The sequence below is a fragment of the Spea bombifrons genome, chromosome 7 (assembly GCF_027358695.1).
Source record: "Spea bombifrons isolate aSpeBom1 chromosome 7, aSpeBom1.2.pri, whole genome shotgun sequence".
NCBI lineage: Eukaryota > Metazoa > Chordata > Amphibia > Anura > Pelobatidae > Spea > Spea bombifrons.
In genome coordinates this window covers 32806324-32923511 of record NC_071093.1, presented here as the reverse complement: position 1 = coordinate 32923511, position 117188 = coordinate 32806324, and the positions used below count along the sequence as shown (strand labels likewise).

General features: G+C 39.0%; 2 protein-coding genes across 3 annotated transcripts in view; one reads left to right on the top strand and one right to left on the bottom strand.

The window, feature by feature from the left end:
• Positions 1–9803: 9803 nt before the first annotated feature.
• On the top strand, positions 9804–91797 carry UBE2F (ubiquitin conjugating enzyme E2 F (putative)). Of its 2 annotated transcripts, none has more exons than XM_053470752.1 (10): positions 9804–9935; positions 12467–12600; positions 16322–16351; positions 16434–16499; positions 41607–41674; positions 59773–59843; positions 63171–63228; positions 84429–84461; positions 86147–86209; positions 91135–91797. In XM_053470752.1, the coding sequence occupies exons 2-10, from the start codon at positions 12483–12485 to the stop codon at positions 91183–91185; spliced, it is 558 nt and encodes a 185-aa protein (XP_053326727.1). In that variant the 5' UTR covers positions 9804–9935; positions 12467–12482; the 3' UTR covers positions 91186–91797. The 2 variants fall into 2 exon arrangements, with proteins under 2 accessions (XP_053326727.1, XP_053326728.1); XM_053470753.1 differs by lacking the exon at positions 9804–9935 and adding an exon at positions 9942–10113.
• Positions 91798–106162: 14365 nt separating this feature from the next.
• The window catches only part of RAMP1 (receptor activity modifying protein 1), a 20028-nt gene continuing 9002 nt past the window's right edge, over positions 106163–117188 (bottom strand). The window contains exons 2-3 of the mRNA XM_053471801.1: positions 112681–112819; positions 106163–107544 (exon numbers count right to left, since the gene is read on the bottom strand). Coding sequence (XP_053327776.1) covers positions 107289–107544; positions 112681–112819 — 395 coding nt within the window. The 3' untranslated portion in view covers positions 106163–107288. The remainder of the gene's footprint in view (positions 107545–112680; positions 112820–117188) is intronic.

Below are 117188 nucleotides of genomic sequence, written 5' to 3'. Positions count from 1 at the left end.
AAAATAAATGACTACCACAAAGTTTGACAGAGACTAGCCGAAATAGCACATGGGGCAAAATTACCAGATTTGGAAAAAATAGTTGTGCTCCATAACATGCAGAGAAAAAGCAAAAAAACATAACAGCATTGAGTATTTCTAAACTCAGGACCAATAGTAGAATTTATTTAGTTTTTATAGATGAGTAAAAGATTTTTCAAGAATTTACCATATTTTATACTTTTTTTTATGGTAAATGATAGGATACCATCAAAATAATGACATCTGAAGAAAACCCTTCTTGTCCTGAAATAAACAATACATAACTTGTGTGGGTTCAGTAAACGGGAAAAAAGAAAATTATAGCTAAACACGAGCACCGCAGAAATGCATTACTCCTAGTAGCGACTTCTGTTATGTTCTCCAAAGCTGAATAAAGGGAACTGATATGAAACATATTGCGTAATGTTTTCCATTCCAGATGCGTCATGACCTGGTAACAGGGCATTATATGGTTCATTTTTGTCCAGCATTATCAGTGGATTGTCTCCAAGCTGCAATAGCCCCAACCTAGTTTTACTTCCGATTGCTGAACCATTACTCTAAGATGGTTACACTTTAACTTGTGCCAGTAACACAATTTCTGTGTAGCCTGGATGAGTCCTGACTTTTAATGTGTTGTGAAATCACTAGGGCGGCAACTAACGATTATTTTAATAATCGATTAGTTGGCCGATTAGTTTTTCGATTAATTGGATTAAAAAAATGCAAATTTTTTAAATTTAAAATAATGTACCGTATATTCCGGCGTATAAGACGACTGGGCGTATAAGACGACCCCCAACTTTTCCAGTTCAAATATAGAGTTTGGACTATACTCGCCGTATAAGGCTACCCCTCTACCCAGCGTACAACAACCAGCCAATCACGGCAAGCGATGTACCTTAACGGTGATTGGCTGGTTGTTATACAGACATATACATACATACACTGCCCTTACACACACACACACACACACACACACATATATATATATATATATCTACACATACTAACATACACCTGTCAATACATACACATTTATACACTGCCCTCACCACACACCCCTGCCTTTACACACACACGTATATACATGTGTATATATATATATATATATATATATATATATATATATATATATATATACACACAGACACACACGTATATATACATACACACACACATATATATACACACACACACATGTATATACCCTATATATACACACATGTATGTATGTATGTATATATATATATATATATATATATATATATATATACACCAGCTTACAAACACACAAACACACTGACCATCTCACACCAACATACATGCACTGCACTCACACCCCTTTCTCCCCATCTCTTACCTTTCTCATCTTCTATCTTCTTTCTTCCATCCAGTCGTGGGAGCGCGAGGTCTGTCATGTCAGACCTCTGTTTACTGCTCCCTCATCACTACGCGCCGGCAACTGATGCCGTTGCCGGGACATGACGTCATCACCGCGCTCGGCATCAATAGCCGGCGCGTAGTGATTAGGGAGCAGGGAAGCCGAGGTCTGAAGTGCCAGACCTCGAGCTCCCTAATGTTGGTTTAGTTAGAGGGAGGTCGTGATCTCCCCAACCAGCCCTGCTGATCAGGGCTAGTTGGGGAGATCACGATCTTGCACCTACCTCGGCGTGGCCCTGAACACCGGCCCAGGGGAGGCGGCTTCTCCACTCGCCCCTCCCCTAGAGATTTGTGGCTTCGTAGGACTCTCCGGCTTGGTAAGTATTCGGTACTCGGTTAGTACCCGGCGTATAAGACGACCCCCGACTTTTAAGAAGATTTTCTGGGGTTAAAAACTCGTCTTATACGCCGGAATATACGGTATTAAAAAACGTACAATTTACACTTTCATCTCTTTATTGCAATGGCCTCTCTCTCGCTATTCACCGTATTTTACTGACATAATAATAAAAGCTACAAGAACCCAAACACTGTGTTTCTCAAACTAGGTTTTAATACAAAGTTATTAGTAAATATTAATTCATATGTTAACTATTTTTCATATTTAATAAAAACTATAAGAAAAAAGCATTGTTTATATTTTCTTTTATTTACCAAACTGCCCCCAGTTATGCACATCTGACCCCCAGCTTGCCACTCTGCCCCCATATATGCCTTATACCTCCTATATGCCAGAGATTCCACTGTGCCCCCGATATGCCTTATACTCCTTATATGCCAGTGATATGCAACTGAGCCCCCTGATATACCTTTTACCCCCAGATATGTCTTATGCCCCCCTGATATGCCTAATATCGATATGCCTTATACCCCCTATATGCCACTGTGTCCCCTGATATGCCTTATAACTTCCAATATGCCACTCACCCCCATTTATGCCTTATACCGCCCTATATGCCACTGTGCACCCTGATAAGCCACTCCACCCCCATAAATTCCCTGCACCACCCTGAAATTTATTATACTCCCTGATTCACCACTCTGCCTCCCCCAGATATGCCACTCTGAAATTCATTATACCCCCCATACACCACTCTACCTCCCCTATACACCACTCTAACTCCCCCAGATATGCCATTCTGCCTCCCTGAAATTCATTACACCCTCATACACCACTCCGCTACCCTGAAATTCATTATACCCCCCATCCACCACTATAACTCACCCATACACCACTCTGCCTCTTCCCCCCTCCCATACACCACTCTGCCTCTTCCCCCTCCCGTACACCACTCTGCCTCCTCCCCCTCCCGTACACCACTCTGCCTCCTCCCCCCCCACACACCACTCTGCCTCCTCCCCCCTCCCATACTCCACTCTGCCTTCTCCTCCTCCCATACTCCACTCTGCCTCCTCCTCCCATACACCACTCTGGCTCCTCCCCCTCCCATACACCACTCTGGTTCCCCCCCTCCCATACACCACTTTGCCTCCTCCCCCTCCCGTACACCACTCTGCCTCCTCCCCCCTCCCACACACCACTCTGCCTCCTCCCCCCTCCCATACTCCACTCTGCCTCCTCCCATACACCACTCTGGCTCCTCCCCCCTCCCATACACCACTTTGCCTCCTCCCCCTTCCATACACCACTCTGGTTCCTCCCCCTCCCATACACCACTTTGCCTCCTCCCCCTCCCATACACCACTTTGCCTCCTCCCCCTCCCATACACCACTCTGCCTCCTCCCCCTCCCATACACCACTCTGCCTCCTCCCCCCTCCCATACACCACTCTGCCTCCTGTCAACAACGGAGGTTCACAAGACACCAGGGAGCCGGGTAGAGAGGCAGAGTGGTGTATGGGAGGGTGGCTCCCATACACCCCTCTGACTCCTCCCCCTCCCATACACCTCTCTATCCGGCTCCCTGATGTTTTGTGAACCTCCGTTGCTGACAGGCACTTTCACTGCAGCCTCATAGAAGCCTCAGCGTAAGTGAAGGGCAGTAACGGAGGCTGTCTGTGCGCATCGCATAGACCCCCACCAGCGGACAGAGGATGATCCTCTGCAGGAGACCTCGATTCTCTGTCAGTCGGTGGGGGTCTGCACGATGTGCACAGACAGCCTCCGTTACTCACCTTCACTTCCGCTGGGGCTTCTACATCATGTGATGCTGCCACTGCATCGTAGGAGCGGAAGTGGAGGGGAGAGGCGGAGGTTGTCTGTGCGCATCGCACGGACACCCACCGGCTGACAGTGAGGGGAATCCAGGTCCCCTGCAACGTTGCGGGGGATCTGGATTCTAGTGTTATAATCCGATCTCTGTTTGAGGTCGGATTATATAAGGAGAGGAGTTTTTCAGAGCATTTGCTCTGAAAAAAACCTCTCTTTATAATCGATAAAAATCGATTCGACTAATCGATAATGAAAATCGCTGTCAACGATTTTCATTATCGATTTTATCGATTAGTTGTTTCAGCCCTAGAAATCATCACTAATTGTTATACTACTGAGGACAGCTTTAACCCAGAGTCACTGTTAGAAAAAACATCTGCTTCCAAATTCACATTAATTACTGAGTTACTTTACTGTTCCTGAGTTACTTTTCTCATACAACTGTTTTGAAGAAGTGAAGTACTAAACATACATTCTACTTTAATTGGGAAGCTGAGGTCAGAGGTGTGACTATCTATACTGATAACCTGAGGAGATGTAATTTAAGTTAGCTAGCTATCTTGTGAAATACATTTTTTTTTATTTATCATGCATAGTCATGAATTTTGTAAAATATCCCTTCAGGTAGATACAGTGTGAAGGTTGACCTCTTCCACCTAGAAAAACGATTACAAATTTGTGGGAAATTATTGATGTCTCACTGTCAGGACCCTGGTGAGCAGGTCGGGTAGGAGCCCGTGTGCAGGGGATTCTGGGGATTCTGTCTGTACCCCTTTATGCATATTGATGGGTAGGTATGTACAGAGAGGCAAACAACGGATGGAATAGCAAGACTGGAAATAGAATATAAGGGAGCTGAAGCAAGGACACAAGGCTTGGAAGGCCTCAGGCAGGGCAGACGACAGGTAAGCCCACTGGCAGGGCAGACGGCAGGAAGAAAGGCAAGGTCAAAAGGCAATCCAGGGCGGTAGGCAGGCAGAGGTCGAATAGCAGAGTCAAAAGGGCAGAGCGGGTCAGTAGTCAAAGTTCAGAAACGGGATACCAGGAACAAACCAGGACCAGGTATAGCGCCAAAGCAAATTGGTAGTTTACACTATAGTGCAAAGGCCCTGTCTGAGGGGCTGAGCAGGTGTATATCTATAGGCAGGGCTCCACTCAGGTAATCAGGCCCAGCTCTCCCAAGCAATCAATAACAGGTGCTCCAGAGAGGGAAGAGTGACCACTAGTGGTAGCAGAAACACATGACAGAGAATACAGATCGCATGGTCCGAGCTGGTAGGGTGGAGCCTGACACTCATTCATAAAAGGATGGTTAAATCCATTGAGCTGGCACAAAGAAAACTTTCAAAGCTCCCAGTTGCTTAATTTTTTTTGCTCTCTGAGGGACATTTCAACCAAGTTTAAAGGGGCGCTAGAGAATCCATATTCAATGAAGAATCCATATTAATCTACATTGTAAATACTTTAAGGGGACACTCCAGCAATCATATGCACTATTATATCTGAGAGGTAAATTTACACTGTGCCACTGGCATAACTACAGGGATCCTGTTAAAAATTGTGTAGAAAGGGCCCTTCCAACCTGGACTGCTCTGGTCCAAGTTGGAAGGGCCCTCTCTAAACTATTTTGAACCGGCACAGGGACACAGGAGCGTATTGGGTCATATTACGTCAATTGACCCTGTGGTGAAACCGAGACTACCCGAGCAGCCGGAGATAAAGATGCTGGAGAGGTGAGGGGGACGGGCGAGAGGTGAGGGGGGGCGGGCGAGAGGTGAGGGGGGCGGGCGAGAGGTGGGATGTTTTTATATGTGTTTGTATATATGCACGGATGTGTAATCGTGTGTATGAGCGCGGATGCGTACTTGCGTGTGAGCGCCGATGTGTAATTGTGTGTGTGTTAGTAAGAATAAGCGTGTGTAAGTGTATTTACATATGTTTGCCAGAGAGTGTGTGTGTGTGTGGGGGCAATCATGGCACAGACCAGCTGTTGAGTTTGGGGGCCCCAGGGGTTTACATAAGGTCAGCCAGCTCCAGTACTGGTGCATGAATTGAAGGGGGAATAAGAGTGGGTGCTCTGTGCATTCTGTATCCTGTGAAAAAAATATATCACTTTTTTGGAGAAGCTGCAGCCTCGGGGCTGAGTATGCTGAATCTGTTGCAAGCCAAATAGCTGGGGGCAGGAAAAGAGACAAATGCATATTGGGGAATTATGCATGATCCATGCACACATCCAAAACTCTAAATGGACCACTTAGCCACAGGGACCACAGATGGATAATTAAAGTTAACTTTGGGTAAAGTGCAAAATAAGGAGAACTAATGGAATTATCAGGTTAGCTCTCCATAATAAAGGGACCGCTCCATGTCCTGTACAGCTCTACCAATGAAGAATGCATAGCTTCACCACAGCACCCCCTTTGATGTAGGGCTGCAACTAACGATTATTTTAATAATCGATTAGTTGGCCGATTATTTTTTCGATTAATCGATTAATCGGATAAAAAAAAACCAAAATATGCAAATTTTTCGTTTATTTAAAATAATTTAATGAACTGGATGTTAAAAAACAACTTAAAATTTACATTAACATTCTTATTTTGTTATGATGTAATAAAAAACAATATTTTCAAAGTACAAGAACCCAAGCACAATATTTATGAAACAAAATAACCCCAAACATTCTGAAAAGAGGTGGACTATTACTGTTCAAGAAACTTTGCCCCAGCCCTGGCACTTTGCACCCAGCACTTTGCACCCAGCCCTGGCACTTTGCACCCAGCACTTTGCCCCAGCCCTGGCACTTTGCACCCAGCACTTTGCCCCAGCCCTGGCACTTTGCACCCAGCACTTTGCCCCAGCCCTGGCACTTTGCACCCAGCACTTTGCACCCAGCACTTTGCCCCAGCCCTGGCACTTTGCACCCAGCACTTTGCACCCAGCCCTGGCACTTTGCACCCAGCCCTAGCACTTTGCACCCAGCACTTTGCACTGTGCCCCTGCACAGAGTCTCCAACTCTGCCATGCACCCAGCCCTGCCCCCACATTCTGCCCTGCCCCCACACTCACACCCTGCCCTGCACCCAGTCTCCCACTCTGCCCTGCACCCACACCCTGCATCCCCACCCCCCACTCTGCCCTGCACCCAGTCTCCTGCCCTGCATCCCCACCCCCACTCTGCCCTGCACCCAGTCTCCCACTCTGCCCTGCACCCACACTCACACCCTGCATCCCCACCCCCACTCTGCCCTGCACCCAGTCTCCTGCCCTGCCCCCCCACCCCCACTCTGCCCTGCACCCCCCATCCCCACTCTGCCCTGCACCCACACTCACACCCTGCATCCCCACCCCCACTCTGCCCTGCACTCAGTCTCCTACCCTGGCCCCCCACCCCCACTCTGCCCTGCACCCACACTCACACCCTGCCCTGCATCCCCTGAAACCCCACCCCGCCGTGGACCCCCACCCTGCCGTGGACCCCCACCCCCGCGAATTGCTCTGTGCAAATGGAGCCACTCGCACAGAGCCACTCGCACAGAGCGAATCGCTCTGTGCGAATGGAGCCACTCGCACAGAGCGATTCACACATAGACATGAAGAATACTTACCTCCGGAACGCGTCACATCCGTCACGTAGCTGAAAGAAGGCGGAGACTGCAGAGCGTGTAGCAGAAGCGGGGAACGCTCGCGGAGGTAAGTAAAAGGAGCCGAGTGCTCCAACAACGAATCGATCACTCGATTAATCGATAACGGAAATCGTCGACAACGATTTCCGTTATCGATTATTATCGATTTTATCGATTCGTTGTTTCAGCCCTACTTTGATGTATGGTTTTGTCACCTATTGGAGTCTCTAGGATGGGCCAACACTGTGGCCATCTGGTGTACAATCAGAAACAGAACGCATCAGCTGGGAAGTGGGTAAAGAGCTGAAGCTGGCTGTCGATGGGAGAAATTTCTAAATAAGCCCACCCTGTGACTATTGAAATATTAATATCTGCTGTAGAAAGATATCCTTATTAAATAATAGGGATTGAAGTATGGGTTATTAAAACCCATTTTTTACGACTGAAAAAAAGACACTACTCAAAAATTCCTATTTCCCTAACATATAAAGCGTAACTTCTATTAATTCTTAAAAATGCAATAGTTTATACCAATACCAATAGAGGAAGACAAACCCTGGATCAATTATAAATATCGTCACTACCCCTATCAGCCCCCCACGACTAATAAGCTAATTACTGCACTAAAATATTGATTTATAGAACGCTACCATATAATTTCTGAGCAGGAGTCATTCTCCTATGTATCTAGATCTCCCTTTTACACATTTATGTAGCAGTACAAGCATATCTGGGAACTCTCTGGGTTCTACCCAGAGACCCCAGGTAAAGCGTCGCTTCTTCGGAGGGGCCGGATTAAGAGCATCATAGGCCAGGTACTGAGAATTTTTGCGGGCCTTTTTATGGAAATACATTCTCAGCATTCATATGTACTGGATAAAGATGACATCAGGGCTGGACAGATAATATAGAATTGGATTAGGAGCACATCAGTACACTAAAAAAAGTCATCATACATGGGACGTCTGGAGCCACAATTTAGTGACACTAATCCTTTTTTTTTTCTACAAAACACGCAGATTAAAAAAAGAGTAAATTATACAAAACCTTTACATTCCCTCTCACTGATTTCTGGGCCTGGAATGTTTTGTCCTCTGAATTTGCCACCTTTGCCGAAGCTGCCTGCCTGTGGCATATTTGTCCCCAATTAGCCTGCCTGTGGCATCCTAGCCTCATACAGACCACCTGTGCCCCCCACTTACACATCCATGCTATCACACACATTCATTCACATTCACCTACTCTTTCACATTCATTCAAAGATACTCATTCATTTCCTTGCATAGCCGTTCATACACCCTCCCCCATACCCTTACCTGAACTGCAGATCAGTGCCACTCGCAAACTTCAGCAGGGGCGGCTGCTTACGTCTGGGTTGCTGGCACTCAGTGTGAAGAACTTGTCTTTTTTTTACCGCCCAGGGGAAGCAGGGACGCAGCAGGGTCATGTGACATGACGTAAACTGACGTGACTCAGCTGGGTTCCTGCTTCCCCATGGTGGTAAAAAACATGAGCAACACACAGGCAAGCAACAGGGCCCCTGCGGAAGAGATTACAGGGGCCGGTTGCAGTTGTGGCCCCTGCGATCGCGGTTGCTTCGGACTTTTGCCCTGCGTTAAAGACCAGGAATTCTCCTGGTTTCCCGGTGGGCCAGTCCGGTCCTGACAGGGCCTATTTTCAGGCAGGGGCCTGGAGCTGCTGCTCCTTCAGACCCTACATCAATCCAGCCCTGCTTCTTTGGGTTACTGAGGGGAAACGCCACGTTGCTGGAGTGGCGTTGCGGCATGCCCCATTCTCCTCTGACCTCCCCTATTAAAAATAACGTGTGTCCCGCGGGGGGGGAGAGAGACTACAGGTTGCCGTAGCCAGAAATTCTACGGTATAGGTACAGGGTCAGTTAGGACATTAGTGGAGTGGTGGACATTTAGTAACTATATAATTTGTCCAGGGTTTAGTAATCAAGGAATAAACTTTATATTTATTAAGAACTATCAATAAGGGTCATCTTTTAGGGAGATATGGATTTTCAAGTATTATCTTGGATTATTAACTCTCAGATAGGCCATAGTGAAGATTCTATGTAGTAACTTGCCAAATGTGTTTAATTGTAATTCCGGTCCTCACAGAAACTTTGTCTTGTCATGATTTTAGATACACGTGAGTCACCCGCGTTCAATCAGGGAGATCAACCATAATATATTGTTTGCAAAAGCACCGATTAGGAGTCTCATTTATGATTACAGCAGTGCAAAGTTCATAAGATGTTTGGAGTATCTCTTTAAGCACATCGTACATACTCTCAATAACTACACTCCTAAGAAATTGGATACGTAAATTAACGACATTTTAGTAACTAAAAGAGCTCACCGAGCTAATCAGCCACATTGATAACTTTTGGACAATAATTCCTTTTACAAACCACTTCCTTGAATGCGCGTCACTCATTCTCCAGCTGCCACATCTAACATGGCCTCCGCTATCCTCCTGCGTCGTAAACCTAATCCTTGCGTCGACGTGCTATGCAGTGGGGGATTGTGGGAAAGAAGATGGCGACGTTGTTGGGAGAGTAAGCAAAGGGCCGGCTTCCCGGAAACTAGATCAAGCCGAGCCGGGATTGTGACATCAATAAACACCGGCAACTAATATACAGCAAGGGGATCTGCTGAGGGCAGGTGACAGTGTGTGTTTGTGATGTGGATAAGACATGCAAACATTAGGAAACATACTACTGTCATCTGTACACAGGCTTCACTTAGTTTACTTAGCTGTTCGCTAGAAATTATTCTTCCGTATTGTATTAACTGTATGATACGCACAGGTTCGTTTCCCTGCCGGTGAATATATATTAATGTACGTTTGTATATGGTTGCATTGCTGTGTATATAACTCCCAGTTCCTTTTTGTGGTCCCGTCATGCCAATTTACATGTAGTTGGTGGTGTTCTTGTTTTGACAGAAACATTTGCTTCACATCAATGAGTAAAGTTTCAGCCGTTTGAATTTGTGGTCGGTTGTCTTTTTGGGAAGTACAGACCTAAAAGCTAGCATGTATCACATAAAAATGGTTAAATATGCTAAAACTGACACATGGCGTGTGATTCTAAACTATTTATTTATTTCTAAACTATTTCAGCGCTGCGGAATTTGATGGCGCTCTATAAAAAAACTAAACATAATAATCATTTAAAGAAGAATATTAAGGCAGAGACGCCGGACGCTTGTGTAACTTCATCTGTTTATCAATTTGTTTAGGTTGTGTCTGGTTAATAAACAATGGTTAGTAATTTAATAAGAATTATTCTTTACTGTGTAAATGGTTAGGCTTAAAGTACTTAGCTTCTATATATTATATATATATATATATATATATATATATTTTTTATATTTTACTTTAGTTGGTTAAAACTGTGCTTTAGTGCTACAACTTAATTGTATGAATAGATCATTTACATCTAGCATATGATGGGTATAGCTGTCAAATTGTCAGTTAAAATATATAATTAATGAAAAGCAAATTTCTTACACTAATTTCCAAAGCATGGGTCCTGGATTGCAACCAACGAGTTTGAATGTTATTTACCCAAAATCATTATTGAGTATTGGCACATAATTCCGAGTGTATGGAATGCATTAAGGAGATGATTCAGTGGAATAGTGTTGCTACCTAAAAGTATTTCGAGAGTGTCAACCTCCCTTTATCAAGTCAAAAGTAATACTATCCACAAAACATCTAAGACATGGGCAGTAGTATAGGGGTTAAGGAGACTAAGAGAGGCTGATAAGGTACAGGTCACAGCAGTTTAAGGTGGTCTTAAATTAGTTTAGCCAGTGTGAAAATAATGTGAAGTGGTAGGGGGGTGAGGCTGATGATGGCATTGTTAAAACAAACTCAAACATATATCTTCAGACAAACTAAATGAGGGGAATGCATGAATTAGAATAAAATCACAGAAATGGCATGACGTTCTGGTAATGTGACTTGAACCGTATGTCCATGTTTAGACCGGTGTCCTTAGTGTTGAAATGGGTAATCATCTTTTATTTTAAATGGTTTTCTGGCTTGTGTGTTTCTGAAGTTTCCCTTCAGTTCTTTTACATTTGAGGTCCACAATCGAGTGGTCTCTCTGGGTGAAGTGGTGGCCGACTGGGGTGCAGTTGTCGTCGTTACATCTGGAGCGTCCATGTAGGTTCAACCAGACACTGAACTTAAGGATGGTTTTTCCAAAGTAACACCCTGCTTCACATTTATTGCACCGGATCATTTACACAACATCTGTACATGTACATGTGTATGATCCCTTGATGTTGTATGTTTTATTGTTGTGATGGGTAGTGTTATTACAGATGAGTTGACATCATCTGCAGCAAGATATATTGATCTGTAATGTTTTGTTTACTCAGCAATTTTCTGTGATCCAGTTTTTTAGGTCAGATGTTTTCAAAAAGTTAGTAGTCTCTTCTCTGTGTGTGTGTGTGTGTGTGTGTGTGTGTGTGTGTGTGTATATATATATATATATATATATATATATATATATATATACACACATTATAATGTGTATGTATATAAAATAAGCTGGTAGTGTTAATGTGTGGGGCAGCAAGTAGCGATGGTAAACTTGAAGACTTAATGTAGTAGCATGTGCTTATAAGTGTTTATAGGTCTAACACACTACAAAGTGGGAAGAATAGAAGCTAGAACTCTCTCAGGTTGATCTATGGAAACAGGCATGTTATCCTACAATAAAGATTCTATCCTACTTGAACCCAAACGCATAGTGGAGAACAGCAGAATCAGCTCTATGTGGTGATTTTTACCAACCCAACCCAGCGCCTTGCATTGCATTTAGCTGATCACTTTGACTTCTTAGCAGTGCGTGTGCATGATAAGGCATGGTGGCTTGCTCAAAAGTTCCAGAGGGTCTATCTAGACCTCCTGGAAGCTTTGTATTCACATGTAGCCAGTGAATGGCTGCTTCTAGCAACCACAACTAGTGGAAACCTTGGCTGGTTGGACAGCAGATCGTAAATGTTTTTGGTTTTCTTTCTTATAGGTTACGAATGCAAGTTCTTACAAAATACTTTAATAGTCATTCCTTCTTGATGGAGTTACATGGGGGATTGGTCTGTCCTTTTAGAGTAATTTAGGAAATAACATGTTGCTCTGTATGGCGAGCTGAGTCAATGTTTTTTTCTTTTTTCTACAGGTAAACTGTAGCAGTCATGTTGACACTAGCGAGCAAGTTGAAGCGGGAGGATGGCGTTAAAGGGAGACGAGCATCCAACACAACCTCAGACTCTACTCGCAGAGTGTCCATCCGAGACAGATTACTTGTGAAAGGTAATACGCATAACAATCCTGCATGTGAATAAATTATTTGTTAGAGAAAAAAGCAAAATGTATCCCTTACCAATGTTTCTTACTGTACAGAAGCTTAAAACACTGATAAAATTAAATGCGCTTTCTTATTAGCATATGTAAGTGTATGATATATACACTGCAAACTTTCTGTTTTTCTTTCGGGGCATAAATAACAAAATTAAAACTCAAAAAGTAGAAATAAATCGGATGTATGTTTGATGTTAGTAAATCCTAGATTGAGAATGTTATTATACATATCATTTCTTCAACGGGATGGACACTAATTTGGTAATTTTGAATTGTTGGCCTTTTCATTTAGGCTGCATGTATAAAAACGCATTCTCTCATTTAGATATATGTTTGTTACTTTTATTATACTATACATTTTCATCATGCTATTGCAATTTTGGTTTGATGCAATGTATTGAATGCGTGTACCTTTCAATCTAAAATGTGGTTTACCTAATTTAATGGTAACAAAACATGCACCAAAGTAATCTATTTGTAAATAGTCGGTCAAGTTATATAAATAATAATAATAAATAGAATCTGATTGCCTTTGGCCTGTGGCTATGACCTGACTTTCTGGCTAAGGTAAGCTGTCATTGTTAACGGATCGGTATTTTAATCTGCTCAAATGCAAGCGATATTAGGATTTCTTCACTAGAGTGAGAGAGAGTTGGCTGAAGAGTTTTTTTTCACATCTGCAATAATTATTATGAAGACCCAACACGGGCAGGTTTACAACAAGACTTTAAATAAATCTCACTGGTTTAATTATACGTTAAACAGGGCCAATCAGGCTTTTCATAATGTATAGTAAAGTCCATGTGTTTAATCCACAGCTCTCTTGCAGTGTCTCCTGTCATCTCTCCCAGTGTAACAGAGCACATTTATATTCCTTGCTGGTGCAGAAAGCTTTATAGAGAGTCATGGTAATCCTGTATCCGACACATATAATGCTATATAGATTCCTAGGGGCAGATCCCCAGCGTATCTGTATATGTAATTTATTACGACATTTGTAGGCAGCTTTCACTCTTGACCTGTTGTTGGAATACAAACCATTTGTTCTTGGTAACATGAACGTAATAGTAGATGTAGCCAAACCACTGAAGTGCCTATATTTTCCCATTATAGCCTATAATATACCATGATTGAGTCATTATATTAAACTGAATGAGTAGTAGATTTTGGAAGCCATGTACTTTTTGGAGCATTTTTCTTAGTTATAAGTATTTTCCTTTTAGTGTTTTAGAGTTGAATTATTTAAAATACGTGGAAACAGAAGCATGTTTCCTCAAGTGTGCTGAACGCATTCGTGAGTATCCACTTAAGATCTCTGCAATAAATAGTAATCAAAGCTACTTGGTAGCATGGCACGGCTGATAATATGCTTGCTTTGTCCCCGGTGGAATTCTTCTTTAATATTGTGTTCTTAAATTGTTCCAGTCATCTTTAGGACATGTATTTCTCTCTATAGTTTGAATTTAAAACGGAGGTTAAAAAGCAAGTGCAAGTCTCTTGGATATTAAATGTATGATTTTAGCTGTAGATAGAGAGAGGTCACAGAGACAACTTAATTCACCATCTGGACTTAGGGTAAAATTATATAAAAAATATATATATATATATATGAAGTGATGCAGGCTCACATTAGCGCTGACTTATATATAATTTATTTTAAGTGGATTGATTGGGAGATAGAAGAGTGTTACATTGCAAAGATTTAGGTCAAGAAACTGCTTTTAACCTTTTTTTCTGGAGGGCTTCTATGTTTGGGTTGTATTCACTAATCTGGAAGTTTCCAAGATAGATGAACAAATCAACTCTTCCTGATATGATTCTTTGCATTATAAATCCCCGCCTCAGCTCACCAGGGTTGGCCGTTGGCCGTTGATAATGCATATTAACGTTCATAGATATTTGGCACCTTTCCAAGCCAATATAATTCTTATCTTACATCGGTAGTTCAACATGAAATTAACCTGTCCTGTATGTAAAAGTGATATGCCAGAGTTAGTGGACATCTGCACAACAATTTTAGTGTTAATTGACACATGAGCGTTAGTCTAGCAGCGCAAGTCTGTTCTATTTGGAAACCATATTTATCAAAGTTGACGCTGAGATTATTCCGAGTAGTTATTTGGCTGACTTTTTACCTAGATGCATAAGAGGACATTGCAGATATTTTTAGCGCCGTGGCTCCTTGGACTCTACGACATCTGTTTTCTGCATCCCCTATTCATTTCATGTCGTTTACACAAACATTTAATGTTTTAACTTATTGAATTGATCTGTTATAATTAAAAGGTACCATCGTGATACTATAGTTTCATGGATGTGGAATGGTTTAATAAAAACATCAATCATGATGCACAGAATGCCCTCTATTGACAAATAATAGTAAAACCCCCTTTTTTGACCTAAAGAGTACACAGATGTATTTTTCTGGCCGTCTGCTGTGCTACCAGATGATAGTGTAAGCAATAACAGTATTTTTTCTCAAATCCTTTTTATTTAAAGCAAACGAGGATGCAACTTTTGTGCATTTGCTATAAACTGAAATACTGTGGGTTTCGGAACGCCTGCTCCCTATGCTATTTTGGCCGTTTTCCTATTATTAGAAAGACCTGCTGGACAGTTTTCATTAAGCAGCTACAAAATTGTATTGCAGAACGCAACATTGGGTTTGCAGAGCGCAACATTGGGTTTACAGAACATATCTGTGGGTTGGTGGCTCCTGGCCCCTGACGTTAATTTTGTGTGCGTGAGCACGGATGTGTAATTGCGTGAGTGTGCATGAACGCGGATGTGTAATTGCGTGCATGTGTGTGTGTGAGCATGGATGTGTAATTAGATGTGTATTAGTGTGTGTGAGCACGGATGTGTAATTATTTGTGTTTTAGTGTGTGTGAGCACGGATGTGTAATTAGGTGTGTTTTAGTGTGTGTGTTAGCACGGATGTGTAATTATTTGTGTTTTAGTGTGTGTGAGCACGGATGTGTAATTAGATGTGTATTAGTGTGTGTGAGCACGGATGTGTAATTATTTGGGTTTTTGTGTGTGTGAGCACGGATGTGTAATTGTGTGTGTTAGCACGAATGTGTAATTATTTGTGTTTTAGTGTGTGTGTGAGCACGGATGTGTAATTAGGTGTGTTTTAGTGTGTGTGAGCACGGATGTGTAATTAGGTGTGTTTTAGTGTGTGTGAGCACGGATGTGTAATTAGGTGTGTTTTAGTGTGTGTGAGCACGGATGTGTAATTATGTGTGTATTAGTGTGTGTGTGTGAGCACGGGTGTGTAATTATGTGTGTATTAGTGTGTGTGAGCACGGGTGTGTAATTAGGTGTGTTTTAGTGTGTGTGAGCAAGGATGTGTAGGTGTGTTTACATTTTACATTGAGTGTATGTTGGAAGGGAGGCAAAGCGGGCACAGACAAGTTGTTTGGGGGCAATTATGGCACAGACCAGCTGTTGAAGTTGGGGGGCCCAGGGGCAATCTTTGCACCACAGCCCTGGGGTTTCTCGTTACACCCCTGAGTGCACCGGACTATAAAATACAAGATTTAGGAAAAATTACATATCTGCTTTAAGGAAGTGTTTTCCCTATAAACATTCAACAGCCTAAGAATACATGTAATGTTATATTTGTCTCTGTTGCATGTCTGCTAATTCTTTGTTCACTTTGTATCAACAGAAGTAGCAGAACTTGAAGCCAATCTACCATGTAAGTAATACAAAGTAATAACATTTTTGCAGTTTTTGATGCAAGTTTTTGATAAGCACTGACTTATTTTTTGTTAAACTAGGCACCTGCAAAGTAAATTTCCCCGATCCCAACAAGTTGCATTACTTCCAGCTGATAGTAAGCCCAGGTAAGGCAAACTTAATTGTTTCTATCAGTGTCTATAGTATGTGTTCCTAACTACATCTTTTTTTCATGAAAACTAGTGAATTTTATAGTTTATCAGAAGCAGCTGCCACCCGCATCAGCATCCATATATGTATGTTGGCTTAGCATCATCTCTAGCGGGGCTTCCCACCCGGTTGTGTATTCGGGTCCATGGGGCAACAGCCCCTCTGCTACAAAACAGGGAGCCTTTCACTCTTGTGGGGGTGTTCAAAGTGCCCCAGTTCAGCAGGCTGGTTAAAAGGGAGATCACTGAAGGAATGCAGTGCGGCGGGAGGGAGGGTGGTTGGTGAGGCTTTTCCCTTCATGGATACATTTTGGGATACCTACCTGTGCATATTTATGTTAAAGTTTCAGTAACGATATATTTTGTATATTTTTAATTAATTTTCCAGTGACCTGCCAAAAGTTTATTTCCCTTTGCACTTATCTGTTCTTCAGTAGATACTTCATTGTTTAACTCTCTGCAATCTGCTATTTGAATGAGAAACTAGACATTGGAAATGTAAGCTTTCAAGTCTAAAAAAGCCTTATACTGTATGTTAAAATGATTCCAAAATGCATATACATGTATATGAAATATCTAATGTAGTCAAGTAGTGTTTTATACAAAAAGAAAAGAAGTCTGTAGTTGTAAGGGTTATCTTTTACAAAAGTGTGACAGACCGCAATGCTCACAGGGAATGTGAAGCCGTTATAAGGAGCTCGGTCTGTCACCAGGTCCTTGACAGAATGTCTGAGGTGTGTCAAGCGCTGCGTGTGTTTGCCGCCGAAATCTGATATGAGGCACTGTGCGCTGAAGCATGTGATGGGCATCTCGATGACTTTTGTCTCAGATATCCCTTCCTAGTGACAGTCTGCCATGAAACGCGTCCTTTGCTTTACCATTCCTCCTCTTAATACATTAGGCCGGAAGATTTTTTCTGCATCTTTCCAATTCCTAACCCCCTATCTTTAAAATTAAAATGTAGTCAACCGTGGAATGGATTCATGGATTTTTATTAAGAACAGTACTGTAGGGCATTGATAATCTATTCAATTGTAATTTTCCTGATGTTACTTTTTTTTTTTTTTAAATCTATGTTCTGTATATTCCGCAGGCGATTTATTAAACTTGTTTCCTCCGTTTTTTAGGGAGGGGATATAATGTCGCATCTGTTATGAGGGCATCATGTATAGACATATTCTGATTACATGTTACCACATATACAGAATTCAGCCAGTGTTTTTTTCTGTGTTAAGTAAGTAGCTGCTTTAAATGTCCTGTTTTTTTATAGTCAGAAGCCCTTGTCCTTGCTTCAAATGACTTTTAGTGCAATGGGGGGTTTTTATACAGTTCCCTGACTTTTGCTCCCCTGGGAAATGTTTGTATTTGACTAAATCCGCTTCCAAGGAAATGTACCTTTGGGGCCACTGTATGCTCATGTCAGTAATATTCCAGTATATGCCAACAGAATATTTCATATGATAAAGATATGTGAAAGTAGTTTTAATGTTAATAGTTCAGATGTGTGATGCTCTGCTAGATGTTTATTAGTAAGGCTAAAGTGATTATCACTTTTATCCACAAGGGGGCACTGTAAACATGCACAATGTGTGTTTAATAAATGGGCTTGACAATGTCCAGGAAACACATCCATTACAATAAACAAATGATTAAGGGAAATTATGCATAATGTGGACAGCATTGTTATGGATCAATTTTCCTTCTATTGCATGTAACATATGAATAACAAAGGTTAATCAGTGATCCATTTTTATCTTTAAATTAAAGTTAGTAAAAGAAAAATTATACTGTGCCGAAAAGGATAATTCTGTGTATATATTGGACATCCTGGCAAATTAATTCAATTTCCCTCTGTCTCTTCTAAAGTGAAAAATGACATTAAAACTGTATGCCTAGAACAGTTTTGCAGTTGCAAATTGTTGTGCTGTGTAGTTTTTTAATGAGCATAATAAAATGACGCCGCGTTTTCACCTACATTTAAGTGACGTTTCTTAAAGGGGCATGGTTACTTTTTTTTTTGTAGCAGCACTTCATTTTAAGTAGACCTCCAAAGATCCCATAAACTTATATCGGCCCAATAAATCGTCTTCAACTAAAGACTCCATTTTCTCATGGGCTGTTACTGCTATATTCCTGGGTTTCTCTATGAGAAACACTGTGCTGTATTCTAAACCCTCTCCTCTTCCATTCTTTTAAAACTCAAACCTGTGTAGGAAGCTGACCTGTTGTCTTCACAGACAGCCACAAGGTGAGAATACAGTAAGGACGCTTGTGCATGCGCTGATAATGCCCTTGCATACGCAGGTACTAGGCACTGCTGAATGACATGTGTCAGGAGACTGCCAAGAGTCATCAAAAAGAGTAACTGAGTGGAACGCTGCTCGGGTTACAGAGAAACAGTAAAGAGATGCTAATGTACACCGCACTGTTGGCCTAAAGACAATAACATATTGTTCTTTATACTTTAACATTTCTTGCGGGAAGTGGCAAAACGTACTACAGAGAAGGTTTGAGTTTTCCGATGATGTGCTCCTGGGCAGAGAGCTTTGGAGAAGTGAAGACATTGCAGGTTAATGTCACTGCCAGCTTTATGAAATGTGCAGTAACAGAATCCAACGCCCCATGTTGGCTCATCCACCCAGCAGCATAGTTGGCACAAAGCTTTTTAATTTTTTTTATTTTAACCATTTATAGGATAGCTGTCAAAAAATGTCTGCAAGAACCCAGGCATGTTGTTCATAGTTCTCTTTTGAGTGATTTTGTTAGCGCAATGTATTTATAATAGGTAAAACTTACCTATGTTTGAGTATGTCAGGTCCATACTTGAAAAAGAAAAAGGGTGCTAAAGAAAAAGTTCGCAAGCACCAAACAGTATTAGAACAAACCTGTCCTCGAGGATGAACTTAATCAGTAGAGCATAAACGTTGCTCAATGTTGAATTAACATTTTAACACACCTTATGGCAGTTTTTGAGATATCTGATTACTGTAGGCATTCATCTTAATCGCATATGTATACACAAATGCCAGGGAAAGATTCTTCCTTTTTTTGTCAAGACATCAGGCATGCATACAAACAGCGCAGGGTTAAAACTAAAAGAAGTCATTTTTGAATCACAGGTGCGTTTTCAGATTGGCCATGGTTTTTCACTTCTGAGGCAAGTATCCAGTGGGAACTGAAGTTTGGCCTCAATAAGTTGATGATCTGGGGCTCCCATTCTAATTGAATCCAGTCAAATGACTAATTCCTGTTGCAATGTGTCTCACATGTGTGTGTAAGATGTCGTAGACCATCACTGAATTCATTACTAAATCCATTGGCAAGAGAAAACGGCACTATGTGTGTTTGAACATTCTCTTCTAGTGCCTTTACCAATGCATGAGTGTGCAGATACCCAGTGACTGTGACACATATGCCGCCAAGGAGAAATCTGCTGGGCTAGTAATTGAGCAGCATTTCTCATTAACAGACTGCTTCATTGGTCCCCAAATAAATCTGCCCATGGCTGAACCTTTAATAAAAGAACCTCTAGTGCAATCGTCTGATCTGCAGAGTCCGATATTTCATTGCATGTCAGTGTCTTGTAACCTCGCACCCGATCCTTTTTCAGGGTTATCGCCAGATGCCGGATGTGAATACAAGTGCTAGGGCTTAAAACACATGCTGTGTCCCATTTGCTAATTTTAGCCAAAGTATCTTGTAGTTTAGTTCCAACATGGGGGTGAGGGAAGTTTGTTTTTCCAAGAATCTCTTTTCTGCTTGCCTGCTGTAAATGTTTTCCACCTGCCACAAAATGCCTACCACTTTCTGTATATATATATATATATGTATATATATATATTTACATATATATATATATATATATATATACATACATACATACATACATACATACATACATACATACACTATATGGACAGAAGTATTGGGACGCCTGACCAAAAGACTCTGGTCCCCCCTTTGCAGGTATAACAGTTCCCACGTTCTTCTGGGAAGGCTTTCCACAAGATTTTGGAGAGTTTCTGTGGGAATTTTTGCCAGTTCATCCAGTAGCGCATTTTTGAGGTCAGGCACTGATGTTGGACAAGAAGGTCTGGCTCCAAATCTCTGTTCCAGTTCACACAAAAGGTGTTCGGTGGGGTTTAGGTCAGGGCTCTGTGCGGCCGGTCAAGTTCTTCCACACCAAACTCGTCCAACCTTGTCTTTATGGAACTTGCTTTGTACACCACCAAAAGTATTGGGACACAATTATTGAAATCAGGGTTTGGGCTAGACTGCTTACATCCAGTGAAGCTTTAGAATACCAAGATTTTTTTGGACAGTGTTATGCTTCCAACTTTGTGGGAACAGTTTGTGGAAGAGCCTTTTCTATTCCAGCATGACTGGAATAGCAAGGTCCATAAAGACATACACATACGCACATGTGTGTGTATATATGTATATATGTATATATATATATATATATATATATATATATATATATATATATATATATATATATATATATACATACAAACAAGCGAATCAGATAATTATTGGCGGTGGTTGCTATGAGATTCCTGCCGTGATTAACAGTTTCTTCTGCAAACATATGGATGCTACGTTCTGCTGCACTTTACCTGCACTGTAATAATTTACCAGTCTAAGGGAATAATCTTACTGTACAGAACTGTCACGATTCAAGTAACTTGAGCTGCCATGATTCCTTAACCAGTCAGGACTCCAGCCTTCAACACTTCAATTTAGCAAATTATTATAAATAGCAATCCAGAGAGCTACTGTAATATGAATGAGTTAATATTTGTGCTCAAGCTGGGCTAGTAAGGAGAGGTGATTTTAGGCATTTTTGATATAAATGTGTATAACTGATGCATTTATACTGTGTCTTTTCTTCTAACATGGTTAAACTTTTGTTAAAAGCTACTTTATTCCTTTTATTAAGAACTTTAGTAACTTCTTGCCACATGGAGATGTCTTGGTTTTGGCCGATGCAAATGTGTAGTGACCTTTATATGACTTCTTTTGTTTTCTCCTATGATTCCCCCTCTCCCTTTTTAGAGTTCCATTACTGTAATGTGACCCTTTATTGTACACAGGATGGATCTTGTATCTAGGGGCTGTTACAAATGTTTGTTGTGAAAGCCATTTCTAGGAACCTGCCTTGCACAGAAATCTGGATGGGTTTGTTGAGGCTAAAAATAGTGATGGCAACCATGTCTACACAGTTTGTATCAGAGATCATAGATTAAAGGCAACACTCCAGCTATCATTTGCACTTTACATGTTGCCAACCTTGCAATTACATGGGGTGATTTTGTAGAATCCCCCATATAAATTTGCTCCTTTCCCCTCCCTCTTGCTATATGCCCTGTTCGATCAAACACATCTCCTGGCATGTGAGCCAGCATCAACGCTAGATTTGCAAGTGTTCCTGGGGGTCTAATGAAGCCCCTTGTGCATATATTCGGAAAGCGATCCTGTTGATTGCAGTGGGTACGCTTTCCTGACATTGATCAGGTACTTAGTGTTGTGAACCGTTTAACCACATAAAGAGGTGTATGTCTGTGTCTATACACAAACACATGCACACACATTTAACCTTTTACGTTATGCATATTTTTATCAATATCATATAGTTTATCAGGGGGTGTTCCACAATGAGGTTACTTTATTATCCGTAACGTTGCTCTGTAAATTTGATGATCTCACAAGCTTCCCAGGGCTGAACTACCCATTTGGTAATCCCAAGCATTCAAAAGGGAAATGGCATCACCGATTTTATTTTATAATAGAACTGAAATGACTTTAAAACTTTGAAAACGTTATTTAAATGTATTTTTCTCCTTAAAGCTCCCTGTTACTTGAAAACTTCACTTAACAGCTTTAAACCTTCATGACGTTCCATGCAAATCATAAAACATGCTAGAAAGCGGGTTGTGATGACCTGAAGCTCCATGATTAAAGTAGAGCTTGCATATCGGAGCCGGTGACCGCCTCAGAAACGGAAGCCTCACGTTTACACTTAACACGAGACTCAATTCATGGGGAATAAGTGCTGCCTGCTACCGTGTTCTAACATGTTTTTAAAAGAAAGTGATAAAAAATACAATAAATGTGCTATTAGTTAGATTAGCTGACATGCACGCTGAAAAGCTTGTCTGATCCCTGCTGTCGTTCAGGGGATCAGGCGTTATGCCACAGCCAGCCCCCCCACCTGCAAATAAAATCAATAAATCAATCACAAATAAACACACTATAAGATATAAGTGCAAGGTGTTTTTTTATTTTTCAGAAATGGGCTGAGGACTTATTGTGGATTGCAACTCCCATCACCCTCAGCCAGGCCGATGGTATGGGTGGGAGTTGTGGCCCTCAAAAGCAGGTGAACTAGAAACAACAAGCTGAAAATTTGTGTTTTTTTATGTGCCAGTATAAACGCATTGCCAACAGGAGAAAAAAAACCCACAAAGCTTAACAAAGCATTTTATGAGTGAGGGGTTTGAGTGATTGTTTTGTATGATTGGAGTGATGAGGAGATGTGAGCAGTGCAGACAGGCAGGCCTTCTACAAGAAAATACATCAAAACAACATGTTGTTTTTTTGTTTATATATCATAGTAGCACAAAATAATATACGGTAAGAATCTAGCGACATCAGGAAAAAAATGTGTATGCGGAATGCCTTTAAACTGACACGGTGCATTCTACATTTAAATGTGTTAATTGTCTTTACTTTGTCATATTTAGATAGCTATCTACATACTAGATGGCTAATGTAGTTCATGTTTTAAGAAATATTTATGACCACAATATGTAGCAACATCCCTATTTTATGAACGTGAAAACAATTTTTTCTCTTAGCAGAAGGTTTGAACTAGGTCATCTGTTACATCACCCCTTCTGATCATTTGTACAATATCCCTGTTGCCCCCTAATAAATGTGCCTTATCTTTACAGAGTAATGTTAAAATATTAGGATACTAATATTGAAACCGTTTGCCCATCTAATACCTGTCTAGCTGCTAAGAAGCAGTAATTCCACAAGGATATTGATAGGGTGTCTGATAATCAATAACTCATCAAGTTATCTTTCAGAAACTGCGTATTGTCCTGGGATGAACATTATTGTTCTGGGCCAGAGCTGAGAGGTTACTTTATCATTCTATGGCATGTCTTTCACCTCTGGCTGGCTGCATCATCTGGCGATTTTGCTTTCTATTCTTAAATAACTGGACTTTAAAGACACAATCTTGTTTGTGGAGACATTAGAAAGTTTTTCACGCATCTCTCGGAACAACCCTAGCAGAGAGTATGCATGGAATGCAATCTCTTTTTATCTATCACTCATATTTACTCCAATATAAAACTAGTGTTTCTTTTAAATAAGAAAATCTGTATTTTCCACTGGCAAGTTTCATTTCTGTGATAACTCTGGGCATAAGAATTAGTGTGACACTGTGACAAAATGTGGATGGCAAGAGTGTTTGATGGCCATCAGATTTCATTGCTTTGTGTCCTTATAATATAAAACGTTTTCCAGACTGGGTCACGGAGATCAGAAATATCAAATATACTGTAAACAGGGACTGACAGCACTTAATATGATGAGAAACCTTCCAGCCTGTCCCAAAGAATATATATAAACAGTATCTCACAAAAGTGATAACACTGAAGAAATGACACTCTGCTACAATGTAAAGTGGTGAGTGTGCCGCCTGTATAACAGTGTAAATTTGCTGTCCTCTCAAATATAACTCAACACACAGCCATTAATGTCTAAACTTTGCCAACTGTATATTATACACACACACACATACCGTTTAGGGTAAAGATATTTCATTGAAAATCAGCTGTTTACACTTACAGTAGTCATTTACCACTTTATATATGATCCATTTCATGTTATGTTAACGGACAACATTTACGTTAAGAAAGGACGTATCTAGGAGACCCCTAACTTTTGAGTGTGTGTTACTACCATTTAAAGCAATCGCCTACAAATATGTACACCGATGAGCCATAACATTATGACCACTGACAGGTGAAATGAATAACACTGATAATCCCGTTATCATGGCACCTTTCAGTAGGTGGGATGTATTAGGCACCAAGTCAACATTTCATCCTCAAAGTTGATGTGTTAGAAACAGGAAAAATGGGAAGCGTAAGCATCTGACAAAGGCCAAATTGTGATGGCTAGATGACTAGGTCAGAGCATCTACAAAATGGCAGCTCTTGTGGGATGTTCCCAGTCTGCAGTGGTCAGTACCTATCAGAAGTGATCCAAGAAAGGAAAATCGGTGAACCGGCGACAGGGTCATTGGCAGGCATGTTAATGAACTACTGTAGCTCAAATTGCTCATAGAAAGGTGTCAGAACACATAGAGCATTCCTGTTTGTTGCGTTTGGGGCTGCTTAGCTGCAAATCACTCGAGGTGCTCATTCTGTCCACTGTCAAATACTCCTACAATGGCCATGTGCACATAAGCTTGCAACATTTTAACTATAAGCTTGTTTAAAACTCTTGTAGTTTCGTTTTAATGCTGAAAATATTTTACTGCTGTGTTACAGATTTGTTCCAATATCCTATATACTGTATTTGCGCGTTTGTTTTTATTACCTTTTATTTGCCAACCTGCCCCCCAGTTATGCACAACTGCCCCCAGGCTTGCTGCTCTGCCCCCCAGATATGTCTTATACCCCCTATATGCCACTCTGCCCCCAGATATGCCTTGTATGCCCAGATATGCCACTATGCCTCCCTGATATGCATTATGCTTCCCTGATATCCCACTCTGCCTCCTTGATATGCTTTTTACCCTTATATGCCATTCTACCTACAGAAATGCCTTTTAACCCCCCTATATGCCACTCTGCCTACAGAAATGCCTTTAACCCCCTATGTGCCACTCTGCGCCCCCCCGACTTAATGCATCCCCAGACTTGTTCCCCGTACTTCAGACTCCCTGGGCATAGACAACCTCTGCTGCCCGTTCGTTCCGGAGCATTGGAAGGTCATGTCACGCCGGTGCTCCGTCATAGAAGCCCGGCAGCAGCGGAGGTTGTCTGAGTGCATCGTGCAGATGTTCACCGGCTGCCAGATGCGCGCAGACAATGGCACTTCCGCTGGGGCTTCTATGATGGAGCACCGGAAGGTCACGCCACGCAGGCGCTCCGTCATGGAAACCCCCAGAGGAAGTGCCGGCAGCAGCGGAGGCTGCCAGAGAGGAGGATCCGGGTCCCCTGCAGTGCTGCAGGGGATCTGGATCTTAGTATTGTAGTCAGACCTCGGACGACATTCAACATAAGACGATAAGTTTTTTTGCTCTTAAAAAAAGTCTTGTTTTCTAATATGGTACATACAAACATAACAATTCTATATTTAGAATATCGCAAGCTAAACAACACACATAAAACAGAAAAATATACATACGTGTAGTAGTTAGGTAATCTGTTTCATACAGATTGACTGTCTCTTTTACTCTTGAAGACATTTAGATTGCTAGATACACAGCATGTTCCACAGAGAATCCAAACTGACTATTTTCTTCTCTATGGTACTCATTATTTAACTTTTCTTTTTCTTTCCCTGTCAAGTTTATTTCTTATAGTCGTGGCTTGCTGGGAATTTTCTATCTACTTTTGTCCTTTTTCATATTTCCATATTTCTTTCTTCATCTTTATTTTCTGTAACTGCACATATTCTCGGTCTTAATATCTGGTTAAGAGTTTAAAACAAGCTTATTTTTTCTCATTTTAATATGTCTACAATAGGAAAAAAATCAAGAGTAACAAAAACCACTGTGGTTTCTGTTGAAGTCTACAATTTACCTAGAATATATATACTCCAATGCGGACCTGTCCTCTTTGTAAGGGAGCGCGATAGGAGACTTCAACAAGTGCCTAGGGGTCGCAAGATGGACCCCTGCTGCCTCCCGTTTGGCTAATACCAAAGAGATGCCTTTTTTCTCTAGACTAGAATTGTTCTGTAAGAGTGAAAATTTCTAAATTAATATGAGTTCATTGTACTACTACGGTTGCCACGGTGATTTCCAACAATCTTGTTTCTTGGTCTAATTAAGGGTTCCTATAGTTTTTAAACATCCAAAGGTTGCTTTTCCATGAGTAATTTATTCTTGTTTCTTACAAAACCAATATGATAGATGAGTAGGGTAAGAGGTTGAACCTATTATCTCCCATAGTTTTTTGTGTATGTGTTTTAATGTTGGCCTTTGTGTCCTTTGAATGGCTATTGTTTTTTTAAGTTAAATATAGCATTGACTTGTCTTAATATTTATATAGCCACAAATGAACATGTCTCTACGATATGAACTTTGTCATGTTTGGAAGAAGGCTGTAACATATATTTGTAATTATAGTTTACGTATAAACAATGTTGTTGTCCATTCAAATATTGCCCAGGAATGAAATGCTCATTCCTTTTTTTTAATGTTCCTTTTATTTATTTTTTTTATTTTTTTTTTTTTACATTAAAAAATATTTGCCCTGTTTTACATCCTTTATGCAGAGTTACCTTAACACACAGAGTTCAATGGCAGAATAGAACTTTTGATCAATCAAGTTCCCCCTATATCTTCTGCATTAAATACCTTATTACCCATAATTCAATTAATAAATCCTGAACCCAACATTTGTGGATAGATGTCCAGGTACCCAGTGCCGCTGATTAAGTTCAAGAGGAAGCCATCAAGATTGTAAAGCAGTGTTTCTAACTTAGACTCCACTTGCTTTGTTGCAAGGGATCCATTGTGTTTTTTATTAATACCTTAAAGATGTGTGGGTTACGGTCCCTTTTCTATAAGTAATTTATTCTTGTTTCTTACAAAACCAGTGTGATAGATGAGCAGAGTAAGAGGTTGAATCTATTATCTCTCATAGGTTTTTGTGCATGTGTCTTAAGCTTGGCCTTCATGTACTTTGAAGGGCTATTGTCTTTTTTTATACTTGAGTGTTGCATTGAATTGTCTTAATGGTACACCTAAAGCTTTCTTAATAACCCTTTATAGCCACATATGATTACATATTTAGTCTTGTTCAATAGAATTATTGTTTCCCCGTTCTCTGTTGATCATTTGAAAAGATGCATTTTCAATCGTGTAACTAGCATTATGTGTGCGCCCACAAGTGCAGACAACATTGTAGAAATGATTTGATCAGTCAAGTCCCCTATATCTTCTGCTTTAAAACCAGTATACCTTATTCATGTGTATGACATATTTTAATACAACAGGTGGGAAGTGGTCTATGCTGTTAAATGGTAAATACATTATTTCATGAGATATGTCAATGAAACAGAGGATACTCACCCCAATTATTTTAATTAAGCTATGTGAGAGATATATGCCGTATATGTCCCCAGTAAAACACAGGAGAAGATAGTCATCCTTAGAGTTTGGTCTGCTGCAGTGTCTAGTAATCTCCCTGAGGGAAAACGTAATTCATGACGATAGAGTTGGCCCAAATTATCATTTTCAAGGGCCTTGCTCTAAGTCAGTAAGTAGCCCAGTTCTGGAAGTCAACAACATTGGTCCTTTGCACACAAGTACAAGACATAATGCATTAATTCCTTCTCTAAATGCCTTGGAACAGCTTTGGCTTAGTTTCCTTCTGTTTTGCCTCTAAATCAACTATCCATGTTAGAATAAATGGGGGCTCTACTCAATCTGTCACTTGGAGAGCACTCGAAGCACTGCTGTACTACAGCTGAATGGTAGGGGTAGAGATGGCCTGGAACATCTAGATTTTTATCTGTGCTAATTCAGAACACTTTACATTTGCAACCACAAACTTGTCATGTGAGAAGGGCCATGTTCAAACACGCTTACAATCTAGAGCAACCTTTTTTTCTCATAAGTAACTTTTCTTACTTGCTATCAACTGTGCTAGTCTGAGGGGCCAAATTTAACATCCTTATATCACAAAGGGCAAAAAAGCGGCAGAGGTAGGTCCACTTGGGCATCTCAGTCTAGTATTACAAATATTTGTTTCATATAATGGAACAATGTTTGAGTAATTGAAGCCTAGCGAGGCTAGAAGAGACTGTAAGCATTCTGAAAAGTAATTCACACACACGCATCCATATGTAATTCTTCCCAGAAATGATGGTTTCAATGGAATGGAAAATGTTTCATATTTAAATAAGTAGTGTGTTTCTTAAGATGTTGAGGTTCTGATCAACGATTGGAATGCATCATTAGCCTTCATTATTGTTGCAGTAGGCAATATCCTAAGAATAAAGAAATAAGTGGCACAGATGACGAGGTACATAAATGAGACTCTCCCCTGTGTGATCTTTTATATGGTTGGTCGTGTAATCGCATTCAGCTTGCTTAACCTGGTTACTGGCAGGTATTCTTATAAAAGGGTATATTATTTGACTTGCTTGCTGTATCAGTATATCAATTTTCAAATGATTGCCTCCAGAATGTAATTTTATTGCACCTACGCACATTCTGCACAAACTATCGAAGGGTTCCCTCAAGTCCAGAACCTCTCTGAAAACATTTTGAATACCGGTCTGAGAAAACACCATGCCATTTATATAAATATAGCTGACAATGTCCCAAATGTATAGAATGTTCTACAATTTGAAACAGTTGCATGACATTTCACATCTGTGAAAAAACAAGGAGTACAAGTGGTAAGTATAAGGGATTATAGGATTTGTCAGTTATTAGTTGTGAGAGTATATCGTAGGGGCTTTGTATGAAATAAAAGTGATTCTGCCAGAAAGTTTGAACAGTGTCCATGTCACCGTAGCAACTAAGGCAATCTTCCTGCTGATTGGTTGCTGTGGCGATAAACACTAATTTAACAACTTTTTACACAATGACTTTTTGTATTTATTTCCCACTATGTTTAAAATGTTTTTTTTTTTTTTTAGAAACAGTTTAGGTAGATAGTGGGTTAATGCAAGTTAATTTCAAATAGGTTTGAGTGTAAAAAGCTTTGATAAGTGTAAGCAATAAAAAGTGACTGTAAATGTTCTGTGAATAAAATGATCTATATTCCTTAATGAAGACATATTTGGGGTATTATATGAGAAGATAATGGTGTTTGGCCTTGAAGTCAAGCTGGACGCTCTTGTGTCCCAGGCATCTGCCTTAAAAAATGAATGCCAGTTGAAGTACTTTTTTAAGTACTTTAATATGCATTAATTAAACCTGAACACAAAATAAAAATGATTTGCCTTTAGTAGAAGCTTTATCTCCAGAGCTCCTGATGTGGGCCGTGGGAGAGCATCTTAGATTAGCTATTCCTCATATAATGCATGTTTTCTCTTTCACTTACTTTGGCCAGGAACCCAGTAGTAATCCAACAGTATCCTTAAAAAAAAAAAAAAAGTAAAACAATGGTATTACTAAACGTATCAAAAAAAAAGTTTTGGGCCAGATTTGCAAGATTAACTCGTTTTACCAATTGTTAGACTCACCGTACCATTACAGTCTAATAATATTTTACAAACCAAACAAGACATTCGATTGCAGTACAGACTAGAAATCAGTATAAAAGATTACTTTTATAAGGAATGATTGTAAAATTCATAAACTTCTATTCAGTCGTTGAACTAACTTGTAATTGGGCAAAAGCGCCTATAGCTAGTGATAGATGAGTAGATGGGATTTCTACACTCACTAATTAGTAATAAATAGGTTTTAGCCCATAAATAGAAAAAAAACCCATTCAGATCACGTCATAGTAAAACACAGAGCTGCTTAGCTGACCCTCACTCACTCAAAGAGGAGGGGATGGAGGAAGCTTGTCAGCTGCAGCTCCACAACGTGTGTGAGTATAGCCCAACCAATGAGGATTGTATATAGCGCAACCATAGATGAAATTATCCTCAACACCCCGGATTATTTTATATAACAAGTCAATTTGCAGTCATTGTGTGTACTTTTCCAGTTGGGACATTAACTTTCTCTCCTATTTTTGTCTGAGCGGTGTCAGCACTCATTGTGCAGAATAGTTGAGCTGTAGTAGTGACACCACTTTCAGTACATTACTCACTGGCACCATTTTTGAATTGTTGAGGACTGTTATGTCCTTTGTTTGCATGTAGAACTTTTGAGTGGCTGTAATTATTGCCACTCACAACACTTATGTTATCGTATAAATTATTCACCTTGTACGTACCTGCCTTCATAGATTGGGGACTACAGATATTTATATACATGCCTTTTAATTATTCTTTTTTTTTGTTGCATCTGTTTACAAAAACACAAATAAAATGATGTGACAGTGTTTACATAATTTGGATTATATGCTGTTCATGTATTTTCAGTACACTTGGTTACACTTGGTTACCATGACTATGTCAAAAAGTGCTCAAAACAGGCCTTAGTGGACAAGGCAAGCGTTAAGATGTCAGAACTGTTATTTGGGTCAAGATATATAATGCATTTTGTCCTTGTCTCAAAGCTATATATATATATATATATATATATATATATATATATATATTTATTTAAAATAAGCGTATGCAAATGAGAGATCCCATGCTACTGCCTTGCAGAAACGAAAGAGGAGAGAGACATTGTGTCCTTTTTTGCGTTTCTGACAAAAATATAAAACAGTAAAACATACAAAAAGGCTTCAGAGCAACCCATGGAGCATTTGTACTCCGGCACTGGTATTTAAAAAAAAAAATTAAAAAAAAATAGATTTTGTCTCTCGCTGCTTTTTTTTCTTTATACACAGTTAATTGAAATTGCTCATGTAGTGTATTCATAAATCCCTGAATTGAAACCAGGATGTAATATCTGCTGCGTATTCTTTCTGAATTCTGCATAGAGAAAGGTCACGTCTTATTCAGGCTCCAGTCTAAGAATGTACAGTTTAGTCTTTAAACGGGCAGGATTTCATTGTCTTGTGATTACACATCGGTGTAACTTTGATCCGTACGTTCTGGTTTGTGTTTTTAGTATCATTTTGGTTATTGAATATCTCATTCTAGTTGGTATGTAGGGTTCTTTGGTATGCCTTTTTTAAATATTATGTCTGCAGCCAGTTTCCAGAAATATGTAAGCATGGCTCTCTCTGCGCTGCAAATTATTTTTAGAAATCTCTGTTCACTTGTGGAGACCTTGGGAAATTTCAAGGAAGAGCTGCATGATAGATTTCAGGTAATTAGGACTAAACGTGTTTAATATTTACAGTGAAGTGACAAAGCCACAAGAGAATGAATAAATTGCCAGAAGAATTGTTTCTTGCATGTTTCCTCCTTAGCTGTCACTATCTGTGTGTGTATATGTCACATGTTGCCGTTCCATGCGTGTCTTTCTTTTTCTAAGTATATCTGATTTTATTGTTGTGTATGTGTGCCTTAACCTCTGAGGTTTATTCACTATTACCGTATTTTCTTGGTTATAAGACAAGTTTTACTAGTAAATATTAATTCACATGTAAACTATTTTTTCATATTTAATAAAAACTGATTGAGAAAAATGCTTTTTTTTGTGTTTATTACCTTTTATTTGCCAGCCTGCCCCTCATTTCTGCCCCCAGGCTTGCCAATGCATCCCCAGACTTGCCCCTGTGCTCCTGATTCCCTGGTGTCTTTCGAGGCCAGCCGGTGGACGTTTGCACGATGCGCGTGGACAACCTCTGATGCTGCCTAGCACTTCCACCCAGGGCTTCTGTGACGGAGCGCTGGAAGGTGATGTCTTTCTGGCTCTCCGTCATAGAAGCACTGGGTGGCAGAAAGGAGCATCCAGTTACGCTACATAAGAGGAAACTTAGTGCAGCTAATTAAAGATGACTTACTTCAGAATCAGAAGCTGTAGAGACCTTCCATCAGCTCAGCATTGGCAGAAAACAATAGGACCCTGAAATCCATCTAATGTCCAGAGAAGTAGATCTTTCTACTGTAATCTAGCACGCATACAGGCCCAGACTGGTCGTTAGGAAAACTGTGCAAATGCTCGGTGGACTGCAGCCCACCACTCCTAACTGGTCCTGTTTTCATGCCACTCTTTGCAGCTATAAGCCCCAATCAGTGACAAGAAAATGCTCCCATCAAAATGAGTTGGAGCACTCCTGCGAGCCAGAGATTCTCACCATTGATTGACTTCTTGAAAGAGACAGTAGACTCTTGCAGTGTGCACGAAGCCAGCACTAGAGCTGACTGGCAGTAAAAGCATCATATGCAAAGAGGGGACAAACACATAAACCATGGCAGGCTATATTTACGGATCTTCAGGGCCCGGGATGAGTTTCATGTTTTTAGTTCCAGTCCTAGTTGTATCATATATTACGACAAAAGATAAGAGATTCCAGTATAGTTTAAATATACATTGGCTATGTTTGTAATATGGTTGGGTACCTTTCCTATGTAATTCTAACTCTTGTTAGAATGTTTTTATAGGTCTTCTAAATTAACTGTGTGTGGTTGATCTCTTTGGCAAGTATATGATGCATATGTTAATAATTAAGTCTTCATAAACTTGCTTTTTGTGGGTGGTCCATTAAATATGATTGGAAAAGAAAAAAAACACCCTTACCCTTTTTCATCCTGTTAAATCTGTCCATTTATATTAAAAGAATCATACAAAGCTATGCTATGTTGTCACCTCTCACATCATATTATTTAATGTTTAAAGAGGTAGGTTAATGGAGATTTATTCAACCTCAGCATAAAATACAGCGCTGAATACAGTACTATATGGGTTAGGATTCACAGACATCTTGCTTTATTGTCTTATTTTTAATCTGGTGTGAGTTCCCTTTTAACATATACATCCATCCTATGACGTTGCACATTTCTATGGTATACCTGAGGAATTCAGTTGGTCACCATTGTTTATGGGCTATGCCCTTTGTCCATTAATGACATTTAGTACAAGCATGCATTCACAGCTCATAAAGAAACAGTGCTATAATTGACTTGTTTGTTTTATTTACAGCCCACCTGAAATAAATTATAAAGACCCTAAGTAAACACGAATACAGTACAGAAATAAGAGCAAAACATGCTGGCCATATAACCAAAGTATAATGACTTCCAGACTGCGTTACTATGTATTTTCATTAGTTGTGGTTTTTCTGTTTCTAATGATTGTTACATTGCATAATATACACTATGAGAACACATTTAGGAGCTGTGACCTGAGAGATATTTTGCATGAAACCTTTTGTAACTCTCAAAGTATCATGTATCCCCTGTAATTCTGGTTTATCTCGCTCTCAAAGCCTTTTGACAACAAAGGATCGGCTCTATTGACCTTGGCTATAGTTTATTTCCTTAAGACAACCGAAGACCTTTAAGGGTACACCCATTTTGATTTCCTCCTAGAAAACTACTAATTGGTGCCTATTAGAGCTTATTAATGAACAGAAATGAGCAATTACTGAAAGGAAATATGAGACAGAAGGATGGAGCCTGCATCAATAACATATTAATTTAGCCTTTTATTGACTTAAGCAGTTTTGCCATAATGCTGCCAGGGTTGAATGTATCATTCTGTATTCAGAAGACATTTTTGTCAATGTGACAAACTGCAAGAGAAGAAATATAATACAGTAGGTTGTGTATGCTTCTCCGTTGCAATTTCACGTTCATCAAACCTCCTGTTCCGTGGATTTCTTATTGTGTAGTGCATTACCTGGATTCTAGTTCTTAGTTCTGAACTGTGGCTTACCCCCGACCTCCTTTCTCTGCTCTTCTCTGTGGATTTCACCTTTGGCATATTTTGGACTTTGGCTCTGGTTTCTCCCCTGGTGCTGTTGGCTTTGTTTAATGAAGGATTTCTGGCCTAAACTCGCCTTCCTTTTGGACATTGCTTCTGGATTCTCTGTTGCTACCATCATGTTTACTCTTTAGCTTGGTTGTGGCTTGTCTTCTAATTTGTGTTTCTACATGCTAGATGGTTTTGTTCCAACCGTGTCTGTTTCTTGTCTTATTTGTTTTTGGGAAGCCTTGTTCTCTGCGTGTATCACCATGTAGAGGACTGCGTCGGGATTGGGATCACGCGGGTCGTGTCAACAAACGTGGGAGCGAGCGGTATTCTGTGTGTTACGGGTAGTTCCCCCCCACATTCTATTTCAGTGGTGGTCCTAGCCTCACCTTTATATTCAGCCTCGTTTTCATAGAGGCGGGAGAGAGAAGAAGCGGGAACACATGTTGCGGGCAGGATTGGACACACGTTGCGGGAGTGGGAAGGATTGGACACGTTGCGGGAGCAGGCAGGATTGGACACACATGTTGCAGGCGGGGGTGGGATTGGACACACATGTTGGGGGAGCGGACGGATTGGACACACATGTTGTGGGAGCGGGCGGGAGTGGAACACACATGTTGGGGGAGCGGGTGGAACACATGTTGGGGGAGCGGGCGGGAGTGGAACACACATGTTGGGGGAGCAGGCGGGAGTGGAACACACACGTTGCGGGAGCGGGTGGTAATGGTCAGAAATTCATCAGAAAACTGTCCTGCGCAGGGCTCTATCACCATGCACGCAATTTCCAGCTAACTAATCTTTGCTCACTGAACAGTTTCTTGAGTTATGCTTGGGATACAATTTGTTACAAATTACGTTGATGTACGTAACCTCTGAAAGATCTTTTGTATATTCCTTTAATATTCAGTCCGTTGCCGCTTGTCCTTTTCTCTCATCACAAAACTGTACATTCATTATTGGAACAATAAATTATTATTGCACCACCGTTATCTATCAAACACATATGATTTAAACTATGTAATAGCTAAACACAGTAAGAAAATATATATTTAAATGTTTTTTTCTGTTATCTGTGTCACTTTTGTTGCTATTCTTTGCTTAATTGATGTACTTGATAGTAATAAAGCGGCATTAAACATACTCTTAAACTTTAGTTTACTTTAAGGGGAGCTCTCACCATTTCTCTTTTTGTTTAATGTAATGTCAAGACAGATGTATTTGACTCCTATCATGCGTGCTCCCGAAACATTGAAGCAATCTGATTTTATTTTATCCAGTGGTGCTGTGGATTATTATTATCATTATTAGTTGGGTTAATTGATGTGCTGCCACCTTGTTCCACACTGGTGCTGAGGAGTGTGCTGGTACCTACCTTTTTATACAAAGTCAATCTTTACCTCTCTTAATGTGAATTTTTCACCAACACATCAGTAGTTATTTCCTTAAAAACTAAAGTGCTTTTCCTAGCTCTTGTAGTGAGGTTTTTACCATCACATCTACTCCGTAGATCATCATTCTTAACGCTCCTGGCTTCTCTCCTTGTTTTTAGCAGCTTTCATTGAAAACAACATGGCTTGCAGCGTAGATGTTGACGTGATGGATGGTGTTGAAAGCATTATGACCCAGCTTCCATGGTCTTAACAAGGTCAAGAGATAGCATAGATATTAGTCTGTTATAAACTGCACGGATGGGCTTCTTTATCCATTACATTTTAATGTCTTGTGTTTGAGCCATTGAAGAGAGGCTATATATTTTAAGGCACTTCCATGTCTATCACTGTGTATATAACTTCACACTTAAAGTGCTGTTGAACTCACTTGTCAGTTAATATATAATATAAAGCTGGTATAAGACTTCCTGAATTTCCCTGCCTGATTACATCTGACCATATTTGAACATAGTTTTTGGTTTATAATATATCAGACCTTGAATATTTTGGTCTACAACAGCAATAAGAATTACACCCCCAGAAATATGTTTATTACATTTTTGAAACACAGAATAAAATAAGTCTCCAAGGGCATCTGCATTTTTGCTTAATTTTTTTTTTTTTTTTTGCCTTTTTTCCCTATACCGTGAAAAGAAGTAGACAATTACATTTTACTAAACATGAACCCTCATGTTGTTTGGGTATTGTTTGTTTAAGAAATTAAACAAAGGAATGGTTTAACTCTATATTTGCTACACTCTTCAACCATATTATCGAGTAAAGGTATTCACCTAAAAATTTAAAGGGACCATGCACCTGTCATATGCATTAAAGTGCACATGATGTATGCAGTGTGCCGTTAAGCTGCTAATTGCAGCTTCTTGTAAGAGTGGATGGGGAGAAAATAGGACCTTCAGACAGTTAACTCGCTTAAACCTTAGCTACCCTGAATTAAAATAGTTTTCATGCAGGGTCATGCTATTGCGGGTGTGAGGGGTGTACTGCACCCAGGCACCACCAGGGCCGGTCTTAGTACCAGACAGCCATCTGCGGCATTAACCATAAGGGCATCAACTGCCTGACAGCGAGGGCCACTTAGGGAGATCATGGATGTGCCTTTAACCAGCACAACATTAATGCAGCACAAGGTCTGTTCCTTCAGACCTCTGCTTCAGCACTCCCTAAGATTGTGTGCCGGTGATTGATGGTGAGCCACAGGATATGATGTCATATTTCAGAACTAGAGCTGCGTATACTACAAGGGGGCACGCTCTCTACTACATACAAGAAAAAGGGAGAGGGAGAAAGGTAAGAGATGGGAAAATGGGAGAGATAAAAATAAGAGAGAAAATGAGAAGGACCGATAAAGAGAAAGGGAAGAGATTATGAGAAAGAAGAGAGTTGGGGAGACATGATGAGAGACGATGACATAGGGAGAGGTAATGAGAAAGAGGGAGGAACGATAAGTAGGAACTGCTGCTGTGAGTCACTGAATGAAACGATTATAAAACGAGGGGTATTTTTCAGAGCATTTGCTCATTTTATAATCGATAATGAAATTCGTTGGCAGCGATTTTCATTATCGATTTTATCGATTAGTTGTTGCAGCCCTAATTGTTTGAGTGTTATAATGTATGTTAGTGTATGGTGTTACAGTGAGTGTGTGTTTTTGAATATAGTGTATGAGCCACAGAGTTTGTGTGTGTGTCCCTTACTGTTTTAACCTGTACCACCCAGGCGCCAGTGACCTTAGACCTTTACCTAGAAAAGCATCTTTTTGGTCCAAAACATTTGATCCATTGGACGTTTGTGGTGGGTAACCCCTTTCATTGGAGCCTCTGGAAATTCAGTAATGCCTGGGACATGTGTAAAGCTATGACGAAGGTCAAATCTGTACAAGAAGCATAGGACATATCTTTCTCAATCTATACCCGATTTTCATTTGTTAATTTTATTTTTGTCCTTGAAGGCTTCATAGTAAATTAACTGTGCCTTTGTATGATCAAAATTAGCTGATAATTGATCTTCACAAACCTCTCCTGCTCTTTGTGTGGAAGAAAAATGATGTACTGTCGCACCTTACCTAACAAAGTAGTTACAATGTAGATTTCAAACATCGGTATATCTGATTTTATGTATGAGGTACAAATCACTTCTCTGCTGTAGGTGTTTGTGATTCACCTCACAGAACAAGGCATTGTGATAGTAATAAGAAAGATGGCTGAATGCCTGAATCACAGTGCAATTTAGTAACATATGTAATATAAGCGCATTGAGCAATCAGCAATTCAAAAGGCATTCCAATAAAGCCAATATAACGCCATAGCTTTCAAATGTAACCTTCAAACTCACTGAGAACTGCCAAGCTTCAGGGCATTTTGTGTGTCTTCTAATTTATTTCTGTTGTTAGGTTAGAAGATCGTTTTCTCATGTTCCCCGTCTTTTTGCTTCCAATGGGCACACGGCATATAGTACTCCAATACTCTCTCTTTCCAACTGATCTGGTTGCAGAACTTATCAAAAGGTCTCTATTATTGACAATGGAGTGAGCAACTTCACGTCACGTAACTTCACGTGAATTCCACATCAAGCTTATGCTATAAGAAGGGCCAAGATTACCCTGAATAGCATATAGTTAGATTGGTGGAATTTCTTTAGCTGTCTATCAGATACCATTTTGCATTATTCAGGGAATACATTGCTTAACTGAGACATGCGTTTTGGAGTTGGTGAGTCAAATGTTTCCGTTCATTTGTAAGATTTCATGAATAAACCATTTAGATGGACACTTAGATTTTCTTATAGACATCCTCTTTATGAGGTTTTATTAGATAAACAAGATAAACAACTTGAAATTGCTTTGGTTCTTAGTTGTTTTTTTAGCTAGTGTTTACTAAACATACTGTGCAACGTCTCCTGCTAAGTGTATACAGTACAGTACGTAGATCTGGTGAACAGGGCTCTATCTTCTATAGATGCCAATGTATTGTGCAGTCTTTATATGTCCCATGCTTTGTACAAGACTTGCCAACTTAAGTACAGGTTTATACAAAAAACAAAGTTTCCCATGTAAGGAACATAGGATGGAGAAGCTGGGGAGTCATATACCCGGCCATTCAAAAGTTTGGGGTCACTTAGAAATGTCCTTGTCTTGGGGGGGAGCACATTTTGTCCAATAAGATATCAAATTGATCAGATATAGACGTCGTTAATGCTGTAATTTACTATTGTAAATTGTAATGGAATATCTTCATAGACATATAAAGGGCCTTTATCACTCCCATCACTCCTGACGTTTGACCCTTTTCCAATTACGTTACAGCTAAAAATGTCCTGGTTTTCCATGAAAACAGCTAAGTGACCCCACATTTGTGAAGTGTAGTGTATGTATCAATAAGTAACGGATTCTCTTTGGCTTCCATGTTTGTTATGTATAAGGAAAACTCACATTGAAACACAGTAATACCAATAAAACCCAATAGACATTAACATTCCAATGTGGCATATAATTGTAAGTAGCATAAAAGACATAGCTGCAACTAATGTTCCAAATCAACAAAATCAACCATGGTGCCCATGCCTCTTTGCTGGGAATTTGCATTGAACGCTTGTCTTCTTTCCATGTTATTGTTTTTGTCTTCCACCCAGCTGCATGTTTCTTCCCTCCGCTGTGTCCCAGAGATGCTCAGTTAGCTGTTAATGATGCGCTTTTGGTCTGCGTCCTTACACAAGGCCGGCAAGCAAGTGAATGATTGGATGGCTGTATTGAGAACACAGTGTTGCACATTTCCATGTCTTTGTTGGTGTATAAACTTCTCCTCTTGCTTCACACAAAGAAGGGGCTTTGCAGACAAGAGTTGGATCTCATTTCATCCTGAGTTCTTTGCACTGACCCTGTTGCTTATTTATTTATATTGATATGTTTTAAATATAAATGAGCCTCAGCGGAGACATTAGATGAGAGACTCTGGGTGAGAGATGTAGGGCATTGAATGTGCTTCTTCACGGAGCATGCTGCTCATGAGTGCCAGGCTGAGTATGAATTATTGATGGTGTATTTGTGCTACTGTAGAAGGCTGTGTGGTGGTCTCTGCAAACTACATGACATTTTAATTATTTCTGTCTTTGTAAGCCTGATGATCTACTTGGCAGTGTGTATAGCCTTTCATGATCTTTCACGATCTGTGTATAGCCTGATGATCTACTTGGTAGTGTGTACAGCCTTTCGCTTTCAACGGGATTTATTACATTTAACAGACCACAATATAGTGCACAATTCATTCATTCAGTATATTTTTTTGGTTATTAATGGTTGTCCACTATTACAAGGTCAAATCTAAATGGGTAAGAAAAACTTTTAAGGGAAAAGAAGAAAACACAAACGTGGTCTACATAACTGTAAGAATCCATATTATTGGGACTGTGGCCTTCTTAGAAATTGCCCAGCTCTAGTGCATCGCTGTTATGTGTAGTTTATATATCACAACTTCATATTTAGTGACCTGAAAGTTGTAGTAGAGTAAGTGCAAATCGTAAGAAAATGTATTGTTTTAAATATGTATTAAAATAATACAGTTTTCAAGATGCCGATCATTTGCTGGACATTTTTTTGCTAGCCTAGCCCAATTCCTGGCTCCATCTGGCATATGCAGAATGGAAGAGAATAACCCAGGTGAAACTCCTCTCTTATTTTGGTTCTTATGGTCCAAATCTTACTTTTGGATGCTCGGTAGAGATTTCCATGTTTTTGGGGCAAGTCAGTATCGTCACAAACACACTTTGACTAACAGAACCTGATGTGTGGCTCAGCCCATATTATGTCAGACTCAATAACCTCTAGCAAGACCAGTCAGAACTTTATAGCCATTGCTAAACATTTAGTATTACGATCAGTATCAACCAGAAATGAAACGTTTTGTATATCATTTCGATATGTTTGTCTAATCTGTCTAATTTGGAGAAAAAGTCCTTTATTGGTTGATGGAGGCTTGCTTATAAATTGACGAAGGGAAATTTAAAATCAACACTAATTATATACACACCTGTATTTTTCTAGGCCGTTTATGTTTAAATAAAAGCCAATCGGGGTAATCACACTCTAGTTCCTCTCATTTAATTTTGAACAGACTCAAAGTACATAGTAGGTTTGTATTAGGTTCTCGCTCATGCATAAGCATGAAGTCGAATGATACTGTGGTGCAGGGTTTTAAACAAGCTGCTATGCTAATGGTGGGTCACCATATGCACACATCATTGCTGTTGTCAGACTGAAAGCCATCCCTCAGCTAGGTTACTCATTTCTAAAAGGGACAATTACACCTATGTTTTCTAAGAATTAGCAAATCAATGTGAGGATGTGAGGACCGTTCTTAGTAAACTCGTACAATTGGTTTACAGTGTTTCAATGATTTTCAGTATCCCAAACCTAGCAACCTGCCCATTCATGAACCATTTCAGATAGTAGAATGGGAACGATTGCTCAGACTTAGGCCGAGTATTACCACCTACCTAGCTGTAATTTAAATTAGCTTAAAACAAATACGTTTTAAATAAAGAGTATCCTAGAAAATTTCTTCATTTTACAATAAGGTCGACAAAATAGTACCCTGTAACAAATGTTGCCAGGCTGTGTAATGTATTAAAACTTCATGCACAAAGTCATGGGATGTTTGTGGCCACTAAGCCCTCGTCCTGGCTCTTCCTCCAGGGAGACATCGTGCGCTCAATAAGTCGGAAAACTACCGCGTTCATTTTTGTAGCTTTCTTGCACCTTTTTCTAAACTTCATTATCTAGATGGTGTTCTCTTTTGTATTGCTCTACCTGTTAATTAAATATTGTTTTTCAGCAGTACACTGTTAGAAGCATGGACATGTTTGCACAAATGTTCATATTGAGTAACGTTTGCATCCTAACTTTCTTCTTACTCTGAATTTCAGATGAAAGTTACTACCAAGGAGGAAGATTCCAGTTTGAAATTGAGGTTCCTGATGCATATAACATGGTGGTGAGTGTTTGGCTGGCTTCACATGATTTAAATGGGATTAGAGCTGAAATATCCTTAAAATTTAGTCGGTGAAAGTGTCTTCACATTCCCACAGTTAGAGTATAAATTTTTTTTAAGTTTGGGTGCCAATTCCCCTAGACCATGGGTGCCCCAGAAAGGTTAAAAAAACACATCAGAAATAGCAAATGTCTTGTAAATCTGAATGCTTATTTTGGAAAGAGACCATGTCAAATAAATGAAGCCTATTTTAACTTGTGTGTGTATATATGTGTTTATATATATATATATATGTATATGTGTATGTATGTATGTATATATATATATATATATATATATATATATATATATATAATGTGCAAATATTTTAAGGTGTGAAAAATGCTTTATAGTAAGAATGCTTTCAAACATAGATATGTTAATTGTTTAGTTTTATCATTTAACACAATACAAAGTGAGTGATCAGAAGAAAAATATAAATCAAATCAATTTTTTGTGTGGCCACCCTTGCAAATATTTTTGGGGCCAATCAGATGCCTCCTTGATGGTATTGCATGTTGGGTAAGTATCTACCTGTACTTCTCAGCATTGAGGAGCCCATTAATTATGACCCAATCCCCAGCTTCAGTTGCAGAAATGCAGCTCCCCAATATTTGCAAGGAGCCTCCACCATACTTCACTGTTGCCTGCAAACATTCATGTACCCCTATCCGAGCCCTCGGCAAACATACTGCCTTCTGCTAGTATCAGTCCAGAGCACCTGCTGCCATCTTCTTCTGCACCCCGATTCCTGTATATTCTGGAATAGTTGAGTCGCTTGGCCTTGTTTCCCCACTGGAGGTACGGCTTTTTGGCCACAACTCTTCCATGAAGACCACTTTTGACCAAACTTCTCTGAACAGTAGATGGGTGTACCAGGGTCCCACTGTTTTCTGCCACTGCTGGAGATTGTGCGATTGTAAAGGGAAGTAAGCATGATGTGTCTTTTTTTTATGTGCTGTACTAAGTTTCCAACCACTGCATCTAAAGTCCTCAACATTACCCGTTTATTTGTGTTTCTTCAGAAGTGTTTGGGCATGGAAAGCCCTATCTGCCTTGGAGAAACCTTGGTGTAGTATAACTGCATTGTGTCTTGTTTCTGTGCTCTCTCTTGCTGTATTTTATGACTTTTGACATTCAACCTCACCTTGTTAGTAAGTTGAGCTGTTCCTCACCCAGTTGTATTCCTCCTACACAGCTGTTTCCGTTTCGGTTAATGCTTGTGTTTCAACCTACATATTAGATTGATGATCATTAGCACCTGTTTGGTATAATTGTTTAATCATACACCTAACTATATACCTACAAAAACTTTGCGCAAGTGTAGCTAGAAGAATTGATGCTGTTTTGAAAGCAAAGGACGGTCACACCAGAAATTGATTTGATTTAGATTTTTCTTTCATTCACTCAACTTGCATTTTGAGATGGAAATTTTGAGGTATGGTTAGCTTGGGGGACTTGTTTCATTTGGTAATCTTTACTAAATGAAAAAAAAATATATAAACAATTTTATTTTGCTATTTGCAAGTGTGGGTTTGGGTATTATTATATGCGCCTACGTTAACCCAGACTCCACAATCCACACACCCAATTGTTTTGTTCACAGGCTCCCTATTCAAGTAGGTTGGTCTACATATGTTATAATGCCCTACTGGAATTTTCCCTTTGCATTTTTTATGCTGTATTATGCAACATATTCTGCAATTTATGATTGATGTGACACGGTTTTACCATTGGAAGCATGCAATTCACGTTAACTCAAGATTCTTGCAGATGATGTCATTAACTAATAGATGAAAACATACTAAGCAAAATAGCAGTTATTATATTCAGGTACACTCATACCAGTCCTGTAGTGTCTGAGATCAGTCAAAAGACAGCTTCCATTTAAAAAGGATGAAACAAACATATATATATATATATATATATATGTGTGTGTGTGTGTTCTTAAGCATTCCCAATTAGGAGCCATGTGGTCTGAATGCCAGACTGCTGTCCTAAGCAAGAAATAAAATGAAGAATAGCATTTTGTATTTATAGGTAGATACTAGGCATCAATTTCATTAAATTTTTTTCTTTAATTGTTTTACGCTTGTATGCTGGAGTAAGCAGAATGTCATTGACCAAGTAACATCAGTAAAAAAAAAAAAAAAAATCTGTTTAGATTTGCAATCTTTTCTACTTTAAGGATACAGCAATCTAAGTCTTTTTCTGTTTGTTGTTTGGTTACTACATGTAGAACGTTAAAAAAAAAAAACTTGGAAAGATAATACAAATCGATAAATACAGCAGACAGCACAATGTCAGAAGTCAGAGAGCCGTCTGAGAATTGGCTTTCTCAGGTACAGTGACCTTTGCCAGCAGTAAGATCTGTAAGCTTTGCTTTAATCTCCTGTGTAGGTCTACTTCCATTTTCATTTATGATCAGTAGCAGCCCTCTTGGTGTCCCTGCTGTATGGATAAGTGGAACTGAGTGGATATCTGCTCCTTGCAAAGCTTGATGGAAGATTAAAGACTTTCTGTATCTTGTGAAATGGTCCATGCAACACTTTTCTAAAGCTCCATATTCTCTGCTTAGATTTCTAGCTACATAACATTTTCTTTTCCATATGAATAAGGTATTGATTTTAAGAGTTTGCAGACCTGTTCTACCATAGAATGTGGCAACAGCTTGACAAGAGATTAGATGATCTGGAAATGGTTTTTAAGTGAAAAGGGTTTCTGAGTCTTGATCTTAACTTATAGTCCATGTACAGCAAAGACATATAATGTTTCAACACATTTTACATATACACTGTTTGGAAGTCCCACATCGCTTGTTGGTACAAAAAAAGACTACATCGGTGTAATGTTAGATAAATAGGTCTAATTAACATGTATTTAACGTAAATAACTTTATATACATTTGGTATAGGAATCTTAAACTGTAGATGTTGTGTTTTTTTTTGTTTTCTTTTGGGAATACATTATATGGCCAAAAGTTTGAAGCACATAGATGACATCTCCGTAGACACACATTAGCAGTGTAATAGGCATACCTGGGAACACATTGCCGGATGAGTGCTGCTCCTCCGGGTCACGTGAGCGGGGTCTTGACACGCCCCTTTGCGTCAGTGTGCAGTCCTGGCCGCGTGCTGCAAGGGAAGGCTCCAGGTAGCCGGAGCCCAGAAGTTCCCAGGTATGGTAATGGTTAATACGGAAGAGCTCAGTGACTTGTGGCACTGTCATAGGATGCCTCCTTTACCTAGTTTGCTCTGGTATATGTGCTGTTATTGTGAAGATGGAGCATCTAGGAATGACAATAGCTTAGCCATGAAGTGACTGGCCACGCGTACTCGTACTGGCGAATACTTAAGCGCGACGCGTGTAAAAACCGCCTGTCTTCTGTAGCATCACTAACTACAGAGTTCTAAACTGCCCTTGGAGTGTCTAACAATAGGTGTTATGACATGAACCAAACTTTTCTTTTATCTCTTTTATGCATACATAGTTAGTACCTCTTTTGTGTATTCACCAAATTGTTTGCTTGCTATTTCTTTGTAATTCTGTACATTTTTTTTGGTTTGTATATTTTTGGGGTACTTACATCCATTCGCCATGTTACTGCACTCACCTTATTCCGTATACATTTTTTGGTCTTCATGTTTATTTTTGGTATGGATGACTTTTGAATCTCGTTATTTTCTATGTAGCATCTTCTATTAAGTGCTCGTCAGATTGCTATGACAAATTTAATTTTGCAGTCAGAGACGAGCTGCTACCTGTTATAGAATGGCCCAAACTGTCAGTATATCCTAAAAATTATAAGTTATGCCTTGGATTTACTATAATTTGTTCCCAGATATTAACTAAAGTATCTCATTTTGTGATATCATGCATGTGACGCAGACTGGCTTACATATTATCTAAATGTATTATTATATTAGAGGTATTTCAATATTAATGTTCTTTTCCATTAATGCATTTTAGCTATGTGGAAACGCTGCTATCGCTGCAACTTTATAACTGAAATAAATCCTGCTTTTATCAGGCAATTGCAGATTGCTTAAAAGAACCAGATAGGAAAGGCTACATATTTTTATAAATAAACCAAGGTTTCTTTGGGGTCTATTATATAAGAAGCAACATACAGCTCACATGGTATACATCCCATCCCCCTTTATGAGAAGCCTTATGCGTTGAAGAGCAGTTTCCCCTATATATCATTATATCCCCCCCCCTTCATTTTCCATAGTTAATCGCCTAGGAACGGTTCAAATTCTTGACTTTAGGCAGAACTTCCTCTTAACAGATGCAGTCCAATAACAGCTGCAGCAGAAGACAAATGACTTCCCTTTTTCACTACTGCTTAATGAATGCTGCCCTCCTGCCCTGTAAATACAAACTGTATCGTTTAAAGATATAAAATGCCACAACTTTAACTTGCGATGCATTTACATGGAAGCATATGTCATTCCCAACTTTATTTTCATTTTTGTCCTAGAATATATTTTTATATAGCACCCACTTGGAGCTTACTTCTAGAGAAATGTTATATACCTATGAACTATGTATGCTATTGACCACGTGGAACAACCCAGTTAGCTGTGTAATAGATAAATGCCCATGTTTTGAATTAATATTTTTAAATAAAATACTCTCTACCTCTTACACTAAATGCCTTGAACAGCTCCATGAACATCTACCAAGTGATAAAAATAGGTAAAATTGTATACCCAACCCACAAGTGTCCTCTGTCTTCCAACATTATTATAACTATTACTAAAGTATATACATGTATGTACAGTTTCGTGAACACCTACCAGTGATTAAAATAGGTAAAATTGTATACCCAATCAACAAGTGTCCTCTTTCTTTCAACATTTTTATTACTATTACTAAAGTATGTACTTTCATATACTCTAGCACAAAAAATAAGCCCTTAATGTCTTTCAACATCAGCATATCATGAATTGGTGCATACATTGAGATACCAGTTGATGCTACTAAGGGCCTTTAGCTAATTTAGATTTACCGGTATTTACTCTCAAAGAGCCACCTTAACGGTGTCCTCATTGCAATGTGCAAATATATGCATGGTCTATAAAGCTCCTGGAGGGGAACATCTTCATCCAATGAGCAGAGCAGACAGCAAGAGCCCACTTAAGAAAAGAGGAGCCACTTTTCCATCTTAAAGTATAATTTTCATAATAAGGGATGTAAAGCTCTGGAATGCACTAACTAAAGAGGTAGTTACCACAGGTATTGTTGAGGCTGCGGACTAATAGGAGTGATATGATTTTGATCCCTCGACACTTAATGACCCCTCCATCTCCCATCAATGACAATGAGTCCTATCAAATAGAAAGGGGTCCTCGAAGGTCAAAAGAAAAAAAAAGGCACACAAACTATTAAGTATTGTATTATTTTTAATACAGTATTTTCTTACTGTTAATACCTGATCACTAATTAGTGACACTTTAGGTCTCTGATTTTTGATTGATCTCATTGATTGATCAATGTCAGTGGCCTCAATTTGTCATTTACACGTGATCTGATAGCAATTACATTTTTTTATTTTACAAAATGTACTTGATTTTTAATATTTAAACTAATAAAATGTTATGTCATCACTGATTGATGACCCTTTTCACTGATCAGTGGCCTAATCTGATCATCCCTGTTGCATCTAAAGCTCTAAACTATACACTAACAGGACGCCAGCGCTACCCCTTACAATATCTCCTAACTGCTACATAAAATCCCAATTTTTTTTTTTAATTCCCCTAAACTCAGGGAAGTAGAAACACCACAAAAAATTGCCCCAATACCAAGGTTTGACCCTAGAAAAATACTTTGGGTTGCCAACTTTTAAAAGAACATGCTTTTTGCTCAGCAGTTTTGGTATTTCTGTCCGCGTTTGGGACTCAACTCCCAGCATATCGCAGTATTTAGCTCCATAACTACCAACATAAATAAAAAATACCAGGCATATGTGGTATTTCCAAATACCTAAATATATTTTGGTTAGTTTTTTGTTTTGTTTTCATTGGCATTGGCTATCTTTAGTTTTTATAGATGAGATTGAGAAAAATGTGGCCTTTTTTCCTATTTTTTCCAGAATAAGTGATGGTTTATATACTGTATATATGTGGTTAAACTAAATTAGAGGCTAAACGAGATAGCAAAAGTGCAACAAACACTTAAGGTCTTAAATACACAAATAGAAAAACAACCTTAGGCCTTCTCTGTTAGTAGTGCTTAGAATTATGACCACCTTTCCACAATGCCAAGTAAATCTGTGTTTCTCACGACCAGCTATTGAATTTTTTAACTGAATAACACTGAACACTGATATATTTTTAGTTTGGTTATATTGCAGTGGTTTCCAATAAACAGAACATATCTCATGGCGACTTGTATTCTGTGCAGCCAACATGTCTACCAGCTCAGGAGGATACCAATTTAAAAGTTTATTGTGTTATGTCGAAATCAATTTGTATACTTACTAAAATGATGCTTTTAAATAGCTTGTGGACTTCATGCCATGCTTTAAATAGGTTACGACTTACAATGAGGCATTGTTACACTTTGTTTAAATTAGCACTAACTATACCCACTCCAAATCTCATTCTGTCATTACTTTCTGGATTAACATGTTGGTTTCCTTCTAGGCCAAATGAAATGACATTCTCCCTTTTTATTTTAAAATTAATGTTTGTAGTGCCATGTCAGATTTCAGTGCCTGCTTTATATCTTTTATGATATTCTACTGGTCTCGGTGCCAGGGAATGATTAGCATCCCAGATACAGTTAATCAGCTGTGTATGGAAGGAATTAGTATTCAAGACCACTAAGTGAATTAGATATGTATAAAAAGGGGCATCAATTAGCAGGATAAAAATATAATTTTGCCCCTTTATAAATCAATGGTAAGACCACACCTTGAATATGCTGTGCAGTTTTGGGCACCTATTCTAAAGAAGGATATTATAAAAACGGCGACTCGGAGGGGATATGATAGCATTATATAAATATATTAGGGCCCATTGTATGGAAATCTGTTCATAAACAGGACTATGCATAGGACACAGGCTCACGCATTTAGACTGGAAGAAAGGAAATTTAGTCTAAGGCAAAGTAAAAGGGTTTTTTACAGTAAGGACAATAAGGATGTGGAATTCTCTGCCTGCGGAGGTAGTTTTATCAGAGTCTGTACACACATTTAAACAACAATTGGATAAATACTTGCAAAAACATAATATTCAGGGATATAATTTTGTAAATTATAAAGGAAACAGCTTGATCCAAGGAGAGATCTGACTGCCATTCTGGGGTCAAGAAGGACTTTTTTTCCCTAGTTTGTGTAAAATTGGAAAGAGCCACAACTTGCCTTCTTTTGGATCAACAGCAAGAAATAAACAGATATGGGAAAGGTTGAACTTGATTGACGCATGTCTTTTTTCAGCTATGTAAATATGCTTCTTCTAAAAGTGGGAATATTTTATTTAGATAGGCAACATATATGGTCATTGTTACTAAAGCAGCTGTGTATTGTGTGTAGGGTTTCTAAATAGGTGTGTGTGGGGTTTTTTTTGGGGGGGGGGTTAGCTTAGATTGTTTATAATTTTAATCAACTCCTACCAGTCTCTTGTTATCTGCAATTAGACTCTTCTCCTTGCTTCAGCTCTAGAAGGGCGATTGTGACCTGTGGTTTTAATTGCCAGTTTGGACTACAGCTCTATGTAACATACAGGGGTATAGGGCAAACTGCTGAGTGTAGCTGAGACTAAAACCAAACGACCAGCAGGGGCCAAGTGTCATTATTGTTTTTGACATTACTTTAAAATTGTTTCAATATCAGCTTTTAATGAGTATAGAGGACGCATTCCACACAGGGTAAAGGAGGGTTACGTCAGCTGCTCCATTATTAAGTTAATTGCCAAACAATCCATCACCCTACTTTTCTACAGAGTATAACGTTTAATACAATGGTATTATTTTAGGTAAGAACGGCTTCTGCTGCCCATTACCACAGATGCTGAATCTTTCACAATTACATTCTATGCATCCCTAAATGCTTAGGATTTTTCTCATGCCTTAAGGCTGTGTCCATCATGCCAATGAACCCACCATCCAATTACCACTCTCATATTTACTATGAGCCCCTGGCTGTATTAACTGTTACAGTAGAATGCCATGTCAAAAGTAAGTCTTTAGCTCTGAGGACGACAGTGCTTTTAAACCCTTGTGATTAAACATGTACCTTGAAGGATTGAATAGAAAACATTATTTTCAGGAAGTGCTTTAGTTTTTTCCGTGAAGTGTTTATCTCATTGAATCAAAGCACGGCGGTTTCCCAGGAGCTGCATATTATCAGCTCAGGCTAAGGGGGAAACGGTGTGTGCCACTCATAATAACAGATAATTAGCAAATCAAATCGGCAAAGCGAGAAATTTCATTAATTAAGTTGCACATTTGCTCACAACTCGTCAAGGAAAATACAAGGTTATCTGCCATTGGAGAAAGTGCTCAATTCTTTGTGCAGAGAGAAGCACACGCCAGCTTTAGCCTTAATCCTCCAGCTGGGCAGTGTAAGTATTTAACAGCTACACCACATGAAATGTCAGGATAAAACAGCAGCATTGAACTCTTAAGTGAAAAGAGTAACCATTGTTAACATGACATGAATAGTTGACATCATCTCAATGGGTTGCCATGTTCTCCTAAAACAGATGTCCAACTTACATTGTTTCTTTGGTGGACTATTTCTTAGCGGAATAGTTTTTGGCTCACAAGTGGTCTTTGACCTGTTCTTAGATATGCATGTGATATGTGCTTGTTTGTGGACATTATAATATTTGTATGTAATCCATTGAAAAGTGTGGCATTTTTTTCAACCTAATTCTAAACTTAGAATTGATATTGTACAATACCCTGGAAGTCAGCATTGGTGTGGGAGTAGTTCTTAACCCATAAATTTACATGTACCTTAATGTGCGCTTTAATAAATATGAAGCCCAGGATTCACAGATTATATTTTGATCTGTGTTACAGGGACTTCAAGGGTATCTGCAGACTGCCTACGTGCATTTGCCTCGTTCCCTGCCTCAAGGTCCTAAAGCTTGTAGCAGATGTGTTGGGCCGAACACAACTCCTGCTAGCTAAAACACGTACAATGCTCCGCAGCTAGCTCCAGCTCTCGTTCGCATGAAAATTACAAGGGGTCCTACAAGATTCAGTGGGAGTGCTTTTATTGGCAGCTTCAAGCAGCAATAAATGGTACAAGAAATGAGGCAACTGAGGGGCTGGTGCAATGGAGATCTGAAGCTGCAGCTTCTCCTAAAGAAAAAAAAATATCCAGCCCTTTTTGAAGGCTTCTATTGCACAATTTCTCTCTACAGTAAGATGACCAGATTTTTTAAATTAAATCAGGGGACATTTTTTTCTAATTGGCAAATGGTAAAATAACATTTTCTAAGCATATTTTCTTCAAACTATATATGCAGTGTATTTGGTTTGTGTTTATGAAGTGATCGTATGATATGTACGTTATTTCTCACATTTCATCCATGAGATAAAGTACTTTTGGCCAGATCGAGACTATCATTGGCCTGGTTCTGAGGGTTAAAATAGACTTAACTCCTCGGCATCCATGTGTTTTTAATCTCGGCAGATAATAAAGGATAGAATCTTATGTGATAGGATTGGGAGTACATCAGTACACTAAAAAAAAAATCATCATACACGGGATGCCTGAAGCCACAATTTATTGCCACTAATCCTTTTCAATAAAATATGCAGACTGAAATAGATTAAATAACACAAAACCTTTGCTTTTCCTCTCACTGATTTCTGGGCCTAGTGACTACAAATTCAGGAGGACGTTTTATCTCTAGATAAGTAAAAATTAAGTAGTTCTATATCTTCCTACAGTAAGTAAAGTGCCAGGAAACAGATAACCAAACACACATCAGGACAGGCTCTGCCACACAGACACCCAGACACACACACACACACACACACCAGGACAGGTTCCTCCACACTGACACCCAAACACACGCCAGGACAGGCTGTGCCACACCGACACCCAGACACACACACCAGGACAGGCTCTGCCGCATCAACACCCAGACACACACACCAGGACAGGCTCTGCCGCATCAACACCCACACACACTAGGACAGGCTCTGCCACACTGGCACCCAAACACACAAACCAGGACAGGCTCTGACTAATCATTTAGACGCTCATTCATTCTCTCAATCACGCATACTCGTTCACACACCCTCCCCCACCCCCTTTACCTGATTTCCCTGTGCCGCTCTCAGACTTCCGCAGGAGCCCTGCTGCTTCTCTCCGTGAGGCACAGGAACGGAACAGAGTGGAGTCATGTGACATGACGTAAAGTCATGTGACTCCGCTGGGTTCCTGAGGTAAGCTGCAGAGCCCCTGCAGAAGTAAACATTCTGCCCTGCATCCGGGGACATAATTTGTCCGGGGACAGTGTCTGGTCACCCTACTCTACAGTGGATTCCATACTTTTATTGTCCTTACTCTTAAGAATACTTTTCTTTTGTTGACTGTAAATCAGAGGATGAGCTTTTGTGCATTAATGTTAAAGAACAAATCACTAGAGAGCTCTTTCTATTGGCCCTGTGCATATCCTCTCTAAGATGCCATTTTTCTAGTATTTATAAACGCAGCTTTTTGTTAGTCTTCATAACTAAGATCTTCTAATTCACTTATTAATTTTTTAGCCTTCCCAAGCAGCTCTTCTAGTTCTATAAGTATAGTGTCTTTTTTAAGAACCATTGCCCAGAATTTCACTGCTTAAAGGTGAGGTCTTACCATTAAGTCTTAAAGAGGCAAGGTTATATCCTCCTCCTATGAATCAATACCACATTTCATACATGCCTATGCCTTATGGGCCTTTACCACTGCTTTCTGACACTGCGCGCTTTTAACAACAAAGTCTGCTGTCTACAATTATTCCCAAATCCTTCTTATTTGTAGTTTTTCCCAGGGAGATACCTTTTTAAAGTAAATATTGCATTGATATATTTCCCATAAGGCATAACTTTTTATTTGCATTGAATTCTAAGCTTGTTTGAGCAGGGCCCTTTTCAGCTGTTGTTTTGGTAAGTCAACTCTTTATGTTATATATTACTTATTTGCATAAGGTAGGGCTGTTTGGTTTTGGAAAATGTTAAATTTTAATTAGAGCCCAGTCCTGCTTTTTGGGCATTATTTTTTTTTAACAAAACGTATTATTGCCAATGCCTGTCATTTGAAATCCCAATGTTTTCTGCCTAGTTTAAAACACAAAAAAAAACACGTAAGATCCTCTTGTTTTCACAGTTTGGGTTTTTTTGTTTTGTTTCTCTGCCATTTTGATTTACAGATTTCCTTAAGTTTCTGGGTTTTTTGCAGTAGTAAGAATGAAGTTACACAACCTTTACACACTTTACTAAAAATATCCATTTTAGATTATATAATTTTACTCTTTTCATACATTCCATGAAAACGTCTTTAAAGGAAAATGATCATCGTGTGTATTAAGATTATTGTTGCGCTAATTAATTTATACTGAAGCCATATTTACTTCATTTTAAATTATAGCTTGGGGATGACCAACTGGTGCAACCTAGTATACAACTCTATGGAGTATGAATGAAGCAATTCTGCAGCTATACAATGCTTCTTAAACCATGACTGTTGTCCAGAGAGAGTTATTTTGAGAGTGTCCAGATAATTTTCACTTCACTTAACATGAAGAATCCTCAGCAGCATTGTTGAGATCTTTGGGTTGCTGATTTTATTTGAAATCTGAAAAGATTCTTTAAAATCAAAGGGTTTTATTAATGTGTGTAATTCACGTACTGACCTTGGCTCTTACGCTATTTTGAAGGCAGCGCCTGCTGAATATTCCCTGGTTACCTGTGAAGATAAGCATACTCGCCGCTGCTCACAGGAAACAAATGAGCCGTCTGTTCCTCTTTGTAGTTCTGTGATATGTCTAAGTCCTGTCCTTTTCATTTCCTTTGTGTAGATTTTTTTCAAGACACTGTCAATGTATTTCCTGCTTTCCTATCAAGTACAAGGGCATCTAATTTAGCTGCACAGTGAGAGAGTTTTCTGACATCGGTTAATGACTTAAACCCTCTCCTTTAGTCTCCATCACAGGAAAAGACAGCTTCTCAGTCTCTGGCTGCCTGATGATGAAATGGTACCACATTTTTATAAGGCTGCATTAAGACCCATGTGGGATTAGACTGATGCATTGACATAAATGAGCTAACATCTAAGACATTCCTGAGTAGGGACATGCAGTATGTCACAAAAGTGAGTACACCCCTCACATTTTTGTAAATATTTTATTATATTTTCATGTTACAACACTGAAGAAGTGACACTCAATGTCTACAATGTAAAGTAGTGAGTGTACAGCCTGTATAACAGTGTAAATTTGCTGTTCCCTTTAAAATAACACAACACACTATTAATTAATTAGCCATTAATGTCTAAACCTTGGCAACAAAAGTGAGTATACCCCTGAGTGGAAATGTCCAGATTAGGTTTAGGCATGGAGTTCACCAGAGCTTCACAGGTTGGAAATGGAGTACTCTTCCACTCCTCAATGACGAAATCTCAATAGGGTTTAGGTCTGGAGACATGCTTGGCCAGTCCATCACCTTTACCCTCAACTTCTTTAGCAAGGCAGTGGTCGTCTTGGAGGTGTGCTTGGGGTCGTTATCATGTTGGAATACTGCCCTGCGGCCCAGTATCCGAAGGGGGGGATCATGCTCTGCTTCAGTATGTCACAGAACATGTTGGCATTAATGGTTTCCTCAATTAACTGTAGCTCCCCAGTGCCGACAGCACTCATGCAGGCCCAGACCATGACACTCCCACCACCATGCTTGACTGTAGGCAAGACACACTTGTCTTTGTACTCCTCAACTGGTTGCCGCCACACACGCTTGATACCATCTGAATCAAATAAGTTTATCTTGGTCTCATCGGACCACAGGACATGGTTCCAGTAATCCATGTCCTTAGTCTGCTTGTCTTCAGCAAACTGTTTGCGAGCTTTCTTGTGCATCATCTTTAAAAGAGGCTTCCTTCTGGGAAGACAGCCATGCAGGCCAATTTGATGCAGTGTGCGGTGTATGATCTGAGCACTGACAGGCTGACCCACCACCCCTTCAACCTCTGTAGCAATGCTGGCAGCACTCATACGTCTATTTCCCAAAGACAACCTCTGGATATGACGCTGAGCACGTGCACTCAACTTCTTTGGTCGACCATAGCGAGGCCTGTTCTGAGTGGAACCTGTCCTCTGAAACCGCTGTATGGTCTTGCCCACCGTGCTGCAGCGTTTCAGGGTCTTGGTAATCTCCTCATAGCCAAGGCCATCTTTATGTAGAGCAACAATTCTTTTTTTCAGATCCTCAGAGAGTTCTTTGCCATGAGGTACCATGTTGAACTTCCAGTGACGAGTGTGAGAGCGAAAACACCAAATTTAACATACGGGAGACCTTGTAATACTAACGAGTCACATGACACCGGGGGGGGGAAATGGCTATTTGGGCCCAGTTTAGACATTTCCATTTAGGGGTGGTACTCACTTTTGTTTATACACTTACCCCTTCAATCCCAGGGGTACATCAAGTCTCGGAGCAATTTTGCCATTTTTCAGCGATTATTCTTTTTTCCTGTGAATAGTATACCCATGCAAACTATATATTGTTTTTTTTTAAGGAGAGATAGAGCTTTCTTTTGATATCATAGTTAAATGATTAGAAAATTAGTAAAAAAAACACCTGATTTTTTTAAATAAGTGATGGAAAATCCATTCCAAGTTTATCAATTCAGGTGTCCAGATGTCAGAAATACCTAATTTATATAGATTTTCCATACTTTTCCAGCACTTATAGGAAATATACTATAAGGTGTATGTATTCGTAGACTTGCATAGAGGTCACAGCATCTGTGCCTCATCGGAGGACGTCAGCAGTGACGCAACCCGGAAGGGAATGTGCCCGATCGCGCAATCGGCATTTAAAAATGTAACCGTTTTCCGGCTTTCGTGCCGGAAGCTGTTACATCAGATCGGACAGCAGAAAGCCGGCGATGCTGGCTTCTGCTGTCAGGGGGAGTCCAGGCTGTCAAACTGCCACTGCAAGAAGGGCAGGACGTACCGGTACGTTCATAGGGGATTCTTGGGATGCGTTTTTTGGACATATCGGTACGTCCATAGGGGACTGAAGGGGTTAATGGCTGCGTTGAGTTATTTTTTAAAAAAAAAAGCAAATTTATACAGGCTGTACACTCACTACTTTACATTGTAGCAGAGTGTCATTTCTTCAGTGTTGTCGTATAAAAAGATATAATAAAATATATACAAAAATGTGAGATACTATGATAGATATCATAGGGCGGCCAGCTTTGTGAATATGCTTCTGATTTGCTCTTTTGTTACTAAGGTAGTCAGTTCCTGAACATTTTGTGCTCATTGTAAAGGACCAGTCATTATTCTTGTTTGCATTCATAGTACGCCTGTCATTCGTATGCTGGCATGTGTTTCTTAGAGAGACACGGGGACCCCCCTTTCTTTCATATGCTTTTTTCTTTTTTTACCTACGAAAGAAGAATGAAAAATATGTGCGTATGTATTGTATTGGGTGGAAGCTGCAGCTGCATCTCCTGGCCCCTCTGTGCTCCAAGATTTTTTTACCACTGATTGACTGATTTCAACGGTAGTCAGTGAGATTCAAGCAGCCAAACACATCTCTTGCATAGCAAAAAAGGAAGAGTCTCCTGCAAGGGAAAAGCAATAGTCCTTTTTTCTGACTTATTTGTTTTTTTAGTATACATTACACCTAACCTAGTAACCTTATATAACAAGGGAAGTGATAAAATGCTATAGCTGTGTTAAAAAAAAAAAAAAAAAAAACCCAAAACATTATCGCATTTTACATTGATACTGAAAAGGTTAAGTGTATATGTAAGATATCTGGGTCCTTTTTAGTTTCTGTAGCAGTATTTTATCTTCCCCAAGTATAATACGTTTATTTTATCCACCATGCTATGGAAGGTTGGGTGGAATAATGTTCAGATATATTTTTTAACTAGGTAATTTAACCAAACCCTTTTCTATAAAAATAACAGTAGTCTTGATAACTGAGGATGTCACAGATCACTGTAATTTGTAAGATGTGAGCTCAAATAATTATTCTCGCATAAACCTAATGATTGCGATACCCATTTTTAGATGAACAGAAAGCTTTTTCACGCAAATCATCAGCAATCACCTTTTTACCGTTTTTTTGGTCATTATTAATTTTGAATCCATCCCTGATTGCACATCAACGTACATTAGGAAGTGTTCAAACAGGTTGTGCATTGAACTCCCATTCAAAACATATTCTGCTTCCATAGATATTTCAAGGCTAGTTATTCTGAAAGTATGTTCAAGTGCGATGAAAATGTGTATGGAGGGGTGGTGTTTTTCTCCTGACCACTAGCCCGTGATTAATTTAATCTAGAGTAAAGTGTTATATTTTATCTTGATATCTTCCGGACACAGTATTGGAAAGCGGGTAAAATAGAGAGCATTTCTCTGAATCCTGGTTTCTTTTCACTTATTGACTGACACAAGTTTCTTAGAGAGACATTCTAGCGCCAGGCACTTTCTGTTTAATCTGATTTTCCATTAAGATGCTGCCCTTGTAAGTGTAATACTAGGTAATTTAACCAAACACTTTTCTATGACATTAACAATATTCTTGATAACGGAGGATGTCACAGATCACTGTAATTTAAAAAGATTTGAGCTCAGCCACAACGGACTCAAAAAAGCAATACAGCATTTATGGACAGAAGTAATTATTCTCACACAAACCTAATGATTGCGTTATAACAGCCATTGTTCGATGAACAGAAAGGTTTTACAGGCAAATCATCAGCAATCCCCGATTTCATCTCTTTTTGCTTAATATTAATTTTGAATCCATCCCTGATTGCACATCAATGTACATAAGGAACCGTTGAAACGGGTCATGCGTTAAGCTCCCATTCAAATTTCAAACCACACTCTGCTTCTATAGATATTTCAAGCCTGGTTATTCAGTGAGTATATTCAGGTGCAATGAATATGTGTATGTACGCGTGGCATTTATTTTTCTCTAGACCACTGTCCTGTGACTAATTAAATCTAGAGTAAAGTGTTATATTTTATCTTGATATCGTCTGGACACATTATTCGAAAAAGAAGTTAAAATGGAGAGTATTTCTCTGAATCCCAGTTTCTTTTTACTTATTGACAAGTTTCTTTAAGAGACATTCTAGTGTCATGGGGCCCCCACTCAATAATAAATGCCTTTTCTTTCAAATGCTTTTTTTTTTTTCCAAAAAAAGAAAAAATATGTACTTTCAGTGGAAGCTGCATCTCCTGGCCCCCTCTGTGCTCTGTGGTTTTCGCACCACGATTGGCTGATTTCAGTGGTAGTCAGTGGGCTTCAAGCAGTCAAACACATCTCTTGCATGGCAAATAGGTCGTAAAGGTAGCAATGCACGTTGGAGGATTCTCAGCTGTATTGTTCTGTATGTGTGTGCGAGCGTTGTGTATGTGTGTGTGACCATGGATGCATGTGTCAGTATGAATGTGTATGAATAAATGCGTGTGAGCATGAATGTGTATGTGTAAGTGCATGTTGGTGAATGTTTGAATATGTGTGTAATTCTGTGCAAATAAGAGTGTGTGTGTAAAAATGTGTGCCACTTCATATCTAAGTTACTGGTGGAGAGACAAGGGAAAGATGTGAAATATAATGAATAAGACATAGTGAGAAAGGAGAGAGATAATTAAATGGAGGGGGACATGGGCACAAACGGGAGAGATACAGAAAAAGAGAGATTGAGAAAAAGAAGAGGAAATAGAGAGATGAGGGGAGATGGGGAGAAAGGGGGTGATAGTAAGAAGTGGGGAAGATGAGGAGAAATAAAGAGAAATGGAAGTGGTGAGATAATGTAAAAGAAAATCTAGAATGAGAAAGCAGGATCACAGAAAAGGGGGAGAGATTAAAGAGAGAAAGGAGGGGATATATACAGAAAGAGGAGAGATGATAAAAAAGGAGGAGCTAAAGAGAGAGAGAGATTAAAGAGAGAGAGGAGGGGATATATACAGAAAGAGGAGAGATGATAAAAAAGGAGGAGCTAAAGAGAGAGAGAGATTAAAGAGAGAGAGGAGGGGATATATACAGAAAGAGGAGAGATGATAAAAAAGGAGGAGCTAAAGAGAGAGAGAGATTAAAGAGAGAGAGGAGGGGATATATACAGAAAGAGGAGAGATGATAAAAAAGGGGGAGAAGGGGATAGAGTAAGAGAATGAGAGATAGGTGGGAAGATAAATATAACAGAGAGAGAGAAACAAGGGAAGAGATAGAAAGGAGAGATAATGAGGAGGATGAAAGAGAAATGGAAATGGGAGGATCAACAGGTGACCTAAGACTCTGAGAGGAGACCACTGTGGCTGCAACCTGGTTAAATCCTGTGGGTGCAAACGTATTGTTGGGGCAAGTCATTATGTACATATTAGAGTTAAAATGGGATGTCTAAAGCAGATAGACTTGGTTGCAGAGGTTGCTGGAAATAACCTTTGCAAATACATGTGTATGTATGTATATATATATATATATATATATATATATATATATATAACTCCCTGACTTTGTGCAAGTGTACCTAGTAATATTAATGATGTTTTAATGGCAAAGGTTGCTCACACCAATAATTGATTATTCTGGTTTTTCTTCTGTTCGCTCACTTTGCATTTTGTTAAATGATAATAATAAACTATTAACGTGTCTATTTTTGAAAGCATTAACACTTTACTAAGTTTTGTCTGCGGTATAAAAATTCAGTCCAGTTCCCAGTGCTTTATACACATCTAATTGGCATTATAGTAATATATTTGTGTTCTCATCTGGAGGGCATCATAACTGCAAGTGACTTAGTGGGAAATGTTTTTCCATTGATTTCTTATCAGCTCACCATTTTTTTTTTCTTTTTTGTGCAGCCTCCAAAAGTGAAATGCTTAACGAGGATCTGGCATCCCAACATCACTGAGACTGGCGAGATCTGTTTAAGGTATTTAGTGGGTTTGTATTGTATCTGCATTCGAACCATAAGTCCTAAAACGTTGTCTTGTGTTCTACTTACTCAGGGTAGTTAGCAGTAAGTTGGGAATATGTTCAGAACTATAGTCACTGCTATACTACAGTGAAAGGGACATGAAACCCTTCTTTCTTCGTATCATTTCTTATTATGCTGTCAGTAAAGGACTGTAATGGTCTGGTGATTCCACCATTCAAATCAAGTAATTTGCTGTTGAACAGTATTAGGTGTTTTTGTACCAAAGCTAACTCACCAGCATGCTTCTAATTTGCTGGCAAGCAGCACCCCATCTGGGAATGCTTGCTTTTAGCAAGTTAACTTACATTAATTCACAGCACATAAAAGTAGGAACAAAAAGGGAGAAATCAGCAGAATTGTATTTGTTCAGGTAGAGCTATTCAAACAAAAATAAATAAAAAATGGACCACGCGTTTTTCCATGCTTATCACATGGACATGAAGGTGGTGGATGTGAAGTAAGCACTAACCTTTTAAACATTTTTCAGGCACCTTATCTGGCTGGTGCTGTTTTGCTTGTATGAGCAAAACACTAACATCTCTTATTACAGTCACACTGTTCTCAGTTGGAAATACTATGTTTGAGGTCATAGCTTCGTCAGTAATGAGGCTAGTTATATTTACTTGCTTCAAATATGACCTGCTGCAATTTGTCATTTTATTCATCGAGAAGTCAAAGTGACCCACAAAATACTGTTAAAAATGTCTTCTGGAACTGTTTATTCTGACTGCAAAGGGAATTGCCTTTACACCAGTATCTATGTTATATTTCAAACTCCAGAGTGGATTTGCTGTCCACTAATGTGGATAGTGTTACATTAATGATCTTTCTATAGACAAAAATCATTTCCATCTCAAATGTGCATTTTTGTGAATGCCACATTATGTGTGTTATATTCCTTTGTCGTACTTTATAGGTTTATTCTACCCGCACAGCTAATTCAGTTGATCCAAAACAATTTCCATTTATATCTCTTACATCCACTCTCCTGAAAATTAGTCCAGACTTCTTTTTAATTGATATTCCTTGGCATGCTTGGGTTTTTCTATATTGTTTTGTATTCTGTGACCTGCATCCTCCTTATACAAACATGTTATGGAAAATGAAGTAGTTAGCAGTACATTGTGTTGCAGACATATTTTGGTGGTAACTTTTGGCCATACATGTTCTGTACATGCTGTGCTGATAACCCTCTTGCACTGCACAGGTTACATCTTTCACATTAATATTTCCAGGGGCAAAGGAGACAAAATGAGGTTGTAATGTACCTCACCAGGCGCTGTTGCCCTCATTAGTCAATATGCCAATGATTCTTGGCACATATTGATGCTTCTGCTTGATTTACAAAACCTTGCCACCTCTGTAGTATACCATTCAATTGCATTCAGATTACACAATGATAAAACAATGAATACATTTGCAAGCATATAGAAGTTCAAAGTGTTTTGTGTGGTGTAACGTTTACCAAAAATCTTGTATTTTTAGTGGGTTTAATTACTTTTGGATGGTTCAGTATTGTTTCCATATGTATTTTATTTTCCTAAAAATGGCATGCCGCAAAGTATGTAACATTTCTTTTTAACTTTAACCCTATGCTACTGACTTCTAAAGCTAAATAGCCGACACATAAATAAGGTGAATTGTAATTGGATAGTTGGTCTTTCTAGCACGTCAAGAGCAGCATGGTTGCTAATCCTGGACACTGACTAGAAAACAAACCAATGGAAAGAAACTTTTTAACGGTGGATTTTATTTATTTGTCCCAATCCGAATTTAGTCATGGACAATTGTTTGTCATTTTTTTCTGGAACTACGGCTGAAAAGGCAGTCAAGGTAATGTTCTTCCTACCCTGAGGGTTGCTTGGTACCTTTAAGTAAAACAGTTTATACCCCAAATGTGGTTTCCAGAGGAATTTTTGATGTGTAAGAATATCCCATCCACTGTGCCCACCGTATCACAGGCTTATTTATCTAATATTTATATATGCATTTCTTTAAATACAATTCCTCCATATAAGCTCAAGTTAAGTTGGAATGTTACCGTCTCTTTGACTTGTTTGAAAAGTCTCTGATACACACCTAAATGAATGCAGGATTGATTGATGGTAAGCTCTACCGTCTATTGGTTTTATATTATAAATGTTCTTTGTGCATGTGTGATGACAATGATAAACTCTGTGATATTGCTGAGACAAAGTATACTGTGACATGGTGTGAAAAATACATTCTCTGCTGCTTCACATGTAATGCGTTTTATATCTGAACACAATTTCAAGGCGCAGAAAAGTTGGACAATGCTAAATGCTGTATTCAGTCTTTTTTCTTGCTGATTTAGAGGCACAGTGCATTCTGTTGTATGAGAAAAGGTTTTAACCTATTGATTTAATGTAATGGCTCCCTTATAACATTTAAGTAATTAGTTCGATCATGCCTTTTGATGTAGAGAAATTACAGAGCGCCTCAGTAACTAATCCGGCTTCACACAAAGATTACACGTGTTTGTAATTGAATTGTTATATTGTACACCACATTGCCTTTTCTTTTGCACCTTTATACGCTAAAGACAGTCTAGATAGATATAATTGTACTCAATGTATGTATGTAGTCAGTACTCTGCATGGATGCTTTATATAATCCATACTTGATGTTGGAGTGCTTCTTAACCTGGGGTAACACCATTCCTCCTTTTTGTTCCTACATGGTGTGACTATACCATTGTATGTATGTATATTGAACATTTTGTACTTACTGCTTTACAGTTTATAGTATAATACAATGAGGGTACAATAAGTGCAGTCATGTAAAAGTACAGTTGTCTACATTTTGGTCAGGGTACAATAGTTATGAATACGCTTGGAAATTAGGTTTGTAGAATTTATATTAATCTTTGTAAGCTGTGCCAACCTGTGCATAAATATGAGATATAGATTTGTGCTGATCTGCATATCTGTTTAACAAAGGTATATGCTATGGGCATTATCTATGCATGAAGAGCCATGCAAATACTCTGGCTTTTTTGTATCTGAAATATATTTGTGTCCGTCTATCTATTAGACCGTGTTCACACACACTCCTTGCCTAAGGGTATCCAGGTGTGTGTGTGTTCGTGTGTGTGTACGCTCGCGCGCGTGTTTGTGTTGAAACCAATGTTTTGATGCTGCTTGAAGGCTGAGTACATCCTAATTTCCGTTTTCTTAAGTCTTATCCATGGGCAGCAGCTGGAGATGTAGTTCTTGTAGCATTGCTGTGAATATGCCTAATATATATATATATCTCTTTCAGTTTACTGCGGGAGCATTCAATAGATGGCACAGGCTGGGCCCCCACAAGAACATTAAAGGTATGGCACTATAGCGTACAATGTGACAAAAATGATTTAATACTAGATCAATATGTACTTACGTTTTGTGCTATAATTTTTGTGTAAGGCAAAATACTTAAATTGCATTGACTTTAAAGAAAGGAAAATCAAAACATTTATGTATTTTATCCACATAAAAAACATATTTACCTTTGCTTTTGGATGGCCTTTTGACACTTCAACTCTAACCTGAGAGGATGAAAACAGACAGAAGTGCTATTTTCTAACAATAGGATTTGTGCACATATTAGCCTAAAAGTGCAATTGAGTCCTATATGCTTTAAAACATTCAGTGAATATTATTTTGGGGACTGTTCCCTGAAATGGAGCTCAACGCGTGATAGCGGAACAGTTCTTGGAAAATGGCACTACTGGCTTGAGCAGAAAGGTGCAATATTTCTAGTCAGTTTAGCTTATTCTAAATGTTCCTTATGTTCCTTTAAGACTTCATACGAAGTCTTAAAATTGGTTGACTCAAAGATCTACCCATAGAGCAATTGTTCTCCTTGACGGCCCTTGTTTCACTTTTAGTTTGAATGTATTTGGTAGCAACACAATACTCCACACAGCAATGCAATGAAGGGATCCAAAACTATTCTGACCATGCCAATTGAGACACACAATATAAAGGGAGATCTTTCTTATATGTTCTAAAAGGAACATACATTGCTCCTATAGAATTTTTTTTAGTTATACAGTGCATAATAACTCTTGAGGTATTACTGCGTAAGCTTTAGCGTTTACATCATTTTTCTTAAAGGTAAACTGTTTCGTTCCCTAGATTCTGTTTCACGTTCTGATATAAATATGATTTTTGTGTTGTTTTGTGTGGGTGGGAGCATCTAGGATGGTGCTGCAAATATTTGAAAATATTTACATACAAAATCTTTAGTGCTAGAGCCTCATGCACAGTCTCCTAAAATAATACAAGCCAAGTCCAAGAAGTATATCACAAATTTAGTTTTTTTTGTAGTAAGGTAAGTAGTGGTGTGTATGTACAAATGTACACATACATGGGAGATATGTGTAAAAGGTGTGCAGAAATATACAAGGTAAGTACTGCTTCCCACACATATGTTTTAATATAATCTTCCAACCACCAAATCCTTTGCATTCCGGTCTGTCGGCATGACAACTGACACACCAGCCTGAACATTCACTATGATGTGAGGAGAGATATTACACCAGTGGCATCTCTTTGATTATGATTCATGGTCCTCAGTTTTGTCCCTACAGCGCTGCCAAAACGTGCCTGTGCTTTACAGTCACTAAGTGGGAAGATGTACATAAAAGGATGCTATTCCTAAAGGAGATCGTGGATCTTTAGTCTCATATTGACCTCTAGAATTGTTAATCTGTTTCAAATGTTGACATTTTTATATATTCTAACCTTAATGTTATGTATGTCTTTATTAAATTTACATTATTCTTGTAGGTCCACATTTTAGCATTTTAATGTGTTAAAAAAAAATGTATAAATGTGTGCTCCTAGTCATTTTGTTGAGGTTGACACAGCAACGTCTTTATACCATCTCCCCTTAGGAGAACCCAGAGGTCACCCTTCTGTAGCGCCATGATTCATTCTTCTCTGTTTCAGGGTGTTTGCTTGCAGAAACTGGTTAAATTAGGCTTTTTAATTGTGTTTATAGAGCTAAATTAATGGTATAAAGAATAGTTATGCCTCAGAAAAAGTAATGCTTGTGACCCTTAAAAGGACACCCTTGATGATTTCTCTGTACTTAACGCCAGTGAAACAAAGTTATTTTACAACCACATGGTCTTGAAAGCTTGTGTACCATATGTGTGATGTATCTCTCCTAGATCCCTTTGTAAGTGTTCATTGCTGTTTTAATCTTCCTCTCTCTGGGAAAACACATTCTGATATTTTCTGTTTGAAAGCATTTATGGTATTCAAGAGCGAGAGATCTTAGTTGACTTTCCGGAAAACCTTCAAGGAGTTCCTTTGACGTTTAAGGTTGTGGAGGATGTCTCCATTGTGATATGTACTTATTTGGCCCCTATTATTTCTCCTCATTTTACAGTTCCTTTTGTATGAATAAGAGGTCAAGAAGTAAGGATCCCTTTTCATATACTAGACCGAGGGAGGGAAGTTTTCTTATATGTATCGCGGATGATCATGGACCCTGATTAACACTGAATACTTGCTGCATTCACAGTACTAAAATACAGTTTTTGGGACGGTATAGATTAAAAATATAGCGAGGAGTAGAGGTCAACACCAGTCAAAAAATTCAATATAGCGTCTCACTCACATTACAGGTTATAACTTTGCTCAAGAGCCGAAAAACTACAATTGGTCACATGTAGTGCTAATATGACAGTATAAAAGTTAAGTCTGTCTCTTATGGGGCTTTGGCCACTTTAAGCACTCATCAATGCTCCCACCCTCCTGGTTTCTGTGCCAATTAAATCTTTACAACTCAGCAGATCTATATTAAAAGGTTAAAAATATATGATAGCTGAAAGCAGAATTGCATAGAATAACCATAGCCATTTTGGGCAGAAATTTCACACTCACACTTAAATCCACTCATTTTCATTTAGCTATAACCATATGCTTCTGAAGCCAAGATTTCTTTTGAGAAAGAACTTAGTACTGAAAATCGAGGAAACTAGAAATGCAAGTGACATAATAGAAAGGAAAAACAGAAGGAAATATTTATTTCATTTTCATTTCTTTAAAACCAAAATTTAATGTCACAACCTTATTTAAAATGGAAGTCTGTAGTCATCTGAAACATTGTGATTATAGCTGTGGTTTAAGGTCACCTGCATGGGCTGATGATGTGCCTAGCCTAGTGATTTAAAAGACGTATTCTTATCCACTAACCTTCTGACCCTAGGAGGCAATTGCTTGTGCTAAATACAAAATACTAAATACAAACATTCATACTTACAGAAGAAATATGGCAGTTTTGGGCTGCCTTCTGTGTCATGTTAACAGTCGCATGCAGTAAAATTAGGTCTAGCCAGCAGTACAGTATCTGTGGAAACGCTCAGCCGCAAAGAGCCTCAAGGTGTTTTGTAACCATCTGTAGCAACAAAACATCTCTGCAATATGCCTATACAAGGAAGGGGCAATGAAACTGTTCCCATTTGTTTACCTCTGATGCAGAATACATGTGAAACAGATTTCGTTGGGAACTATAAAGCAATCTATCTGCCCTAAACCCTAAATGGTTCAAGAATAAATATGCAGGGGTAACAAGGTATTGAAGGGGACTGGTTACCCTCCCACTGATTTCCTACATGTTATTTGGGGTCCCTGGAGTGTGCAGCGATTTTTATTTGACACACTACATGATCATTAACAATCCTGTTTAGAAAATGGTTGTCTTGCAAACAGCATGATTATCCTCCACTATCCTTGCAAGTTATACAGATTGAAAGAGCTACCCTTATACTCTTACTTAAGGACATTACATGTACATTTTGTATATGCCTTAATTCATCTGAATGAATGCTTTAAATAGGATGCCTGTCTGAGTTCATGTTCTTTGGAGAATGCCTCAGGTTCTCTTCTAGAGAAGTGCTGCCGAAATTCATCTCTGTACAGAAGTCTGGAAGAAGCAACAGAAAGTGATCATGGTGAAAGTTAGAATGAATTAATATGACAGGACCACAAAATTCATCACCACGGTTTAGTTAATGAAATCATCTATCTCTTCCAGAGGCTTTAACTATCATGAAACAATGGATCTAGTCATTAGTGGAGTGTTTATCCTCATAGATATGAATGTTTTATGGAAACTTATTTTATAAGGGTCATATAATTTGAGAAAGCTTGTAAAATATTGGAACAGGGAATTACAGGTTTAGATTGCCATCACACTGTGTTTGGAAAACAGTAGAAGACAGTCCTTTGTAGTTCAGGAGGATCTTGTTATTTTGTACCAAATTAACATCTGTGCATGATAGTGACAGTCACCAGTGCATCACAAGCATCAACAAAGATACTTAACCCCTTAATGACAAAGCCCGTACATGTACGGGCTCAAAATGCATTGTTTTCAATGGTTTTGGGACCGCCCATTGTCCTTAAGGGGTTAATAAACAGATTTTTAGCATTTCCCTCCGTTGTGGCTGACCTCTACTCATCTGTACCCTAGAGATTGTGTGAAGACATCATGTCTTGTATTTAATCAGTGTGCAACCCTGTCAGATGAACAAGTCTTCCCTGTGGTGCATGAACCTCCTTCTCCATGTCTTAGGAGTTCCCAGGACACCAGTGGAGCACCCGAAATCTTGTTTGTAGGACATCTTCTGTTAACGAATGACTTGCGTAGCAATTACCAGGCAAACACAAGTTATCTGATATCATTTTACAGGTTTATCTTTGTGTAAAGCTGGTAATTTAGCTTATATATCCAGCCAAAACTGGTCACTGATGTGCTGTGTACATGCACACTGAAATGTCACGAGACACAGAGATTGGGTTTCAAACAAGTTTCGTGTTTTGTTATTAGAAATTCACCTATAATTTTTAAGCAATGATATCAAGGTAAATCAAGGACTCTCTCAGTTGTTCTCTTCAGTATAAGTCCTTATAACACTGACAGAGAGCAGCTGCACAAGGAAACTTTACCCGCGGAGCTAGGATAGTTTGGAAAATATTTAATGGACCTGTAAGGCCCTGTGTAAGGGTGTTAAAAGAACATGGCTAGCATCATGTTACGTTTAGAACGTGTTTGAAAGGAGAATAAATGGTTCTCTTTAACCTTCTCTGCTTCCCAGCGAGCTGTTGCATCATGTTGAAGAGCTTTGCTTTCTTGATTCATGACTTGCTATACTGTATTGTAACTAAAGACTGGGACAAAAGATTGGCCCTGGCACTTTAAGAGTAGCGGCCAACAAATCACTGGCCTCTGGCAGTGCGCCACACTTTTTCAGCATACTGTGAAGTTTGCAATTTGTGGGAGATGTATCAGAAACTGCTGTCGGTGTGCCAGACTCCCAGCCCGGTCCTGGTGGGATCTTTTCTAATCACAATTATTGTTGGTAGTATCTGTGATTGTAACTGTAGCTGATTTGTTATAAATCCTAATGGGCATGTGGACACCTACTATTAGGTACTTTTATACACATCTGTAATATTTGATTTCTCTTCTTTTTTCTGTGCCTGCTTCATATCCAGTGCCTCCCCTTAAAAGCTTTCAGTGATATATTATGGTCTCTCCTTGCAGTACGTCAAAATGTATCTGCGTATAAGCTCTAACAAGGTCTTTGTTATGCTGGGTCATATCCGGTCAATGTCATATGAAACAGACCTCAGTGCTGGCCTTGGCATATTTTCCCATCCCCTATTTTTTTTCTTCTTCTAATCCACATATGTTGGTTCATAACACATCTGTCACTGCGAGCAAAGCAAACTGATAACACTTTAAATAGCTGGCAACCCAAGTGCAACTTGTAATTTGAAGTCCAGTAAATATTGCATAAGTCCTTCCATGCGCATAATCTCGAGAATGTCCTGGACACTACGTACGGAGTCTTTTAATTACAGCTTCAACATAAGACCCAATAAGCATTTTCCTTTCCTTCTCTGGCTGTGTATATGCTTAATGCTCTCTTTTGATCTCAAAAGTGCTTAGTGATGTAGTTTGCAAAAATGTTAATTGATACATTCTACTGGACCTGAAGTTCTAGCCTCAGCATGCTTTCCAAAGACTCCAAAGTTCAACCCTGGACCTTGCTGCTATGGGTAAAAACATTGGGGGCATCCAGATGTGTGCACAGCATCATACAGCTGCACACCCTACTATGCAACACTCTTCTATCCATTTAAACTTCCTTTAAATCCCTTTTGCTGTCTTATACTTGGATTGGTATTTGTGCCGGCTAAGAAAGGGATAATATTGTTTTTGCCTTGATTAAGGTCTTAGAGTTTGTTTTTTTCAACTATCACTTTAAAGTTAGGTAAGGAAATGTATTCAGCACAAGATATAGCAATAGTTTGGAATACATGGTGTATTTTATTTTGCATATGTGTTGGGGGGCTTAAAACATTATAGATAGAAAAAGCTGATTTGAATTCCTGCCATTATATAGCAATATTATTTGTGTAAACATCACACATTCTATGGCTTAGCATTTCTTGATGACATTCCGCATTGTCCTGACCTAATATTCTTTAGTCTATGAAAAATATGGATCATTTTCTGACATCCCATACTCCATTGATTAAAGCATTATGTCCTCCTAGCTTAAGGTATTGCTTAAGACTGCACAAAAGCAGATTATGAAAACCTGTAAGAATAAAAACTGCAAACTTAGCCACAAATCCATCCACTTGATTAATGGAGGGAAAGAAACATAACTCTTTGTAGAACACATAACTGCCCATTATGATAGGCTCTATATAGAATCCAGTATAGGAAATATTAGAGATGAGTTCACTTTAAGTTTTGTTCTTTACTCTGGCTTCTATTTACATTAAGAAAACAGGAGGATATCTTTGTTTGATCTTATTGTCCCGTGTATAGACATTTCTGTCAGATAATACCAGCTTGCAAGGCTTTGCTTGTGTATTCAAACTGCGTGTTAGATGACGGCTTTGATAATGAGGTGACAGCACAATGGCATATACAAAAATCCCAATTACCTGCTGCTACATTTCTTCCTAATGTCACGGAAATGGAGCTGTTCAATTCGCTTTAATAACAATGCGCTACTTAGACCATCTGTCACAAAAATGGTTAACCTTTTAGATATGCCGGTTTCTAAAAGTAAAGTTTTATCTCTGCTGGTTAGCGATTCAGTTAGATAATTATTTTATGTATTGTGCCAGACAGAATAATGGAAGGCAGAAACATTTCTTCTCAACGGATCTACTCAACCTACCTTAGCAAACCAGGTCAAGGAGTCTGATTATGTCACAGCATAAATGATAGATGATAGATCCATATACAATCTGCGGAATTTTGCCTACAGTAGCAGTCCTCCCGCAGACCAATATTTGGAACTTTTTCTGAGAGCATCCAGTTTCACCATTTCTGTAAAATTAATGGACAGTTCTATCACTGTCACAGATTTTAGCTTAATGTGAGTAAAGTTTTTTTTAGCTCTTGGATGCTGAAATAAGTGGCTGTATGTGCAGAGCCATCATCATCTAATCCCATTTTCTGAAGTTCTCCCAGGTCTCCTCCTCATCTACTCATAAAGGCTGCCTGAACCAACCAACAACAATCAAGGTCTTAACAATGAGGTAGACATTAGTTAGTAGTAGTGAGGAATAGTCTTACAGTTCACAAGCATTGGAAGTCAAGATACTGTTCCCTATACTGTACACATAATGTTTTTTCATCTGTAAGCACCATTGCAGGTAGATTTACTTGGAAACAAAGTTCAAAATGTAGGATTTTGGACAATTCTTTGTTAAGGACAAGCAGCACATAAGAAGTGTATATTGCACCATGTGCACAGGCACAATCAGCGTTACTGTGCAAGTGATTGATCATCAGCTTCTGATATGGAGAGATATGTAAACTCTATCTTGTTACCAGTTGTTGAATGCATTTGAAATTCATGACTTTCCACTTGCAATAGTGAAGTACTGTTGAAATGATCCATTTCCTTAAAATCTTAAGTGTATTTTGTGGTACTATACTAAAAAATGGCCATATACTAAAAAAGTGTGCGGTAATGAAACATTAAAAAATTAGATATTAAAATGCTTTCTTTTCTGAGAAAAATACTTCTTGCCCTGCCTCTGAATGTAGTAAAGTGAGAAGTATCCAAACCACGAAAGCTGCAGAGTGGATTCCTTTGAACTGTGCTTTTTCCAGATGCTGGGGAAAAACAGGGCTGCCGTTCACATATAGAAACTAGTTTTTCCCTCCCCAGTTGTCTTGGATTTAATGGACAGCTGAATGTTTAAGCAAATTGATTCTGTGAAGTGTTTGGATAGAGCAGTTGTCTCTGTTTCTTGTAGTGGGTGTAATCCCTGCCATATATCTGATCAGTAACGGCTTAGGTGCTGTTCCTCATAGTCTACTAAAGGTAACTTAAATGTAAATGCAGTATTGCATGCATTATTCATAGTCAAACAGTAAAGACATTCGATACCTGCTCTAAAAAGGTTTATTTTACTTATTCAATGAAAAGAAGTTTGTTTTAAATTATAGTAAGAACAGCATACTAGTAAATAGGAAGGGGCAATTTTATAGCACAATAAGTAAAGCTTACAGAGCAAAGTTGTATTAAGTGACAGGATGGGTTGCAGAAAGTAGATGTTATTTACAATGTTTTGTAGAGCGGTTATTAAGGTGGAATGCAAGTAGATATTTTTTATAGAGCATGAAAGGTCGAAGTGCATTACAGAGCTTTACCAGGAGATATTGAAAACATTAACAATAAGATTATGGAGGAAGGTCCCAGATGGCACTCCATACCGTAATAGTAAAAAAATATATATATATATTTATAAATATGTAATAACATAAATATATTTACTGGGTTTGTTATTGTACTGGTTGCGTAGTGTTCCAGGCGGAGGTGTAAGAGTTGTTGGAATACATGTACATGTGCTGTGAGCCTTTGCCAAACTTTTACACAAAATAAATACAAGTATTACATTTCACAACTGGGCATACTTTTGTTAAATGAAAGGGATGTTTAGTTTTATATAAAGGCACATACCAGCTGTTATATGCACATTAATGTACACAATAGCTAAGTGGTCCCATTAAATTTTAAAGACCCCCCCTTGCAAATGAGACCATACAGGTTGAAGAATAAATATTAAAGTACTTTAGTGTGCGTTCAGTACTAAAAATGTTCTTCAACCTTTTTATTTGTTAAATAGAGCACTCTTAATTCACAACAGTTTGGTATGGCTTTACCCTTTTAATACACGATGGATGTAAGAGTTTTTCTACTAACCCATCTGGCGCTGTATCTGCTTAAAAGTAAGCGAGATATTGCTGATAGCTGTAGTTACAGAAAAAAGTCAGACCTATAAGGACTAGAAGAGATGGGATGTGTTGTCAGGTTTGATTCTCCAGGTTCTGATGAGGCATTGCAGAGATTTGCGTAAACAGATGATCATATAAACCGAACTTACCTGTGAGTAATCCTGGCCAAGGAAACAAGCTTTTCATAGGCATAAAATGAACAAACAGCGGGCAAACAAAAGACTCTGAAATCTCTCCTGCCTTGTTCATGCAACAAAGGAAACATTTTAGTGGCATGAATAGAATATCCCAAGGCTTTATGCGCTTTTGGCAGCCAAATGCTCGTTATTTAATGAGACAGATTACAGAAAAACGATGATGTATAGGTATATTGAGTTTGCCTTTAGCCCACTGATGACGATGCAGCAAAATAGGTGTATGTGTGTATGTATGGACATATTTACAATAGTATGCGATCACTTCCTTTAAGCTGTCACCATGTGTATTGAGGACCATTGGCATCTCTTGCATTAACTGCTTTGTCTACCATTGTGCTGTCATAATTTTCTAATTACGATTATTTGTGTACCTGCTTTAAATCTTTTCATTCATATGTTTACAGTATATCATCAGTTCATTGTTCATTAGCCTAGACTAAAGTATATCCTAGCTTTTGCCAGACCAAATAAGGCTCTGTGTCCACTCCTTTCACAAAATACTGGATATTTTCCCCCATTTCTTCAATAAGGTTAACTCGTATTATACCTTTTAAGATAGTTACCGTTTCTTGTGTTTAATGCTTTATCTTGGAATTACGGTTCTGCTCTTGGTCACTGAACCACTTTGCATCTTCATCCTATCCTATTACTCTTTCTGTCATTGCTTTTATCCTGTTAATCTTGTTCCTGCAAATGTCCACTAATGCAGCAATGCAAGTTACAATTTCTCATTGAAATCATGTTTAAATATATATATATATATATCAGCCATAACATTATGACCACTTGGCTACTATCGCTTAGGTCCCCCTTTTGCCACCAAAACAGCCCTGGCCCGCTGAGGCATGGACTCCACTAGACCTCTGAAGGTGTGCTCTGGTATCTGGCACCAAGACATTAGCAGCAGATTCTTTTAAGTCCTGTAGGTTGTGAGGTGGGGCCTCCATGGATGCGTCCTGGTGCCATGTTTTCTCGAGGTAAGCTATGCACCCGGCCATCCACGTGAAAACATGATTCATCAGACCAGGCAAACTTCTTCCATTGCTCCGTGATCCAGTTTATATGCTCACATGTCCGTTGTAGGCGCTTTCAGCAGTGGACAGGAGTCAGCTTGGGTATCCGGACCGCTCTGCCCATATGCAGCAAACTGCGATGCACTGTGTGTTCTGACACCTTTCTATCAGAACCAGCATTCATTTTTTCAGCATTTTGAGCTACAAAAAGCTGTGATTTTGGATGACGACCCAGTCATCTAACCATCACAATTTGGTCCTTGTCAAAGTCGCTCAGATCCTTATGCTTGCCCATTGTTCTTCTAACACATCAACTTTAAGGACAAAACGTTCACTTGCTGACTGATGTGTCCCACCCACTGACAGGTGCTGTGATAAGATTATCAGTGTTTTTCACTTCACCTGTCAGTGGTGATAATGTTATGACTGATTGGTGTATGTGTATATATGTGTGTATGCATATAATCTTGTAAGCTTCAACTGTCTATGGGATCTACACAGAAAGCATCAACTTCATTTGAGTCCGCAATGGAGTAAGCATGACAAAAATGCAAGCATCATATTGAGTTGTAATTTAATTTAATTAATTAAAGTGTTGGACTCAATATGACTGATAGACTTAAATAACTCACCCCATGGACTCTACTACCAATGTTTAATGGCCATTTTAACTGGCTTACTCGTCAACCAACTTGGCAGCAACCTGATGAGATGCTGACGATGTCCAAATTGACCACCTGTTCAACTAAGCTCAACAGTTAATAATAAAGTTGCAGACTGAGTTGGTGTAAGTTAAGTTACTTCTGCTGATGCCTTGAAATAATGATAAAAAATAAACCAACTAATCACTATGCCAGACTGGGATTATCTGTCTCCTACCAAAGGGCTTGTTTCTCTTTATATTCGCATTTCATACTGTCACTAGCTTGACTTTATAATTTTTGCACATCTTACATGCACTTACTTGTTTTTTTATTTCTTATGTTTAATGGAGAACTTGAACAGTAACCGGAAGAGAACATTGTGATCTGGTACTGGACATAGCGCTACATGAGTGTCTTTTCTAGAAAATTGTGCTAGTTCTTGGAAAAGCTGTGGCTGATATATCTATCCGCATTAAAGATGAAGCTGTTTAAGTAAAGGGGCATCCTAGATATTTCCCACGCAGCTCCCCGCAGGCTCGACTGTTCTGCTATTGAGTTCAGCCTCTGTCACACAAGCCTCCCTCCGAGGTGGCCGCTGCCCGAGCACTTGACTTTGAGCCCACTACATACAATTGGTTCACTGAAATTTCCTGTCAGAGCTAAAAAGCGGCTCCTGCAGGGCTTTGTGTGATCAAATGAATAGAGCTGTTCTATGCTGTAAAGCTAAGTGCAGAGGTAAATTGAAATTAAAATAAGTCACTTGTTCTGAGGCAAACATTGGCAGTCTCTTCCAGCCTGTTTAAAGGCGAAAGTTGATGCCTTCAGCCATAGTGCCTAGTGATTGCCCAAAGGGCTACAGAGCCACAAGCCAACCATCCTTTAGAGAAGTGTCCATTCTTAAGTGACAGCACTGCCAAATTATTAACTGCTTGTCGGGGTAGATACATTTCTTTTACACTGTAGCATAAAACTGATCTTGTCATATTAGTCCTAGATAAGATAGTCCAGAGAAGCTATACCTTTTATTGCACCAACACCATTCATAATGCAAGTAGTAGTCGCATTTCAAGTCAGCTTTCAAGACCTCAGCAATATGATCGTTATATTGGAAAAAGGGACTTATCGGGTCTTGAAAGTCCACTAAAAAGTATCACTAAAGTCTGTGGACTGCATAGCGTAACATCCATTTGTCAAAATTCTGTGTGAAGGTAACTTGATAGCTTTTTAGCTTTGCGTACCATTACCATCTTTTTTATAAGATTAAAATAAACAAATCACTGTTGCTGGGGGCAACCATTTTTCATTCCCTGCAGACTACAGATGACGTTGGTTGGCAAATAGGGATCCAAGTAGCTATAATAAACCTCCGGGTTATAAATCACTTACAAGAAATCCTCGTCAAGGATTAATAGGTGGTATATTTATAACCTGCATTTAGGCAACATTAGCAGTAGCTTACTATACTTGTTTGCCGGAACATCAGCCAAACGGTTCTTATATTCTAACCAAAAATGGTTAGAATGGTACCATTTTTATGGAAATTAACCTGAAATTCCGACTTTTTAAGGCAGTCCATATTAGAGGGAGGGTGATTTGCTGTCCTAAATGTATAACCCCTAAATCATCCATAAGTCACTTTTGTTTTACCTTCTGCGTACATTTTAGTTGTCTTGTTTTTTCTTCCTTTTATAAGAGAATAAGACGTTATATAACCTTGAATGAAACTAATATTAAGTCCTATTTAATGCCATGAGAAATTCAGTATAGATGTGTGCCAGTGAGATACTAGAAAAGAACGTAGGGAAGAAAAGGAATGGAAAAGATAAACTGCTGAATTCACCAAAGAGGTCCATTCCCAATGCCCCTAAAAGAGTGGATAAAGATATAAACAGATGATAGGGCTGTGAAAAGTTTCAGGCAAAGAGGCTGGAATTAAATTTCTATAAATTACCATTTTAATAAAGTAAGCAGATACAACAATACATAAAATGTAATGTTGACATTCTGTATGATTAAAAAAGGATTTTTAATCATACTGAATGTCAATATTACATTTTATGTATTGTTTTATCTTATATTAAAACTGTAATTTATAAAAATGTCATTCCAATCTTTTTCTATTTAATGCCATCCCTGTAAAAGCTTAGACTAACAAACCCCACAACAGCTAATCTGCAGCATTAGCATTGTTTCTATGTTAAAAGGGTCACTTAAATTGTTCCCCTTTGTGAATTGTGTAATTTATTATGCTTACAAAAAAAAAAGACAACTTTTTTTGTGTAAATACTTTCCCCTGTTCCTCATTAGGTAGCTGTGGACATGTCCATGATATTAGGAATACTCATTATCTGTGCAAGAAGAGCTCATTGCTGTTCTTTCACATGTATTGCATACTATTTGTAACACCAGGTTGTTCTAGAATATTTTTATCCAGTTGTACCTCAGACGCTCACATTTTTATAATGCCGTGATCATGTGTGGTGCACCATATTTTCTGTTGTTACACCATTAATTAATTGTATCTCATTTATTTGATGGTGCTGGGGAGCTGAAGTTGATTGTTCTAGGCTCTATACCAGAAATTGGAGGTATTACAAGAACATTATGGTTCCATGTGTTCCCCCGCTCACCATTATTCAGTTTTTTGTTTTTTTACTGCAAGAATATTCAAAACTGTACATGATGGTCGTGACAGGTTTACAGCATCCTTTTTTGCTTGTTCTGTATTAGAACAAAGCAAGTCTTTATCTGTGGCAGACACCTGTGTGTGTGTTGAGTAAGGCCTCTTCGGTTTGAGAAGCATTGGTGCATCTGGAATGATTGTGTTAGCCTCTAACTCTCCAAGCATAACACTTTTAATGCATCCTCATTATTCTAGTAAAGCCACTCTATGTATAACATGAACACAAAGAACTGCAGTTACTTCAACCAAAGCGTATTGTTGAATTCAAAGTCTTGGCATGACATTGTGCTGAATATAGGGAGAATGTGCATTTGTTTGCAGTGGGCTCTACAAAATACCCATCTACTCTGTGCAGTGCTGAAGTACTTTAATGCTAGCTATGTGGTTCCTGTAGGACCCCCGATGTGCATTTGCCCCTTTACCAACCCCCAGCTCAATGCCGCGCAGGAGATGTGTGCCTCCGAAAACAATTCTGCACACGTGATATACTTACCTCCAATTCTGCCTCTGGGAATGCAGACCCTTCCGTTTTTATGTGACATAATACAGAGGAAAATTCAAACAGTGATTCGTCTTTGCTTAATTCCTTCACATTAGCACATTGGAAACTGTGCTAAGGTGAAGGAATTAAGCAGAGATGAATCACTGTTTGAATTTTCCTCTGAAAATTCCAAAAAAAAGAATACTAAATGGAACGTTGAATCTAAGATCATACTGTTAACAGCGCTGTTGCATTTGGATAAAGTATAATTTGTAGTAAATTCGGTAATTTTACAAATAGACAACATATTAATTTTATGATATATTTGAAAAAGTATGAGGCTTACACTCAGGCGACTAATCCATATATAAACAAGATATATAACAAAAACGGCTAAAGAAAGACCATAAAGTGCAAGTTAGTACAACAGAATGAGAAGAAAATGGTAACCACACAAAGTCAAATGCCAAACCCCTTATCTCCAATCAAATCATGTGGTTCTAGATACATGGTGAGATCTCTTCCTCTTTCCTCTTGTTTTTATATTTGTTATTTCTTCATTATTACATTCTGTTTATTTTCCTGTTTACTTCAAAACTTTCCATTAACTGGCATCACTGATAAGTCATCCATCATATGCATTATTCATCTTGAATAAGCAACTGTAATACTTAACATTCTGCTTTCTACACTATGGCATGTTTAAAAGAGTGCTCATTCCTTTCAGGTCATGTTCGTATAGTTTGTTTTTATGTAAAAGCACATTTGCCGGTGAAGTAGAGCTTGGTACAGAGAGAACTTACTCTAGACCTTGCTTCCATTTACTGCATTCTATCTGATTTGCTGATCAAAGCCGCTAGCTCCTAGAGTCCCCCCTCAAGATTTAAAGCTGAAAGCAGCTCTTTTAGCTTTATGTGTGCTCTTCAAAGACCTACAATTGTATTAATGTCTTTAATACACAGTGTGTCGTACCAGACAATTGTCTAAAAAGGATATAAGAGTAGGAAAGTATACTCTGTGTTCACATTTGAATGGTAGATTCTATTATCTATAGAGAATAGCATAAAAAGGTTAAGTAGAGTCCCATTCAATGGATTTGAGATCTCTGTCCCACCGTCAATTATTTTCATCCCTGACAAGGGAAGAAAGGTGGTCTGAGCCTAACTAGCCATGTAGATCACTGGGCAATTGTTTAGGGGATCAGTGGGCTGTACATGGATTGTATGTTGCATCATACACACCAAGCACTCCACACACGCACTTTCATTGAAATATCTAGACAGCCATGGCTAGTTTGAGGATACTTGACCTCATTAAATTGTAATTCTTTAGAAAGAATTCCCACCTCCCCAGACCAGACTAGTATGTCATAATGCGTATGTTTGCAGTAAAGAGAAACTGAATATATCTTATGTCATAGTGTTTTGAACCTTCATATTGGTTTGTAGGTTAGTACAGAACACACTGTAAATAGTTTACAAACAACCACTCTATCTTCTGTACAGCCATTGATTTGCAAGCATTCCACTTCTTAACGTAATCATATTTTTATATGAGTAATATACACTGCGCCCAGTAAAATGAAAAACCTGCAGCACCACATCCTCTGGTGTCACACTACTACAAAAAAAGGAGCAATATAACAGTTGGGGGGTGCTCTGTAACCACACAAAATAAAATACAGAAACTTATCTCCAGGGGCGCAACTAGAAACCTCAGGGCCCCGGTGCGAGAATCTGTTAAGGGCCCCCCCACCCCCAACCCATCTATCCCTTTCTCACGATCTACCCTCTCCCCCCTTCTCACGATCTACCCACTCCCTCCCTACCCCCCCTTCTCACGATCTACCCACTCCCTCCCTACCCCCCCTTCTCACGATCTACCCACTCCCTCCCTACCCCCCTTCTCACGATCTACCCACTCCCTCCCTACCCCCCTTCTCACGATCTACCCACTCCCTCCCTACCCCCCTTCTCACGATCTACCCACTCCCTCCCTACCCCCCCTTCTCATGATCTACCCACTCCCTCCCTACCCCCCTTCTCACGATCTACCCACTCCCTCCCTACCCCCCCTTCTCACGATCTACCCACTCCCTCCCTACCCCCCCCTTTGTAGGTCACTTACCGTCAACTGCTGTGTTGGGAGCGTGAGGCGTTTGTCTCGGGTGCCAGCGGGTGACGTCATATGCCGGCGCTCAGCGTGAAGCGCCGGCACCCAAGACAAACGCCTCACGCTTCCAACACTGCACCCTGGGCAGCGTTGAGGCAGGCAGCGACAGCGGCGACGGCGGCAGCAGCGACAACGGCGTCAGTCAGGGGGTCCCAAGAGTTGCCGAGCAGTCGTTTTCAGCAACCGCTCGGCACCCCTTGGGCCCCCCTGACTGGCAGAACTCCAGGGCCCGGTCGCAGTCGCGACCCCGGTAGTTCCGCCACTGCTTATCTCATAATTCCAAGTTGATACATGGAGTAGGGGCATTCAGCATATGTAAAAGAACGGAGCAAATAGAAACATAATAGTGTTATATGTATATAAAAATGAGGTTAAAATAACCCACTTGCAAACAATCCACTGCTCTTTATAATGTGCGTTCACCTGATAGGTCAAATAGATCAATTATCCAGGTTATATACAGTAAAGCAGAAAATGCAGCAATATAGGTAAGTGATATAAGATTTATTTCAACAAATATAAAAGTATCTACATCAACATAAGTAACACTGATCACCACATAGTCCAGTCCTTACTATAACCACCTCCATTAAAGAGCTACCGAAATAAAGGCTGTCCAGTGGATATCCAAAATGAATACAAAAGTAAAAGTCACCAGTCTCCTGTTCTCTTTCTCACAATGCGTTTCGCTCTAATTTTACATTTGGGACTTCCTCATGGTTTGTCACAGTCACAAGTGAGTGGCCACTTGGCAGTGGCTCATATTACGCTATATTGTGTTTCTATTTTTCTCTTTTCTTTTACATATGCTGAATGCCTACTCCCTGTATCATCTTGGAATTATGAGAGAAATGTATATTTTGGTGATAAAATCATATGCATAATGTTTCAAAGTGAAATAGGTAGGAAGTTGCTGCTTCACTTTAGCCTGCTAGATGAAACCCACTGAGATTAAGTGTAGCAGGATAAGGCAGGTGTTATGTGTCTGTTGGTCAGTGTCAGGGTATTTGTTACAGCTGAGTTTGGATGAATCACTGACCAAACAATTTATTTTCGACAACATTTACAGATTGTCACTAACTAAAATTCTCAAGACAGTCCTGTAATTGTTGAGTGGAATAGCGACTTCATGTAAACCAGAAGAAAAGCATTGTTAAATAATGTTTCTGGGGCTGTGCTGTTCTTTTTATTCTTTTATTATCATTAAAAAGATAACTAAGCAGGTATATATATGCCCCTATATGCCACTCTGCCCCCCAGATATGCCTTATACCCCCTATATGCCACTCTGCCTCCCTAATATGCCTTATACCCCCTAAATGCTACTCTGCCCCCCAGGTATGGCTTATTCCCCCTATTTGCCAATCACCCCCCTATATTAGCCCCCCTGTCCGGCTTACTGATGCATATGTAGACTTGTCTCCCTTGCTCCAGAATACCTGGTGTCAAGCGGGGGAAGCTGGTGGACATCTGCATGCAACCTCCGCTGCTACCTGACATGTCCGCCGGGGCTTCTATGACTGGTCATGCCACACCGGTGCTCCTTCATAGAAGCCCCGGCAGAAGTGTTGAGTAGCAGCGGACTCTGAAAAAACCTTGTCTTATAATAAAGCAAATACGGTATGTCTTTTATTTCTGCACCTAGAATCACTAATTGCTTTCAGTGTTAAGAAAAGGTACCAAGCAGATATTTCTGTTAACATGCCAAGTCAGAAAGCACAGTGGTTGTTGGTCCTTGGGTCTTGTTTCAGGTAGGATTTTCTTTTTCATAATAAAGTTAGTTATGTAATGCATTCAGTTTGCTACAACCTACCATCCTATAGCAAAATAAAGAGCTTTGTAATATTCGTTGTTTCTTTTTCTAGTTAAAGGGGCCTGTCACTCAACCTGTAACAGCGCTGTTTAAGTCTATAATGTGTACCTTGTCTTATGTTGTCATAACTGTTGTACGTAGGGGTTAGTCTACTGTCACTGTTGCCTAGGAGCCACTCCCCCAGTTGTGTTTTGTATCTGTATATATACGCATAAAATATATACACGCACATACAATATAATTGTTTACTCCTCTTGCTTTTTTCATAAAAAATTATACACGTCAGTTGTACTTATTTTATTTTCACTCACTTCCATATTTTATTTTTGTTTCGGTGTGTTTTTTCTGTACAGAAAGGGGTAAATATTCCTGGTAATGTATTAGAGATACAGTTGTGTGAAAAAAAATGTACACCCTCTTTGAATTTTACGGTTTTACATATAAGGGCATAATAACAATCATCTGTTCCTTAGCAGGTCTAAAAATTAGGTAAATACAACCTCAGATGAACAACAATATAGTGTGTCATGATTTATTCAACAAAAGTAAAGCCAAAATGGAGAAACCATGTGTGAAAAACTAAGTACATCTTTTGTTTCAACAATAAGAAGTAATTCTTTTCTGTATGAGCTGATCAGTCTCTAACATCATTTTGGAGAAATTTAGGCCCGCTCTTTACAAAGTTGCTTCAATTCATTGAGGTTTGCGCGCATTTGTTTATGCACAGCTGTCTTAGGCTCCTGATGCAACATTTCAATTGGTTGAGGTCTGGACCTTGACTGAGCCATTGTGATTATTTTCTTTTTCAGCCGTTCAGTTGTAGATTTGTTGATGTGTTTGGAATCATTCTCCTGTTAGATGACCCAATTTCAGCCGAATTTTAGCTGTTGGACAGATGGCCTCACATTTGACTCTAGAATACTTTGGTATACATAGGAGTTCATGGTCCACTCAATGACTGCAAGGTTCCCAGGTCCTGTGCCTGCAAAACAAGACCAATTCATCACCCCTCCGCCATGGTGCTAAACAGTTGGTATAAGGTGTTTGTGCTGATATGCTATGTTTAGTTCTTGCCAGATATGGCGCTGTGCGTTATGGCAAAACATCATCTTGGTCTCGTCTGTCCAAAGGACATTGTTCCAAAAGTCTTGTGGTTCATTCAGTTGCAATTTTGCAAACCTAAGCCATGTTGCCATGTTCTTCTTAGATAGAATAGGCTTTCTCCCTTCCGAACAAACCATACTTGTTCAGTTTTTTTTTTATAATTATTATTATTATTATTGTACAGTCATGAACACTTAACATGCTAACTGAGGCCTGTAGAATCTGAGATGCAACTCTCTGAGCATTGTACGCTGTGACCTTGTGATGAATTTGCGGGACGTCCACTCCTGTGAAAAAATTGCAGTAGTTGGTAATTATGGAATGCTCTAAAGCATCAAAGTAAAGAGAGACTCTTTGTTGCCGTTTTGTGTTATTATTCCAGTTCACTGATATACTGTATATGATACTTGAAAAAGAAGCTCCAAAAGGTAATGTCAATTTGGGCATATTTCGCAGTTGACAGTCTCCTCTTACATTGGTATATGTGTGCAGGGCATATTCGTATGCAGGGCATTTTATCAAATATACTAACGGCCACATCTTAAAATTAAATCTACTTAATTGTGTTGAAAGAAAGGCTTGCTGCAGAATAGTTCATTGATCTACCGTTGTAAACAGCAAAATGCAATTAGCGCGGTGACATGTAGAAAAACATCCTCCGCTGCATCACACCTCAGCTTTTGGCCGATATATCCCCAAATTCTCTGTGCTGTATCTGGTAGCTGCTGTGTGTATGTGTGTGTATATATATATATATATATATATATATATATATTGTGTATGTATCTGTGTGTGTAAGTAAATATTTATTTTTATTCAATGTAGCATACAGAAAATGAAAACCCCCTACTTGCAAGTCCTGGCTTGCTACTGTTCATTACAAAATATATATATATATATAACTTCAATATCTGTAAATTTGAATCAAGCAATTTGTATATTCTTATTTGAATGATATTGTTTGATTTGTGAAATATACATATATATAGATATATATAATATATACAAAGATCTAAAGGAATTTTGAGGAGCCGGTGTTAATTTCCCTGAGGCATGTCCTATGTGATTTTCATTGACTAATTGAGCTGGATTCATTTCCATTTTCAATCATTATTGATGAATCGTGTGATGTCAGAAGATTTTTATCACATCCTTGCAAAGTGTCCCTACTATCAGCATTCAGCGGAGCTTTTTTATATTTAATTCCATGTCCGTTTCACTTCCATTTTCAAACATGCATTTTCAGTATTTCAAGAGCATAATCTGTTCTCAGGTGCCAGTGATTAATAGATATGCAAACGGCAGTTTCTCGCTAAAAAAGTAATCATTTGGGTTAATCATATCAATACCTTTCAAACCCTCTGTGGCTTTTCTCTGTCTTTTAATTATTTGGAAGATGAACAATTAATGACCTGTGGAAACCTCCATCTAGTGCATCTGTTGGCAGCGTCCTGACACGTCTCTCAATCATTCCTGCTTGTGATCCATAGAGCGTGATTTGAAGCCATTCATAGATTGTCGGTTATTTTGTCATTTCTTCTATAAACCCATGAATCAGACCAGAGCATTTCCTTTATAGTCTCTAGTGCTTTTGTCTTTCACGCCAACATAACCTGGTCTTATTGGGTCACTCAAGCACAATTCAAGGCATGCTTACACCTTTGTATCACTATATTAATACATCGTGTCCACCAGACAGGATCACCATGCAACGTGACATGACATCTTAACAGATATTCGTGTATTACAAATAAAATGACACTCTAAATGTGATTTGCAGTGAAATTCACCTGCAGATTTGTTAATGCAAGTTCTTGTTCAGTAGTTTTTGTCCTACCTCTGGAAGTGCCCCATTTCTCTTTGACACAGTCCAGTTTCCTACCCAGATTACTACTATAAAAACTGATATTAATCTGTACTTTCCTGTAATCCCCTGAATTTAATTTGTATTCAATAATTGCTGATATTTTCCTAAACACAGGTTTTAGTACATGCTGTACACTGTCTCAGACCCATTTTTCTAACCTGGGGCTGCGCTCCTGATAAGCAAACCACATTAGCACAAAATAACGCATACATCATGGGCTTTTTACTGTCATGTGTCTTATTAATGGTCCATTCTTTTTCTTTTATTTGCAGGATGTTGTGTGGGGATTAAACTCCTTGTTTACAGTAAGTGCAGAAATAAAACTATTATAAATGCTTGGCAGTGCAGATCTGCGTATTGATAAGGGAGAACTGTCAACAAAGAAACAGAACAGCAGTGTTAACTGAAAATGTTCTAATGGTTCAACTGATAAAACGGCTGATCAGTGAGGATGGTTTTGCTGTGACATTTCCAAAAGCCAAGATGATAAAAAGGGGAAATTGCCATTCTAAACCTGTCACCCTCAAACAGACAGCACAAACTGTGACTCACTATCAGTTTTTGCATCCAGGTGTTGTATATATGTGTGTTTATTAGAGGTTGCTTTACGATAATGATTGAAGTGATGTAATGTGTGTAATGTAATGTGATGTAAAGTGATTAAGTGAGGTAATGGTAGTGTTTTTAGCGCCAGTAAAATTCATTCACATACTGTGACCTTTCGTATGAATAATACCAGAGGTTTTATATGGCCCAAAGTATGGTATTTAACTGAATGATAAACTTTAATTTTGAGATACTTTTCTTGATTAATTAATTCTCCTAATCCCAGCTGTGTAAGAATACTACATTAACTTATTTTCATGCATTGTGTCAGAATTTCCGTTTGCATTTTGTTTTCTCGCTCTTACCCCAATTCTCTCATGCTCTCTCTGTTTCCCTATCTTTTCCGCTGACTGCTTCCGTGTCCCCATCTCCTTTCCTAGAACTCCACTTCTTCTCTTGCCTCTTGTTCTTTTGCTTTCTCTTGTCTGTCCTCTTTCTTCGACTACTTCTCTCTGTGTCTCCTTTCTTCACCCAGTTCTCCGTGAACCAGGCCTTCCAAAGCTCTTTCGCAAACAGGCACACCCTCTCCCCCTGATTGGAAGAATGTATAAAATTGGCGGAACGGAGGAGGGGCTGTCCTTGTGTCCCCGCCCTTTGTCGACGGACTCTTTTAGGGTAGAATAATGCAGACCGAATCAGTCTTAATTATTCTGGCCTTTCAAAGTACTTTCCAAAGGGGCAGAGCCATTGGCCAGAGGCTCCGCCCTTTGCGATGGCGCTCCTGGATGCCTGGTTTACAGAGAAGCAGATGGAAAAAGAAGGCACAGGTAGAAGTGGACGAAGAAAGAAGACAGTAGAACACGAAGAGACAAGAGAAGAAGCAGAGTTGCGGGAAAGGAGACAGGGACATGGAAGCGGTCGGAGGTGAAGGTGGGGAGAAATTGTGTGAGAGAATGTGAATGAAAACCTGCATGAGGCAACAGCAAATTTTGTTTCCTAATGGAAAAAATCCTCAGAAAATGAATGGACCAAAAACAAAACCAAAAAAACGTCCAAATCGTTTTTAGTCTATTTGCACAAGTCTGGCGGTAAATGTTTTTAGAGATGAGAAAATGATCAAAATGCTTTTCTGGGTTGCTTAGAATTAGTTATGATGTTCACCTACTATTTCTCTTTAAAGTGATATTAAACCTGAAGAGGTTTCTTGGTCAACTGAAAAGTGCCGGTTAGTGATAAAAATAAGAGTTACATTCCATGGTACAAAAAAGTTAGGCTCCTGAAAGTAAATGCTTATATTACAGCTCTTCTTACATAATGGTATCTCAAGGACTGTAATGCTGGTAATAGGTAAAGTGTATTTGTGGTCTACGCTAAAGCTTTTTGTTAAACTGAAAGCTTTGATTTGTCAGCCTCATGGTGTAATTTCTGTCTTCTCTTTCCATAGGATCTGTTAAATTTTGATGACCCTTTGAACATTGAGGCAGCAGAGCATCATTTGAGGGATAAGGTGAGATTACTGGCATCTTCTCTTTGCTCTACTTTTTGTGCTTTTATTAAAAGCTATTGTGTTTTAACTCCTTGCCCCATTACTTTGTATTAACATTAAGCTAAAATCTCTGTAAAGTGGCATGGAATGTCAGAAACGGTGTGCAAATACGCAGACATTGGGGTTATGCATTTTCTCCAAGTGTGTGACTGTGAGGTAGGCAAGGGGGTGGTTATTAATTTTTTCTTAAGAAATGAAGCACTATTGGATCAGAAAAAAGATTGGTCACCAAAGACAAAAGAGATCTGCAAAGTTGTCATTTTACCAAATACAAGCCTCATCCGAGCTATTCATCTAATAGTATGTATTCACCTTTCTGACCTTGGCTTTACGTGTGCTTATATTCCAAAGTATCTCAAATAATTGTGGTTGTATTATTCAAACACTGTTGCTAGTAGCTACACATACTTCCTGTTTTTGTACTGTGTGATTGTAAAAATATCTATTTGTTTTTACCGCAATGGTTCGTCAGAACCCAGATCTTCTGAGTATCGGTGTGGCTGGGTGTTATTGCATCCGTTTTGGTATAACTCTGCTCCTGTGTGATTTTTAGGTAGCCGAGGATATTTAAGATTAGAGGCATGTATATGGTTATAATGTGGAGGATATTCTGCTAACTGAGGGAGACTGCGTGTACAGATTTCGCATCATATCAGCAGCATAATATAAGGCTTTGTGGTAGCAAGGTCCAGCTTGACCAGGCATGGATGGATCTACTGTTGTTGCTCCACCAACACTTTAGTGTTCCTTAATGGACATATAGGAATTATTTTTAGGATCACCGCCATTCCCCAAGAGGTTTGCTGTGGTGAATAAAAGAGAGTTGTTTCACTAGTTCTGCACTATATGTACCCACTAATTAAATTGTTTTTCTAGAAGGCTTCTAATAAAAATTATAGTTTAGTCCTTGAGTTTTAGGCTTAGTGTTCTGCTTGGTGAGCAGAGGGTGTCAATAAACAATAATATCACGATAACAGTCGGCTAATAAAAGATAAAATTACCCTTTAATAATCTAATTCTACTTTTTTTTTTTTTTTTAAACTGTGAACTCGCAGGCATGGTATATTGGAAGCTAACTTTTTGTGGTCTGCCAGATGGAAATTGATCTTTTGTGCAGACTATTCTAGAATAAGACGTTATTAATAATAGTTGGAATTACAAAATGTGTATTGGGTAGGTGCTTTCTGGTTGGGAATCTCATGATCACAGCTGCCTCTTCCTCTCAGCAGATGGGATGTTACATTATTGTTAAATAAACATAGACGTTCTTGGATGGACGTCTACTTTTGATTCACTTGATGATTAATTGGTAGTTGGCCATACACAACCATGGATAAAAGCATACTCTATTTTAAGATATTAGAATACACTGAGGAGAAGTTCAGCTCTTTGTATAGTCACAATGCTGGACTCTCTGTGTTATAAATGATACTGAGTATAACCACTCTCATACCGTTTGTGTAACTGCCAATAAAAGCACTTTGTTCATTCCCTCATTAAGCCCATGCTGTATGTGCAAAGACTGAGTCTTTCAGCTAACCTACTTCAACTTAGTCCCTAGTTAGATAAAGTATGACATTTTATCTAAAATGTAAGATAGCAATTATTCTCTTTTATTAGGTGTTGAGAACCACCTGCTGCTAACCTATTCAATGTGGACAGTTGCAATCAAATGAGATTTCTGTGTGTAAAATCAGAAAGAGCAATTTGATTGGACACAACTGTATTTATATATCTAATATCTATTCTTCTTTTGTTATAACTTTACAATAAAATATTGCACAAACAGGGATTTAGATGTATTCTATATATATTCTATACCAGCTCATCAGGATGGAGAAGAGTGTGAACAGGATCCCAGCCAGCTAAAAACACCTCTTACTTCTTACTTTCCAGCTCGTGTTCAAGAACAGCAAGCCGGGCCGATGTCTGGGTTCACCCCAGCTCAGCTTGTTTCTTGTCACGGCTATCTTCCCACCTCTACTACGGAGGCAGTTTTGTCAGCAAACACATGAGAGAAACAACCTCTATGCTGATCTTATTTATCACAGCTAAGGCTAATGAATGTCAACTTTCATAATGAGAGTCACTGACCTCATTTAGTGCGTGGAGCTTTCACTTAACACTAGTACTACCTGACTTGGCCAGTTGGTAATAAAATCACTGAAATGCCAGTCCGCTGGAAGAGGTTTCAAGAAGTATATAGAATAGAAAAAAATCGTAGTTCATTTGCAGTAATGATTTAATTAGAGGACAAAGGTTCTTCTCATTAATGGACCACTCGTTCTCTCTGGCCTATTATTAATTACTCTCTTTGGTTAGTAGTCATTGTTAGTAAACCATGTTCCTAACCTGGAACATAGTGAGTATAACAAAATGAATTTATAATATCTTACACCGCTTTTGTCAAAGAAAAACAGCTTGAAATTGAGGCTCCATAAAAGGGTGTTACCATATTACCAATGGTATTTTTTTCCCCCAAAAGCTTACCAGAGCACATCACTACCTGTTTTATAGAATTTTTTTTACATGGTTAATGTTCTGCCCCAGATATCAGAAATCCAAGTACAGTTAGTGTGCTCAAACAACTGTTCAGTGTTTTACCAGCTTTCCTTTACCCCTTCAGCAACAGTAGGAAATGCAGTGCCCACACAAGTGCTCTCCTGCTACAGATGAACTACAGAAGTGGGATTTCCCTGTAGGATCCCTGCGTTCTGTTTCTTTTGTGTACCCGTGACTCGTGCTGGCCCAAGGGAAGCAGCTGAATGAACACAACAGAATTGGGGTTACGAGGGGAATGTGAGGTGGAGTGCTGGGTGACTGCCTAATGTGCTCACAGCTCACTATTTAACTCCCCCTTTACAACTCTCTGTATTCTGGTAGAGATCCATTCATGGCTTAGTCCCAATTCCCTGCCTCTCACAGCATGCAGTTATGGTAAAGTCTCTCTGCATCCTTTTTGTGGCCCCTAAGCAGGTCTGCTGTAATAGCAGGCATTTGGATTTCTTCTAATTAAAACTTAGTAAAGTTTTTTTTTATGGTCTCCTGAATTAAGTAGGTTTTGGAGCCTGGCCTAAAATGGGCTGTGGTATAAATCATTGTTTGCTAAAATAGCACCCACAGTTTTCACAGTATTTTATACAACACGATATTTAATAAATTGGCAGGCATGTAGTCAAATAAGATAAAGATGGAGCTACTAAATAGCAGGTGATATGTTGGACTTTTGATTTATCGTTCCTCCGAGTGCATTTATTTGGAGCAGATGGGTCGGGTGTATGTGTGGGTCAGTGAGACCGCACATGTAAGCATCCAAATGAAAGCTGTGTAGTGCTAATGGAGGGGAATCATTTCCGCTGCTAGACACACTGCAGTTACCATGGCACTATAGCATGTATATGCTATAGCCCAAAGGTTTTTAGCCATAAAACATGAAATGCTTAGAATTGACTGCTCACCCATATCAATGCATTATTTATTGTGCTCCTATGCAACATTGAGCATGTTAAGAAAAAGTGAATGTACCGTATTGGCTCGATTTTAGGCCGCGCCCTAAAAGTTTGGTGCTATTTTTAAAGAAAAAATACACAGTGGAATTGTAAAACAGTATTTTATCTAATGAAAAGGAATACATGTATTTTAACATTGTTGGCATAGTCAGCATAGGTTATATACAAACCGAAATTTGGAAAAGCAATAGCTATTTTAAGGCCCCCCTTAATTCATAATGCACCTTACTTATAGATATGCCACTCTGCCCCCCCAGATATGCCACTCTGCTCCCTAGATATGCCACTGTGCCCCCCCAGATATGCCACTCCCCCCCAGACTTGCCAATGCACCCTCATACTCCCTGGTGTCTAGCAGGGCCGGCACTTCCGCCGGGACTTCTATGGTCACCGGAAGGTTATGTCACACCGGTGTTCCACCATAGATGCCCCGGTGGAAGTGCCGGCAGTGGACATTGTCTACGCGCATCGCTCAGACGTCCACGGCTGCCCTAGAGGATAATCCAGGTCCCCTGCAGCGTTACGGGGAATCTGCATCCTAACCCTGCTGCTTGCCCCCAGCAGGGCAAAATCAACTCACGGGACATGCCGTTCTGGTCGCCCGGCGACCAGAGCGGCATGTCCCTTGAGTTGAGCGATACGAATTGCGCTAAACCCCAATTATAGGGCGCACCTCCACTTTAAAGACCTAAAGTGGGGGGGGGTGGCCTATGTTCGGCAAATACGGTATTTAGGCTGAAGGACAATGTCTCTGACCATGTGTTCATCCCAGGTTTAGCTGCTAATTATTTCTCAGACACACTGAGCTTAATCAAGGGTGCTAGAATATACATATAAAATGTGTCATCTACAGATCTGTATAAGAAATTAAGAAACAAAGTGGCAATATTCCAGAGGGTGCCTGAGTTTCCAGTGTCCTTGTTACCATGCTAAATCACCTTCTGAAGCACTGAAAAGCCCTTTCTGCAGGTTATTCATTGATGGCATAATTTTCCTTAGATCAAGGAATGTAAATGAGGCTTGCATTCTCAAAAAGCAGGGTCCATTCTATACTTGATGAAGATCATAACTCTTATATGGTTAAGCTTAAAACATTTAACAAAAAGCTGTATTTAGCTATATGTAAGCAGCTCTTTGGTTTGTCTTGCATTTCTTGGCCGCTCAATGTATACTGTACACACATTTTATAGGAATAACAGTTAAGTTGTTTTTGTCGTTTATGGCACCATTTCTAACACATTTAAAAACATGTCCTGCAACTATGCTATTTCTCATTGTACTGCTTGCCATCGATATGCACCAGCCAACATGAGTCATGCGTTCTGTTTCCTTGGCTGCTTTGTCTGCCAAATTAACTGTGTTTTCTATGTATCGCAGGATGAATATCGAAATAAAGTTGAGGATTACATAAGGCGCTATGCCAGATGATGCCATGAAGACAACTTCATCACTTGGCGCTCCCTCCAGGAGAACTGGCCAACCTTGGTGATGTTCCTATGGACAAGTGGGGGAAGAAACTGGACTTAACACAACAGATTTTGTGCCCTCCTCCTCTCAAAGACTCAGACAATTATTTTACCTCCAGCCCCCTGCACTCCCCTCAGAGCTTGATGTTCCTCCTAATCAGGACTTTCAAAATGCTTCTCCCCCTTCTGGTTTGGCTTTTGATGTGTGTGCTTTTTGAGTGGGGAGACTAACACGAGTTGTTTGTTTTTTCTTTTTTGTGTCAAAAACAGCTTTTAAAAGTACAGGGGCATAATGTGAATTGAAAGGAAAAGAAACATATATTATATGCTGATGTCTAAAGCCACATTAATTCTAGGATATACAAGATTTGATTTCCATGGGAGTTGTGCAACATGTAGCAGGTCACAGAGGCACAAGGATTTTGGCACCTATTATCAGATTTTCTCCAGGTGTCCAGAAAATATAGATCTGCCGTTTGCAGTGTTGTTTAACTTTGAGTATTAACCATTTTGTTGTCAGTTCTGCAAATCATTCTTCAGTAAAGAGTTTTAAATAAAAACAAGGTATTTTCAAGTGCCTCAGAGATATCTTGTATAGTATCAAACCAGAATCACTAGGCCCATCAAATTTCTTGTTTCATCTGTCAAATTTATAACACCTGCATTTCAGGGACAGCTTTAAAGCCTGGGGACAGTTAATGGGTCTTGAGGGAGAAGAAACTTAACACCAATGTGGACATGATTGAGTGTCTAATGTGTAATTTCTTTTTAGGAGGGTTGAATACATTTCGGGGAATATTATGCAAATTTGTAGCCTATGAAAGAAGGGCGCATCAGACAGGTTAACAATGTTCCAGAAAATGTACCGTTCATCACAATTATGCATCTTTGTATTCTTCTCTTGTGAAATGGAAACTGTAAATGCACCCTGAAAATGTATGAAATGAGTAATATAAATATGCACTTTCTTTGCTCTAGCATGATGTGACGAGTGTCCTGATTTGATGGGAATAACGGAAAAGGGTATACTTTGATCTGCTGAAGACACATACAATAATAACCTTTGTCTAGTGAATTAAACAGGTGTGACAGCATTATGCATAGTAATGTTAAAAATGCCTTTAAGTTATTCCATCATACATAGAAAGTTCTATGTTCCTTTAAGATAACATGGCCTGCCTCTCTTTCTGCAATGCATATAGGTTATACACTGTGTGGCATTTTGCGCACTTTCAATCTCACCCAAACATCACATGTACAAAGGTTACTTGCTAATACAATTTCTACCAGCTATGGAACTAAATCGCTCAGGGCAAGAGGAACATTTTTTCATTCATTGTTTCATTGGTCTGTTTCCCGTCTGTTGTACAGAAAAATGTCTATAACTTTGCCAATATACCATGAATGCTGAAGTAGGTCAGAAGCACAGTATTTATGAAAAGACAGTGATGGCCTTTAACCTTTACCCGGCACAAGCCTGTTCCTAATAAGAACTGGGTCATTAACCGGACATGGACCGTTAGCCGTATGATTGCCTGTTAAGTGATCTAAATGTTTAATATATCATTAATTACTGTGTTTTGTGTACACAAAATAAGAAAAGCAGTGTATCATCTTATCAAAACAGCCATAAGATTTATTATAACCTTAATATTTAATAGCATGTAAGCAATTCTGATTCTTTCCCTAACTGTATAAACTTAAACTTCAGTTTACACAATGAGCCTATTATAAGCAATTAAGATATACCGTATTTGCTCGATTATAAGACGAGGTTTTTTTCAGAGCAAATGCTCTGAAAAATACCCCTCGTCTTATAATCGGGGTCGTCTTCTAATCAGACCTCAAATAGAGGTCTGATTAGGAGACTAAGATCCAGATCCCCCGCACCGCTGCAGGGGACCTGGATCCTCCTGTCGTCGCCCCCCACCCCACACACTTACCGGTGCTTCCGGAGGTGAAGTTGGCAGCGGGGGTTTGTATGCGTCCGTCGCAAATACCTTCCCCGACTGTCAGAGATCAGAGTTCAAGAGTTCCTGATCTCTGAGAGCCGGGGAAGGTATTTGCGACGGACGCATACAAACCCCCGCTGCCAACTCCACCTCCTTCCGGCTGCCGCGGAATGAGACGTCAACCCGCTGCCCCGGCAATACAGCAGGAAATTGGAAGCACCGGTAAGTGTGTGTGTGTGTGTGTGTGTGTGTGTGTGTGTGTCATTTCTGGAATGCCTTACACCCCTATATGCCACTCTGGCACTTAGGGGGTTAAAAGGCATATTATGGGGCAGAGTGGCATATAGGGAGGTATAAGGCATTTCAGGAGGCAGAGTGGCGTTAAGGGGGCATTTAATAGTGCACTCTGCCTCCTGAAATGCCTTATACCTCCCTATATGCCACTCTGCCCCATAATATGCCTTTTAACCCCCTAAATGCCAGAGTGGCATATAGGGGTATAAGGCATTTCTGGAGGCAGAGTGCTCTATATAATGCCTTTTAACTCCCTTAATGCCACTCTGCCTCCTGGAATGCCTTATACCTCCCTATATGCCACTCTGCCCCATAATATGCATTTTAACCCCCTAAATGCCAGAATGGGATATAGGGGTATAAGGCATTTCTGGAGGCAGAGTGGCACATAGGGGGTCAAAAGGCATACCATGGGGCACAGTGGCATATAGAGGGTTAAAAGGCATATCATGGGCCACAGTGCCATATTGGTGTGGCAAGCCTGGGGGCAGATGTGCGTAACTGGGGGACAGGTTGGAAAATACAAGAAATAAAAACAAAAAACAAATATTTTTCTCAATCATAGCTTTTATTAAAAAAAATAGTTTACATGAATTAACATTTACTGGTAAAACTTTTTTCCTTTAGGGTCGTCTTATATTCAGGCTTTTTCTTTTTTTCCTAAGTTAATATTCAGATTTTGGGGGGTCGTCTTATAATCAGGGTCGTCTTATAATCGAGCAAATACGGTAATATGATTCAAATTATAATATAAGAATTATAATATAATAAGCAATTATAGCAAATATAATGAGAATGATATATGTAACATAAACCCTCATAATGTATATATAACTGTGAACAGTGGTCTCAACTTTGTATTTTCACGAATTGCATTATTAGTCCTACCCATTACTTTTTTCTCTTTGGGGATCTGTGATTCAGAGATATAATTTCGGTAAACCCATCATTATTACTGGCCAGAACAATGATTTGTTGATGCAGAGGGATGGATATTGTTGGACCAACAAGTTGGGCAGCGGGGCACACAAATAATAGACCAAATATACATGCACACTCACACTTATACACACTAACGTTAAAACATCCTCACTATTATCACAGCTCACGCTTACACATACTTACACTGACACACACACACTTACACATACACTCTGAAGACACCCTCATATTAAAATATCCTCACTGTCATCCAGTAGCGTACCTAGCGGGGGGCGGGGGGGGCGGTCCGCACCGGGTGCCGCTCATCAGGGGGGTGCCAACTTGCCGGCACCCCTCCAGAGACGGACAGCAATGTCCGCCGCTGGAGGAGAAGGCTCGCAAGGGAGCAGTATCGGAGGTCTTTAACAGACCTCCGGCTCCCTTGAGCGATTGTAAGCCGGTGGAACCGGCTTAAAATCACTCAAGGGAGCCGGAGGTCTGTTAAAGACCTCCGATACCGCTCCCTCGCGATCTGCGCAGCAACTGCTGCTGTACGCCGGGGTTTGTTTTCAGATCCCGGCGCACAACACTGAAGCCGCGCCCACCGCCGTCCGTGCCCTCTGAACCAGGAAGAAGACAGAAGAAGAGGAGCGAAGAGAAAGAAAAGGAGCTGACTGCTGTAAGAAGAAAAGAGGAAAGGTAGGAAATCATTCAGTGAGAGTGGATTGGTATGTGTGGAATCTGTGGATTGGTATGTGTGGAATCTGTGGATTGGTAAGTGTGGATTGGTATGTGTGGAATATGTGGATTGGTAAATGTGGATTGGTATGTGTGGAATATGTGGATTGGTAAGTGTGGATTGGTAAGTGTGGATTGGTATGTGTGGAATCTGTGGATTGGTATGTGTTGAATCTGTGGATTGGCAAGTGTGGAATCTGTGGATTGGTATGTGTGGATTGGTAAATGTGGATTGGTATGTGTGGTATGTGTGGATTGGTATGTGTGGCATCTGGAATGGTAAGTGTGGATTGGTAAATGTGTGAGAGTGATGGGTGTTATGCTGTACCATTTCCAATGTCTTTTTCATTATATAATTATGCTCTAAAGTACATCATAACTCCCATCACTCTCACACATTTAGCAATCCACACTTTACCATGCTGTTCCATACAGTGGCAGAGCTGGGAGACAGAGGCCTTGCACCCCCACCCCAGGACTCCTGAAAGGTAAGTGAACTTCAAAGGGGGGAGAGGGTAGATAGTTAGGGGGGGTAGATAGGGAGAAGGGAGTGAGACGGAGGGGATAGGGGGTAGATAGGGAGAAGGGAGTGAGAAGGGCTAGATAGGGCAGAAGGGGGTGAGAATGGGTAGATAGGGAGAAAGGAGGGTAGCAAGAATATTGAAATAAAGAGTCAGAATGAGAGAGCGAAAATGAATGGATTAATGTGTGGATGAATTGTGTGAATGAGTGAGAGAATTAATGAATTTGTGAGAATGCATCAATGAATATGTGTAAATAATTTTGTGTGAAAGAATAAATTATTGTGTGAATGAAAGTGAATTAGTGAGTGACTGTAAAAGTGTTTGTGTTAATCATAGGTGTATAGTTGATTTGTCAAAAAGGCAAAGATGGTATAAGCAGGGTGTTTATGGGACAAAGATGGCACAGGTAGCGTGTTTATAGGACAAAGATGGCGTACACTCGGCTGTTTGGGAACAATGCTGACTCATGCTGGGCTGTTTGGGGGCAAATATGGCACGTCCTATGTGTATGTAATTTGGGTGCTGGTCAGGTTCTATGTGGGCAATGTGGGCGCTGTTTTTTTGGAGGGTTATTAAAGAAAGCACTATTATATGTTAAGTAAATGTTATTTAAACGTGTTTATTTTACTTATAAGTTATTAATTTATTTTTTCAGATTTCTTGTTGTTTACAGTTGACATACAGTTTACAAATTGGTGCAGTAAATATTCTTGTCAACATAATTTTGTAGATGTCTTTACATTTGGGGGGGGTGCCACTTACAGGATCCGCCCCGGGTGCCAAATACTCTAGGTACGCCCCTGCTGTCATCACACTTGACACCCTCACCCTTCCACACGTCCAGACATCACTCATCATACAGTCAATTGCACAGAGCTCCCGTCTGTGTTTAGGCTGCTCCATCTCAGAGCACCTGTTTGAAGATTTTTGGACCACCTGGTCAGCCCACTCCTGCTGCACATCCCGTTGGTCCTTCCCTCTTATTTATAGGGGGCAGTTAAGCCCCTCTAAAGCAATGTGTGTTTTGCTTTACCTATCCTCATCCTACCAATGCATTTTCTACATGGGGCTTTGCTTAACAATAAAACCAGCAACACCTTTTCCATGAAAATGGGAGAGCCTTGCAGGTCCGCAGAGTGTCTTCTGTTAAAAGCTTTCTATATTGTACAGTGAGGCTAGGGGATAAAAGCTTATTTTATGTAAAATAATGATGAAGACAATGCCAGTTGCATAGCTAAGCCCCATCATAGGTTTGGTAAGTTGAACTACGCACAAACCATGTCAGACTCGCTTGCTGCATAAGGCAAGTCTCACTGAAATATAAAACAGGAGAAGTTTGGGTCGGTCCAGCCTGCGCTTCTCCACTCCAGCCAAGCCGTAACTAGAGAGGGGGCTCTGCTGCAGCTGTGTTTGCTTGCTCAGCCATGTAACATAAAAAAATGTTACTGTCCCTTTGCACATGTACATTCATTGCTGTTACACCTGCTTATATGACTTCCAAATTAAATACATGAATTAAGAGCTTATGAACCGTGGGTTTGGCTTGTGAATATGAAGCATTTTAACATCAGGCTCACCCCCTTGGATCAGCGGTTGCGCTGATATTCTCCAGTATTCAAAGGTTTTCTGTATAAGTGTAGGATACAGTTTTGACAATACCAGCGCTTACACATTTATGTTATTTGATGTGTTCTTATAGCAGGCATCTGATGTTCTCTGTGATGAGAGGGTGTAGTAGATTGGCCTTGACATTTCTACATTTATCTAGATGATTCACTTCAACTTAATAAAAGTCTTTTCTACAGGTCCCTTCCTGCTTACTGGATGAAAGTGGGGTTGTCTGCTTAACACAATACCAGACCTGAGCTGTAATAATCTTTGTAAGTCTGGCTTGAGTAAGATGTTTCTTAAAGGGGCAATCCCTGCCTATTGTTTTCAATTAAACAAGGAGACTTTAACTTACGAAACATGCTTATTTCTCTTCCCAACAGTACTACATGTGATCGTCTCTCCAAATGAGTTTCCCAACCATCGGAAATATAGAAAGTGAGATGGGTAAAGGTGACAGAGTTTTATGGAGAAAGGTATGCAAGTAGATTATCCAAAGGTGAACTCTTCTCCAGAAACGGGTCATATATTTTATAGTTCAATTTTACAAGATTCTATCTACCAAATTAAGTTTTTTTTCCTAGAAATATTTAAATATTAACACAATCAAACCACAAAATGTATTGTCACACACACAACGTTTGTGTTGACATTGTGTTTTTTAGCATTTTAATTCACACTACAAAGTAACAACAGCACATACCTATCAATTTCAGATTGTTGTGGGATGGTCAGGGTGATCAAAGGATCTTCCCAACCAGCTCATGATCCCTGCATTATAAGACAGCAGCTGAAAAGAGGGATTGTACTATTAATTTAACGGTTTGAAATTAAAATTTTACTCTAGGCACAGTCTCTGAATAAAACATAGATACTGTAATTAATTCCCATATTGGAACTAATCATGGCCAGAAAATGGCACAGCTTGTGTTTAAATGGCATTGGTATGAGGTATACTGTCATTGGGGTTGGAGACGGTGGGATTGTTGGCATTGTGCGTGACTTTCTTAAACCATAGGGTTACACATCAGTGTATTTTGCATGAAGAAAAATAAATATTTTGACGGTATGTCATTTCAATGATGGGACACTAAATTCTGCTCTATTATGCCTACTTTGGCTTCATTATTAGGTGTGAAGAACATAGGCTGCATGCATTCAGACTACTTCAAAGAGCATTCTGTACCTGTCTTCTTTTTGAGAATAAATGCCCCATTAATGTTAAAGGAGTTGCTAATACATTATCATTTATGACCTAAGCACATAGATCATCAGTAGTGTGGAAATAAAGAAAGTTGTCTGTGGTTCTCATATTCAGCTTGTGTTTGACCAAGGTCACGCATCTAAATATAGAAAGATGCAAGCTGCTATATTGCCCAGGGGGGTTTTATTTCCCACTCTTGGAGATGTTTACTGTAAATTAATGAAGGCGCTTCAACCGTGTGACCAGACGTTTCTGAATCAAACGCCACTTTCCAATATCCTTTAGAGAGGAAACACCACTATCTTCTCTCTCCTGATGAAAGCAGCTGCTGATACAAGAATAGATCAGAGTCAGTGGGCAGGGGGGGGGTTCTGTGGCCACTGACTTATTAAGGAGCATTGTGCTGAGCTCCCGAGGCAGTTCCATGGTGCTGCTGACGAAGATTCGCCTCACAGGGACAATGTGTGGAATACTTTCCGCTTCCCCTCAATGCTTCCTTATTTGAGCATCTGCTAAAACACTGCACATGGCTTCTTTCCATTCTGTTGTTTCTGTGGTTGGCTAGAGCCTTACTGCAGAGAAAATGTTACTTAAGCAGGTCTTCACAGATGGGCTCATTATACACCTCAGTTTACTTTTAATTCTCTCAGTATACTGGTGGGTTAATCAGAACAACCGGGTCATTGATCAAGTTACAAGCAGGCAGGAGAAACACTGAAGGGCATTTAGTGATTATACTGGTCAGCTCTATACTAATCACATTTAACCCATCATTAAAGATCTTACAATTATGTTTTTGCTATGGATTTTTCTATTTACTTCTAAAATCAGAATCCGCAAAATCCAACATAATATACTAAATGTAATTAATGACACTATTTTCATTTTATTTTTAACCTAATTTTTTCCATTATTTGTCAGCATATCTGTTTAAGGGTATGATTGACATCTTGATTAGTCAATGTTGCCTTCTGAACAGAGATTGTGCTTCAGTCCATAGCTCCACCTAGAAAGACTTTCACCTATAGAGCAGAAAAAGAGCTTATTATTTCTGCCCGTCATAAATAACTAGTTAGGTTAAATGCATGTTCCTTTTCTTGTTCCTATAGTTTTGATAATAAACCCTTTACGTCAGTCCCATTTCCTGCACAGAACCAAAAAAAATACTTCTTAAAGTATCAATTAGCAATAATACATTATACATTTTTGTCAAAAAAAGCTGTGACCTCCAGGCAAAGAAAGATGCCTAGCTTTCGGTGATGCAGAAAGCAAAAGCACCAACCTGCACAGCAGTGGTCCTTGGACTATTGTGGGAGAAGGGCCATTATCTTACCTGGTAACTTCCTACCTAGAGTTCTCCATCTCCTGCTCCTAATGGGAGGTGCGACGGAGCTGTCCCTGTGATGAGCTCAAGGGTTAGGCAGAACCTGGGGGGGAAAGTGAGTGCAAACGCTGGTCTTCTTCCTGGTGAATAAAGAGCTCAACCTAGAGCCTTGGGGAAAAGTTCCAAGGTATGTCATTGTCAATGTATGTGAAAGATGCCAGCCTACATCTGAATAAGCGTGCTGCTATAATCTGAGAATACTTTTACTGTGATACTACGACTACATCTCGTCCACTGTCTGATAACACGAATTGTTTTATAGATTAAGTTTCAATTCATCTCCTTCCGTCATTAGCTCCCCATTAGTTAAATTGCTTGGTTGATTAAAGTCTCACTTGAAGTAGGAGCAAAAAAAGAGAAGCAAACCTTAATTTGTCCAAATATATGTAATAAGTAGTTTTAAGTCTGTTTGCAGTATACTGTGTAAAGATAAAGAATTGCACTGACTTTTATTTTATAATACCATAAGAATAAACCTTCAGGGAAACCACAAAGACTGCCCAAAACCTCTACATTTTCCTTTACCGATCAAACTTATGACAGCGGAACGAATACTCTTGGTCCTGATGCCAAGATGCCATCATGTGTAACTTAACAAGCCCCCAAGGGACACAAAGACGAGAGGCCAGCATTTCTCCCCGGTCTGCTATTTTAATATGCGGTTTTAATACCAAACTGTCAGTTTTTATGCGTGTGTTGTTTTTTTCTGAGTACACATAGAGTTTAATTAGGCATGCTCTATTCATAATTATCAAAGCAAAGCAGAGGTTTGTGAAGTCAAAGCTTGGGGCCAGCATTTCCATTACGTAGAGTTTGCTGGGGTACAGTGTTTTAATATAATTGTTTTTTTAATCTTGATAATAGAAAGGGTTTCAACGATATGTCATTTAAAACGGAAGTAATAATAATACTAATATACTTTATGGATGCTGAGATCTGTTGTAAATGCTAGTAAAAAAAAAAGCATTTTACTGTTTGACATTTTTTATTGGTTTTCTTATTTGCAGGTAAAAAAGTACATTATTGCAGCAAGAGGTGACATAGAAACTGCAACCAGTCAGCTGTTCACACCATACTGCAAAAGGATATTAATAACTTTTCTACAGACACTAGTAGTGAGCACATAACAATGGGTAAGAAGAAATAGAGGGATACAAAGAGAGAGTATCTGCCAAAGTGCCCCTGGCTTTGTCTGTTTTTTTTTCCTGGGATCAACTTGATCATACCAATGGAGAAGACGCTTCACACTTAGGAGTGGTATTAATAGAGATCTGGCCTTTTTTGTTTAAAAGTCATGCTTACATGAAGTGATTAACAAATCTACACCGTACGCTGCATTTGCTTGGGGCTAATTAGGATACATTTCTGAAAAGAGTTGGGGAGCTAGATTACCAGTTTTCTCTGGATTAATTCTTTAACCAGTAGTGTGTGCTCACAACACTTCCCTAGTCATGTTATGCCTGCTCCCTGCCCTTTTCCAAACCCTTTAAGGATTAACTGGGGCCGGTCCAGCTCATATACAAAACTAGCCTTGCTCGTAATCACAAACACATTTTCTGTTTCTCAACCATTTTGTGCCTCCTATGAGCAGGAGAGCTTTCTCTGAGCTGCCAACTATGAAAAGCCACCAATGCCAACTACACCCCACCTACTCCATTGTAACTATTCCCATCCCGTACACAGCTAGACTTGTCCCCTGAACAAAGCCACTTCCTGAAACGAGGGAGCTCTAAAGGTAGCTTGCTCTGGGAAGTCCCCAGGTATGGTTCCCAGTGCCAGAAGCATTGTGAAAATAATTACTTGGAAGTCATCTGCTTTCAAACGAAATGTTTAGTTGCTAGGTAGACCATCAACATGAATAAAGCAAACTCTGTATTAACAGAGTATTAACTTCATTTCTCATGAAGCAGAAATAGACGTATATACAAAATAGTCAATTGCACTTGTTTTATGTGATATAAAAACATATGCCAGTGATGTGTTTATTAAAGGAAATAGATTGTAAGATTGCAAGGAAAATCTGTATCGTTAGATCCTAAGGCATGCTAATGTTTTTGTCCATTTTTTATATTGTCGTTTTTAATGTTGTTTGTTTTTTGGTTTCACTTTTGTTCCAGCACTACAGAGTCTGCTTGCACTGCTTGTACAAGTAAAATGTAAGTTAGAAACATTTGGGGGAAAGGATACACCATCACTGCATGTGTACAGTTTATTCTTCATTATTTTTACATTATTATCTGCAGCAAATGTCCTTATACTAATAGAGGCAGTTTTAAGAACATTTCAAATCAATTTTGTTGGTTAGGTTGGTGCAACCAGCCCTTTTACTAAATTTTACTGTGATCGGACTGTGGAGCATAAGGAAATTGGCAAGTCCAAGACACTTGACGGATTCTGGTCAGTATATCATGCATGTTTTGGATGCTGCAGCTTTTTAGGATTAAGGTACATTGGTAAGATAAACCAAAATAATATCCAATACTATCTAAACCAAGACCCTGTTCTAATATTAGTGGACATCTCTAAAAACTACACCCGTGTCCTATATGATGAAATCCAGTGTTTGTTGGAAGAATAGTCAAATTAAGTCTCTTCATGGCTTCCTTTTGGCACTCAAGGTATCAAAAATGTGCCACAGGTTTCCACAATGGAAGCACTCAAAAGAGAGACTGATTGAAATTTAAATCTGTTTGCATGCAAGGACTGGGTTTGCTTTTGAATGTGTAGGTACTGGAGGTGGGCACTAGGCAGGCATTTTGCAGTGGAAAAAGTGGAATAGTTTAAAATGAATAGCATTTATTTCAGAAACATCATATTCAGACCCCTGTGTTGTTTAATGAGTGGTGCTCAGGTCATTTGCGACCATAGAAATAGACAGTGCTCCTGTTCTGTTATTGTGCACTTGTCTCTGAGAATGTACAGATAATATTAATTACTATCTTGCTGGGTTTTAACAAAGTTAAATCCACTCTGTTTATTATGAGTTATAGATCTGCACCTGTTTTCGCACCTCAGCAACCTCCTATGACTTGGCAGATACGTTTTTGTATGCATCCGTAGCACCAGCCGTGGTACAGAAAATATACCGTATTTGCCCCCAAAATCTAAATATTAATTTAGGAAAAAAACAAAAAGCCTGAATATAAGACTACCCTATAGAAAAAAAAGTTTTACTTACATATTAATGCATGTAAACATTTTTTTCATATCTAATAAAAGCTATGATTGAGAAAAATATATATTTTTTTATTTCCTTTTATTTGCCAACCTGCCCCCCCAGTTATGCACATCTGCCCCCAGGGTTGCCACTCTGCCCCCAGAAATGCCTTATACCCCCTATTTGCCACTCTGCCCCATGATGTGCCTTTTAACCCTCTATATGCCAGAGTGGCATATAGGGGGTTAAAAGGCATATCATGGGACAGAGTGGCACATAGGGGGTTAAAAGGCATTTCTGGAGATATATATATATATATATATATATATATATATATATAACTGCTAACAGCAATCACACTCCTATCAAGCCAAGGCAGCCAGTACATGCTGGAACCTGGGGATGATAGGAGTGTGAGTACAGCCTCCCTATGCCATGCTACCACCACCCCCCACCTTACACATCCATGCTACCATACACACACTCATTCACAAACATTTAAATAATCATTCATTCCATTAATCACGCATACTTGCTCAAAAAACTTGCTGGAAACCCTTGTCTGCATTGACATTTAGTAAAAAAGACCATCAAGTTCAACTTATATCTATTCTCCTTGCTTATGATCCAAAAGAAGGAACACAAAACAATGGATAACATCCATTGTATTTGATAGACCACCTCTCTTGGTAGTGAATTCCACATCTTTATTAACCTTTCCGTAAAGAATCCATTCCTATGAAATCTTTGCTCTTCCAGTCTCAGATGATGATGTTCTTTCTACATTTGTCTTAATGACCTGGACACTGGAGAACACTTTATATTGGCCATGCACATATTTATACAATGTTGTAATATCCCCTCTAAGTTGCCATTTTTCTGCTGTGTTTCTGCCTGGGAGACTTTGCAGTATAACTACCTGTGTATAACTTGCCGTGCCCAGTTCTGTCATGGTGCATGACTTTTACAATAAACTTCATCAACCTCACCTTGTTAGTGAATTTGGGTGTTCCTCACCCAGTTGTATTCCTCCTACACAGCTGTTTCTGTTAATGATTGTGTTTCAACCTACATATTAAATTGGTCATTATCACCTGTTAATGGTATAATTGTTTAATCATACACCTTGTTTATGGTGTTAACTGGAGTGGGTGTGTATAGTGTTAGAGGGTCAGAGATGAGTCTAGGGCTAGTGACCCATAGGAAAGGAGAGAAGAGGGTGTATGAATCTATGAGTGTATACGTGTTACAGTGAGTGTGTATGTGTTAGTATATGGTGTTAGGGTGAGTTTGTGTGTTAGTATGTGCATGTTAGTTACAACAGATGCCGACCTACCCTGAAAGGTATATTTCGTCTTCCCGATATTGGTGTCATCCTTAAAAATCCACATATTTTTTTTGTTAAAAATTGTTTGCAATTTAACACATTGTGAAAAATAAAACCAAAATAACGTGCTCTTATGGTGAAAATTAAAATGAAGGTGATACTTCCCTGATTTGGACCGCAGCTCCCAAATAACACTCTCCTCCAAGTGTTAAAATATACAACAAACGAAATTTAAATGGGGCGCAGGTACATGTAAAGGGAAAAAATAATAATACAATATAGTGTAGATGGTTTGTTCAATGTGAAGCTTAAGTGATATAATGCACTCACAAATCAAAGAAGTGATTCCAACCCATCAATAAGGACTGTATACAATCTTTAATGTTCTTCTTGAGAAAATCTAAAAAAACAAACTTCAATGGTGCAGTATTCCCAGATCAAATGTAAACAAATGGAAAAAAATGCACTCACAATTGTATATGCACTACAAGTGCATATATAGGCGTAGAAAGTCCACTAGAATGTGGGATGTAGCAATCTCCAATTGAATATCAACGCGTTTCACCCGTAGGCTTCTTCAGGAAATCAATTGAAAGAGATGTCCATAAAATTCAGTAAAAAATCAGCAATCCGTAAATGATTTCGTCTTTTTTTTTTTAACACATTGTCCTGCTGAAAGATAGCAATAAATTCACATTCTCTTTCTGTCAATCCCTAGCATGAAATAATGCTTTTGCCTTTTATTTCTTTCCTTATTAGCCTTGTAACTTACTACCAAACAGAAAATAAAAGCAATGCAAAAACAATGAAGACATGTTCTTTTTAGAACTGGAATGAATAACTCATAAGGGCTTCATAAATTCAAATTTTAACTAGCTCTCAAAATGCCTCTCTACCTACGGAAGCATGACATTTTTGTGCAACTATTTTAAAACAAAGACTTCTTCAACCTTCCATTAACTGAGCTCCTGTCCTTTGTTTATTGATTGTTCTTAGCAAAGGAATAGGCATGTCTACCTCATACACCAGGTTTAAAGCTGTTATCATGTATTGTGAGTCCTTAACACAACATCTCCCATCTGTGCTCAGGTTTTTTAACTATCCAAAGTTTTAATGGGATTAGGTCTGCACTGGACACCACGGGGCAAATTCACTGTAGGGTGCTGCATTTGTTTTTAAAAGACATGGTTTATACGCCTGGACTAATTGTAATTATTAGTGTCATTCTGACTATAAGGATAGTAGTATCACTACTACTGGAGCATATACTACATTGCAGTGTTTTCATATGACATATGTTTCTCTGGATCAAAAGAACCAGCACCTGAATGTGAAGCCGTGAATGTAAACATCAGATCAAGACTTGCATATCAAACTAGTCAAAAACTGACAATGCCTAAAGACTATAATTGCTTCGAGATTATAACTCCCTTTTGTTGTTTAATAGAAAAGCTTATCTGCTGTCAGATGACTTTATTTAGCACATACCTTAACTTTCTCTTTCCTTAGATACCTGCAAAAAAAATGAACATGGGACAAAAACAAATTTATAGTTTTATTAGAATTCCAAAGGAAAATATATTTTAATAAAGATTATTCAGAACACAACCAAAAGTGCTGATGTTTAGCTCTATATGAGCCATATGAAGCTTTTTAGTTACCAAAGAATAAGTGTATGTTGCACAGAAACATTTGGATATGTGGAATTGATTGAATGTGAAATTCAAAAATTTGAAGAAATGTCTTCTGACCAGAGAGTTTAGTTGTCTTCCTTGGTGATCAATCTTTTTTAAAAATGTATTCAAATATACAAATAAATATAAATCTCTGTTTAGTAGGAGATCACATTTATTATACACTAGGACAAATGATTTAGGACATTCTGTAAAAAGATGTACACATTGCATATTACAAAATAGTGAGGAACACAAATACGTTCCCTGAACTATGCAGCAGCAAAACAACAGACAAAAAACAATAGAGGAAGCTGTGCTTGAATAAAGAAAGTTTCTGTTCCATCGCTAGAAGTAGTGGACCATTCAGCAGGTCACACTCTCAGCCCAGAGGATGAAGATTATATGATTACAGTAAGAGAGGTGGGACATTTTCTGGAATCATGGTAAAAAATGATAGACGAATAAAATGGTCATGAGCTTATTCAGCTTAACATCTTCAGATTTTTTTTTTAAATAAAGCTGCATTTCAACACAAATCAACTACTGACATTCTGAGCTGTCACGATCAGTATTTATTATGGTAACTATGGAGGCAGGATGTTCTGCAAGTTAATTCTCTTCCCACCAGTAAATATCTCTGCCTTATGTTATTGCCACATCTTATGATACGGATAATCATTATGCCCTTCTGTGTCATGAGCCTGGTTGCACATTCAGTCTTCATGACCTATAGTGTCCTTTAACTTTCTTGGTGAGGTTGTGGCACACAGACAATTAAGGCCAGCAGTTTAAAGGATAGTTCTAGAACATTGTAATCTAAATGCCACTTTTAATAATCGAACTTCTGCACAATTACTTGTTCCACCCCAGCCAAGAGAGGGCTTGGAGGCACAGGACGTTTTATACTTTTGGTAGGCTATACTATCTTCTCTGTTTGTTGTTCCAATGGAAAAGCACAATCTCTGGGTCCATTTTGCGAATGATTTCTTGCCAGTGGGGTTTGGATGTCACCAGTAACGATAGACATGCAGCAGCAGCAGTTTTAACACCAGATCCATGATAAGAGACAGCCATTAAGAAATATCCTAGAAGGAAGTGTTGAACGCCACCATCCCTGATACTTCCAAAAGGTTTTAAATGTGCCTTTTAGGTGTAATTTAGTAACTTTGAATCCAGACAGACTGCAAAATGTAGATATTGTTTTTCTTCTCTTGCCCAAATTTGGGAGTGAGTAGAAAATCTAGAAGGGACTCTAGAGGGAGCATAGAGCTTATTTGTTTTCAAACGATCCCTTCGCTGCGCTTGCTTCTCCACACAACGAGGGCTGTCATGAGGACAGTTATAAGGATGGGAACAAAAAGGACTGAGCATAGTATTGGAAAAGGAGGGTCTGCTGGGAGCCGTCCTGTCACAGAGCAGTTCCTAAAGTACTTTTTGTGGATACCCATGAACAAATGATCCACTACGTGGTTGGGCCAGAAGCAGCCTAGTTTCTCAGCCAACAGAACTGTACAGTTTGTGACATCTGTATAAATCCTGTAGGAGAAAAAAAAGAGAAATCATAACATGTTAACAGTGCAATAGTACTTTACGTTGTGCCTTTATTTCAGACGTGATCTCAAGTGACATCACGGCAGACTTACACCATATATCTTTGTTATTATTACTGTTTTCAACCATGAAACGTTATGCTGCTCCATATTCCCTTCCATTGGAGTAACATCACCATAGGAGGCACAGACCTCTCTCACATCTGAGTATGACCTGACTAGAAATGCTGGGATCGCATATAGAATTTCAAAGAAATCCCTCTAGCAATGCATTGGGTTTTTCTTTGGGTAGGTCCTCTGATCACCCCAATTGATCGGCCCAATTGGCCTATAGCTGGAACCATTTAATGCTAAGCAGTCATTTTGGTGCCTAATGGGTAACAAAGCTTTTCATGTCATTCACTTCATCTCTAAACCCAAATTCTGTTTCTGTCATTTTAACCTCCTCTTGAGATAAATTAATTCTCTTCTCTTGAGAAACTTTGAATCCCAGCTTATCAGCTGCTTCTGTTTATCTGTCTCAATAATTAGGCTTTTTAATTACTTTGCAAACAAAAGATGAAGGAAACCTAAATATTTATCCAGCGGTAAAAGACCTTTTCACAAGATAGCATTTAATTAAAAAAAATCATAATTTCGTGAACCCATGAACTCTGAAAATTAAAAAGTGTTTCAATTTAAAATAAATAACAAATGCCAATCATTTCCATTTCACCACTGGGATATTTTGCTGTCCTTATGTTTACTCAGATATCTGAGTAAGTAACAACTTAAGTTTCCGTAAATTATTTATGCTGCCCCCCCCCACACAGACACAGACACTGAATGTACTGTTTTATACCAATTATAAATTGTGCTCTCCTCGTTCATTAAACTATTGGTCACCTGTAGTGGAAGACTGACTTTTGCTTTCTTTGTAAATGCGTAGTGCAGAGAAAGGAGATGACTTAAACAGTAGATTAATCCTTGGGTTAAATTTGTGACTTTTTATCAGTTTTCATTGTCACTGATGTATGTTAGTTTATGGTATTGGCATGATCGTGTACGTAAGAGTATGGTGTTAAGAGCCAATGGTTAGTGATGTGAGGAGGAAACAGATAGTGTTTGTATATGTGTATGTGTACAGTATTGCAGGTGTTAGAGTAAGTTTGCGTGTTAGTATGTGTGCTTTGGTTACCAGGTAGAGGGGGAATGTTGCACCAAGTGCTACTAACTGGGCTCACCCCAACAATGAATAAAGATTTTAGATTAAAATGTTAGATTAAATCTGTAAGTAGCTTCAATAAAAGTATTTTGTGATACTAAAACTTGTATGAGAGTTCCCTTTTGCGTTAAATATAAATACTCACATACTTGGAAACGTTACAGAGAATTGAAAATACATGGCCATTACAACATTACATTACAACAATACTATGGAGCAGAAATGATCACGTTCTCCAACATCTGGGATGCCTTAGGTTGTCTATCCCTACTGTGAGACTTATCCCACGGTGAAGGACAAAAACAGGAATAAAAAATAAACGTAGACAACCACTACCAGGCAGGACTAATCAGGGTGAATAGCAGCTGGAAATAATTGAAACTCTTCCAGCTAAAGCTATCAGTTCTGGTGAAAGGGGAGCTTACAGCAATGTGTTTAAAGTAAGTAAAGTTAACATGGGGCAACAGATCCTGCCAGTGGTGATCCATCTGTAACATTACGGTGTGTGAAAGTGTTTTAATGTATATTATGGATTTGTCTAATAATGGTATTCTTTAGCATCCAAAAAAAGAAAGAATATAAACTTCTGCTGTAGCAGTATGGGAATGAAGCACCCGAGGGAGACCAGACTTGTCCTCATGGGCAAGGAAGTCTGACTCATATACCCTCAAGGTTCACTGGTTTCCCCTGACCTCTATATAGCCGCAGAGATATTCTTTACTAAAGAATAAAAACCCTGGAGAACAACAGTACAATGAACTAAATATGCGAGTCATTACAATGGAAAGAGGTTCTTAATGAAAATTTGTAGGATCCCATGCTCAGACCACATCCTCATTAGCTACGATGTGCCAAACATATTATAGGCAGTCCCAGTATACAGTACCAGAAATTCCTGTGTGAGGTGGTGAGAGTGAACCATTTTTGGCTTTCTCCATGTGTCCTAAACACATCTAATCACAAAGGAAGGTCTCTAACTGGAATTCAAATCTCTCTGTACTGTTTGTTCTGCTTATGTCCCGCTTTTCGAGAAGTGCAGAGTTTTTGGTGGGTGTACATATCTCATAAAGTTCTGATTGTTACATGAGTACATACGTAGCGCCAAAAATGTGCTTAAATTGTTTAACTATAACTCATTTTTCTTCTTCTGAAACTTCTAATCTATCACAGAAAATAGCTGTCAACAAAGACCCCATCAACCATAACTGCCCCTAAATTAACCCTAAATTCCCCATTAACCATAACGGCCCCTAAATTAATTGCATGTACTCCAGATAAATTACCTAATAAATTTGTATGGTTGATGGGGTTGATGAATCGGATCATTTCAATGAACGAGTCGAAATGATCCGATTCACTTTAATGATCCGAACTTCCCATCACTACTCTAAGTTGCACTCTTGGCTTGAAGCATGCCTGGTTGAAGGTGATGGAGAAGCCAAGAAAGAACATTTATAGTACCATGAGTTTACATGTAAATCAGATCTGTCAGTAACAACTTGTTAAAGGAATACCAAATAGATCCAAACAGTCTTAATTGTTGCAAATTAATTTCATTTCAATCTACATAACATTATGTCAAGTTCCTGACTGCCGCAATCAATATAAAATTCTTCTGTCTGCAGCTATGACTAATCTATTGTGTTTAAGCCTATTAAAAAATATAATAACTTTTATATACTGGAACATACAATATTTAAATGAATGTATTTTGTATAACAGTAAACCCTTCTAAACAGAACAATGTCACTGACTCACAACAGAAAGTACTGCTTCATTCCAGGACTTTTCCCATCATGTCCCATATAATTGCAATTCTGCAATTGCGTCATTTTACTAGCTGTTAATAAGACTTCTCAGTTTGTGGGCCCTTGGTGACCGCTGTTATTCTTTGCAGGCTCTATTATAAGAGATTCATACAAAATGCTGAATATTTCCTTTGTGCTGAATGCTTACTTAATATCTCTGAAATGCCCGATTTCTTCTTCAAGTCTCAGTGTGCTCATGATCTAGGACTGTCCATTGCAACGCACCAATCCCAACTGTAAATGGTAAATGATCATGTTTGCTCATATTCACAGATTTGCCAGCAGTCTCAGCCAGTGGCCTAATTATCAGGACTACTGGTATCTCGAAGGTAAAAGAGATGAGCACAGGGTGTTTTGTGAGCATAATGTCCTGTGACATCAGACAGCCTCCCACAAAACATGGACAAGGTATGACATGATATTTAAGTCATCTCTTAATTATGGTGAGCTCACATAAAATGTCTTTCTGTGTCCCAAGACTGGAAGCCAGCATGTTATCAAATATGAAAGAGCATTCTATCAATAAAGATAGCTCCAAAGAAAGCAACTGCCCCCATTTCAATATTGAGTGGCAAATGCCTCAACAGTTTTACTGCCTCGTGACATCCCACAAGTTGCTCCTTATCACAAAATATTATGCTCATCCTCCTTGGCTGTCCCCAGGGCCAACAGTAGTTTTATCTACGGTCCCAAGTGTCTCAAATATTTTTACTAATTTGTACCTTTTTTTTTACCTATAACAACCAAAACTATGGTTTGGCCCACATGGACTACTCCGGTATTTCTCTAGGTACAGAGAACAAGAGGTTTGTATCTGGTGTCCAAGCCACTGATAACTTAACTCCATGGCAAATGAAGCTTAATATATATAGTAGGGCTAGATGCTATATAAGCACATTGGGGAACCTGGGTGTAGTGGGTACATGACACCCAGATGTCACTGTTCAACCCAACAGGGCCACGTAACTTGAATTCCGTGACCCTGTGGTAGGAGCAGCAGCTCACAGAGTATAGAGTAAAGGTAAAGGATCCATGCTGGAGGTAAGAAGGAGGGAGAACTGTGTGAGCAACAATGTAGATTGAAGAGGGTGGAGAGGAGACATAAGAAACAGAAGGAAGGAGAGAGAGGGAGAAGAGGAATATGTGAAAGAGGAAGAGAAGGAGAGGAGGACAATGTGTGAACATGTGGTGTTAATGCAAGTTTGTGTGTTAGTATTTGTGTGTGTTATTTACCTGTAGGGAGCCTCGAACAAATACTGGAGGCACCACCAACACTACGCTCAACATTGGTGTAGCAAGCCAAGACTTCTCTCTCATTAGATATATTAGTAGATATATATTTTTATCACATGCTCAGTAACACAAAGTCACTGAAGCTGCAGCTAATCACACACACACACACACACACACACACACACACACACACACACATATATATATATATATATATATATATATATATATATATATATATATATATATATATATATATATATATATATATACTGGCAAAACCCCAGTGTTCATATAGCACACATCTGATTGCCACTCCTGCGGAGCATGTGCCAGAAGTATACCAAGGTATGCACCCTGCTTTCAGAAAAGGTGGGTGAGGAACTTAAATTAACCAAGTCTCGTTTTCCAACTCTAATAAATAAGCAATGCTTGCATCAATTTGCCGTAAAAATACTTCACTTTGACTTTTTTATGCACGTTACTTCAAGCATTTCCTATGTCATCTTTGCATTACACGAACGTATACATTGTCGCACATACCGTATTATTAAAGGATGCCGACAGTCTAGGAGCTTTATACAATATATAGAAGGTCACAAGTAGTACCTGTCTATGCTATTTAATGCTATCTTTAAAACAAGCACAGTAAAACATCTAAGCACAATAACATCAATAAAATTCCAACAATGTTTAGTATTCGGTCTATTATAACAGTATTATAACTTTATGTAAGTACATATTTGCAGAAAATGTAATTTCAGATTCTTATTTCCATAAAGCTATGGACTAAGTATATAATTCTTCGCTCCTGGGGGGAAAAAATAACTATTTTGTTAGAATTACATTATGGCTGTGATGTATCATTCAGACTCACCCCATTGTGTCTCCCCAGTCACACCACAGCCTTTTACCCAGGTCTTCCATTTCTATTTCGAATTGCTGCAGACAAAATTCCTTCAGCACATGAGTGTACATCGCTTCATCACAGCCTGTGACCACCATCAACGGAGGGGCTGCAAGAAAGAGAGACAGGAAGGAGTTACATACTCCAAATGAGAAACAATCAACGCTTTCACTTAGCTAGAACACGTGTTATGACTGATAATAGCATATAATAACATGTGTATACATATTATTTACATGTCAAGTCTGTCGCTCCTCAGATCACACAAATGGAAATATCAACGTTCCAAAAGCATACATTATGACAGATGATGGCTCGATAGATAGTTTAAAGGGTGGTATTAGTGGGGTTTTCACTGATCTAGCAAGATAAAGGACTTTGTTAGAGCTGTCACGTCCAGCGGGGAAGGAGGGTACAGTCAATCATACTAGTGCTGGCAACACCTATGAAAAGATTTCAAGGTTAAATATTACAACAGTATGATTTGAAGACAAATTTTTGATTATCACTCCAAAAAACACCAGGTTCTCTTTTGTTTTTGTTTTTTATATGCGGGGAAAAAAATAAAAAACTTAATCATTTTCGGAAGACCATGAAGTGAACACCAGGTTTTCTGATCTCAGGGGTAGCAATCTGTGATTTTCAGATCGGTACAACTTGTCCATGTCGTACAAACTTAGTGATCGAACAAAGACTTCATGTGGGCCTATTTTGTCTAACACTTTTTAATGCAATTTTTAAAACAGACAACTGGTCTCATATATAACAAGTATATGATCACCAAAATCACCCATAACAGAATGGGTGGAATACACATGTTCTAGTGACAGAAGGGATATATAGTAGGACGTTATTGTCTTGTCTTCACAAAAGCAAAGTTCATAGGCTGCGCATCTAAATGCTCTACACGGATTCCTATGAAATCGAGACTGAAACGTATAGTGGAATTTTCCACAATTTGGAAACTCACCAAAAATTTGATTTCAGCGCTCTTTGCAGGAGAAAAAAATACAACGGAAGTCACTTTACCTCAAACTATAAGCTAATGTTTGAGGAGCTGTCCACAAACTTTCGTGGTGTTAAAGATAGCTATGTCAATAATGAGGAAATAATAAATATGTTATTCATTGCAATCAATATTAATGCAAACATACATAACATCAACCCCGGGACTTGGGACACTCACAAAAGATGAACCTGAGCCCAGATGATCTGATCTCCAGGATGGCATGAAAGCATGCTTTTATTTTCAATTTGCTTCATCAGACCAGTGTCTATTTGTAGGTTGGTATGGCTGGTGAGAAATTCTGGAAATAGTGAATAGACCCCCGTATGCTTTAGTTGCCATTTGTAAATGAACTAACCATAATGATGGAACCCTGACAAAATGTGGTAGCAACTCTCTATAATTACTGAAGTAATTACAAATGTATGGCTGGAGAGAAAACACATAAAGCTAATGAGATTGGCATTGAGGTAACATTTATAGAGATTGGGTTCACATGTGTGCCAGATGATGATGCAACGTTTCATGCTCACCTGCGTCCTTCATCAAACTTAGACTTTAATTACTACATAAAGCGGCACTACTACAGAGGGAAGAGGAAATTAAGAAAAAGATTTGTTTGTAATAATGGTAGTATAATGTAAATGTTAAAGAGTGGGAATAGCATAAATGGTACTAAATTCTGTGCAGTTCTGGGGAATTAACTAATTAAGGTCCTGTAGACCACTCTGCTACAGTCCTAAAGATATGTGCTAAGATTAAGCCTGATCCCATTGTGCTCGGCCAAGAGACCACCAGAAATAAATCCATTATGGAAAATCTGGGATTATGGGAATCACAAAATGCTTGGAGTGAGTACAAACCCTGAGTAAAATGCAATAAATCATACAGAATATTACACATTACCATACAATATTGCATTTTTATCCTACTGTTTATTTTGAACAGTATTGCATTCTCAATAAAAAATCTTTCTTCTCATGATACTTCTATTTTAATAATGTTTATTAATCTCTCCTAAACCAGTTGTCCTGCTGTCAGACAGGCCTGGTATGAAGATTTGCGGTTGTGAACTGATGTATGAACTGATATCACTGAGAACCATGTTTATCTAACTCTTTATAAGCAATATGATATGCTACTGGCATTCAAACTGCTTGGGTTATCTTCTCCTGGAACAGCAGATATTTTGATGATATATTTATTAGTATCATATCTATGAATGAAAAGGCACACATGAAATCGTCTTTTGGCAGCAGATGTCATACCCTATTTTAGGGACCAGTCAAACGAGCTGTATGTGAAACGTTAAATTGATGCTTATTTATTTTCCAGACTGCTATCTCTTGACCAGTGCTAGATTGGCCTTAGGGTACATGGGACAAATGTTCAGTGGGCCCCTGCTCCTAGGCAATGACTGTAACAGTCTGACCATATTTCTATGGTTTCACATATTAAAAACTGTGACAGAAGGACAGAAAGTTTGGAGTCAATCCTTAACATTTAACAATTTTAAAAAAGATGACTAGTTAAGTTTAATGGATAGTGGCACATAGGACAGTGCCAATAGGAAGACAATGTTTCCATTCTTTTTTGTGGTTTCAGGAAGATATGGCAAGTCAAGCCACTCAGTCGATCAAGAATTGTTCTCCCATATTTGATTATCAGTCTACAAACTAACGGCATGAAGTGATCAGAGGATTCAGAAGGCTGGTCTGTCATCTACTAACATCCAGATCAACTGCGGATTATAAGCAAGTCATAGACCTTGTGTAAAATTTCATCTAATGGTCTCATTGCCATGCATACCAGACAGGTGTATCGTTTGCATACGTAATGTGTATTTAAATTATCTGCCTGTGTCACACCTCACAACTTGTGCTAATGGCAAGACTATCCAGTACTTATTTACATTCAGATCTTATAAGCTTTTGCATTGCGTTGCAAAACAGTTTCATACCAATTATATGTTCTGTATTTTATGAACACACCCACATTTATTAGGAGTTTGTTTATATATCACATAGTTACTCTGGATACATAATGCTTCTTAAGATATTTGTCTTTTATTCATAGTTTCACATAGATCATATTTTTTCTGGCAGTTGTGGTTATCAACTCAACTCGCCGTGTTTGGAAGAGGAGGAATGCTGCCTATGACCCCAAGAACACCATCCCCACCGTCAAACATGGAAGTGGAAACATTATGCGTTGGGGGTGTTTTTCTGCTACGGGGACAGGGCAACTTCACTGGATGGGGCCATGTACCGTCAAATTGTGGGTGAGAACCTCCTTCCCTCAGCCAGGGCATTGAAAATGGGTATTTCAGCATGACAATGACCCAAAATACACGGCCAAGGCAACAAAGGAGTGTCTCAAGAAGAAGCACATTAAGGTCCTGGAGTGACCTAGCCGGTCTCCAGACCTTAATCCCATAGAAAATCTGTGGAGGGGGCTGAAGGTTCGAGTTGCCAAATGTCGGCCTCGAAACCTTGATGACTTGGAGAGGATCTGCAAAGAGGAGTGGGACAAAATCCCTCCTGAGATGTGCGCAAACCTGGTGGCCAACTACAAGAAACGTCTGACCTCTGTGATTGCCAAAAAGGGTTTTGCAACCAAGTATTAAATCATGTTTTGCAAAGGGCTCAAATACTTATTTCACGACTAAAATGCAAATCATTTAAAATGCGTTATTCTGGATTTTTTTGTTGTTGTTATTCTGTCTCTTACTGTTCAAATAAAAATAAAATTATAGACTGATCATGTCTTTGTCAGTGGGCAAACGTACAAAGTCAGCAGGGGATCAAATATTTTTTTCCTTCACTGTAACAACAGCACTTTGAGTGCCAAAGGGTACAACTGCTGGGAAACTACTATGTGTCCTATTTTTGTCCCAAGTCTTTATGTCCATTTTTTCCTCCCCTCTAACTCTTTATGCATATATTTATTTTAATTATTTAATTGAAAACATTTTCAGATGTAATTATTATAACAAAAAATATTATAAAAAGAACACCTCTACTTTTTAAGCCGCTATTGTTAAAATTGGATCTACTTGTACATACTGTACATTCCTAGACAAGGGTATTACCAAACTGGAGACTCTGCTGTCACTGACATCATATTTAAATGACTAATATTGTAACACACATGTATTCAAGTAATGTACTGCAGCCTTTACTTTATTTATAATAAATGTAGCCAGGCAGCAGTTCATTTGTGGTGGTGTCACAGTAATTGCACAAAACAGTTAAATCTTGCCCGTAATTTTATAATTCTATTGATCTGACCCTGTTTTAACTACCTGTCATTGGTACAATATATTTACCCATATAATGGATTATGAGTCTTTCACTGTCTGTATCATTTTACGACTATTAGCTCAGTAGAACTTTCTCCTTTACTACACCGTTGCCTCGTATATTCTTTCAAAGCCTCTCCGCCTGAAAAACACATACTTGTGGAGTATCCA

Excerpts from the sequence above, each read along its gene's own strand:
- UBE2F (XM_053470752.1), top strand. The coding sequence starts at position 12,483 with ATGTTGACACTAGCGAGCAAGTTGAAGCGGGAGGATGGCGTTAAAGGG. Across the intron at positions 59,844-63,170 it reads ACTGGCGAGATCTGTTTAAG|TTTACTGCGGGAGCATTCAA; the intron begins GTATTTAGTGGG and ends TATCTCTTTCAG. Across the intron at positions 86,210-91,134 it reads AGCATCATTTGAGGGATAAG|GATGAATATCGAAATAAAGT; the intron begins GTGAGATTACTG and ends TATGTATCGCAG.